At 43.8% G+C, this 109,759-nt stretch overlaps 3 protein-coding genes across 4 annotated transcripts in view; all 3 read right to left on the bottom strand.

Moving 5' to 3' along the window:
- Window positions 1-1,629, bottom strand: part of LOC112266770 (estrogen-related receptor gamma) — a 6,773-nt gene extending 5,144 nt beyond the window's left edge. The window contains exons 1-2 of the mRNA XM_024444552.2: window positions 1,389-1,629; window positions 578-999 (exon numbers count right to left, since the gene is read on the bottom strand). Of these exons, the coding sequence (XP_024300320.1) occupies window positions 578-999; window positions 1,389-1,447 (481 nt within the window). The 5' untranslated portion in view covers window positions 1,448-1,629. The remainder of the gene's footprint in view (window positions 1-577; window positions 1,000-1,388) is intronic.
- An 8,563-nt stretch (window positions 1,630-10,192) lies between these two features.
- LOC112266769 (latent-transforming growth factor beta-binding protein 4) lies at window positions 10,193-59,698 on the bottom strand. 2 transcript variants are annotated; one of them, XM_024444550.2, is made up of 36 exons: window positions 58,945-59,698; window positions 47,003-47,239; window positions 40,317-40,606; window positions 39,789-39,891; window positions 37,624-37,686; window positions 35,515-35,637; window positions 33,702-33,878; window positions 31,620-31,985; window positions 25,008-25,124; window positions 23,703-23,831; window positions 23,264-23,389; window positions 22,880-23,005; window positions 22,583-22,702; window positions 22,296-22,415; window positions 22,014-22,133; window positions 21,777-21,896; window positions 21,379-21,618; window positions 21,180-21,299; window positions 20,916-21,035; window positions 20,700-20,819; window positions 20,484-20,603; window positions 19,090-19,215; window positions 18,836-18,961; window positions 18,390-18,518; window positions 18,099-18,224; window positions 17,384-17,509; window positions 17,020-17,163; window positions 16,435-16,686; window positions 15,954-16,022; window positions 15,480-15,608; window positions 15,191-15,337; window positions 14,783-14,935; window positions 14,304-14,592; window positions 13,930-14,204; window positions 13,597-13,746; window positions 10,193-11,674 (listed from the first exon to the last, which is right to left on the bottom strand). In XM_024444550.2, the coding sequence occupies exons 1-36, from the start codon at window positions 59,228-59,230 to the stop codon at window positions 11,541-11,543; spliced, it is 5,718 nt and encodes a 1,905-aa protein (XP_024300318.1). In that variant the 5' UTR covers window positions 59,231-59,698; the 3' UTR covers window positions 10,193-11,540. The 2 variants fall into 2 exon arrangements, with proteins under 2 accessions (XP_024300318.1, XP_024300319.1); XM_024444551.2 differs by lacking the exon at window positions 35,515-35,637.
- Window positions 59,699-60,542: 844 nt separating this feature from the next.
- LOC112267360 (hepatitis A virus cellular receptor 1-like) lies at window positions 60,543-80,525 on the bottom strand. Its single transcript, XM_042296652.1, has 5 exons — window positions 80,494-80,525; window positions 78,704-78,774; window positions 74,885-75,398; window positions 63,508-63,722; window positions 60,543-60,577 (listed from the first exon to the last, which is right to left on the bottom strand). The coding sequence occupies exons 1-5, from the start codon at window positions 80,523-80,525 to the stop codon at window positions 60,543-60,545; spliced, it is 867 nt and encodes a 288-aa protein (XP_042152586.1).
- Between the last annotated feature and the right edge of the window lie 29,234 nt (window positions 80,526-109,759).

Below are 109,759 nucleotides of genomic sequence, written 5' to 3'. Positions count from 1 at the left end.
AAATCAAAACGAACGACTATACAAAATCAATTTTTCACATTTAGAAACAAGGCAACAATAAACATATCGTTGTCGCCCCCCTTAAATTAACTACTAGGCCATAGCTCTCGCGGCCAATCCGTGTAACATCGTAAATGCCGGATCTCTATGGCAAGACGCATCAAAATCGGCCCAGTGCTGTTTGAGATAGCAGATTGGCCTATCGCGTGTAACGAACGTACGAACGGACCGAGATAGATCCACAGTCCCCTCCCCGATTTCATTTTGGGGGACAATAAAGCATTTCTGGGGCCATCAACCAATATGAAGCACATTGAGTCTTCACACGAAAATCAATCCCATAGCTGAGTCTGCGGCTGACAGAACTATTGGAAATCTGTGTATGCCGCAATCAACCTAATTTGCGCTTCCCCCTCTAATAGATTATTGATTATGTTATTAATTAAGATCTAGCCCAGAACTTCGCCTTGTCCTAAAAGTATCACACGTGCACGCTCGCACACAGTGCACGCAACACACACTGCTTGATTTGATGTTCTATCAGGTTTTTGCAGAAACCTAAACACTTTTTGTTTACCTTGGATTGTCCTCTTGAAGAAGGCCTTGCATGCCTCACACGACGCTACTCCGTAGTGATATCCCGATGCAAAGTCGCCACACACTAGGCACAGCCTTTTAGGTCCAGAGCCCAGCGACGATAAGTAGTCACATTTGAGGATGGAGTCAACGTGCGAGGAGAGCGCCAAACTGCGATCCGAGCAAAACTGAGATGCGCTGCTAGAGTCCGGTGCTGCGCTGACACCGCTGCCGCTGCTGCTTGAACTCGGGGATTCCGGGTCCAGCGAGTGACCCGGTGAGAATAAATTGTATCCACTGCTGTCCGAGCTGGGACTGAATGCTGTGGTTCTGTCCAGGGCGAAGGTAGGGCTGGGGGGGTCCGTCTTGATACATGTATCATCTAGTAAAGGAGCGTCGTCGGTGTTTGAGGAGTCCAACAGGCTGATGGCACAATTGAAATGATCATGACAACAATATAGTGCCACTGAAATAATGCCCTATTATTTATAGAACTGCTACGATAACAGTGTGGCATGCAGACCACAATATTGTCTGCCTGTTAGGTGGACCACCTCAAGGACCAACAACTCTATTCATGTTCCCTATGGAGGACACCAAATTTTGCATTTATTCTGCAGACAATTAATAATAACTTTTTTCCTTATATCATGCTTAAATTTAAAATAAACACACATCAACAGCACATAATTGGTGGCAATCAGATTAACGACCAATAAAATGTATCTATGATCACATTCAATTGTTCATTACTTTCATACCAAATATGAATGTAAAAAAAAATGACAAAAAAAAATCTCAGTAATTCTTACTGGTTGTGCTGGCTGTGGAAGTGGACGTTTTCACTCAGGCAAAAATCCTTTAGATCCATATCCAGGAAGAAAATCTCAAGGAGATGAAATGAGAACTATAGTTGTCAATGCAGTAGTAGTATTCTAGTATTCTGGTTTGGGAGCTAAAGGCAGAGAAATAGTGACAGAGCGAGGACACTGAGACAAGGGCCACAGTTATAGTTGCAGGTTTATTTAGCTGAAGACTTGTGTCATTGCAAAGGGGCGGGGCCTGGAGGACAATTCCTGACAAGCACTAAACGTTTGTTGATGGTTTCATTCTATTCTCACTTCCATTGTGTTGAGCATACAACATACATATGTACATATTTACATACTACACACAAGGAAACATGTATACATGATACACGAGTCAAAGTATGAATAAGATTTGTTAAAGAGGATTTTCACTGGTACCTCTTATTGACAAAGTGTTATCAAAGTGAGGTGAAAACCTGAAACGTTTATTGCTTATGATGGAACACCATGCGCTATGTCCGTCATTAAATGCATTTTGCTATTCTTGTTTTCCAGACTCCGCCCTCCCTCACCTCTGTAATTGTTGGACCAGGATTTCCCTCTTCTACCGTTTGGTGTAAACAGAGAAAGCATGCAGAACAGACTCACGGACACGGCATCCTCCAGGTATTCGTTGTTCCTCATAACAATGTCTCACTTTTAAAAGCTATAAATTGCATATTGGTGAGAGTACTATTCCAGTTCCTGAACCAAAATGCATCACTATTACTGAAGCATTTGAATGAATGCTTGTGCAGTCTCGCATAGGCCTTTCTCTTTGAAGTGTGTTTTCATGGTTACTCTTGGAAAGTCAGGTAAGGTGAGCTTGAGAGAAAGTGAGAGGCAGGTGGGGGGGAATTAGAACAGGCCGGAAAACCAAGGGATAGAATTAGACTAGAGAAAGGGAGGGGAGGGAGGTAGTGGAAAGAGAGAGGGGACTTTAACTTGGAACTGGTCAGTAGGTCAGGTACATGTGTACAGAACAGGGCTTACATCTGGTGAAAGGGCAGGCGGTGATGAGGTAGGAGGGTTAGGGTGTCTGGAGGGTGAGGATTATGAGCCATCCGATGCCAGTGCGTTGGCAGGCTTGCTAAGGCAGCACTTTTGGACAACCCTGATGTGTGAAAGCCCTGTGAGGAGCGAGAACATCCAAATCCAGCCATCAGACACCTTAGCCAAGTTTATACCTGGTGCTAACATGGGTCCTTTGTCCTGATCTTGTCTGCATTCTGATTGTGCGCACATTTCCAGAAATGTGTCTCCACACACGGTATTCAAATGTGTCGGTTATCCATCTACTGTGTTTGCATTGTGACCACATTTCCTGGTCCCTTCTTTTATGCAAATGATTTCACAGCTATTCTTTCAAAATAATATGTATTTATTTTTTGTAAGACACATTGATATAATCATTCACTGGTGCCACATGTGAATGATTTTAGAGGGCGGAATGATGACGATTTAAATGGTTTCTCTGTCCAGATCTGTCTACACGTGTAAGATATCCACACACAAAGCGTGTCTGACTACCTCCGGAGGAGGGCAGGATGATCTGATCACAATCTTTTGATGTCTACACCTGTCCAAAAATATCGGCACAATCAGAATGCGGACAAGATCAGGACAAAAGTCGGAAGTTAGAATCAGGTATAAACGCTGTTCTAGATACCTGCTTCACTTGAGTTACTGGTATTAGCTGGATCCCAATAAGTTTCAAAATAGATTATCCAACAAAAATGAATCAATCCATTTGGCATATTATACAGTGCAATTGGAAAGTATTCCAACCCCTTGACTTTTTCCAGATTTTGTTATGTTACAGCCTTGTTCTAAAATGGATTAAATAGTTTTTCCCCCTCATCAACCTACACACAATACCACATAATGACAAAGCAAAAAAACGTTTTTAGAAATTTTTGCAAATGTATTAAAAATGAAAACAGAAATATCACATTTACATAAGTATTCAGACACTTTACTCAGTACTTTGTTGAAGCACCTTTGGCAGCAATTATAGCCTAGAGTCTTCTTGGGTATAACGCTACAAGTTTGGCACACCTGTATTTGGGAAGTTTCTCCCATTCTTTTTTGCAGATCCTCTCAAGCTCTGTCAGGTTGGATGGGGAGCGTCGCTGCACAGCTATTTTCAGGGTTCAGCTCTGGCTGGGCCACTCAATGGCATTCAGAGACTTGACCCCATGCCACTTGGCTGTGTGCTTAGAATCGTTGTCCTGTTGGAAGGTGAAACCTTCAAAGCTCTGGAGAAGGATTTCATCAAGGATCTCTCTGTACTTTGCTCCGTTCATCTTTCCCTCGATCCTGACTAGTCTCCCAGTACCTGACGCTGAAAAACGTCCCCAAAGCATGATGCTGGCACTACCATGCTTCACCGTAGGGATGGTGCCAGGTTTCCTCCAGATGTGACGTTTGGCATTCAGGCCAAAGAGTTCAATCTTGGTTTCATCAGACCAGAGAATCTTGTTTCTCATGGTCTGAGAGTCCTTTAGGTGCCTTTTAGCAAACTCCAAGTAAGCTGTCAAATCAAATCAAATCCAATTTTATTTGTCACATACACATGGTTAGCAGATGTTAATGCGAGTGTAGCGAAATGCTTGTGCTTCTAGTTCTGACAATGCAGTAATAACCAACAAGTAATCTAACTAACAATTCCAAAACTACTGTCTTATACACAGTGTAAGGGGATAAAGAATATGTACATAAGGATATATGAATGAGTGATGGTACAGAGGAGCATAGGCAAGATACAGTAGATGGTATCGAGTACAGTATATACATATGAGATGAGTATGTAAACAAAGTGGCATAGTTAAAGTGGCTAGTGATACATGTATTACATAAGGATGCAGTCGATGATATAGAGTACAGTATATACTACGTATGCATATGAGATGAATAATGTAGGGTAAGTAACATTATATAAGGTAGCATTGTTTAAAGTGGCTAGTGATATATTTACATTTCCCATCAATTCCCATTATTAAAGTGGCTGGAGTTGAGTCAGTGTCAGTGTGTTGGCAGCAGCCACTCAATGTTAGTGGTGGCTGTTTAACAGTCTGATGGCCTTGAGATAGAAGCTGTTTTTCTGTCTCTCGGTCCCAGCTTTGATGCACCTGTACTGACCTCGCCTTCTGGATGATAGCGGGGTGAACAAGGCAGTGGCTCGGGTGGTTGATGTCCTTGATGATCTTTATGGCCTTCCTGTAACATCGGGTGGTGTAGGTGTCCTGGAGGGCAGGTAGTTTGCCCCCGGTGATGCGTTGTGCAGACCTCACTACCCTCTGGAGAGCCTTACGGTTGTGGGCGGAGCAGTTGCCATACCAGGCGGTGATACAGCCCGCCAGGATGCTCTCGATTGTACATCTGTAGAAGTTTGTGAGTGCTTTTGGTGACAAGCCGAATTTCTTCAGCCTCCTGAGGTTGAAGAGGCGCTGCTGCGCCTTCTTCACGATGCTGTGTGTGTGAGTGGACCAATTCAGTTTGTCTGTGATGTGTATGCCGAGGAACTTAAAACTTGCTACCCTCCCCACTACTGTTCCATCGATGTTGATAGGGGGGTGTTCCCTCTGCTGTTTCCTGAAGTCCACAATCATCTCCTTAGTTTTGTTGACGTTGAGTGTGAGGTTATTTTCCTGACACCACACTCCGAGGGCCCTCACCTCCTCCCTGTAGGCCGTCTCGTCGTTGTTGGTAATCAAGCCTACCACTGTTGTGTCGTCCGCAAACTTGATGATTGAGTTGGAGGCGTGCGTGGCCACGCAGTCGTGGGTGAACAGGGAGTACAGGAGAGGGCTCAGAACGCACCCTTGTGGGGCCCCAGTGTTGAGGATCAGCGGGGTGGAGATGTTGTTGCCTACCCTCACCACCTGTCATGTGCATTTGACTGAGGAGTGGCTTCTGTCTGGCTACTCGACCATAAAGGCCTGATTGGTGGAGTGCTGCAGAGATGGTTGTCCTTCTGGAAGGTTCTCCCATCTCCACAGAGGAACTCTGGAGCTCTTTCAGAGTGACCATCAACTTCTTGGTCACCTCCCTGACCAAGGCCCTTCTCCCCCGATTGCTCAGTTTGGCCAGGCGGCCAGCTCTAGGAAGAGTCTTGGTGGTTCCAAACTTCTTCCATTTAAGAATGATGGAGGTCACTGTGTTCTTGGGGACATTTAATGCTGCAGAATTATTATGGTACCCTTCCCCTGATCTATGCCTAGACACAATCCTGTCTCGGCGCTCTACTGACAATTCCTTTGACCTCATGGCTTGTTTTTTTTTCTCTGAACTGCACTGTCAACTGTGGGACCTTAAATAGACAGGTGTGTGTGCCTTAGCAAATCATGTCCAATCAATTGAATTTACCACAGATGGACTCCAATCAAGTTGTCAAGGATGATCAATGGACACAGGATGCACCTGAACTCAATGTCGAGTCTCATAGCAAAGGGCATTTCTGTTTTTTATTTTTAATACATTTACAAAAATGTCTAAAAACCTGTTTACACTTTGTCATTATGGGGTATTGTGTGTAGATTGAGGAGGAAAAGATTTTGTTGAATTAATTTGAGAATAACAAAATGTAGAAAAGGTCAAGGGGTCTGAATACTTTCCCGAATGCTTTGTATAACCAATACATTACGATTCCTTTTTTTCCCCTCTAAATTGTGGATATTCCAAACAAATATGATTTTGGCTAGTTCCCTGATACATTTCCACATGGTATTCCACCATATGAAAATGATTTGGGATGAAAGGTTCCCACAGTGGACCCCTGATGCCTCTTCTCTATTCTCACATTCCCTGCCCTTGTCATCCCCCAGCTGTGAAATGTATTACAGCGCAGCAGCACACTGACCCGGTTCCGACCCGGGTAGGCACCCAGTACAGGGAGATAGGATTACTGTCTAGTCTGACACTACCTGACACTTCTCATTCCTCCTCAGCCCTAATCCAACAACGGCTACATCAGCAAGATATCCCCCCCCACACACACACACTCTCAACGCACACACACACTCACACAGACACTCACACACGCACAGAGAGAGAGAGCCTCAGTTGACCTTGTTAACACAACCAGCACCATCAGGGCTAATGGGTGTAATCAAGTGATTCTATAGCTCCCTGGGTGTGTACTGAGGCGCGGGTCAGCCTGGGTGCAGTTTTCATGCTCTGTTACAGTGCAGGTCAATGGTACAGACAGGACTGAACTCTCTCCCTCTCTGTGATGGAGACAGTGGAGCAGGAGCCTACTATTAGCCCATCTTGTCCCTTGTCCTGCTCCCATATCATTACATTGTAACAGGCTGAAAGTCCACTTACAAAACCATAATAATACTAATGCCTGTTTTTAAGGTACTCTTACTGCTTGAATGATCATTTAATAAAGGCTCCATAGTCACGACATGATTTAAGGCTGAGTGATATACACTGAGTATACAAAACATTAAGAACACATGCTCTTTCCATGACAGACTGAACAGGTGAATCCAGTTGAAAGCCATGATCCCTTATTGATGTCTCTTGTTAAATCCACTTCAAATCAGTGTAGATGAAGGGGAGGAGACAGGCTAAATAATGACTTTTAAGCCTTGAGACAATTGAGACTTGGATTGTGTATGCGTGTCATTTAGAGGGTGAATGGGCAAAGCAAAAAATGCCGGTTTGTGTCAAGAACTGCAGCACTGTTGGGTTTTCCCATGTGTGTCAAGAATGGTCCACCTCCCAAAGGACATCCAGCCGACTTGACACAACTGTGGGCATTGGAATCAACATGGGCCAGCATCCCTGTGGAACGCTTTCGACACCTTGTAGAGTCCATGCCCCAACGAATTGAGGCTGAATTGGGGGTGCGGCTCAATATTAGGAAGGTGCTCCTAATGTTTAGTATAATGTAATTGTAGACCCACTCGAGTGGGATATATTTGTAATAAACAAAGGATAAACAAAGGAACAGCAAGTGTAGTTGTTACTGGTTATTGGTGAACACAGTAATAATGAGGCATTACAATTACTCCGAAGCTGCCACTTATCGTATTTGCCAGCAAGTGGTAAGTGTTAACACCGGTTTTCCAGTCATTTGGCCCAGATTCAGGATAGTTCATGAGGAGAGAAAACAGAGAGTGTACAGTCCAACAGAAAAAGAGGATATTTGGCTAGCCCTTGTAATCCGCAAGAGATAATTAAAAATGAAGTGAACCTCTTTAATCAGCTTTGTAGTGTGTGGTGGAGAAGGATTGGCCTATAAAAGAGATTAGACATGGGATCCTTATAAACACTCCTGGGAATTAGGGTTAGAGTAGCAGGTAAATGGATTAGAGGCCTGGCCACATAGAGCATGTGTGAGAGAGGTGGAAACTGCTGTTATGACAGTGTAAGATAAGGACAGTGATGATTCTAATCAAAATTTGCCTGGCTACCCACACTCCTTTCTCCAGCCAAACGCTACACCACGCCCACAGACGTTAGTTTCTTCTCCGCAATGAGTCTGGTTCTGAATACCTCTGCAACCCTTCACCGAATGCAACCACATCCTGGGCCGTCTGATTGGTCCAGAAACCAATAGGTTGAGGCAAAGCTAGAACACACATGGGTAATGTAGTGGTTTGGAAATTCGTAATTGGCTTTGATATGCTGATTGGTTAGAGATGATCCAATCGCTGATGACTTTGTTTCGTACAACGCCCCTTGTGCCCCTCGTCAACACGAAGTATGTAGCGAACGATAGTGCAGCGGAAGAATTTAGTTTGAGCCATCAGGCTAAATCAAAATACTGTGTAATACCTACACCACTGGTTTACTCCTAATGTATACTGAACTAGCTTCCAATATGTTACTACTTTATAACAACAACCTTGCAGGCCCAGACGGCATCCCCAGCCGCGCCCTCAGAGCATGCGCAGACCAGCTGGCTGGTGTGTTTACGGACATATTCAATCAATCCTTATCCCAGTCTGCTGTTCCCACATGCTTCAAGAGGGCCACCATTGTCCCTGTTCCCAAGAAAGCTAAGGCAACTGAGCTAAATGACTACCGCCCCGTAGCACTCACTTCCGTCATCATGAAGTGCTTTGATAGACTAGTCAAGGACCATATCACCTCCACCCTACCTGACACCCTAGACCCACTCCAATTTGCTTACCGCCCAAATAGGTCCACAGACGATGCAATCTCAACCACACTGCACACTGCCCTAACACATCTGGACAAGAGGAATACCAATGTGAGAATGCTGTTCATCGATTACAGCTCAGCTTTTAACACCATAGTACCCTCCAAACTCGTCATTAAGCTCGAGACCCTGGGTCTCGACCCCGCCCTGTGCAACTGGGTACTGTACTTCCTGACGTGCCGCCCCCAGGTGGTGAGGGTACGTAACAACATCTCCACCCCGCTGATCCTCAAATCTGGGGCCCCACAAGGGTGCGTTCTGAGCCCTCTCCTGTACTCCCTGTTCACCCACGACTGCGTGACCATGCACGCCTCCAACTCAATCATCAAGTTTGCGGACGACACTACAGTGGTAGGCTTGATTACCAATAATGACGAGACGGCCTACAGGGAGGAGGTGAGGGCCCTCGGAGTGTGGTGTCAGGAAAATAACCTCACACTCAACGTCAACAAAACAAAGGAGATGATTGTGGACTTCAGAAAACAGCAGAGGGAGCACCCCCCTATCCACATCGATGGGACAATAGTGGAGAGGGTAATACGTTTTAAGTTCCTCTGCGTACACATCACGGACCAACTGAATTGGTCCACCCACACAGACAGCGTCGTGAAGAAGGCGCAGCAGCGCCTCTTCAACCTCAGGAGGCTGAAGAAATTCGGCTTGTCACCAAAAGCACTCACAAACTTCTACAGATGCACAATCGAGAGCATCCTGTCGGGCTGTATCACCGCCTGGTACGGCAACTGCTCCGCCCACAACCGTAAGGCTCTCCAGAGGGTAGTGAGGTCTGCACAACGCATCACCGGGGGCAAACTACCTGCCCTCCAGGACACCTACACCACCCGATGTCACAGGAAGGCCATAAAGATCATCAAGGACAACAACCACCCGAGCCACTGCCTGTTCACCCCGCTATCATCCAGAAGGCGAGGTCAGTACAGGTGCATTAAAGCAGGGACCGAGAGACTGAAAAACAGCTTCTATCTCAAGGCCATCAGACTGTTAAACAGCCACCACTAACATTGAGTGGCTGCTGCCAACACACTGACTCAACTCCAGCCACTTTAATAATGGGAATTGATGGAAATTGATGTAAAATATATCACTAGCCAGTTTAAACAATGCTACTTAATATAATGTTTACATACCCTACATTACTCATCTCTATATGTATATACTGTACTCTATATCATCTACTGCATCTTTATGTAATACATGTATCACTAGCCACTTTAAACTATGCCACTTTTGTTTACATACCCTACATTACTCATCTCATATGTATATACTGTACTCGATACCATCTACTGCATCTTGCCTATTCCGTTCTGTACCATCCGTCATTCATATATCTTTATGTACATATTCTTTATCCCTTTACACTTGTGTGTATAAGGTAGTAGTTTTGGAATTGTTAGGTTAGATTACTCGCTGGTTATTACTGCATTGTCGGAACTAGAAGCACAAGCATTTCGCTACACTCGCATTAACATCTGCTAACCATGTGTATGTGACAAATAAATTTGATTTGATTTGAAAAGTGTATACGATAAATGTGATTCGGTAACAAAGAATGAGATCCAAAAGTCACTTGAAATGGAAAGTGTGCAAATATATTTTCAAATAGTTTTCATAGCAATAAAGTTTTTTTTTTTTTTTAAATCACTGACAAAACAGTTAACCAGAAACAAATACAAAAAATTACAACAAAAAAATATTGTTTATAAAAAGTACACATCGGCTATGTCGTCCACAAATACAGTGCATAGTGTTATACATCTTTAGGTGCTGGAAGGAGGAAATGTTTTCGGGTTTGTTTCAGCTTGTAAACGACACCAGGAAGGAACATTTACAGAAATGGTTCTACTCACTGAAACAGATATCATTTGGTAAAAAAAGAAGAAGTTATTTCTCAATTGTAAATATATACATGGTATGTTATCACTATTTGTTTATTGATCACACAAACATTTCAAATTGTGAATACAAAGTCAACTATCTTATATCAGCTTTAAGGTACATTCGATTCTCGTGTAAAAAAAAAAAAAAAAAAAAAAAAAGTCTAAAGAAATAAATGTACAAACATGTCAGTGACGTGTAGCTTCCTCTTCCGCATATACACTTCTATAAAATAATACAAGTTATTATTACACAAAGAGTAATTTCACTTTGAACAGCATAAATTAATACAAGAAGCAATCAGAAACATCAGTGGGGTTGTAAAATCAACAAATGGAGAGAATACAAGTCACTGACATTTTAGAGGAATACAAATTTGGTTCAGCGATGTCATGATGTTGCTGTGTTTTTTTGTACAGTCCAGCTGAAGAGAGCGTTCGTTACCAAAACATCCACAGACAGAGATTCTGACTTAGACAAAGGCTCTGCTCGTCTGTGGCAGTAGCGTGTCATCTTTGCCTTGGAGACTACACTGTCCCCAATGGTTCCCGTCTGCCTCAGGTCTGGGCACAGAACACGGTGTGTTGATCATGATTGAGCTCAAAGTGAGCAATCTCAATAGGCCGGATACTACCTTTAAATACGTGTTCGTATCGTTAGGATTCTGGACAATGTACATTAACCTCTTTTTCACCACTATGCATTTCAACATAAAAGGAAAGGATGGCTAAAGGACATACTTATTTACCTGCTTTAAAATAGCTGTCTCAAGTGTGTGTGTGTGTAGTTGAGCTTATGTGTATGAGTTGTATGAGTTATGTGTATGAGTTGTGTGTGCTGTATAAGACTCAAACTGTATTAATATCAGAGTTCTATGGACTCAAATCTCTCTCAGACACGATGTCAGTAAGTTGACGTTTCCTTCAGAGAACAACCCTCTCAGCTTTTTTGGACAGGTATTTTAGTGAGCCCCTGACACTTCCCCAGTAGCAGATAGGACTGTTGAGTGGGGGAAGACAATGTTCAAAGTAGTAGCTGTGTTATGCTGCCACACAGTGGTTGGGCCGGCGGGACATGACGTAGCCCCGGTGACACACACAGCGATAGGAGCCGTCTGTGTTGATGCATCGGCCGCTCGCACATACGCTGTCAGGATCCTCACATTCATTGATGTCTGGGCATAGAAGCAGAACAAGGAAACAAGTGAAAACACAATACATGTGAATCAGTGAACGTCCAAATGTATATACAGTACCAGTCAAAAGTTTGGACACACCTACTCATTCAAGGGCTTTTCTTTATTTTTGTACTATTTTCTACATTAAAGAATAATAGTGAAGACAGTAAAACTATAAAATGACACGTGGAATCATGTAGTAACCAAACAAGTGTTAAAACAAATCAAAGTATATTTTATATTTGAGATTCTTCAAAGTAGCCACCCTTTGCCTTGATGACAGCATTGTACACTCTTGGCATTCTCTCAACCAGTTTCATGAGGAATGTTTTTCCAACAGTCTTGGAGTTCCCACATATGCTGAGCAATTGTTGGCTGCTTTTTCTTCACTCTGCTGTCCAACATCCCATACCATCTCAATTGGGTTGAGGTCAGGTGATTGTGGAAGCCAGGTCATCTGATGCAGCACTCCATCACTCTCTTTGGTCAAATAGCCCTTACACAGCCTGGAGGTGTGTTTTGGGTCATTGTCCTGTTGAAAAACAAATGATTCTCCCACTAAGTGTAAGCCAGATGGGATGGCATAACGCTGCAGAATGCTGTGGTAGCCAATCTGGTTAAGTGTACCTTGAATTCTAAATAAATCACAGGCAGTGTCACCAGCAAAGCACCCCCACACCATCACAACACCTTCTCCATGTTTCATGGTGGGAACCACACATGCAGAGATCATCTGTTCACCTACTCTGCATCTCACCAGGACACAGCTGTTGGAACTAAAAATCTCAAATTTGGACTCATCAGACCAAAGGACAGATTTCCACCGGTCTAATATCCATTGCTCGTGTTTCTTGGCCCAAGCAAGTCCCTTCTTATTATTGGTGTTCTTTAGTAGTGGTTTCTATGTAGCAATTCAACCATGTAGGCCTGATTCACACAGTCTCCTCTGAACAGTTGATGTTGAGACGTGTCTGTTACTTGAACTCTGTCAAGCATTTAATAGGGCTGCAATCTGAGGTGCAGTTAACTCTAATGAACTTATCCTCTGCAGCAGAGGTAACTCTGGGTCTTCCTTTCCTGTGGCGGTCCTCATGAGAGCCAGTTTCATCATAGCTCTTGATGGTATTTGAGATAGAACTTGAAGAAACTTTCAAAGTTATTGACATTTTCCGGATTGACTGACCTTCATGTCTTAAAGTAATGAGGGACTGTCGTTTCTCTTTGCTTATTTGCACTGTTCTTGCCATAATATCGACTTGGTATTTTACCAAATAGGGTTATGTTCTGTATACCAACCAGTGTCACAACACAACTGATTGGCTCAAATGCATTAAGGAAAGAAATCCCACAAATGAACTTTTAACAAGGCATACCTGTTAATTGAAATGCATTCCAGGTGACTACCTCATGAAGCTGGTTGAGAGAATTCCAAGAGTGTGCAAGCTGTCATCAAGGCAAAGGGTGGCTTTGTTGAAGAATCTCAAATATAAAATACATTTTGATTTGTTTTAACTCTTTTTTTGGTTACTACATACTACAGTTATGTCATAGTTTTGATGTCTTCACTATTATTCTACAATGTAGAAAATAGTAAAAAATAAAGAAAAATCCTTGAATGAGTAGGTGTGTCCAAACTTTTGACTGGTACTGTATGTTCCGGTAGATGTGTAAATCGGTAAATCTATACATTTCCCTGGAAGTTTCTAGATTCTCCATTGAACTGGTAAATCTACAGATTTTACTGTAACATAATGTCAATCTGAGAATAAGAGAATGGCTCTTGCTATGTGATGCATACAGTATGTAGATTGAAAGGCATAAGGTTTGAAGGACAAGTGAAAGGCAGGGAGTTTTGCATATAGACAACTGCGATTAGTTGAAGGGTTTGTCTTGTGGATTGTGTGAGGAGGGATACCTACCTATGCAGGCCATGGAGGTCATGTCCAGCTCGTATCCCTCGTAGCAGTCACACGTGTATCCCTCCGCCACACGGATACACCTGCCGTTCTCACAACCGTGCAGTATCCCACAGTCCTCTGTGCTCAGGCCTGCATACGGCTCATATTGTCCTGGAGCGGGGAGAGGAGGAGATGGTCAGAAGTAAGAACAGATAGCTAACACACATTTTTTTCACAGGGCCAAGGCTAAGTTTACATCTTTAAAAAAAGTGAAATATTTTGAGTAATGCAGCAGCATTGACAAAATGACATTAATGCAGTAAATGCAGTAATGCACAGAAAGAGAGGGCGTACTCTCATAGACTCTCCTTGGGCCTCCGCCTGGCCCCCGTCTGTCAGGGAAAGGGGGTCCCACACGCCAGGGTTCTGGCCCCTCCTCCTCCTCCTCCTCACTGTAGGGGTCACTGTCCGGGAGGGGGGCCAGACTCAGAGGGAGGCCCTCGGGGATGGGGAGAGGGGGCCGCGCCCCAAAGGAGAGCTCAGAACGAGGGTCTGGGAGGGTGCGGAAGGGAGGTCTCGGAGGAGCGTCAGGCGGGCCGTAGTCGTCCTCGTCATAGTACCGCTCAGGACTGGGAGGGAGAAATCCAACATGTTTGTCGAGAACATATGTTGTGTCTTGTGATGATGTATGTGAATGAGTGAGTGTGGTGAATAGGGCAGTGTGTTACATGTATCCTGAGGGCTGTCTGTATGGGCTCTCTGGGACCCTGAAGGTGCTGGGTGTTCTGCCTCTGAAGCCAGACCTGCTGCCCCCTGGTGGTGTGTAGTCGTCATAGTCAGGCCGGGGGTACTCAGGCCTGCGGGGGATGGGGTCTGGGAAGGAGTCCGGTCCATAGGGCACGCGATACCCCCCTCCTCCTCCTCTACCTGGCCCTGGGTCCGGACCGTAGCGGTCAGGGAAGGGGGGAGGAAACTCTGGGGGCCTCAGGAAGATGTTACACCGAGCCTCATAGTCCTCTGACAGAGAGAGAGAAGGAAAAGAGGCGTAGACCAAAAATGACACCATAAACACAACTCTTCCACAACAGAGCTACATTTTGCTTGTATCTCGGGACAGAATGCTAACACAGCGGAATGTTCAATGCAAATACTCATCCACAATCAGCGTGGCCGTAGTAGCTTATCAGTGTGGTCAGTCTAGTAGTACCTGAGTCTCTGGCAGGACACAGAGCACACTGCAGTCCCCAGCCCTCTCCATACAGACAGCAGCACTCAGTGAAGGTGACCTGTCCGCCCAGCAGGGGGCTCTGACACACCAGGTCTGGTGTGACATACTGCCAGCAGAAGGACAGCTTCTCATCTGGAGACAGGAGGGAGAGGACAGGAATGAGGAGGGGAAGGGTGAGATGGAAAGAGAGGCAAAGAAAGATGGAGAAAGGGAGGTGGGAAAAAATGAGGGAAAGATAGATGGGGAAAGCAGGAGCGAGAGATAGATTGAAAACAGACGGTGAGAGAGAGAGCTCACAGTTTGAGCTAATAAGTTTAAAAAATGAGTAGTGAGGACTCATAAGGTGAGTTATTGGGCACTCCCGTCTCCCAGCGTGTGTAGTCTTACCCACGGCGAGGCCAGTGGAATTGACACAGCTGCGCTGAGTGTCGTCCAACACAAGAGGAGGCACGCAGGTACAGAAGTGTGAGCCTAATGTGTTGACGCAGATTCCCCCTGGACAGCTGTCCTCCCCTGCCTCACACTCATCAACATCTACCAGGAGAGGACAGAGACAGAGAGAGACAGAGATGAGATTTTAGGAACCTACCCATTATATACATCCATCTAATTCAACCGCAATTATGAAGACTGGGTCAAAACAGCCCAATATCACTGATAAAGATTTGCCACTAACCGATGCACTCCAGAAACACGTTGTCATAGTAGTAGCCACTGGTGCAGTAGCAGGAGTAGCCAGGGATGTTGTTGACACATACGCCGCTCTTACACACCTCAGGGTGGAACAGTTTACACTCATCCACATCTGTGAGAGCAGATGAAGGCCTGGATTACAGGTACAGTACAGTATAAGCAATAAGCATGACTACAAATCATGTGGGTCAAAAAAAGGTCAAATAGGGGTGCTTATATTTGTCCTGTTTCACACATGTACAAGTGTGAAATCAAAATGTGTTGTTTTTTTTGCCCTCGAAGAGAGGGGTCACAGCCAGGGGTCAGCCACTATCGACAGCAACCCTGGAACAATTAGGGTTAAGTGCTTTGCTCATTTAGTCAGCTCAGGGATTTGAACTAGCAACTATTCAGGTTACTGGCCCATCGCTCTAACCGCTAGGCTACCTGCTGTGTGTGTATGAGAAACAGCTGTTACCTTTGTAGCTAAACGCTCCTGGCCCAGTCACATATCCTCGTCCGCTGGGGCACAACGCCTGGTGCTCGGCTGAACAGAAACCACAGGAAACAAAACGAGATATCAGAGAGGAACACTTCACGACATCAGGGATAACTTTTTCTGAGTGGGTTGATAGGTGGAGCTGACTCCAGGAGTCTACCATAGACATACATACTCCCTTTAGTCATACACGTATATATAGCCCATGGAGACCACAGGAGGCTGCTGACGGGAGAACAGCTCATTATAATGGCCGAAACAGAGCAAATGGAATGGCATCCAACACATGGGAACCAATGAGATTGACGTATTTGATACCATTCCACCGACTCCGCTCCAGCCATTACCACAAGCCCATTCTCCCCTTTTCGGTGCCACCAACCTCCTGTGCTAGATACATACTCAATATAGTCATACCATAGACATACTCCTCACATCAGTGCTGATCACTGGTCCCTACCTGTGCCTAGCTGAGGACAGGGGTCGAACTGGCAGCCCATTCCCCAGCCCTGGCCCACGGTGCAGCAGCACTCCTGCTGGGTGGTGTTGCGGGCCAGGACGCTGCACGAGCTCTGCTCCTCGGTGTTGTAGTAACACTCCCTCAACTCGCCAGCCCGGGCAGGGGGCAGCTGGGACGCATCGGGCCGACGCTGGGGACCGAGGCCGGTGGTGGAGGAAGACGAGGAGGAGCCGCCAGAGAACACTGGAAGACCTGTGAGAAACGTGGACGTGACATCTGTGGGTTGAGGTGTGTGTGGTTATGGCAGCGCTGCTGACCACCAGGACAACATAGTGTTCCCTGATGAACAGCAGGGGGCAGCAACACCAAGCTGTTGGAATGGGCACCTGTTGAAGAGGTCTCACCAAACTCACCATGCACAAACTGGTGTCAAATGCCATTAAAACGGTGTAGGAATGAACATTTGAAGCAGGGAAAGTGTTATTCCCATCAGGGAATAGAAATTTTGTTTTTTTCGTACGGGGAAAAACAAGCTTATCTAGATAATCCTCGAAAAGCACAATAGTGTTGGACAGTGTACAGTACCTGGTCGGGGCGTGCTGAGGCACTGTCCTGAGCGCGTATCAAACTCTTCCCCCTCTCCTGGACACTCACACATGAAGGAGCCATCCACATTCTCACAACGCGCCGCACCACACACGCCCTGCATCGTCTCACACTCGTTTTCATCTAGAGACAGAGAGATAGATAGAGAAATAGAGCGATAGAGAGAGAAAGAGAGAGGGAGAAAGAGGGAGAAAGAGAGTGAGCGCGAGAGAGAAAGAAAGAGAAATATGGGGCGAAAAGGTATAACCATGTCGGCTAAATCAAGCAAAGACAAATGACAGGACAGCAGAAGGGTAGCGTTTGTACACTTATCAGAGACTCGTGCATCTGTGTTGAGACGTACCCACACATCCCTTCCCATCGCTGGTGGCTGTGTAGCCCTGGTCACACATGCACTGGTATGTTCCAATTAGGTTCTGGCAGAACGCATGCTCCCCGCATACGGTCTCATTGGCACACTCGTTGATATCTGTGAGCGAGAAGAAGAAACAGAAGTGGAAAGAGAGATGACCTCACTCCTAAATGAATCTGAAGTATGGTCTCAAGTATGGTCACTATCATCATTATATTTAGATGGATAAACTTGATTCAATTAATGAAAGGTATAAATCAACAGTCAGTGAAGACAACACAGTGAGATATATCCCTAGCTCTTTTTCCTCCATGTCTGTGTGTGTCTGCGTGTTACAGACGCATATCTTGGCAAGGAAAGGCGAATGGCATTCTTGTGACTGAGCATCTGCGAGGTGAAAGCCTCCAACCTGACACATCAATCAAACACAGCTGCCATGACGACCAAACCCTTACGCCCCGCCCTCAGCCTGGATCCCACATCTGTGTCCAATCTGCCAAACATTCCTACATAAACTATCATGGCTAAACTGTATGACAGTAAAGTGAGAATGGCATTCAATCTCTATTGTAGCATAGAATCAGATCATTGTAAAATAAATCAAGTGGATTAATAAATACGAGAATAATAAAAAGTCGATTCTTATGTGTGAACTAGATTTAGTAAAGGATGAAGTCGATGAGTTTGATGAAGAGATGGAACTGACCGACACACTCTCCGGTGCGGGTGACCCGGTAGCCCGGCTCACAGGAGGTGATACAGCGGTAGGAGCCAATGGTGTTCTCACAGCGCTGTGTCCGACACACTGCTCCCTCTGAGCACTCATCTACATCTGGGAGAGAGAGAGCGGGGATTACACACACACACACACACACAAAAACTTCAGCATCCCCACAGCTCAGTCTCGAAAGCTGTGCGTATTACATAAAAGGGACACAAGGTTTCAATGGTCTGTCTACGGTGGATGATGAACAAAGTAGTTGAGGTGTTGAGTTACCCAGACAGGCTGTCTTCTCTGGGTTGGTGGTGAATCCCACTTGGCACTGGCACTGGTAGGAGCCCTCTGTGTTGACACAGCGCCCATCCTGGCACACCCCCGGGCCTGACCTGGCACACTCATCCACATCTGGGCACGCAATGACAACACGCCATTACATCACCACAGACAACCCCGCTGTGCCTACCGCCAAGCAAAGCAATCTCCCTGTGTGAGTGGCTATGAGTAATATAATCGGTGTAAAGTAGCCTATAAGGGATTATTTGTATAAGGGATTAGAGTTGTCCAAGTTAACGGGCTGTGCAGTTTAAACTGCAGAGTAAACAGCAAATATATGTAATGAGTAGAGACTTCTCCATTCTGCAGGTTTAAGAGTAGCCTACAGAAAGGCCAGTGGGACTTGGGTGTGTGTATGAGGTGTGTGTGTGATGGTCGTGAGGCCTCACCTAGGCAGGAGCTCCCATCGCTGCTGGTGGTGTAACCCTGGGAACACACACAGCGGTAGGAGCCCTCTGTGTTCACACACTCTCCCCTGGGGAAGCAGTACTCCCCCTCTAGACACTCGTTGACGTCTGTGAAAAGACACGACGACCACGTTAGAATATGACACAAAAGAACAACATGCATATACACGTCATCAAAAGAAATCACCAACATTGTGGCATTCATCACCATCAGTAGCACCATCATCGATACTGACCTCGACATTGGCGTCCAAGGCCAGTGGTTCTGTAGCCTGGTTGACAGTCACAGCGATAGGAGCCGTCCGTGTTCACACACAGCCTCGCTGCACCACAGGTGTCAGGGCTCTGGCATTCATCCACATCTGAGGAAGGGAGAGGGGAATGCTCATGGGTACTGCAGGTGGGTCGCACACACACACACACACACACACACACACACACACACACACACACACACCCACACACACACACACACACACACACACACACCCCCTCTGCTTCATGTATAGGGTCTTTCTGTTCCCCCTAAAATAGGTTAAACAGCTTCCAAGTGTTTCTCTTAAATCAACACAGCACAAATGGGTTCAGTCCCTCGTGGATATAACGTTTTGACAGTGAAACCACTCCAACGAGACAACCACCCATTCCCAAGTGTTACATCCATTTCCAAAGTGTCTCTGATTTACAAGCTATCCCCTTTGAAGTCTAAACATCTGTTGCAAACTCTGTTGGTTCACATCAGCACCAGTCTAACAGCCAGACATCCGTTGAGTACCTCGGAGTGAATACCTCGTTGAATACCTCGGAGTGATTTTCATGTGCTCTGGATATCACAGCATGGGTAAAGTGCTGACTGTGAAGGAAACGGTACATTCATATGAATTGTTTATGTGGTCTCTTGTTTTTTTGAGGTAGAGGCAATGCACCCAGGTGGGATGGTGCACAGTGTCCTTTAATAATGACACTCGGGCTGATTATTTGTGTGCCCCACGGAAAATAAACTGCTTGGTAGTGAGTAAGAGAAGTAACAGAAGCCAGAAAAGGTGAAGTGAGGAGAGCAGAGGAGAGGAATGCAGAGAAGAGCGCTGACTGCAGTATGGAACTGGGTCTAGAGGGCCACCCCCTTTGCTCACTCATCGCCTACTGTAAGATGATGAAAATCGGCCCGGTCACACTGCTCAGTGCAGTTTATATAAACAGTGTTGGAACAGCTTGATTCTTCAGCAAACTTTAGTATGGTGACGGTCTTAGTCAAGCTGCCTCACCAATAACACCAACGGTGTTAGCGATGTGATTGTCTGATTCCATAAAGCCGTATGAACGGAACACAATCTCAAGTGGAAGGCGTATGAAAAAGAGTTTGGTGCTCATTTCGGTCTCGTGTCACATTCCGCAACATTGACACAATTCAACTCTTTAAAAATGTGTTTCCTCATTAGGCAGAAATGTGCAGTTGTTCATAAATCCCCCTCCTCTCCTTGGCCGTAAAAGAGCCATGGCATTCCTTCCCAGAAACAAACGTGGCAGGCAAGTGTGAGAGCCATAAAACACCTTGGGAAAACATGTCGACTACATGGACAGAATGCCTTGAATTGACTTGATATACTGCCTAATAGACAGCTAGTCTTACCTGCGCATAACCCATCTTGCATTCTGTGGCCAGCTTTGCAGGCGATACACTTGTAGGAGCCTTCAGAATTCACACACCGTTGCCCGGGACACTGTGAGGAGTCTGCACATTCATCAACGTCTAAAATGAAGCAAGTGGAGGTTACACATCAAACAGTGATATGGACCTTCAACCATCATGTAAAGACATGCAAATGTCAGACACACGCAGCCTCACCAATACAGACGCTGCCCTGCAGTTTGAACCCGGTGCGGCAAACGCACCGGTAGCTACCGAGAGTGTTTTCACAGAGGCCGTTGGCACATAGGTTGGAGGTCTGCCGACACTCATCAATATCTGTGTGAAAGTAACAATATCAGTATTGATACAATTATCAATATGGAATACAAATGTGTATGTGTGTGTGTGTGTGTGGTTGAGAAGGTTGTTCACCTGTACACTGTCCATTTCCAGCCACAAAGCCTGGGCTACAGGCCACACATATGAAGGAGCCCTCAGAGTTGATACACTCCTGACCAGGACACTGTAGAGCGTTCTCACATTCATTGACATCTGGAGAAGCCAACAGAGGTTATACTTTACAATCCCATAATAAAGTTGACAGAATAAAGACCATTTCTGGTAGTATTTTACTCTATTCTGTGCTAAAGAAAGTCATACATTTGACCGCCCTTTATCGGCTGAAGTAAGTCTTACCTGTGCAGGTGTTGCCCTGTAGCCTGAAGCCAGATCGGCACGCACACTTGTAGCTTCCAGCCGTGTTCTCACAACGACCGTTAGCACAGCGAGTGGGGCTGTGGAGGCACTCGTCAACATCTGCAAAGAAAAGAAGGAGAAGAACTGTCCGCAATCGCTCCAATGTGCTGTTGTCGATGAAGACCATGTTGTGTCCTACCTGTGCAGCGTCTGTCGATCAGCCCAAAGCCTGGCTTGCAGGACACACACTTGTATGAGCCCTGGGAGTTGACACACTCCTGGCCAGGGCACTGGGACGGGTCTGCACATTCATCCGCGTCTGTACAGGTATCACCGTGTAGTCTGTAGCCAGTGAGACACGCACAGCTGTAGCTACCCTGGGTGTTCTCGCAGTGACCGTTGTTGCATGGGCCGGGGGATTGACGACACTCATCTATATCTGTAGGAATGGAGAGGAGATACAAGAGATTGCTGAAAGGTAGATGCCAATTTGAAATACACTATAAATGTATGTATCAATGGACGGATGGATGGATTTAAAAAAAATCACAGACACACGGGTATACCTCAGAACACACAGACACAATGTCATTTTACCTGAGCATTGTCCATTGATCATGCTGAAGCCTGGCTTGCAAGACACACAGTTGTAAGAACCCTGAGAGTTGACACAGGCCTGACCAGGACACCTCAAAGGGTCCTCACACTCATCCACATCTGAAATAGAGCCAGAACATGAATAGTCCGGCAGAATTTGTTTTCCATAGATTGAAAGTTCCTTTCGCTGACAGGCTCAAAAGAGGGAATGTAGGTAAATACAGTCATCGCTCGTACCTGTGCAGGCCTTGCCTTGTAGTTTGTATCCCGTATGGCAAACACACCTGTAGCTCCCGGGAGTGTTCTCACAACGACCATTGGTGCAAAGGCTGGGGGTCTGACGACACTCGTCAACATCTACAACAGGGGGGCGACACAGACCGTTTAGAGGCCTCTATCAAACAGCCTGTAGAGAATTCGACTTCAACTCCCTATAACATTGGTCATTACCTCAACATTTACAGAAGAAAGGTTATTATTTGGTTTTGTGTACAACTGCTTCCGGACAAGGAGTGTTACCTCGGCATTGTTCGTTGAGCAGCCCAAACCCTGGTGGGCAAGACACACACTTGTATGATCCTGGAGAGTTGACACAGGCCTGACCAGGACACTTCAAGGGGTCCTCACACTCATCCACATCTGGGGAAAGGGAGAATGATAGACTGGAAGTTTAATATGTCCGACTGACCAATAGTATTATTTCACAAACATCACACAATCTTTGGTGAGTGAAGACAGCAATATATACAGTACAGTCGCTTCGGTAGTGAAACAATGTTGACTAGACGCAGAGATAGCTTCCTTACCTTTACACGTGTTGCCCTCTAGCTTGTACCCAGTGCGGCAGACACACTTGAAGCTACCAGGGCTATTCTCACAGCGGCCGTTGTTACAGGGGTTCGGAACCTGACGACACTCGTCAATATCTGTGCCACAAAGACTCGACAGTTAACAGTGATCTAGTTTCTTCTAGAATGATCACAAGGACTTCTGCACAGCTATCATAATCGACATAACGTTCCTTAAAACAATCACAATCATGTCAATAGTACTTGTTGACTGCTGCTGTTGGAATACTACGTTGAGTACGCGTCCCCTCTTACCTTGACACTGCGTCTGTTGGAAGTTGGCTCTGAAGCCAGCAGGACACACACATCTGTAGCGGCCTGGTGTATTCTCACACTCCCCAACAGAACAGGGACTGGGAGCCTGGATGCACTCATTGACATCTAGAGATACAGAAGAGAGAAAAAGAACAACGTGAGAAATTCTCAAAGAACAGTGACCAGAGTACCAGACACCATTTCCTAATCCTTGACTTCCAAGTAGAACACAGAGCATTCCAGGGGGACGCCAGAAGGTCTCTCTCTATACCCAAAGAGACAGAGTAGCTGTTGTCTGAATAAATGTCCAGAGCACAGCTGTTGTGGCTAGCGACTGTATGTGTGTGTGTGTGAGTGGTGTGTACAGTGGGGGGAGGGCTGTACCTATACAGCTGGTGCCCCGGGGTCCCGGCTGGTATCCAGAGGGGCAGCTGCACCTGTAGCCCCCTTCTGTGTTCTGGCAGCGGCCGCTGCTGCAGGGCGGGGGAGACGCCCTGCACTCGTCTATGTCTGAAAGGAAAGGGGGGATGTGTGGGGTTAAAGAGGTCAAGAGGAGCCTGACCAAGCCTACAGTAATCAAGCTGCCTCTCAGGGGATGGGATTGTAGTGAGATGCTTGCGTCACCTAACCAGTCTGAAACTGACTCATTCATAAAGACTATCACATGTTCAACGACCGCACACTATAAATACAGCTGAGGGCCAGTATAGCATCAGGAACAGCCAATATTGGGCTGTGTATGTGTATGTGTGTGTGTTTGATGCCTCCTAATAGTAGTTAAGTAGTTTAACTAGCAACAGTGCCCTAACAAAACAACATTCACCTTGACAATGAGTCTGCTGAGCGTTGTGTTGGTATCCCTCGTTACAGATGCAGGTATGTCTCCCTCCGGGCTGGTCCACACAGCGGCCCTGTCCACACACCTGGGGCATGGTCTCACACACACCCCGCACTGGACGCCCAAACAGATGGCCATAGACGCACGTACACGCGCATGCACGTACACGTGGACAGATATGCACATTTAGTTAGCTTGTCTGTCACCGTTTCAAAAAACGATTCCAAAGTGTGATCTTAGTTGTCATGTCATCCATATCAGCCGTCTGAGTAGGTGAGAGGGGATAACAATGGTGTGAGGAGGATCTGATCTCTTTTCTTTCTTCTAAGTGTGCAGCTAGCATTTTTCTCAGGGACCATTATGAGGATTTATAGTCTCAGAACTCACTTATTATGAGGCAGGTTCAAGGCTGTGGGCATAATAGTGTTCAATTCTAGGTTACAGCACAAACCTGACACCTCCCTCACGAGCTAAAAGTTAGCAGCTCTTTGACGGCCCCGCCTTGAGATTCAAACCTGACAACGTGATAAACGAACAGTCCAGTGGTGAACAGTTGGCTCACATTAGGCAAAGTTTTGCGGCACAAACAGAGCATTGTACCCATCTGGTTACTGCTTATATCTTGAGCCAGATCTCCTGGCTCGGGATATGTGAGGGTACTCCCTCTTTGAATCTCTCTTTCTATTGCAAAGAAGTGCATTAAAGAATGTAAAACGCCTTTTATTGACTGAGGCTTTGAAGTTGAGGTGTGTGTGTGTTCGTGTGTGTGTGTATGAGGGATAGGGTTGACTAAGTACTCTAGTGGAGACAGAAAAGGCCAGAGCCAGAAACACATCTGATGTCTAGTTAAATACAGGTTAAATAAAACATGTATTTGAAGGTGGATAAAACCGGCAGTAAAAATCGACACCACCAGAGCATTCAACCACCTACCCGGGATTCTTAAGCACTCATTATGGTCCATTTGAAATGTGAACTCATACGTTCAAGTGGTGTCACATCAAATGAGAGCAGAACAGACACAGGAAGACCAGTTGTCATACTTCAATGGAGAACTATGAACTTTTTCTCACTTCACAATACAGACTCCAAACTATACGCTTCTTTGTTCTTGAGTCAGGTGTGGAGTACAATAGTTTATAGGAAATGTTCTAATAGCAAATGACATGGAGTTGGCAGTGTGAGAAGCCAGAAAGTTGAACCAGCGTTTATCAGAATGTGACCTAATCTTGGAGCCATTACTGTATCAAGATTAAAAACTTTGTGGCTGTGGTATATGGTTTACGGTACCTGGCCTGGGGATGGGTGGGCGGGGCGTGACCGGAGATGGGAGGGGCTGTGCGGGTCTCACTGGAGATATTGGCCGTTGGTCAACTGGAGGCCGTTTGGTCTGAGTGGGGGTTCGAGCTGGAGAAACCAAAACAGGACATAAACATTTACTGAGAATGTCTAGATACATTAGAGCTTTCACTTGTTGAGAAGAGGCAGCTTGATGTGAATTGTCTTTCTTACAGCCTTCTGGACACAAACATCAAAATACTAAACATTGCAATTCTGTCTCAATAGTTGGATGTTGCTATGTGGAAATGACTGGTTTGATTCCAAAACATGATAAGTGCACATTTTTCACATTTGCATATTTTTTTTGTGTATGAATTATGGCTGTTTTCATACTTTTAAAACATTTACTTTAGATGTGCTTTAGAATGTGTTTTTGTTGTTGTTGCAAAACGCAATATCCGTATTGTTTCATACCAAAACGCGCTATATCCAGAGCCATGTGTTTAGAGAGTTGGGACATTGATATTTCTGCAGTATGACACATTTACATTTCACTACAACATTCTAGCAGCCATGTTAGCTCCGGTTAACATTAGGCTACATTTGGAATATTTAAAAAATGTATATGTAACTGAATGAATAGAATTAGAACAATATTCAAAATTCAAAAAGTTGGTCCAACTCTTTAAATATATTGATCTGGTTATATCCACTGTACAGATGGCTGAAACAATCCATATGCTTTTTTTTGCCACTGGTGCAAAAAGTGAGTCATTTGCATGATATTTGTCTGCTTAGTCGTAAGTTAGGTTTCTCTAAATATTTTTCCAACACCTAGGAATGTAATCAGAACCTTATCTTATCCATTTAGGCTAACCCCTGGCTTAGTCAGCTAGATGCGGTGATAGACAGCTGTCAGTCAGCTGTTCGCGCACTGGGTAGTTGCTACCGAGCGTTACGCTAGCGTTGAGCTCTTGATTGTCATTGACCTTTTGATTATGGATCCCTGCGACAGTTTGTAGCCTGTTATATCTGTTCCCGTTGGCTGAAAGAGGAACTTTTTAAACAAGCTCATGAAAAGGAGAGAGCCAAACAGCGTGCCGTGTCACCCCGACAACAACAATCAACCCATCCTTGCAAATTAATTGCGACAGACTTTCAATGTCCTTATTATTCCTTAAATCCTTCCCTGACGTTTACATAATCAAACGCATAACGCTTGCCTAGATTTATCCTAATGAATGATTTTTTTTTTTTTTAAACTCCAATAAAATTGTTACAAAAGATGCTTAAATGTCCAAAAAGAAAACACACTGCATACACTACAGTACACTGTTCACCCTCTGGATACAATACATTGGCTATATGATATTTGCACAATTTAGTTGAAACAAACAGATGATTTTAATATGTATTTATTTATGTATCTATACTTAATTACATGTAATTAAAACCCAATCGGGAAACTTTTTTTATTGGAGTTCTGTTTGGGGCAGATATATAGCGTTTTGCCACAAAACATGATTATTTGTCTCTCTAAAAGAAAATGACCTTGCAACACATTTCAAACAGAATCATGTCTTTTCACTAACCCATGTCATGGTAAGATCATAGATCTCTTTCATAAGACTAGGGTTGTGGCGGTCATGAAATCTTGTCAGCCGGTTATTGTCAAGCAAATAACTTCCCTTCTCACGGTAATTGACTGTTAAAAAACTTCTCAGGGCTGCAATCCCGTTAACGGGATCGATATGACAACAGCCAGTGAAAGTGCAGGGCGCCAAATTCAAAACAACAGAAATCTCATAATTAAAATTCCTCAAATATACATGTATCTTATACCGTTTTAAAGGCAATCTTGTTGTTATTCTCACCACAGTGTCCGATTTCAAATAGGCTTTACAGCGACAGCACCACAAACGATTATGTTAGGTCACCATCAACTCACAGAAAAACACAGCCATTTTTCCAACCAAAGAGAGGAGTCACAAAAAGCACAAATAGAGATAAAATTAATCACTAACCTTTGATGATCTTCATCAGATGACACTCATAGGACTTCATGTTACACAATACATGTATGTTTTGTTTGATAAAGTTCATATTTATATTTAAAAAACCTCAGTATACATTGGTGATTTACATTCACTAGTTCCAAAAACATACGGTCATTTTGCAGAGAGCCACATCATTTTACAGAAATACATGAAATATAGATATACCTCTGCTTAATGCAACCGCTGTGTCAGGTTTCAAAAAAACTTTACAGAAAAAGCAAACCATGCAATACTCTGAGAACGGCGCTAAGGACATTTTTTTTTTTATCCGCCATGTTGGAGTCAACAGAAATCAGAAATAACATTATAAATATTCCCTTACCTTTGACGATCTTCATCAGAATGCACTCCCAGGAAACTCAGTTCCACATTAAATGTTTGATTTAGTTTGATAATGTCCAATTAGCTACTTTTGTAAGGGCGTTTAGTACACAAATCCAAACGCTCGTACAGGTCCAGCCGAACGTCAGACGAAAACTTAAAAAGGTTATAATACAGGTCTTAGAAACATTTCAAACTAAGTATAAAATAAATATTTAGGATGTTGTTATCATAAATCTTCAATAACGTTCCAATTCCATTGTCTGTAGAAAAGCCATGGAACGCAGGTCGCTATCATGTGAAATGAGCGTGACCAGGACCTGGCTCTCTGCCAGACCACTGACTCAAAGAGCTCCCATCTGAACCCACATCACAGTAGAATCCTCATTCAAGTTTCTAAAGACAGTTGACATCTAGTGGAAGCCTTAGGAAGTGCAACATAACCAATATCCCACTGTGTATTGAAAAGGGGCTGGGTTGAAAATCAACCAACCTCAGATTTCCCACTTCCTGTTTGGATTTCTTCTCAGGTTTTTGCCTGCCATATGAGTTCTGTTATACTCACAGACATCATTCAAACAGTTTTAGAAACGTCAGAGTGTTTTCTATCCAATACTAATAATACTATGCATATATTAGCAACTGGGACTGAGGAGCAGGCCGTTTACTCTGGGCACCTTTCATCCAAGCTACTCAATACTGCCCCTGCAGCCATAAGAAGTTAATTAACATAAACACATTTAGCATCTCCTGGCTTCCACACAAGCCACTGATGCAGACCTTTGGAACATCTACATTTGAAAAAGTCTAATAAATCAATTTAATATAGCTTACTCTATCACAATAACTCCATGATTTATTTTAGACAGGTCTAAAGACACATGATATGAAGAAAATGTAGTATATTTCAGAAGAACAGAATAGAATACTCTGAGTTGTCCTTATGTTAGGCCCTGATCGGCTACACTAGCTAATTTAGCAGACAAGATTTGCTTAGAATTCCGTGGCAATATTTTCTATTATTTTATAGTATGAAGAATACAATTGAACATACAGTTTACATACACTTAGGTTGGAGTCATTAAAACTCGTTTTTCAACCACTCCACAAATTTCTTGTTAACAAACTATAGTTTTGGCAAGTCGGTTAGGACATCTACTTTGTGCATGTCACAAGTAAATTTTCCAGCAATAGTTTACAGACAGATTATTTTACTTATAATTCACTGTATCACAATTCCAGTGGGACAGAAGTTTACATACACTAAGTTAACTGTGCCTATAAACAGCTTGGAAAATTCCAGAAAATGATGTCATGGCTTTAGAAGCTTCTGATAGGCTAATTGACATAATTTGAATCATTGGAGGTGTACCTGTGGATGTATTTCAAGGCCTACCTTCAAACTCAGGGCCTCTTTGCTTGACATCATGGAAAAATCAAAAGAAATCAAGTCTGGTTCATCTTTGGGAGCAATTTCCAAACGCCTGAAGGTACCACGTTCATCTGTACAAACAATAATACGCAAGTATAAACACCATGGGACCACGCAGCCGTCATACCGCTTAGGAAGGAGACGCGTTCTGTCTCCTAGAGATGAACGTACTTTGGTGCAAAAAGTGCAAATATATCCCAGAACAACAGCAAAGGACCCTGTGAAGATGCTGGAGGAAACAGGTACTAAAGGATCTATATCAACAGTAAAACGAGTCCTATATAGACATAACCTGAAAGGCCACTCAGCAAGGAAGAAGCCACTGCTCCAAAACTGCCATAAAAAAGCCAGACTACGGTTTACAACTGCACATGGGGACAAAGATCATACTTTTTGGAGAAATGTTCCCTGGTCTGATGAAACAAAAATAGAACTGTTTGCCATAATGACCATCGTTATGTTTGGAGGAAAAAGGAGGATGGTTGCAAGCCGAAGAATACCATCCCAAACGTGAAGCACGGGGGTGTCAGCATCATGTTGTGGGGGTGCTTTGCTGCAGGAGGGACTGGTGCACTTCACAAAATAGATGGCATCATGAGGAAAGAAAATTATGTGGATATATTGAAGCAACATCAGTCAGGAAGACATCAGAATGACTTAATGACAACAAAGTCAAGGTATTGGAGTGGCCATCACAAAGCCCTGACCTCAATCCTATAGAAAAGTTGTGGGCAGAACTGAAAAAGTGTGTGTACAAACCTGACTCCGTCACACCAGTTCTGTCAAGAGGAATGGGCCAAAATTCACCAACTTATTGTGGGAAGCTTGTGGAAGGCTACCCAAAACGTTTGACCCAAGTTATACAATTTAAAGGCAATTCTACCGAATACTAATTGAATGTATGTAAACTTAGGACCCACTGGGAATGTGATGAAAGAAATAAAATCTGAAATAAATAATTCTCTCTACTATTATTCTGACATTGCATATTCTTAAAATAAAGTGATCATCCTAACTGACCCAAGACAGGGAATTTTTACTTGGATTAAATGTCAGGAATTGTGAAAAACTGAGTTTAAATCTATTTGGCTAAGATGTATGTAAACTTCCTAATTCAACTGTAGCTGAATAAAATAGAAAGGATGTTTTCTCCAAACACTGTTCTGTGTTGAGTGGCTAACAAAGAAACAGGTACACCTACAGTATATACTTAATAAAGAGTTATTTATGCAAATTTAGTTGTGATACAACCGTAGGCTATATGTTTTGATTTTTAATACATTCTATGGCTGGATGATGCAAATAATGTTGATTTTTTTTTAAGTCACATGAAAGGCATGAGCTCTGCTTTGTTTCTTGCACAGGCTGCACACACTACATCAGTCTCTCATTCACAATTTGACAAGCACTTGATAATGCCTCGTCTTTACCGGCGGCATCCCCCTAGGGTGGCCGTAATGCACCCTAAAAACTCCATGCCTTTTGCAGCCAGTGGCCATTTTGCCCTTGGGCTCAATGTAATAATTATAATTCCTTTCTCCTGGCTGCGTGTTTTTCCGAAGCACCTCTCACTCACATGGTTCTCTCAGATATCTCAATTCTTATTAGCCAATGCCAGTCATGTGATCGGGTTCTTCTCACAGGCATCGTTCACAGCTCCGAACTAGGCTACAGGTGAAGAGAGACACATCAGGGACGCAACTGCGCACGTCCTTCTTATCAAATTCAGAGTCACATATTGAAGAACTGTCCACATTTACTTTGTCAGCCAAGAAGATGAGCAGGCCTAACGAACAGCAAAAGCACTAGCCTATGTCAATCCACTATTCCCCATAATAAAAAAGTTGATCTATTTTATTGGTCAACTTGTCCTTCTGTGCGAGAAATAAATATTCCAAACATAGTCTGGGGCAGTTGTGGGATGCGATAGATTCCCAAATTAATACAACAACTCGCATGAAAAAACATTTTAAAAGCAATGAGGCTGACGCATCAGATCAGAACGTTGAGCTTAAAATGTTGATAAGAAATTATTCTATTTCTTTACATTATAAGCGCAGAAATGCACACACGACAGTAGGCTATAAGCTCCAATGTTCCAAAATGCAATCAATTCGCGGGGGGAAAACACCATTCTCAAAAGTGACCGCAAATGCATGTAACGCTTTATTATAAAAGTGCATTTTTATGGTGAAAATTATCTTCCCCAAACTTGAAACTCACAAGCCGCCTATGTATGCCAGCTAGGCTCTACACCGGTTGTAAAGCGGATTAATGTGCTTCATTTTAAGAAGTTATTTGTTCACTTTAGTTGCAATACAAACATTATAAAAACATATAAGCCTGTGGGCTAGGCTACATGAGGTGTATGACCACGATTTGGCATGCAACTTTTCTTGCCTTAAGCTGTATATCATTTACAAGTGATAATATATCACAATATACAGTATATATCCCTTATCATTCAAGTGATAGGCTAATATTGTCACCCATCAGACTATTCTTGATTTAATCTTGTCTTTACATATACTAAATAATAGATGTGTGAATTTATTTTTGATTTTAAATGGACCATTATCATGCACCTGTCTCGGAAAAGGGGAAGGGGGAATTTGACTGAGGTCATGACTCGTGACTGCCGGTGTGGCGGTACTACGGTCACCATAACATAAGATGTTTTTTTTTTAAATTCATGTCAATTTTCAAACAGTTCTGAAAATGGTTATATCACGTTTTGGAATTAAACTCTTCATTGTACGGTGAGGAATCTCCTTAAGGTTGGTTATTCCTTATGAGTTATTATCTACTCACCTGTCACCACCCGGGTGGGTCCTGCTGTAACAGAGATGGCTGGGATTTGTGGTCTGCCCTGGGGGGACAGGGAGCCTCCACTCGATGGCTGCTGGGGCCTGGTCTGAGGTATGAGAGCTCTACCATCTGGCTGTTGGGGTCTAGTTTGGGGAGTGAAAAAGCCTGAGCTTGAAGGTTGTTGGTGACTAGTTTGGGGAGTCTGTGCACCACTACTGGCTGGTTGTTGTGGCCTGGTCTGTGGGGTGCTCTGGGATATGACAGGGGGACCTCCAGTCCCGTGCTGCTCCACCACCCTCTGGTTGAACTTGATGGCAGAGGCAGAGTAGTGGTAGCCAGGCCCTGCTGGGCAGATCTCCTTGAAAGCAACTGTCAGGAGCAAACAGAGAACGCCACAAGCAGGATTCAATTGGTTAGTGTGTTTCATACCTATATACAGTGCATTCGGAAAGTATTCAGACCCATTGACTTTTTCCACATTTTGTTACATTACAGCGTTATTGTAAAATGTATTAAATCATTTTTTCCACTTATAAATCTACACACGACAATGCAGGAGTGACTTCGGGAGAAGTGTCTGAATGTCCTTGAGTGGCCAAGCCAGAGCTCGGACTTGAACCCACTCGAACATCTCTGGAGAGACGTGAAAATAGCTGTGCAGTAATGCTCCCCATCCAACCTGACAGAGCTTGAGAGGATCTGCAGAGAAGAATGGGAGAAGATCCCCAAATACAGGTGTGCCAAGCTTGTAGTGTCATACCCAAGAAGACTAGAGGCTGTAATCACTGCCAAAGGTCCTTCAACAAAGTACTGAGTAAAGGGTCTGAATACATATATACATGTGATAAAAAACTGTTTTTGCTTTGTCATTATACCCTTCTGGAAGGTTCTCACATCTCCTCCACAGAGGAACTCTGGAGCTCTATCAGAATGACCATCGGGTTCTTGGTCACCTCCCTGACCAAGGCCCTTCTCCCGCGATTGCTCAGTTTGGGTGAGAGGCCAGCTCTAGGAAGAGTCTTGTTGGTTCCAAACTTATTCCATTTGGAGGCCACTGAGTTCTTGGGTACCTTCAATGCTGCAGACATTTTTTGGTACCCTTCCCCAGAGCTGCGCCTAGAAACAATCCTGTCTCAGGGCTCTACAGACAATTCCTTCAACCTCATGGCTTGGTTTTTTGCTCTGACATGCATTGTCAACTGTGGGACCTTATAGAGACAGGTGTGTGCCTTTCCAAATCATGTCCAATCAATTGAATTAACCCCAGGTGGACTTCAATCAAGTTGTAGAAACAGCTCAAGAATGATCAATGGAAACAGGATACACCTGATCTCAATTTTGAGTCTCATAGAAAAGGGTCTGAATACATCCTTGTGACATGGAGCTGTGCATTATCATGCTGAAACATGAGGTGATGGTGGCAGATGATGGCACGACAATGGGCATCAGGATCTCATCACGGTATCTCTGTGTATTCAAATTGCCATCGATAAAATGAAATTGTGTTCCTTGTCCGTAGCTTATGCCTAACCATACCTCCACTGCCACCATGGGGCACTCTGTTCACAAACTTGACATAAGCAAACCGCTTGCCCACACAACGCCATACACGTGGTCTGCGGTTGTGAGGCCGGTTGAACGTACTGTCAAATTCTCTACAATGACATTGGAGGCGGCTTATGGTAGAGAAATTAACATTAAATTCTCTGTCAACAGCTCTGGTGCACATTCCTACAGTCAGCATGCCAGTTGCCCCCAGCACAAGGTGTAATGAACATGCTATTTAATAAGCTTCTTGATATGCAACACCTGTCAGGTAGATGGATTATCTTGGTAAAGGAGAAATGCTCACTAACAGGGATTTAAATTAATTTGAAAGAAATAAGCTGTTTGTGAATATGGAAATGTTCTGGGATCTTTTATTTCACCTCATGAAACCAACACTTTACATGTTGTGTTTCTATTTTTGTTCAGTGTACATACTGTGACTTAGGCAGATGTTAACACTGGGCACTAGCTGCATTATGATTATCCAATGCCGGACCAGTATGATGTGGAGGTTTGAATCAGAATAGGGATGCTCACCTGACCCAAAGTAGGGACACCTCTCACAGTTCTTGCCCCAGGCCTTGCCCACGCGGCTGCAGCAGCAGATCTGCTTGGTGATGTTCCTGAGGATGGGCACGGAGCAGCTACCACGGCCAGAGCCAGAGTTTAGGATACGATAGCACTGGCCTTTATCCTCCGAGATCACCTTACGGGCTGCAAGAGGAAGACAGGGTGAGGACATGCCAATGGGAGAATGGTGGAGAGAAGATAGTGGTATTATAGCCATACTGAAACAGCTTCATGCCCCAAAAGGCCTCAAGCAAAAGAAGACACCAAACCCAACATGCAGGCCCAACCACATGCTGATTGTTGATTCACACATTATCTTGAATTATAATGCTGGTGTACTCTTCGTCTTTGCTTTTTGTGTCACAATTTGTGTCACTTCTGGTTGGCATTCTGTTGCTTTAGTCGGGTTAAGAAACAGAAATATTCAACTGAAGACAGACAATGAGTTGCAGAAGTACCACACGTCAGAAAAAACAAGAAACGACAGAATTTATCGCTGTTAAACCCTCGCTTCAGAGAGCAAGAAAACAGAAAAGCTGAAAGCATTCCCATGAGCTTTTTGGCAACACATTATTTAAAGATGACCGCTCAGAGTCAACGATGCACAAAACAAACAGCTTCCAACAGTTAGAGCCAAGAGCTGGGGCGGACTGGATAGAGAGGGTGGCCCCAGACAAGCAGATGCAAACTGCGTCAGATCCAAAGGCAACACACAGGCCAACCAGCATTTCAGAAGCCCTGACCATCGTAAAATGCCGGTTAGAATAAGCAGGCCGAGTGTCACAGAACTTCAGGCGCTGTAATGTCATGTTTATGATGTGCGTATAGATGTGTAATGTATGTTTTATGTATGATATAATACAGCACAGTTAATGTAAAGTACTACTGAATAATGTTCAATCTAAAAGTGTGTGAAAGTTGAACTCATTTTTGGGATCAGCATGAGTAAAGATAATGGACATTTTTATTACATGAGGTAGTTTACCTGTCCTACACAGTGTTTCCCCAGCCGTCGCTGCTAAACTGTTGCCGCCACTCCAAAAGATAGAAAACATTTTTTTGGTAGGTAAAACGTTTTCAGTGTAAAATGACGAAAACCTGATATAAAGTATGAAGAAAAGATAATGGAGAACTAAGAATCACCAAAATAAAAACTAGACATTTAGAGAGAATCAAAAAATAAATACAAATATAATGATTGATTTAGCTTTTTGCATCCCATTGATTTTGTTCTAATGTTTGAGTCACTCAGATAGCATAATAACACAACATAAGCCATGACAAAATGTGTAGAATTGCAGGAAACTAGCTTTAAAATGGCAATTTATTCTCTCAGCCTCATGACAAAATATGTAGAATTGCAAGAAACTAGCTTTAAAACTGTAAATAAAAAAAAATCACAAATGGCAAAATATGTAGAATTACAGGAAATTACCTGTAAAACAAAATGTTTGGGGTCGGTTTGCGCCATTGGCCATTGGCCATGCCCCCCACCCCCCACCTTTGCCACCGCTGCTGGAAGTAAAATCCTTGGGGAAACACTGCTACAGTATGTTGGCTAATATCCAACACATCCTAAACACATTCAATTTTCCTCTATCTCTTTACTCAACATGTTTTTGTATGGGAGGTTGTGTGTAATGTTTTGTACAGTTCAGCTCCATAGCACCTCGGCCATGCGTTATTCCTGCTCATTCCAGACACCGCGGCATAGCAGCTCTAAATAGCAGCTCTATTCTCTTCCTTTTCCTTTGAGCAGGGTGCCCTGTAGGCTACTTACAGATACAGATCCCGTGAGAGGCGTCCAGTATGTATCCTTGCCTGCAGACACAACTGTAGCTCCCCCGAGTGTTCACACAGTTGCCGTTCTCACAGAAGCCTGGCTGCAAACACTCATTAACATCTAGGAAGGGAAACACTACGGTCACATCCCTATTCCCTAACCCCATCCACCCATAGGATCCACAGACAGGAAACAGTCATGAACCCTCTTCCTGAAGGCCGGGGAGATAATAGGGCTCCCCACTGATATACTGTACTTGCAGGGGGAGACCCTGGTCACAGAGGACATTAATATTCTGAGGATATTAATAGTGACTGACTTGAAACCCAATGAGGATTGTTAGACATGACAAACATTTGTGCTCAGAGTTAATTCTATGTGAAACAAATACATTTTTATAAACTGTAGTTTTAGCTGAGACCTTGGACAAACTGGCCCCAACCTGAACTCATAATCTTGGAAACACTCAACTAAAAAGTCTGGCGACATCCAACGTGAGTGTAAACGAAAACCATAACATAAACATATCAGTGTTTATCCAACCCCGTCCTCATCAATATCGTAGCAGCTTACGACACGAGATGTACTGTAACTCTCAGGGAGTTAGGGAGATGGAGTGAGTGATGCAACAGGGCCTGGTGTAGTCATTACTTCTCACACTATCTGGCTCTTCCTGGAGAAATGGTTATAGCAGTCAGGTTATACAACCAACTGGCCTCGCATACGCTGCATCTGTTGGGTTGTAGGAGTGAACTGAACTCATCACCAATTCACTGTAGACCTTCTTGCTACAAAATAGACATTTAAAGGCAGCGTTGCAAATATGGTTTGTATCATCATCTGTCAGAACCTAATCCATTCGAGTTACTATGTTAAATCGTTCTATATAGATGCAGGAGTGAAAAAGTTTCTCCTGACAAATAACAGTAATACATATATCCATTGAGGCATGTTAGTGAGGTGAATACAGTATGCTCCTTTAAGTTTGTGAATTTAACTTACAGATCAATGTAGTTTTTTTTCTCTTCCCATTTATATCTGCTGCTAACTAATGTGCATGTACAATATAATACCAGGAGCCTCAATGCTATTCTGAAGAATCGCAGGTGATGTTTTTGCAATATGTAATTTATCAACTAAAACTACATGCATATCATCATACGGATGAGTGGCATGGTGTCACTGTGGCCTGCCTTTGGGTATGTGTCCCTCTCAGATCAATAGCAGATGAGCGCAACCACATTGGTATGTCCCCATCTGAGCGCTATATCCCATGTGTTTGAACGAGCCTGAGTGACTCATAACTAGCATGATAGCATTTGCATGTTGCCATCAGCGGAGACTTGTGCTCTGTTTTCTCCGTTCCCTCTCGTATCTTATTAGGCTCTACAGAGACAGATGAAGCAGCCATTCCAATAGTGGCAGATAATCAAGGCATGGCTCATGGTTTCAGAGCTTATCACCTCAGACTCTTCAGCGTTCGGCAGTAGATCTCTGGGCCAAGTGACAAGACTGGGTTGAATGACGAGCTGCTTCAAAGAGCTTTTCTGTGTGTGTGGTTGAGCTGAGCCTATATGGAATACAGTGTGACAAGCTAAGGAGACAGCTGCTGACTCGATGAAGTGATATCACACATTGTTACACTCAAAACATCAAATGAAAATGAGAGAGGTCATATTATGAAGATAGACCATTGCAATGCTTCTCTTTTCCACCCCTGTTTCACCTGGTATTTGTTTAAAAATAAATACTGTCAAATATAACTTCATAACATTTCAACACACATCTCTTCCTGTTAGTTCTCCTGTTCCAAAAGAACCTAAAAGGGTTCTTTGGCTGTCCCCACATGAAAACCCTTTGAAGAACCCTTTTTGGTTCGAGGTATAGCCTTTTTGTTTCCAGGTAGAACCCTTTTGAGTTCCATTTAGAACCCTTTCCACAGAGGGTTCTACATGGAACCCAAAAGAGTTCCACCTGGAACCAAAAAGGTATGGGGACAGTAGAAGAACCCTTTTGGAACCCTTATATCTAAGATTGTAGAAGACCACCATCATTCTACAGTAAGTGGTATAGTCAGGTGTACTCAGAGGGACTGATGGTACTCACCAACACACTGGGTGCCGTTGATCCTCTCAAATCCAGCCGGACAGCTCCCATCGACTCCATTTCCTCAAAAGGCAATTCACATAATGATGTTTAAATAGCAATACTCGGGAGACCCTGTGTGAGCCCTAATGCTGTAAAGGGAAAGGGGATACCTAGTCATGTAGTGCCAATAGCTGTGTCTACAGTAAAACCAGAGTGATGGCTCAAAATTCACCGGGTCAATCTTTTCTAGACTGTCTTTCTCCTGCAGAGCCTGGATGAGATTTCAGATACTTTTAGTGGTCAATCTGTGTGTACTGTACAGTCCCTGATCCCACCATGGAAGACTAGCAGCATGTAGCACCAGAGAGAGAGAGCCAAGCGTACAGGAGCCATGGGATACATCGGAACGCTCTGGGTCAACTAAATGAAGCAAAGCAAATAACGTTGTTTTTTTTACCATACGAGCATGATGACTCACCGTCAGTCTAGAGTGGAAAACACACTCTCATCTAACATCGGCTATCAACCCTATCTCCAGCGAGCTAGCTAGCTATGTTACTCCCAATTGTTTTCTGGACTGTTGGCAGCCTAAATCACACAATATTGGTCACCTGTCTGCTAACAATCTCCCTCCCAGCTGTCTCTCCTCTCACATCAAACAAAGCTCTATTTGGAGGACTTTTGCAGTCTTGGGAGACAAGTGGGAAGTTGTGAAGTAACTTGAGGTTGCAGAGTAAAGATTCAAAGGACATTCCTCAAAGGAAATGGAAAGGAGAAAGTACTTAGTGTTTCAAACGACTCTGTGATCCCAGGCCAGAGTTTTGGACAAGGCCTCTATTGTTTGGTATTAACCATTTATTTATGGTAATGTTTGGAGAATTGTTTGCAAGGAGGGAGAAATTGCAATTGAGGAGGTTTCATTCGTGGTCTAAATCAAAATGATGAAAACCATGCATATCTTCCAGGTTGTCGAACAGAAAGAAAAACAGCCTTGTTTGGTGATTTACTTCCATGTGTTTGTATTTATCAATGACCCTACAGAGCAGGCGACATAATGTTCTGTATTTCTTACGGGCTCTGGCTAAGCGTGGAGTCAATCTGTTACATAATATGTCCATTACTGATAACAGCAATAATAATGCGGACTAGTATGAATTCCCTGTTAGTTAAAAGGAACAGATACAAACAAGACCATGTTGATTTCTAGGCATTGCTATCTAAAACAAGTCATTTTATTTTACCGGCATGGCTGAGGAGAGTTACCTAAAACATTCTCAGGACTGTCTGGATTCCTGTTAAAATGAATAGTGGTGATGAAAGAAGTTGAAAACAGAACATTAGCTCACTACTTTTTGACATGATGTTGATATGGTCTAGGAGGCGAGAGGGCAAAGCCAACTTAATGACAAATATGGCCAACAGAAAAGTACATTCCATTCAGGTTAGTCAGGTCTGGAGTAAAACATGTCAACAACTTTATGTACTGTTTATAACTAGTTAATCATTTGACACTGTAATAGATACGTTCTTATTTAATCTCAAACAACAGAGCAAGGCCATCTGGTTTAAGGTTTCTAAAAGGAATTCCACTCCAATCTGAAGCACTCCGGCCTTTCGAAAAACCATAGTCAATGTCAATAAGGTAGTGAAGAGGAGATTAACAAGAACAAGCTGGTAGGCTAGCCACCATACTGTAGCATGGGACATACCGTTTAAAAACATGTATTTAAGTGTCACACAATAATACAAAAAAATGTATTGTGGACCGCTCAAATTGAGTTTTGAGACACTAAAAACAATCATATTCAAACATGGCATAGCATCTACAATACATGACTTAATCTACACAGGTACATATAAACAAAAAACAAAGTCAATATGATCATAGTGTACAACAAGTGTTACTTTTTGTTGATTGTTGCACCTGGGATCAGCAGTGACCTCCCCATTTGTTTCTGGTGTATATTGATTGGTTTTGAGATGAGAGGAGGGGTAGGTACACAAAGGGGACAGAAGGTGGGGGGATAAAAAGGATGAAACCATTTTGTGATTGAAAGACTGAAAGGAGAAAACCAGTGTACTTGCCTAGTTAAATAAAGGTTCAATTAAAAAACCTTTCAAAAAAAGACGGACAAAAGGCTTCACTTTAAAGGAGAACTGGGACAGGGCACACTGTATTTTACCTGTGTTAGGAGGACATAGGACACACTCGTTGATGCCCCAGGCCAGGCCAATCCCTCGGCAGCAGGTGTCCTGACTCCTGAGTCCTGGGAGAGGTGAGCTGCACTGGGGGGTATAGGAGAAGGAAGAGCATTGGATTTAAACTGGCACAACCACAATGAGAGATGCCACCTATTTCTATTGGCTTGCTTAAGACTTAGCTACATCATTTAATGCATATTACATATATACAGGTAACTGCCAAAATAAAGGAAACACCAACATAAAGTGTCTTACTAGGGTGTTGGGCCACCACGAGGCACCAGACCAGCTTCAATGCACCTTCTAGCCATGGTAGCCAAAATAATGGGCAACTGGGCCTGCTCAGCATTTTTATACATGACCTTAAGTATGATGGGATGTTAATTCCACACCTGTGTGGAAGCACCTGCTTCCAATATACTTTGTATCCCTCATTTACTCAAGTGTTTCATTTATTTTGGCAGTTATCTGTAGGAATCAATAGTACAAGTAATTTTGAGAAGTCTCACCTGGCCGTTGCGGACCTCCCTGAAGCAGTACTTGAATCCGGAGGATTCTGTGTAGGTGGAGTCACCGTGGAAGGTCTGGGCCTGCACTCTGGGTTTGGGTGGTGGGGCTTCGGCCCGCTCCCCTGGCAGAACACTGGTCCTGGCCCCCGAGAGGCCTGCTGACCAGGTGACCGTCTCCGACTGCTCCCTAACTGTGCCTGGCCCATACCCCACCTTCAGCACCTGGTGGATCTTCACGCTGGCCTCTGGGGGGTGCTGCACCCGCACCTTGACCATGGATGAGCCAGACGCTGGGGGGAGGGTGAGACAGGAATGGGGTTTAGGTGTTAGCTAGTGGGGGTTAGCATTAGTAAACACTGCTGACTCCATACAGTCTCTGCACAGAGCCTGACCCTGCCCTGACCCGTTGTGCCTCCAGGGGTCAGAGGTCATCCAATGAAGGACCTCTCACTTGAACTCTGTCCTGGTGGTTCACATTTACCAACAGCTGAATGGTTGACTTTACATTTTTGTGCTGACGGCTAACTAAGGAAGTGGATATGAATGGGAGCTGCCATGTATGTGAGGTGCCTTTGGTGTGTGATACAAAGTCTGATGTGGTTTCAATTCAAAGTTACATTTTGAATGGCGGTCTTTAGTCATTCCATTTGTTAGGAAGCGAGTGTGAAACCCTGTTACTATTGCAGATCTTAAGAATCAAAGGAGGGTGTGTGTGGGGTATCCACCCCCCTGTATGTCTTTTATTGAGTGGTTGTTCTCCTAAAACATGCTATTACTGTGAGTCATGATGGCAGCCTCTCATCGTTTAAAGACTGGAGTGGAAACGTTGGCACAACGTTTCCCCCACGGTGAAGCCACTACACTGCCAAGAGGCCCAGACTGAGCGGAAGGCCAGAGCCTGACTCATATCTCAACCTTTTCTTGGGCTTTATTTACAGACTAAAAAGGCAAGGAGATAATCAGTTAATTCTGGGTGACTGAGTGTCCCAGATCTGTTTGTACCAAAGGAACAGTTGTGCACAGTTTGTTCTAGGTTGAAAAAATGAAAAGGCAAAAAATAAGGCTAAAATCAAGACCAAAATCAAGACCCAGGACCTTGGACTCTTCACCTCCTAGATATCCGTAAATATCAGACCCATAGGACCTGGTTTACTATTCCGGGCTTTACGCAACTGTTTACACGAGGGCCCTGGAGATATGCAGCCAACATAATGTTTCATTTACAAATGCAGTTTGGATTGTGTTTTTCATTTGCCCCAAAACAATGAGAGTGCAAATGGGTCTTTTGTTCTATGATCGTACTATGGATTTTACAAGGCTGACTTGCTGAACTCCACAACACGGCTGCATCAATTATAAAAAGCGGAGACAATGGAACCATATCAGAGACAGTGTTTTGGAACCAAACATGTCTCTGGTGTTCGCTCTCTGTGGTTAACAAGCAATCCCACTGTCTCACCCCTGCAGGATTTCCCATAACTGTTCATAGACTAACTCAGAGATCATTTGGAATTTACTCACTGATGGTCTACACCCCACTTGAGTTGTGACAAGATGTTTTTAATTGCCAATTCACTATTTCACACTGTCTGGCCGTGACATACAGCCCAGTATTGCAGTATTAGCCGACCTCGTCCTCACAGCTTGTTCTGACAGCATAACAGAGGTGTCCTTTGTTTTGCACGCTAAAAAATAAAGGAGACCTCACAAGGTACACGCATGAAAAGTTTGCCTTTTAGTCAACAAGAAGATGAAAACAGAGCAGGCATCAGCCCTCCTAAATGCACTCCCCCTCAAGCGAAGAGAGGAAACGTTCACCACAGGCTGAATAGCCCTTAGGGGTGGTCCAATTGATGGTTGTCAAACTGCGGTTGTGATGCTAAATTGCATCACAAGTTGCCAAGGAAATAGAGTGTAAGAGTCCTGGCTGCGCTAGAAAAAATATCAGTGTATCAAACTTGCCATTAGAAAGAGGTACAGTATGTTGCTGATACAAGTGGATTTGTGAGATGTGCATGGACAACGATGTTTTATGATAAACACTACAGAATAGAGCCCCACAGTGGAGGTGTTGTAAGACCCATAAAACCTAGCGGTCAAACAGGGAAGAGGTTCCAATCGTTTTTCCACCATTCATTTTTCCCATATGGAATTTTAGAAACATAAGGGCTGTGTTTTGCGTAGGCTTACCCTGGCGTGACATTTTGATAACTGCATAAATCTCCCTCAGACAAGGTGAATTTTATCAATATATTCATCTCTATTTACTCTCAGATTCACCCCCCTCCAGGTGTCGCCCATCTTCCCCATTATCCCCTGTGTATTTATACCTGTGTTCTCTGTTTGTCTGTTGCCATTTCATTTTGTTCATCAAACCTACCAGCGGTTTTCCCCTTGCTCCTGTCTTGTCTATAGTCTATAGGTTTTCTAGTTTTCCCGGTTTTGACCTTTCTGCCTGCCCTGACCATGAGCCCGTCTGCCGCGCTGTACCTTTGCCCCACTACTCTGGATTACCGACCTCTGCCTGACCGGACCCTGAGCCTGCCTGCCGTCCTGTGCCTTCGCCTGCCTGTGTTCGATGTAATAAACCTTTACTTCGATACTGTCTGCACCTGGGTCTTACCTTCAAACATGATAGTACGAACTGGCCATGACTGTCCCAGCAGACTCGGAACTGCTTCACAATGCCATCGCCTCCCAAGGAGCCACCATTGCTAGGCATGAGGAGTTGCTTTGTGGCCTTGTGGAAGGGGTCCAGACCTTGGCCGAACACCATGACCAAGCGTTGAAATCATTGCTGGGGCAATTCCGCGGGCTGTCGTTGGTAATCTCACAGCTCCTCAGTAGCCCAACTGTCAGCGGCGCCGCCCCACCTCGCTTACCTCCCCTGGAACGCTTCGATGGAGAGCCGGGCACCTGTCGGACGTTCCTCGCTCAGTGTGCACTCATCATCGAGCTTCAGCGCTCCTCCTTCCCCTCGGACCACCCTAAGATAGCGAACCTCATTGCGCTGATGTTCGGGAGGGCTCTTGCCTGGGCTACGGCAGTATGGGAACAACATGCCCAACTGTCGATGCCCCACTGTCCGGGAGAGAGGCTGCCCGGAAGCTACTCCAGGTTCGGCAGGAATTCTGAGGTGTTGCAGATTATGCGGTGGATTTACGCACGTTGGCAGCGGAAAGTGCCTGGAACACGGAAGCGCTGTTCGTCATGTTTCTGCACAGAGTATTGGAGGAATTGAAGGATGAGCTTGAAGCCTGGGACCTACAGACAGATTGCGATTCCCTCATCGCCTTGACCATCAGGATTGATGGGCGACTACGGGAATGAAGTAGGGAGAGGAGATTCGATTGCACTCGCCCGTCCAAGGATTCCACCTCGCCTACGAGGCATCTCGGAAGTCCCCAACGACCCCGTTGCCAAGAGAACCCGAGGCTACCCAAGTTCCCCCAAGAGTCGCCAAAGACTGCCGATCCACCTTTCCCGAGCGTCTGCAACAAGGCAGAGCTGGGTTCTCTCCAGCTGAACAGCTATACAGGCTCAAAACCAAGAGTTTCCTGTATTGCGGTCGTGGTCATTTTGTGTCCACCTGTCCACTAAAACCAGGCTCACCGGCAGGAGCGAGTACTCTGTTGGGACATATGGGGAACTTTTCTTCTTCCCTTATTCGCCCCTTTTCATGCCATTTTGCTGTGGGGGAACCAGTCGAGATCGCTCCGGGTCCCCATCGACTCTGGGGCCGATGAGAGCTTTTTGGACTCTACCCTGGCTTCCAAGCTGGGCATCCCCACTCAGCCCCTCTCCATTCCCATGGACGTTAGAGCACTGGACAGGCGGTCTATAGGCCGGGTCACCCACAACACCCCTCCCATCAACCTACTTGCGGCAGGGAACCACAGTGAGGCTATCCAGTTCCTGCTTATTAAGTCTCCTCAGATTCCCGTGGTATTGGGATTCTCCTGGCTCCAGAGACACAATCCCCTCATTAACTGGTCTACTGGTGCCATCATGGGCTGGAGCCCGTTCTGCCACGCCCATTGCCTGAAGTTAGCACAACAAGCACAACAAGGATTCTTCCTGAGGGCTCGGGAAGTCGCTACGGACCTCTCCGCCATTCCCGCGGAGTATCAGGACACCTCCGGGAGGTGTTCAACAAGGTCCGGGCCACTTCGCTTCCGCCGTACCGACCGTATGACTGCGGGATTGACCTTCAACCTAGCGTGACTCTGCCCCGGGGACGACTGTACTCTCTGTTGGGACCAGAGACCAAGGCGATGGAAACCTACATTGGGGACTCCCTAGCTGTAGGATTCATCCGACCTTCTTCTTCTCCTGCCGGAACAGGGTTCTTCTTTGTGGAGAAGGATAAGACCCTGTGTCCATGCATTGACTACCGGGGTCTCAAAGACATAACGGGGAAGAACCGCTACCCCTCATCTCCTCGGCATTCGAGCCGCTCCAGGGGGCCACCGTGTTTTGCAAGCTGGATCTACGTAATGCCTACCACCTGGTGCGGATACGGGAAGGGGACAAGTGGAAGACCGCCTTCAACATGGCCAGCGGTAATGCCATTTGGCCTTACCAAAGCCCTGCTGTGTTCTGATCTGTTTCACCTGTCTTTGTGATTGTCTCCACCCCCCTCCAGGTGTCACCCGTCTTCCCCATTATCCCCTGTATATTTATACCTGTGTTCTCTGTTTATCTGTTGCCAGTTCGTTTTGTTCATTTCGTTTTGTTTGCCCCACTACTCTGGATTACCGACCTCTGCCTGCCCTGACCCTGTCTGCCCGACCTGTAACTTTTCCCCACTACCCTGGAGTACCGACCTCTGCCTGACCTGAGCCTGCCTGCTGTCCTGTACCTTTGCCTGCCCGTGTTCGATTTAATAAACTTTTGTTACTTCGACACTGTCTGCACCTGGGTCTTACCTTCAAACCTGATCCTCTAGCTGACAGGTATTGTGTCAATTTAAAACTTGCACAAGACAGTACACAGAATTCTCAATTTAAAGAAATGTTGCCAATTTATTCATTACTAAATGTAGCTAGCATTAGATAGTTTATGCAGAGATTCTTACCTTTGCCTCGATTCGGCAGTCTCGTCCATATAATCACGGCATTTGTAGTTCTTTATGATAGTCACATTAGCAGCTAATTAGCATTTCATTTTTGGGGAATAGATACAGGCGAATATATTGATAAAAGTCACCTTGTCCTAGAGAGATTTACACTGTTATCAAAACGTCACGCCAGGGTAAGCATACACGAAACAGAGCCCTTATTTTAAGTGTTTCTAAAATCACCTATGGGAAAAATGAATGGTGGGAAAATGATTGGAACCATTTCCTTGTTAGACCACTAGGCTTTATGGGTATTATGACTCATACTGTGGTACTCTATTGGCAGGCCAGATAAGTCTAAGACCCTTCTATCAATGTAGGCCTCCTCAGTGAGGTTGCGTAAGCCCTCAGAGCTCTACTCCCAAACACTCTCCTAGCCCTGGAACAGAGCGTGGACTTTTGGAAGCAGCTCGTCAACATAATTGACCCCAACATTTCTTTTGTTAGTATGAGTTCAGCACATTGTTTAGATTTCACTGTCATTAACTTTTGGTTGTGTTCCCCCCCGGAGCGAACACAGGCCACACTGATGTCGTTGGGCTTTATAGAGCATGGACAAATACACATGAGCTCAGGGTTGCATTCTTATGATAACATCTTTAAAAGCAGCAGAAGATTACCAACCACATTGTATCCTAAAACAAGTGTAATCTAACTGCAGTGTAACTGTTAAAGCTTCAGATTTCACCAACTGCGTAGTTAGTAGTGATAGGCGAATATGATGACGTGCATTTTCCAGGGCCTCAATACCACCATGCAGGGAAACGTCAGTGTTTGTCTTTTCTTCATGTTGTACAAATATACTTCACCATCTGAGAGTGTATGTCAACTGATAAAATTTGGTCAGAAACATCTGGCTGTCATAACATCCAAAATTCACATATGTGAGAGTATTCGTAAGTAGCCGAATCGGAGTGTTCTCAATATGCATTGTAATGATGTTAAAACAATGGGAAATGAGTGATTGTGAATGTCTCAGAGACCTAGAGGAATTTCTGTCCGTGTTTCAAGGCTTATTACCTATTGGCACTGAGCGGTAGAATTTAAGTGTTGGGTCCTGGCCAAGGGAAAACAGTCATGTATAACTGTCATCTTTAGCTCAGCACACACGGTGCCGTTTGAAAGGAATTCATCTACAGGAAAGACATGTGTAACTGTGTGACGTGTGAACCTTAGTTGACCATTTTTGCACATTCATAGCCAAACCACAGATAACTAATGTCAGACGAAAGCATAATTTTGTAATGTATTATTAGGCCATTAATGATGGTTAATTTGAAAATGTGAAAAAAATGCTGTTAGCTATGATTGTCAAATGTATTTTATCAACATGTCAGAATCACACCTCAATTTGCAGAGAATTAGCTGTTGTTGTGCTCATTCAAGAGCTCTTCCTTCTTCTATTTGATATGAATCCCAGTCTTACTGTCAAGGAGAGGATCCTTCACTAGAGACTCTGCTTTAAAGATTTGTGTCTAATGTATTAATTTAAGAGCAACTTGTGTTTCATTCATCACCATTCAGATCCCACCGCTGCCACAAATGAGGCCGGCCTTGTCACACTTACCACCGCTGGGCTGACTGTGGCTCTGCTGCTGGCTCTGCAGGGGGAGAATGTATTCCGACTGGGTCAGCAGCTGCTGACTGGCCAGCACTGAGGGGATGCGCGGAGGCTTCTCAATGTCATTGGTGGAGGGCGTGGCCACGGGGATGTGGCAGAACTTGCCGGTGAAGGTTGGCGGGCAGAGGCAGCGATCCTTCTGGATGCAGACCCCTCCGTTTTGACACAACATGGGGCACAGGACTAGAGGAGAAACAGAGGAGGGAGGGAGGGAGACAAACAGAATGGCTCTGTTAATAACTGTGACCAGATTGAGGGAGAAACACGGAGTCCAAGACATCAACAACTGAAATAGAACTCTGGAGCTTAGAGAAACTATAACCCTCTCGTTTTATGTCCTGTAGTGATTTCTATGGTTCAGTTACCATTAGGGCCAAGAGTTCCTCCCTGTTGTGGTTCAAATGTAACAACACAAACTCACGATTCAGATACAATCCGACTACAAAACCAAGGGCAGAGTCAAACAATTTTACGCCTACCTAGCCAACCAAGACAACAAGGTAAAAGCTCCAACACATGTCCTTGTGACAGGGATAATTGATAGACCGTTTGGGCACACTGTAAACAATGCCATTCAAAACAACACTGATTTGTTACAGAGCACACAAATACAATCTTTACACTGTGTCCCCCTTTTTTTTACCACAATGAATGGAAAACAAGCAGCACTCTGACGAAAACCATGCCTCTGCTTATTGTGCCCACCAGCACATGCTTTCCATATCACATGGCTGTGTTGTATTAATGCTCATAATAATAATAACTTTGGAAAGCTTGCACATGCCCAAGTTCATGGAAATTACTCTACAACAGCTAGGCAGAGAGAGAGAGAGAGAGAGAGAGAGAGAGAGAGAGAGAGAGAGAGAAAAATATATATATATGGATGTACTGATGGTTCTGCTTGTGTGACTTTCTATCCATATTTTAATTAGGTAGAATATAAACTTGCTCTCTCTTAAACACTCTTTGCGTTTGTGTTCTGTGGTAATTTTACCACTCAAATTATCCTGCAATCAAGAAAGAGGGTTCAGCTGAACCTGTTTCCTCTCATCAGAGTGGTTTGGAGAGGATACTGTAAAACATAACTATTGGACTGTACGAGGTCCCGACAGTCACACTGATTATAGGCATTCACCTTTCCCTGAGCCTTCCCGGAACTTGCAAAGACGACGGCAGCTGAAGGCTGTCCAAAGTACACACTGATCCATCATTTTTAGTGTTCTTCCTTTCCCTAGGGGGGCACAGAATTGATTTTCCGTCTGAATACAAAGTCCTCTGGGCTCCAGTGAGCGTGTCAGTGTCGGGGTAACTACCGTACAGGTCTCTGTTCTCAGTTTCTGGCATGCTCTTGCCCATTGTTCCAGAGGCCATGGTGAGGAACAGGAAAAATGTTGGTGGTTTTGTCAGGAAAAAGCCTTTTACAAGAGGAATTTACAGTACAGTGGCTGAGGGGTTCTCTAGGTTCCTATCGCAGAGAACCTGTGTCCGGCCCCTGGGGCTAGAGCAGCAGCGTTCCGCTGTGTGGAGTAGGTTTCCGGTGGAGAAATCATGTGTGGAACATATGCAGTGTATCAGTGTGTGTATTCCCCGCAGTGGTGTAGCCGTGGTGATGAGGTCATGTACAGTGTGCAAACTGAGAAGGTGACCTAATTGTTTGCTCCGAGTCGGACGTGTTTGTCCCTCCAGATGCAACGGATCCATCCACACGAGTTAGGTAGAGAGAGAGAGAGAATTAGGTAGAGAGAGAGAGAGAGAGAGAGAGAGAGGGAGAGAGAAAGGAAAAGACTTAAAGAGAGGGAAACAGACAAAAGGAAAGACAGACAGAGAGAGGGACAGAATGGGAAAAGAGAGAGGCAGAGAGAGTGAGAGAAAGTATTGAGAGAAAGTAATTTGGCTGCTCTTTCAATCACTCTATACATGAGTCTGAACCTACCATCCCAGAAGTTGTTTGTGCTGATTCATGTAGACCAGCTCTGGTCCAACCCATCGGTTTATGGGACCAATCAGAACGGTTTGAATGTGTTCGCATTCGAGAAGTCGTCGGGGAGGAAGCAAACCAGATTCATCGTGGAGAAGAAACGTTAGTGGGCGTGGCGTTTGGCCCGAGCAATGTGGATGGGTAGCCAGGCAAGGGTGCAGGTGCCTCCCATGAAAAACAGTGATGTCAGCTGAGCTGTTGAGAGGCAGTGAGCAGCTGCCCAGTTCTCCTCAGGCCCTCCATGAGACACACAACGTTAGCCCTCTCTTCTCAGAGAAGTTTCCCATGTCTTTCACTGCACTCATATCCATGTAATGGAGTACATCTCTCAGGCCAGTATGGAACAACAGGTCATCACACCATGTAGTTTTGATTTTCACCAGAAGCTGTTTTATTGGTGTTTAGAGGCACAATACCTGTCTAAATGATGGAGGGACACCAGTGGAATCCCATGACATCACTTCCTGTGTCCCCTGGCTTTGCAGCTAGTTCTGAGAGGATTTCACTCAAAAGGGTGGTTTAAAAATGGGTGTCATCACTCAAACATTCTGGGCATGTGTGTGTGTATGTACTTCAAGGTTGACAGCATTAGCCCTCCCTGGAAATAATCAAAAAGTGTGTGTGTGTGTGTACAGGGAAATGTTTTGAGGCAAATCAAAGACACATGCCATTTGGGCTCCCTCTTTGCATGCAGGAGAAGGAAGGTTCAGCTGGCCATAGTTTCCACAGCTTGCACAGCTTAACCCATGATGTCCTCATGCACCCCCTGCCTTTAGCAAGACAACCTTTAGCAAGACAACCCTGAATACTCCTCAATATGGGTGAGAAGGATATTAATAAAGCAGAAAGCTGAAGAGTAATTATCAGGTGAATACAGAATTAATACCAGCAATGCAACTTGATTCAAACAAACCAGCTGGCATTTGGAATCAAATTAAATCAAAGCTGATTTATCATATGCACAGGATACAACATAGTGCACACGGAATAATGAAATGCTTACTTGCAAATAGACTCACTGTAGTGCTTCATCTAGTTTGCCTCAGTGCAGCTAGTGTAACTGGTGTGAAATGGCTAGCTAGTTAGCGGGGTGTGCGCTAATAGCGTTTCAATCGGTTTCGTCACTCTGAGACCTTGAAGTAGTTGTTCCCCTTGCTCTGCAACGGCCGCGGCTTTTGTGGAGCGATAGGTAACGATGGTTCGAGGGTGTTGATGTGTGCAGAGGGTCCATGGTGTGAAATGGCTAGCTAGTTAGCGTGGTGCGCGCTAATAATGTTTCAATCGGTGAAGTCACTCGCTCTGAGACCTTGAAATAGCTGTTGTGGAGCGATGGGTAATGATGCTTCGTAGAAGGCAGTTGTTGATGTGTGCAGAGGGTCCCTGGTTTGAGACCAGGTAGGGGCGAGGAGAGAGGCGAAAGTAACACTGTTACACTAGCAATTAGCATGAGATCATGTGGTTCAACTGCAACAATAAAACGAATCATAATGGCAGTTATCCAAACCATTCCAGATCAACTTTGCCATAGCACCTCGCTTTGAATAGTTGGAAATTTAGGTCACTCTTTGAACGGTCAAATATGCACTGAGATATTTACAGAGATATTTTGGGCTCTGTTGACCACATCTGCCTGACAGACATTTTTCACAAGTCCATGCTAGAGAGCATCGACTGGGTCGTAGAAAATAGGACCAGAGAGTGACACTACAGTGTATTCGGAAAGTATTCAGACCCCTTGACTTTTCCAACATTTCGTTACATTACAGCCTTATTGTAAAATTGATTCAATTACTTTTTTCCCCATCATCAATTTACACACAATAATGACAAAGCAAAAACAGTTTTTTTAGAAGAACAAAAATACCTTATTTACATAAGTATTCAGACCCTTTGCTATGAGTCGCGAAATTTAGCTCAGGTGCCTAATTTTTCCATTGATCTTTCTTGAGATGTTTCTACAACTTGATTGGAGTCCACCTGTGGTAAATTCAATTGATTGGACATGATTTGGAAAGGGACACACCTGTCTATATAAGATCCCACAGTTCACAGTGCATGTCAGAGTAAAAACCAAGCCATGAGGTCGAAGGAATTGTCTGTAGAGCGCCGAGACAGCATTAGCCCCAGATCTGGCGAAGGGTACCAAAAAATTGAAGCATTGACGGTCCCCAAGAACACAGTGGCCTCCATCATTCTTAAATGGAAGAAGTTTGGAACCACTAAGACTCTTCCTAGAGCTGGCCGCCCAGCCAAACTGAGCAATCGGGGGAGAAGGGCCTTGGTCAGGGAGGTGACCAAAAACCTGATGATCACTCTGAAAGAGCTCCAGAGTTCCTCTGTGGAGATGGGAGAACCTTCCAGAAGAACAACCATCTCTGTAGCACTCCACCAAGCAGGAGAGATCCTTGATGAAAACCTGCTCAAGAGCGCTCAGGACCTCAGACTGGGGCGAAGGTTCACTTTCGAACAGGACAACACCCCTGAGTACACAGCCAAGACAACACAGGAGTGGCATCGGGACAAGTCTCTGAATGTCCTTCAGTGGCCCAGACAGAGCCCAGACTTGAACCCGATCAAACATATCTGGAGAGACCTGAAAATAGCTGAACTGCAACGCTCCCCATCCAACACGACAGAGCTTGAGAGGATCTGCAGAGAAGAATGGAGAAACTCCCCAAATACAGGTGTGCCAAGCTTGTAGCGTCATACCCAAGAAGACTCAAGGCTGTAATCGCTGCCAAAGGTGCTTCAACAAAGTACTGAGTAAAGGGTCTGAATACTTATGTAAATGTGATGTTTCAGTTGGTTTCTTTTTATAAATGTGCAAACATAAAAAACGTTTTTTTGCTTTGACATTATGGGGTATTGTGTGTAGATTGATGAGGTAAAAAAACGATTTAATCCATTTTAGAATAAGTCTGTAAGGTAACAAAATGTGGAAAAAGGCAAGGGGTCTGAATACCTTCCGAATGCACTGTGTACTGTAAGTATGGCAAGACAAAACAAGTACAGTATATTTTACACTAGTACACAGTTGAGCACTGTGTAGTGTCTAATGTGACATGATTGGTGCAAGGGGATAATGAGCCATTGTTAATGGTCTGTCTGTTTCATGCTACCCCACCGGACATGTGACTGGCCAGTAACATGGTCTGTGTGCATTTGGGGGGGGAGGGCTTGTTTGTGCATAAGTCTGACTTCGAGCTGACATCATCTGAATAACCTGGTCTGGGAACAAGCCTATAAACCAGATGTATGCTAAGAGGACGAAAGGGGAGGGGACTTTCCCCGAGCCTGTTTATACAAGGTACTGTATGGGGCATTACTCAGGTCATAGGAAAACAAACAACTTGCTTGGTAGATTGTTAAAGCTTACCAAGTCTGGGTTATTATGAATTAATGAAATGTTCAAAGTTGACTGTAGATATAGGCCTACATTGAGAAACAATACTACAGTACACACTAGAGGTCAACCGATTATGATTTTTCAAAGCCGATACCGATTATTGGAGGACCCAAAAAGCCGATACCGATTAATCGGCCAATTATTTTTAGCAGTGTATTTGTAATAATGACAATTACAACAATACTGAATGAACACTTATTTTAACTTAATATAATACATCAATAAAATCAATTTAGCCTCAAGTAAATAATGAAACATGTTCAATTTGGTTTAAATAATGCAAAAACAAAGTGTTGGAGAAGAAAGTAAAAGTGCAATATGTGCTATGTAAGAAAGCTAACGTTTCAGTTCCTTGCTCAGAACATGAGAACATATGAAAGCTGGTGGTTCCTTTTAACATGAGTCTTCAATATTCCCAGGTAAGAAGTTTTAGGTTGTAGTTATTATAGAAATTATAGGACTATTTCCCTCTATACCATTTGTATTTCATTAACCTTTGACTATTGTTCTTATAGGCACTTTAGTATTGCCAGTGTAACAGTATAGCTTCCGTCCCTCTCCTCGCTCCACCCTGAGCTCGAACCAGCAACACAACGACAACAGCCACCCTCGAAGCAGCGTTACCCATGCAGAGCAAGGGGAACAACTACTAGAAGGCTCAGAGCGAGTGACGTTTGAAACTCTATTAGCGCGCGCTAACAAGCTAGCTATTTCACTTCGGTTACACCAGCCTCATCTCGGGAGTTGATAGGCTTGAAGTCATAAACAGCGCAATGCTTGACGCACAACGAAGAGCTGCTGGCAAAATGCACGAAAGTGCTGTTTGAATGAATGTTTATGCGCCTGCTTCTGCCTACCACCGCTCAGTCAGATACTTAGATACTTGTATGCTTGTATGCTCAGTCAGATTATATGCAACGCAAGACACACTAGATAATATCTAGTAATATCATCAACCGTGTGTAGTTAACTAGTGATTATGATTGATTGTTTTTTATAAGATAAGTTTAATGCTAGCTAGCAACTTACCTTGGCATACTGCATTCGCGTAACAGGCAGGCTCCTCGTGGAGTGCAATGAGACTAGTTAACTGTAAGGCTGCAAGATTGGAGCCCCCGAGCTGACAAGGTGAAAATCTGTCCTTCTGCCCCTGAACGAGGCAGTTAACCCACCGTTCCTAGGCCGATTCCGATTAATCGGTCGACCTCTAATACACACGACTCCCAACAACATCATTAAGTTTGCAGACGACACAACGGTGGTAGGCCTGACTGATCACCAACGATGATGAGACAGCCTGTAGGGAGGAGGTCAAGGGCCTGGCAGGATGGTGCTAGGACAACAACCTCTCCCTCAACATCAGCAAGATAAGGGAGTTTATCGTGGACTACAGCAAATGGGTGGGGGGGACTGAACGCGCCCCCAGTCACATCGACACAGCTGTAGTAGAGCAGGTCGAGAGCTTCAAGTTCACGAAGGACCTATCATGACCCAAACACAACAACACAGCTCTGAAGAGGGCACGACAATGTCTCTTCCCCTATAGGATGACGAAAAGGTTTGGCATCTGATAGAAGAATTGGTATGTTTAAGATAATGACTAAAGTATTCCACCCTGAAACTGTATAACTGTGGGAAATGTGTTAGAATCATAAGAATATAATCTGATGATGTGTGTAGCTTGGTTAGAATTATAACTAGGGCAATGTATTATTTTGTAGCTATGCAAGCAGGGAGCAACTGTGAGACGAGATAACTATGTATGGGGGTAGTGGGATAAATACTGCCTGTCTAAGCAGGGAGTAGCCTATGATGAGAAATTGTGTGTGTGTATGTGTATAAAAAGACTGGCTCTGCATTTGAGGGGCAGAGCGCTCTCTGAATAAAGTGTTGATCTATTGCAGACTGGTACTTTGTCTAATTCTTCATTAACCAGAGCCTTACAACCTCTGAGAATTGGTCAAAGCTATAAAATAGTTCAGTTAGAACATTGGGATAAAACTTCTCGTGACAGCATTGGCCCTCAGATCCTCAAAAAGAACTACAGCGGCACCATTGAGAGCATCTTGACTGGCTGCATCACCGCTTGGTATGGCAACTGCTCGGCATCTGACCGCAAGGCGCTACAGAGGGTAGTGTGTAGTACATCACCGGGGCCAAACTCCCTGCCACCCAGGACCTCTATACCAGGTGGTGTCAGAGGAAGGACCTAGAAATTGGCAACGCCTCCAGCCAAACAAGTCATAGACTGTTCTCTCTGCTACCGCATGGCAAGCGGTACCGGCACACCAAGTCTGGGACCAAAACACTCCTGAACAGTTTCTACCCCCAAGCCATAAGACTGCTGAACAGTTAATCAAATGCCTACCAGGACTATTTACGTTAGCTAGGTTTCCATCCAATTGGCGACAGATTTTAATGCTAATATTCTCAAATCTGCATATGCACATATTCCCAGCAGAGATGTTTCCATCAAATGTACTTTTTGCAGATCAAAGGCTGTACGTGATGACGTAGTGCACATACAAATCCATTTTGCGGTTAAATTCCCATGTGCCGAATGTAAATACAAGTTAAATGGGTTTCCATCGCATTTTCAAATCCACTGATGGTTCTCTCACAAACAATGTTGAGTTATATAGCGAGTGTACCCACTCTGGAATTGGCACGTGTGCTCGAGAGTATATCCTACATGTTGAAATTACTACGAACAAAAGAGCGAGATCATTTTTATTTGTCAAACGGCAGCCAAGCATTATTATCATGTCACCAGAATAAGACCCTTGATATTTATTGGAAAGGATCACCACCTTGCACTTTCACCACACTGTGAAGTTAATAATAAATTGATTTAATCTGTAGCCTAATAAACTGCATGCTTTCCCGACATAGTGGGAGGACCACACAATATGTCATCGTGTGACTCCCGAGTTTACTTCGAAATGATGGTTATTATATCAGTATATGCACATAAAAGCATTTCCACAAGCATTTCTCGCATAACACATTTTGCCTACACAAAAAGATCCCATCTAGCGTATTTTGTTTTGTCGATATTTTAAAAGTCTACCGAAAAAATGATGTTTCCATCAGGCCTGTCATGACATTATTTATCGAACATGGACTTTATTCGCATAAAAAGGTTGGAGGTTAACCTGGTTACCGACCAGCTTTATTATTTATTGTATTTTGTGCACGCTCACTAGATTCTACCCACATCCTACATACGCTCACACACATGCATATTGACGGTACACACACACGCACGGACACACACACACACACACACACACACACACACACACACACACACACACATGCATATTGACGGTACACACACACACACACAAACAAAACATACACACACACACACATGCATATTGATGATACACACACACACGCACTTTTTAACAGTTTATTAGGCCACAGATTAAATAAATCATTATTAACTTCACAGGGTGGGGAAAGTGCAAGGTGATGATCCTTTCCAATAAATATCAAGTAAGCATTTCACAGTAAAGTCTACATCAATACAATTTGATTTGTTACCCAATTAAACAGATGGCTCTTAGTGGCAATAATTAGGGTGCAGCATTTTATCGCATTATGTAATCTAGGTAATTCAAGAGCCATCTTCAAGGCAGTCGTCTTAAAAATTGCAACACATCTTGTGCATTCGATTACCACCCCCTATAAACCAGAGAGTTTGTTATGGAGCCTGGATATAAATGATGTGATGATGGTAACAAGCCAGCGCTGATGGACATGATGGTAGCAGAGGAAACACGTGGCTGTGATTAGCTTCATATGCAACGGCCCTAGTCGCGTCCGTCCATCATTTCCAAACATTATGCAACTAACTCCTCTCATCTCAACTCTCAAACATCTAAAAAGCACCCCGTCTAGGGTCAAGGCACTCTGGCTCAGAACATAAAACTAAGGCTTGTTCAGAAACTATGAGGAAGTACAATCACTCTGGCCCAGTGTATCAAAACACAGACAAAAACACACAATCTCTCTGATTAGCCAGACACGAGGCAGCCGTGGTCTGGTCACTGAAGTTTAGTTTTATTACTGAACAAATGCAGCTAATCTCCACTTAATCCCTGGACGGATTTGGAGTCTTGTGTCGGTCTGCCTTAATGTCTCAGTCTAGGAGGCAGCGAGTGTGTAAAGAAGTCGCACTCCGAATGAATGCATTATAGAAACGAGTACAACAAGCTGGGCAACAAGATCAAGAGGAAGGGTGAAGAAATAAAAGGCGTAAGGGAGAGAGAGATGGTGAGAGAGAGAGAGACAGAGAGAGAGAGAGAGAGACAGAGAGAGAGAGATGGTGAGAAACAGAGAGAGAGACAGAGAGAGAGACAGAGAGAGAGAGAGAGAGAGAGTAATTAAGAGAGAGAGAAATTAAGAGAGAGATGGTGAGAGAGAGACAGAGAGAGAGAGAGAAATGAAGGGTGAGAGAGAGACAGAGAGAGAGAGAGACAGAGAGAGAGAGAGATGGTGAGAGAGAGAGAAAGAGAGAGATAAATTAAGAGAGAGAGAAATGGATAAGGAAAGATGGAGAGAGAGCGAGAGAGAAAGACAGCGAGAGAGAAATGAAGAGAGAGATGGATAAAGAAAGATGGAGAGAGAGAGCGAGAGAGAGAGACAAAGAGAGAGAGAGAGAGCGAGAGAGAGAGAAAAGGGGGAGAGTGGTAAAAATATAACTTTATTTACTACCCTGTACTGAATATAACCCTGCATGTGGTTTAAGACATCATGATATATCTCCTCTGTGCACCTGCATGTTGAGACCAGTGATATACTGTAGGAGACCTGGCTTGTGCATCTTCTTGACACTCAGGAATAACAAACAGAGAATCAGCTGAATCCAGCTGGTCTACATTTCAAACTTTTCTCCTCATGTCTTCTCTGGAAGCCTAGAGTCTCAATGTGGGTCGCTAGAGCCACACTTGAATAACCTCCGTAAAAATGACTTGAAGGGAAAGTCAGACATGGTATTAACTAAAATATAAACACAACATGTAAATTGTTGGTCCCATGTATCATGAGCTGAAATAAGATCTAATAATTTTTCCATACACAAAAAATGCTAATTTCTCTCAAATTCAGTGCACAAATTAGTTTACATCCCTGTTAGTGATCATTTCTTCTGCCAAGATAATCCATCCACCTGACAGGTGTGGCATATCAAGAAGCTGATTAAACAGCATGATCATTACACGGGTGCACCTTGTGCTGGGGACAATAAAAGGCCACTCTAGCTCAGGACCTCCACATCCAGCTTCTTCACCTGCGGGATCGTCTGAGACGAGCCACCCGGACAGCTATGGGCAGGCATAAGCTACGGACAACGAACACAACTGCATTTTACTGATGGAAATTTGAATGCACAGAGATACCGTGACCAGATCCTGAGGCCCATTGTCGTGCCATTCATCATGACAATGCACGGCCCCATGTCACAATGATCTGTACACAATTTCTGGAAGCTGAAAATGTCCCAGTTCTTCTATGGCCTGCATACTCACCAGACATGTCAACATTGAGCATTTTTGGGATGCTCTGGATCAACATGTATGACAGCGTGTTCCAGTTCCCGCCAATATCCATCAACTTCGCACAGCCATTGAAGAGGAGTGGGACAGTATTCCACAGGCCACAATCAACAGCCTGATCAACTCTATGCAATTGAGATGTGTCGCGCGGCATGAGGCAAATGGTGGTCACACTAGATAATGACTGGTTTTCTGATCCAAGCCCCTACTTTTCTTTTAAGGTATCTATGACCAACAGATGCATAGCTGTATTCCCAGTCATGTGAAAACTATCAATATGGCAACAGACAGAAAGAACATCCAAAGAACAAATGATTCACTGTCATAAGATCACACATTACACACACAGTCTGAGAGGAGATAGAGATTCCCTGGCATATAGAATGGATCCATCAAAGAGTACATTAACCTTGATGTTTGGTCATACATTCCTCAAGGTGCTGGAAGGGAGACAATCTTTCTGTTTTTGTCTATCCCTCTCTCTCTCACACACAGACATGCACACACATACACTATTTGAAGTGGATCTCATGTAAGCATGGTCCCAACGCAGTTGCTCTGAACCTGGGTAAATATGTGCACGTCTGAATGGTCGCCTCTCAAGACGGTGTGAATACCTGTAAAGGAGGCCAGCAGAGCCAAGGGGCTACTCTCTCATCCCTCCAACCTGTCCACATTTAAGGTCTAGCCCTTACCATTCTCCCAAACCTGTCTCCACCACTGACCTAAAATCACAGTGATGCTACAACCACACCTCCAGCTCATCATTCCCAGTGGCTTTACCCATAATGTCACTCTGTCTGGACCCCAGAGTGGGAGGTCTCAGTGGGGCAAATGAAGCCTGAGTTGAGTCCTCTGGCTACTTATGGCTAGGAGAGAATACAGTATACTACATGCTTACAGAGAGAGATGGTAAACAGAGATAACAAGTGAGATAACTTACAGACTCTGAAGCCCGGTCCCAGCGCAGCCCGGCCCCCCTGTTCACTGTTGTAGAGGGTGGTCACATTGCCCTGCTCGCAGAAGTTGGTGCAGCGTCCCTGGGTGCAGCGCACCTTGCAGATGGTCGGGGTGAAGAGCACCTTGATGCGCTCAGCTCCTCTCCTTCCTGCCCCTGCTGCCGTTCCTCCTCGGTGGCCGGCAGTCTGGTTGCTGGCTGGAAGGGGGAAGAAGACGAAGCAGAGGTAGAGCAGCGGTAGGAGCCTGAGTCTGGGTCTGAGCTGGAGCATGGTGCCGTCCGTTTACTGACGATGCATCCCACGGAGAAGAGACACCACAGAGATCCACGAGAAGAGCTGCCGTGCACGGCAGGAAGAGATGTGAGGGGAAGACCAGGGAATTCCACGCTTACTCTTACGCTTCTTTCAATCACACACTCTCTCTCTCTCTCTCTCTCTCTCTCTCTCACTCTCTCGCAACTAGCGCAGGACGAGGAGGGGAAGGAAGAGAGGAGAAAAAAAGAAAAGAAAAACAGACCCAACGCTTCCCTTCTTTTTTCCCTAAACACACCAACCAAAGAAATTATGAACTTTGAGGAGGGAAGCACCCGTGTGTGTGAGTGCTACATTAAAAAAAAATCTTAAGAGAGAGTGCCTGTCCACTTAATTGGAAGCAGTATAGCGAGAATGCTCTGGGCGAGCCTCCAAACACAATGTTTATAAGGGATCCAATCCATCCCCCTGTACTGGGAACTCTTCACTGCGGCCCCTGACCCTCTCTCTGTACCCTGCCGTTATGCTGTAACTGTAATCTGTTTTGTCCCCCCTTTTCCTTGTACTCCCCCTCCCCCTCTAGTTTCATAACATGGACCATTTTGTCATCTGAGGAAGAGACCACAAGGAGGGAGTTGGGTGGGTGATGCAAGGTTTGAGTTTCAGGTCCTCGCTGGCGTTGTAAACTGTGGTGGTGAAGTCATCTTTCTCTCTCTCGTTCTGCTCATAAGGGAGCGGGAAAGGGGTGGGTTATTTTCCTTTCACTACGCATTTTTAGAGATGTCATTTCACAAGCCCCACAGGCTCTTCCGTGACATACACAATGTGCATTAAACCTGTTGCCTTACCGAGCCAGCTCATTCCTGAGCAACAGGGGAAAGAAACGAGCTGCATCCACGTTGCACTGGCTCACATCAGTCTTACTTGGACCTGTAGGCCCACTAGGGTGAAATCACATCACTTTCACTAAACTGAAACATCACATGAGAAAACTATAGGAGTCAAATCTTTAAAAAAAATCCTTTTATGGTCATTCATGGATATAAACCCCCAGAAACATCCCAACCCGGTTCGGAAAAAAGGAGGTTGATGGAAACACCTCAATTATTTTGCTCGGAAAGGAATGGAAAATATAGAAAAACAATTTACAAAGAGATTTATTGTAATGCTAAAGTTATGAGCTAAAACTGTATGGTCGTTAGCTTTACAAACATGACTTGTTCTTTATATTCACTAATCATGAATCCCTAAGCAAAGCTGAGCAGAAATGCCTTGTCCAGTTTGGAAGACAAACAGCTGCGTTGGACTGGGCTCAAACACAGGTGCCCCATTACAGCGACATCTCCAGTTTCACCAGTATAAAACCTGGAAGACAGGAATGGGAGGACAGCGAAGCGAGGCACACGCTAGACAACTTCTCCAAGGCCCTAGACCACATCAAAGGCTAGGTGAGGTTAAGTGCTGAGAGAATGATGTTTTACTTGAAGCTTATGGGTCATCAACAAATTAGGGAGAATGACCTAATACAGGTCATGGGAACGGACCAAGCTAGGACTTAGAGAGAGCTAGGTTCTGTAACAGCTCCTCCTGGGTTCTGAAAGGAACTACAGGTACACTGGTACTTTGCTCAGTGGTCATCCCTTATATGGAGTGTCTGAACCACCTGAGGAGGCAGTCTCACTGCCCCCTCTGTTTGTGTAACAGCCCTTTGGCACTGCACCGCTCGTCTGACCCGCACCTGTAGCTCAACCTGGCCTGGCCCAGAGAAGTGAGTCATTATGGGCCAGGACTGGGAGGCTGGGAGTTGGGATACACTGCCAGAAAGAGAGAGAGAGGGGAGGGCCTTGGCGTAGGCTAGGACACACAGTAAATGACCATGCTACCGCTGGGACGAGCTGTCTGGGTCTGGACTGTGGGTTCCTGTCTTGCTGGGGGAGGAGGAGGTATTTGTGTCTGCTCAGGACAGGTGTTGTTCACAATGTTTTCTTGTATGGGTCAAAGAGGTCACAGTTCAGGTTATTTTGTCTCCTTTTTAAGTGTTTTATGAGGGATATTAGTCAATGTAAAAACTGTAGTCCAATTAGCATTCACTTATAACCTTTCAAATACTGCCATAAAAATGCTCAAAGGTTGGGAATTATTAGCTATGGTAAATTGCTGTTAGTTAGCCAGTAAATCATATGAATCCGAACGTGAAGTTTCACCTTGGAGGAAGCAAGTCCTTTATGTTTAGGTCCTGCAGGTGCAGGACATTTAGTACAGCCTGGGTCTCTGTCTCAGTGCACTCAATCCCTCTGCCAGTTGTCCAGACCAGTCCTCCTCACACACACAACCACATGTTCCCCAGATAGGAGTATTATTCCAATTACAAACAGGAAGCTCTGCTCCATGTACAACAGATTGCCCCTTCACACATGGAAGCAACAGCTACCAAAATACTATCAATCAGTCTAGTGGCTCTGTAAAGGACCAAGAATGGAACTGTGTGTGTGTGTTGTTTATCTTCATGGAGGATGAGTGTGTATATGTCTGCATGATGGCCTTTATGTTCACAGGGGTTTTCTCCAGCCTTGTCCAAGGCAAATCAGCAGATCAACATTATGAAGAGATTGAACGATTGGAAATAACTCCCCGCATTACATAGCAGACTTTGGTTTATGACCCTTAAACGGGGTGTGCTAACTCTTTGTTGGTTTTAAAATTACATTTCTTGAGTGAGGTTACCAAGTGTGATTGACAGGTGTGAAAACGGAAATGACAGTATAATGATCACTTCAGTGGTCAATGGCCCTGTCAAATCTTAGCCCATAGGGGATTGCAAAGGGAGGGAAAATGAAGTATTTATCTTGTGTTAACAAAGACTTTATTCATACACAGCAACTGTTCATCTACAATGCTCCTGCTTGCCACTCAAAAGAGGAGAAGCCCTCTCTGACTCCCGGGACGATTAAACCGATGGAGGAATTTAGAGAAGGACCTCTTACACAAACATTTGCAGGAAGAAAAAAACATCCAAGCACTTGCGTAGGCCAGGGGACACTTAAAGAGGCCAGGGGACACAAAAAACTAGGACCATCAGCCCTTGTGGAATGTTGACAGATTGCCTTGAAAATGTTGAGCACTTTCTCACTTCTAGGAAAAAAATCTGAAAAAATAAAAAACCTGACCCTTACCTCTCTGATTTGGAAACTTGGATTAAAGCTTTATAGCAGATATTTAAATTGGGTTTTGAGGGGAAAATCAAGCATTATAGAGTCATACTCTCTCTCCATGCGAGACAACATGCTCTGTTCGAGTGACTTTCACCATTTGGATTTAAAAGAGAGTAGAGCACAGCAGTGGTATGTAGATACAGCTGTACAATACTTAGAATGGCCAAACCAGGTTGCTGAGAGAAATATAGTGCTCTTGCTTGTGGTGTTGGGTAAGTGCAACTAATGTGCTATTTTGCTATGAGATCATGTCTTGAATAGCGCTGAGTGATAGGCCTAACCATTACACTACCCTACAGGGTCAGTAGTGTAAAGTTGTCAGAGCTATGTGTCGCAGCTAAAAATGAATACCACACCAGAGAACTTGCAATACATACAGTACATAAACTAAAATATGGTTTGCCATATTATGGCAGGCCAACTAATGCCAGTTGCAAACAGGTCATTTACTCCTATTAGATTCTGCTACTATGGAGTTAAAATCTGAGCTAAAGGGACTGGAATCTCATTGTGGGAGATTATGTCCACCCTCGTAAAAAATATGCCAGTTTAACCCTTTCGATTAGATTGGTTTCCACATGCCATGAGGTCATTTTGGCAGGAGATTTGGGGGTTCCCATTAGTTAAACATTGTCCATCATCTGGGCCATTACTGTACCTATGCCAGTTGGCCAAGAAAAACAATGTCAGGAATTGGTCACAATGGGTTTTGAGGGTACGTACCGGTCTGACCGATAACCTTATCTTATTCCTAAAGTGTAAACATGGGTTAAATCATTCAAATAAAGTCAGGGTGTTTTATTTTTGATGTGGAAAGTTTTCGTGGCAAATTCCATGCTATGTTCATGGATGTACCCACACGATATCCATTCTAAACACAATACTTTGTCACCACCAGTCCATTGGGAGCAAGGCATTCAACATCAACACCCTGTTAATCACAACAAGCAAGAACCTAACACAATATGATAGTATAATAAGTAAGTATAATATTACTCATCACAACAACCTATGCTTTCAGCACATAGTGTAGTCAAAGTAAGAGAGGCTGGGTGTCTAAGTGAAGGGCCTGTCTGTACTCACCTGCAGGTGGGCTTGCGTGGACAGTGTACTGGCCCTTCTGGGTGTGGAAGCTCTTGACACTTGTGGTCTGGGTGTCCTGTAGGTCTGACTGTGAGGCTGATTGGAGCTTCTTCCTCTCTGTCTCGATGTGTTTCATCAGGATGGTGGTCATCTTGTCGCCTCGACCGCCACGGGCCAATGCCTTCTTTAGTAGCAGTAACTGGGCCTCCTGCAGACTGAACGGAGACACAACACACAGTCAACAGACACTCAACAGACCGGGCCTCCTTCAGTTTGGACAGGGGCGACTACAGACAGTCAACAGACTGGGCCTCCTTCAGACTGGGCAGGAGAGACAACAGACAGCATGTCAACAAGTACGGTAACTAAGAGTGTGTATAGTATAACTCATTGCCGTGCGTCTGTTACTACTGACAGCAATTTAGAACACTAGATTGGCAGCTAGATAAACTCCCTGGCCTAAAGATTTACTCACTGTATTGTTTACATGGGGGTACATATACACTATTGTAGTGTATTATGCAAGCAACTACAGCTAGTTAATTCAATTAGAGACGTATTTGATCAGCACCAACTCTCCTACAGCATCTGCCAAGAAATGAAAGAAAACCCATGACATGTTCATCCATGTTTTTTTTATACACAGTTATCAGTTTATCAGCTTGTTGGGGCAGACACACTGACTAGGCCGGGGACTTATCGGCCAGACTCCATGTCTTTCTCAAGCCCTAAGGTCTTCTTGGCCCAGGGTTGTTTGGCAATTCACGGTTTCCATGGCAAATGGATAAAACATGTAAAAAAAGGGGCAGGAGCTTAGCCAATGTTGTAAGCAGGGTCTGGATTACTTGTTTGATATTGCCCAAGTAAACCTTCTTGCATGTATTTACAGTGCATTCGAGTGTACCTGCGGCACTCTCAATAGAGTACACACACCCACCTTATTTCCACTCAATCATACAGTAATACCATTTTAGTACGCCTTGTAAGCCAGCAACCTAGATGTTTTTATTTGTATTTCTCTGCAGTTGTTTTTCTAACACACCCCAAAAGTCTGCTCAGACTTCATATTTTTCACACTGGATGAGTGGGCCTCAAGTGAGCCATGAGAGCAATGTGTCTGACGTACTGTAGACTATAACACAAACATAAAAACATTCACCTTAAACATTCACCTTAAATAGTGTTTTACTGCACTAAAGCAGGAGATGGATGTTTGAAAGATAGTTTTACGTAATGGAAAGCCTGTGTAAAAGAAGAGCAATCATGGGCGGTTGTTATTTGAGAGAGGCACTATATCAAATTAGTCATTATTAAAAATGATATATTTGGCTCACTCTCTACTAGTGTTGGGCTGTATCTAGATGTTTACATCGTCATACCGTCCTTCTCACATCCCGGGATTTACGGTATTTGCGGTTTAGTACACAAGGGGGCACTAAAAGCACAAAATGTGTCTTTACCAGAATGCTAACAAAATTAGCACAAGTAATAGCGAATTTCCATAGAGGCTGCTAGCTAAATATGCTAACGAGCGCATACGAAAATAAACGAATTGCAAAGACAGGAATTCCAGCTCATAAAGTTATACATACATAGGTAGTAGCTACCAAATGTCATGTTTTGTTGAGTTTGGACATTTTGAAGCAAATGTGAAAGAGAGACATTGTGCAAATGAACAAAGTTTTGACGCATGCTTGTTTGAAGGAACAACACTTGCTCTGGAGCAGCATGTGTACAAGCTGTGTCTGTGTGGAGTCTGGAGTCGCTAGGGCAATGATCTACCGGCCTGCTCTGCTCAGAGAATAGGGGGAGGAGCAGACTGAGGGGCCAAGAACGAGAGAAAAAACCCTCAAGGAAATCAATATAGCAGTGGCAGTTATACCGATAACTCCGACAAAGAGCTTTGACTTCTCAAACACGGCAGAAAGCTAACACTATTTCATCCCCTGTCTCCATACTAATTTAGCCACTTACTTAGCTAACTAGCAAGTTAAACCAAATACACAGCTATCTCAACTGATCTGGGGAACTTCACTAAGCCTCAATTGTAAAATAATGTGACAGGTGAAATGAAGAATGCGATCTGCTTCATCTCCTAACATATTGCACAAGTTGACTGCAGGCATTTACTTAAAAAAGTAGCTACAAATATTAAAATGTATTGAAAAACATCTAAGGAATAGTTTACACATACATGTTATTCAACCATGTCATCCAAACTGCACGTGGGTGATTGTAAGATGAACGAGGTCCACACTCCAGGGTGGCGGTAATGCACCTTAAAGTTGGTTACCAAACACCATATCAAATTCACACAAGAAGAATAAATGAGGAAAGATGAATCAAAGAAAACGACCTAAAAACGAACCATGTTTCCCCTTTTATCTGTAGATTAGTTGTCGGAGTTGAGGACACATGATTTTGTGTGACTAAAAATGGGTTCGAATTCTACAAAGGACCATATGCATTTCAGGTAAAATAACAACCCAATGTTAATCTCCCAGGACAAATTAGCTAGCAACAGCAAGCTAGCTAAATGTCCATGAATGTTTCATGTGTGTTTTGACCTGTGCTCAAATTAATATAGTTGGTTCAGAGTTGGTTTTGGTATTTAAAACTGCGTGTCACCACTGTGGAAAACCTCTAGGAATGAGCTTTACATCTAGATAGGATGTGGTTCAATTATGTTGAACGATTTTTTTGTAAAGTCTAATCTCTCAACACATAGATCAACAATGGGGTGGAAAGCATGTTGACATTTAGTGTGTCACTAATCCATGAGGTGGAAGTCAGCCTACTGTGCCGGCTGCAATGTCCTGGCATTTCAATAGTCTATTGTGTGTATGCTGTTTATCTATGCTGTTTATCTAGGATCGACCCTCTTCCTACCCCGGCTGAAGTCAGTGCACTGCAACCAGGTCAACACTGCAAGATGGCACTCCTAGATTACCGCACTGCTTTCACCCATACAGCTCCGTTCTGCCTAGTTGAAAACGCTCCGATGTGTCATAGCCCACTCTGTGTAGGCAGACTTCAGTCCGTGCGATGCCGTTCCCAGATTACAGCACAGTTTTTTTCAGACAGACAGCGGTTCTGCCTCGTTTCAGATGCCTATGTCATTCTGTGGAATTCTGAGTGCACTGTGCCTGCAGACAGAGTGATCTTACAGAGTCTACCTGTGGCCGAGCCACTAGTACAGAACTGCATGGGTGTGTTAGGAGTATTTACCTACATTACATACTACATTTACTTTCTTATGGATACCTGTTGAGTACCATGGATCTAGTGAATCCGTAACCCAAGATATTTACTTAGTTACAGTTTAGCATTAGCATCGTTGAACGCAAAACAATGAGAATAGTTGGAATAGGACCCCTTTTAGCGTGTTCCAAAAAGGTTGCCTAAATCAACTCCGAGTAACTTGAAACCAAGCAAGAGCAACTTGCTACCAAAAGAGGTTTAAAAGCTTTGGACAGGGAATTAGTTTTACCTAAAAACATTATGAAACTATTTGGACACGTCGCTAAAATTCTATCTAATATCCTGATCCCTGGGTGTTGTTGCTGGGCAGAATGATTAAAAGCCAAGAGAATAGAGATAAGGAAAAGTCAAACTATGAAGAGGCACTGGGGTCATACACTAAGAACAAATAGAGCTTATGTCTAACTGTCTCAGAACCAGACTAAACCCAGACGTGTGTGTGTGTGTGTGTGTGTGTGTGTGTGTGTGTGTGTGTGTGTGTGTGTGTGATGACAGGGAGCCGGCCTGGTGGTCTGAGGCATTTCACTTAGACTGGACAGAAAACAGCAGAGATGGATGGTCAGTGGTTGAACCTATTCCATCAATCTGACCTACAGCACCACAGTCTAGCAGATTGCCTGTAATCCTATAGAATGGCCATAGTAATGCATACATACTAGAGGTCGACCGATTAATCGGAATGACTGATTAATTAGGGCCGATTTCATGTTTTCATAACAATCGGAAATCTGTATTTTTGGGAGCCAAATTTGTCGATTTGATTTTTTATACCTTTATTTTACTAGGCAAGTCAGTTAAGAACACATTCTTATTTTCAATGACGGCCTAGGAACGGTGGGTTAACTGCCTTGTTCAGGAGCAGGACGACAGATTTTCACCTTGTCGGCTCGGGGGATCCAATCTTGCAACCTTACAGTTAACTAGTCTCATTGCACTCCACAAGGAGCCTGCCTGTTACGCGAATGCAGTAAGCCAAGGTAAGTTGTTAGCTAGCAATAAACTTATCATATAAAAAACAATCAATCAATCATAATCACTAGTTATAACTACACATGGTTGATGATATTACTAGTTTATCTAGCGTTGCATATAATCGATGCAATGCTGGGGGATGATTTAACAAAAGCGCATTTGCGAAAAAAAGCACAATCGTTGGACGACTGTACCTAACCATAAACACCAATGCCAATAATATCTTAAAATCAATACACAGAAGTATATATTTTTAAACCTGCATATTTAGCTAAAAGAAATCCAGGTTAGCAGGCAATATTAACCAGGTGAAATTGTGTCATTTCTCTTGCGTTCATTGCACGCAGAGTCAGGGTATATGCAACAGTTTGGGCAGCCTGGTTAATTGCGAACTAATTTGCCAGAATTTTACGTAATTATGACATAAGGTTGTGCAATGTAACAAGAATATTTAGACTTAGGGATGCCACCCGTTAGATAAAATACTGAACGGTTACGTATTTCACTGAAATAATAAACGTTTTGTTTTCGAAATTATAGTTTCCGGATTCGACCATATTAATGACCAAAGGCTCATATTTCTGTGTGTTATTATGTTATAATTAAGTCTATGATTTGATAGACCAGTCTGACTGAGCGGTGGTAGGCAGCAGCAGGCTTGTAAGCATTCATTCAAACAGCACTTTCGTGCGTTTTGCCAGCAGCTCTTCGCAAGCACAGTGCTGTTTATGACTTCAAGCCTATCAGCCTAATGGCTGGTGTAACCGATGTGAAATGGCTAGCTAGTTAGCTGGGTGTGCGCTAATAGCGTTTCAAACGTCACTCGCTCTGAGACTTGGAGTAGTTATTCCCCTTGCTGTGCAAGGGTCGCGGCTTTTTAGGAGCATTGGGTAACGCTGCTTCGAGTGTGGCTGTTGTTCCTGGTTCGAGCCCAGGTAGGAGCGAGGAGAGGGACGGAAGCTATACTGTTACACTGGCAATACTATAGTGCCTATAAGAACATCCAATAGTCAAAGGTATATGAAATACAAATGGTATAGAGAGAAATAGTCCTATAAATACTATATTAACTACAACCTAAAAACCTCTTACCTTGGAAATTTGAAGTCTCATGTTAAAAGGAACCACCAACTTTCATATGTTCTCATGTTCTGAGCAAGGAACTCAAACGTTAGCTTTTTTACATGGCACATATTGCACTTTTACTTTCTTCTCCAACACTTTGTTTTTGCATTATTTAAACCAAATTGAACATGTTTCATTATTTATTTGAGGCTAAATTGATTTTATTGATGTATTATATTAAGTTAAAATAAGTGTTCATTCAGTATTGTTGTAATTGTCATTATAACAAATAAATAAATAAATAAAACGGCCGATTAATCGGTATGAGGGTTTTTTTGGGTCCTCCAATAATCGGTATCGTCGTTGAAAAATCATAATCGGTCGACCTCTATTTATTTATTTTACCTTTATTTTACTAGGCAAGTCAGTTAAGAACAAATTTTTATCGTCGTTGAAAAATCATAATCGGTCGACCTCTATTTATTTATTTTACTAGGCAAGTCAGTTAAGAACAAATTTTTATTTTCAATGACGGCCTAGGAACAGTGGGTTAACTGCCTGTTCCTTGTCAGCTCGGGGATTTGAACTTGCAACCATTTCGGTTACTAGTCCAACGCTCTAACCACTAGTCTACCCTGCCGCCCATGTACATACTGTACATCAGACAGCTTTGGCTTTGGTTTACAGTAAACACAAACATGCTCCCATTCCATGGTTTGACTCAAAGCAGTGGATTAATGCCCCACATAGGTCGTGCCCCAAACGTCACCCTATACCCTATGTAGTGCACTACTGTTTACCAGGGGGCGTCAAAAGTAGTGCACTACATGTGGAATATGGGGCCATTTGGGACACAACCATAGAGGTGTGATTAGTTTAAATCCAACATACTGTGGTGTCGAGGCCTGCAGAGATTAAACTGTTTACATGGATGAGGAAGCTGGGTTAGTGAAATGTGAACTCAGGAATGAGACGAGAAGCAGAGCCAAAGACGAGAGAAGACGCTCCATCCTTTCCAAGATGTTAAATCACTCCTGGGTTTAACTTCTCTACGGTGTGTTTTTTAATCTGAAGAAGACATGATTTCATTGTACACAGACACAAACACAAGGCTCAAATCAAAGAAAGCTCCCTTAAATCCTTTGAAAGATTGCTTTGTTTGTAGTGATGCATGTGACATAGGGTGGTGATGCTCTACCTTTGGCTGCAACAGAAAGTTGGTTTGCCACGACAATACAAGACACGAAATCAAGTAGTAATCAAGAAGACATTTGTTATGTTGTAAATGTCAATAGCCTTGGTATAAAAAAAACAATGTTGAGGTCGCCACTGAAACAATACAATTTCACTACACACATCATCAGAAACGATTATGGTAATTCGGTCCAAATTTCCACATAGTTGGAGGCCTCAGGCCAGTGGATATCTATTTTGCAGACAGTGTTTTTGCTGCTTTTGTGAATGAGTAGCAGTGGATGCTGGGGGTTGTTAAAGGGAAACTCTGTTTTCCTCATTAGTCCTAATTGGAGACATACAGTACCAGTCAAAAGTTTGGACACACCTACTCATTCAGGTGATTTAGTTTATTTTTACTATTTTCTACATTGTATAATGATAGGGAATACATTAAAACTATGAAATAACATATGGAAACATTTAGTAAGCAAAAAAGTGTGAAACAAATCAAAATGTTTTTTATATTTGAGATTCTTCAAAGTAGCCACCCTTTGACTTGATGCCAACTTTCGCACGCTCTTGGCATTCTCTCAACCAGCTTCATGAGGTAGTCACCTGGAATGCATTTCAATTAACAGGTGTGCCTTGTTAAAAGTTAATTTGTGGAATTTCTTTCCTTCTTAATGCATTTGAGGCAATCAGTGTTGTGTTGTGATAAGGTAGGGGTGGTAAAAGATCAAGTCCATATTAGGGCAAGAACAACTCAAATAAGCAAAGAGAAACGACAGTCCATCATTGCTTTAAGACATGAAGGTCGGTCAATGCGGGAACATTTCAAGAACTTTGAAAGTTTCTTCAAGTGCAGTCGCAAAAGCCTTCAAGCGCTATGATGAAACTGGCTTTCATGAGGGCCACCACAGGAAAGGAAGACCCAGAGTTACCTCTGCTGCAGAGGATAAGTTCAATTAGAGTTAACTGCACCTCAGACCGCAGCCCAAATAAATGCTTCAGAGTTCAAGTAACAGACACATCTCAACATCAACTGTTCAGAGGAGGTTGTGTGAATCAGGCCTTCATGGTTGAATTTCTGCAAAGAAACCATTAGTAAATGACACTAATAATAAGAGAAGACTTGCTTGGGCCAAGACACACGATCAATGGACATTAGACTGGTGGAAATCTGTGTCCAAATTTGAGATTTTTGGTTCCAATCGCAGTGTCTTTGTGAGATGCAGAGTAGGTGAACGGATGATCTCCGCATGTGTGGTTCCCAACGTGAAGCATGGAGGAGGTGGTATGATGGTGCTTTTCTGGTGACACTGTCAGTGATTTATTTAGAATTCAAGGCACACTAAACCAGCATGGCTACCACAGAATTCTGCAGCGATACGCCACACAGACAGAAGCGATCTGGTTTGCGCTTAGTGGGACAATCAATTATTTTCAACAGGACAATGACCCAAAACACACCTCCAGGTTGTGTTATGGCTATTTGACCAAGGAGAGTGATGGAGTGCTGCATCAGATGACCTGGCCTCCACAATTCCCTGACCTCAACCAAATTGAGATGGTTTGGGATGAGTTGGACCGCAGAGTGAAGGAAAAGCAGCCAACAAATGCTCTGCATTTGTGGGAACTCCTTCAAGACTGTTGGAAAACAGCTGGTTGAGAGAATGCCAAGCGTGTGCAAAGTGTTATTTTATAGTTTTGATGTCTTCACTATTATTCTACAATGTAGAAAATAGTAAAAATAAAGAAAAAACCCTGGAATGAGTAGGTGTGTCCAAACGTTTGACTGGTACTGGAGCCTGTACACAGCTAGACAATGCTCCTCAAATATATAAAAACCTGACTTCAAGTGACTGGCCTCAGGGCAGTAATTGAATCACTACACAAGGCAATATCGTGTACACGTGAAATATCTAAAATTGCAGTATTGTATACATTAAATAACATGGGAATTGATGTCTTTTTAACCAACTTCAACAATGCTACAAGAGGACTCTGACGAGGCACATAAACCCAAAGTGGGTCGTGACACATCAGTGTAAATTACTTTTGAGAGTTAGAATATTAGAATACACAAGGTGTAATTTCGGACATTTGGTTGTGCCAGTCACAGACAGTCACTCCAATTAGCGTTGTAAGCTAACAATGTTTATTTAGAATGTTAAGTTAGTCTAGCCATAGATTTTGTTAGTCACTTTCACTCATATCATATTAACATGGCATAAATGTGTACAATTTGAATTGCAGGAAATTAGCATTAAATATGCAAAGATTTCTTTCTGCCCCATGGAAAAATCTGTAGAATTTCATGGAACTTGCTTTAAAACTGCAATATTGTCTCTACTTCCCATCGCAAAATGCTGGCAAGAGGGGCCACAAAAAAAAAGGTGGCATGTTTTCATGAGCATGGGTCCCAGGAAAACACAGATTTTTTTCATTTGGGTCCCAGGCTGAAAAAGTTGAAGAACCCCTGAACTATTATATGAATGACGAACATTAAAGTTTCCAACAGCAGTCATCCACCAATGACTTTCTAATTTTGGCAAAAGACTTATGGAGACTAAAAGCTTAATTTTTCATTTCAGAGCATAAAGATGTATTTCTTTCACAGGCAATCCTACTGCATGCCTTCAAGGGCTGTTTGGTGTCTTTCCATCACTCGTTTTGAACTTTGTCTGCATAATTAACGGTTTTGAAAATAAAATACTAGGACCAGTTGTAGAAACCAAATCTCTTTACTATGAACAAGAACACACACACGCACACAACACACGCACACGCACACACACACACACACACACACACACACACACACACACACACACACACACACACACACACACACACACACACACACACACACACACACACACACACACACACACACAGCTGCTCCATTTGCAGTACAGTTTTAGTTCCACTATGATTTACAGTAAATTTTATTTGGAGAACAGTTCCACCTGCTGACTATCATGGGTAACTACACCTGTTAATTGTAATGGAAGGCTGCTTTCCCATTCCGCAAACTTAAGGGTTACCTTTCTATCAGTTGAGGCTACAAAATATTGTCACCACTGGATTAAGTGTGGGCTTTTTATTTGTTAACTAAAGTTTCAATTTGCTGCCAAAATAAATATTTATGATGAATAAAATGTGATCTGGTCGACAGCACAAAACGATAAGTCTTCATATTTTTCTCAACTTATATTTCATATTATAAACTGGGTGGTTCCAGCCCTGAATGCTGATTGGCAGACAGCCGTGGTATATGAGACCGTATACAATGGCTATGACATTTATTTTTACTGCTCTAATTACTTTAGTAACCAGTTTATAATAGCAATAAGGCACCTCAGGGGTTTGTGGTATATGGCCAATATACCACAGCTTAGGCTGTATCCGGGCACTCTGATGTGTCGAGAGTAAGAACAGCCCTTATCCGTGGTATATTGGCCATATACCACACCCCCTCGTGCCTTATTGCTTAACTGTACTGTATATAAACTCCTGGGCTGGCACTGAGCCAACCCTCTCAATCATTTGGAAAGGTGCCACTCTTCAACCGATCGCTGCGTGCACCTGCCCACCCGTCCAGCGTCACTACTCTGGACGGTTCTGTGAATACGTGGACAACTACAAATACATAGGTGTCTGGTTAGACTGTAAACTCTCCTTCCAGACTCACATCAAACATCTCCAATCCAAAGTTAAATCTAGAATTGGCTTTCTATTTCGCAACAAAGCATCCTTCACTCATGCTGCCAAACATACCCTCGTAAAACTGACCATCCTACCGATCCTCGACTTCGGCGATGTCATTTACAAAATAGCCTCCAAAATACCCTACTCAATAAATTGGATGCAGTCTATCACAGTGCCATCCGTTTTGTCACCAAAGCCCCATATACTACCCACCACTGCGACCTGTACGCTCTCGTTGGCTGGCCCTCGCTTCATACTCGTCGCCAAACCCACTGGCTCCATGTCATCTACAAGACCCTGCTAGGTAAAGTCCCCCCTTATCTCAGCTCGCTGGTCACCATAGCAGCACCCACCTGTAGCATGCGCCACAGCAGGTATACAATATCTCTCTGGTCACCCCCAAAACCAATTCTTCCTTTGGCCGCCTCTCCTTCCAGTTCTCTGCTGCCAATGACTGGAACGAACTACAAAAATCTCTGAAACTGGAAACACTTATCTCCCTCACTAGCTTTAAGCACCAGCTGTCAGAGCAGCTTACGGATTACTGCACCTGGACATAGCCCATCTATAATTCTGCCCAAACAACTACCTCTCCCCCTACTGTATTTATTTTGCTCCTTTGCACCCCATTATTTCTATCTCTACCTTGCACATTCTTCCACTGCAAATCTACCATTCCAGTGTTTACTTGCTATATTGTATTTACTTCGCCACCTTGGCCTTTTTTTTGCCTTTACCTCCTTTATCTCACCTCATTTGCTCACATTGTATATAGACTTATTTTTCTACTGTATTATTGACTGTATGTTTGTTTTACTCCGAGTGTAACTCTGTGTCGTTGTATCTGTCGAACTGCTTTGCTTTATCTTGGCCAGGTCACAATTGTAAATGAGAACATGTTCTCAACTTGCCTACCTGGTTAAATAAAGTTTTAAAAATTAGTTTTTTTTAAATTGGAAAGGTGCCCTGATTCTAACACCTGCGCTGCATCAGGTGGACCACACTAAGCGCCACAGACACACTGCACCTGTGGCCCACATGCTTAACCCAGGCCTTTGACTGGAGACTGGCACTTCAAAGCCAGCAATCTGAGAGGAGGAGGAAATGGAGGAGTAGAGAAGGGACTAAATGGCACAAGCTGGTGATGCAGTAAATCAAGGTAGTGCACAGTAAAGAGAAGTCAGAAACTCACGTAAGAGGTTGCCAGCGCACAGCGTAATATTTCTTGGTCTCTGGGTTGGTGGTGCTGGCTGGTGTCCCCGCTGTCCTCCATGCAGCTGTGGTCTCTGCGGAAACTGGGGTGGTGGTGGTGGGGATGACGGTGGTTGGTGGGAGGGTGATGGTTGGTGAGAGGCTAGTGGTAGGTGGGAGGGTGATGGTTGGTGAGAGGCTAGTGGTAGGTGGGAGGGTGATGGTTGGTGAGAGGCTAGTGGTAGGTGGGAGGGTGATGGTTGGTGAGAGGCTCGTGGTAGGTGGGAGGGTGATGGTTGGTGAGAGGCTAGTGGTAGGTGGGAGGGTGATGGTTGGTCCTGAGGTGGTGGTGCTGACCATGGGGCTGGTGGGGCGCAGTAAGGCCCAGGGAAGGCCTACGAGGCCATAGGTCACGCTTGCAAACTCACAGCGGGCCCCGTAGAAGCCCGTTCTGCATTCACAGATGTTGGGCTGCCTGCACACGGCTCCGTTGTGGCAGCGTGGAAGGCACCTTGCTTCAAGTGAGGGGAGAGAGAGGAGGAGAATGTTCATTAAACCAGAATAGTGGACTGTGATTGAGATAGCAGAAACTCAAGCGTAAGAGGATAACTGGTTTGACCAGCACAACCTCAGCACAATCTCAATAAAAAACTCAGTAGGACCAACAGCTTAATGTGCATTGTAACTTAACAAGGAAAACAGCCAATGGTGAATGTCAAGATTTCACTCCCCTGAAATAAACTAAGAAATGAAAAGGGGAGAGGAGGGAGAGAGCCATGGTCCTGGAAACAGGGAGGGGGCATTCATGCATACACGATGCAACGTTTATGGGCTCTGTGCTCCTCCAGGCCCCCAACCCTGGCCCCTAGTTCTTGATTTCTCCCATCATCCCTGGCTGGGCGTCATTGTGCCAGGGCTGAACCCCCTGGAGGGCTCCAGTAATGGCCCATTGGCCACAGACAACAACAGCGTATCCCAAACCCAGCAGCTTACCACAAATCTCCTGGCCGCCTCCATGAATAGCGATGGGCACCGCTTACTGACATTGTTTCGGGAGTTGTGCACGGAAACACTTTTTCTCCATGGATTTTTTCACATGAAGGCGAGCACAATGTGCTCAAACAGAAGTGAGACTCAAAGTGCACAGTGGACTGAATCTAATGAAGGGCTCTATTCAAATCAGACCGGCTTTAGCCGACATCCGCATAGCGGTGGTTTTGACGGTGGAACTGCGTAAGGGCTGTCAAATGCACAAGCGGCTGCTGGTGTTATACCTAATGTCGACATTGCTATTGGCTGCACTGAGTCGCATTAAAAGAAATCCCATGAAGTCTTGTTTACAAGATGGAACACTGGAATGTGAGATGTATCTACACCTCCATTAGGATGATAGAAACCCTAATTATTTAGTTTCATGATTTTCAATTTGAGACTCATATTTCTATATAGACTAGGCCTACACTTTCTCGTTCTGAACTTGTAATGCTAGTGAGACAGGTGTTGTTTCAGAACAATGATCAGAAGAGCAGCTGCTCACCGATTTGACAGCTCCAACGCAGTTCCACCTCCGACAGTGACAAAACATCAGCTATGTGGGTGTCGGCTATCGCCGGTGAACGCTTGATCTGATTGAAGTGGAAGCAGATTTAGGCCTAGATTCAGAGTTTCCTTCTCAGTGTGGCTATTATCTTGCATCACTAAACCTCAGAGGAGGAAAGGAAGTATGGGTGTTTATTTTTGTGTGTGCTTGCGCCTGTGTGTGTGCGTGCATGAATGAACGTGTGTGACTGTGTGAGATCCACAGTGAGTCTGGGCTTCCTGACAGAGTGCAGAGCTGTGCTTTGCAGAAATGCTGAGCCAGGTTGTTTTGACATGACACTGGCCCTTTAAATCCTCTGGGTCAAGTGGTTGGATCAAGTAAAGGTGTTCAAATCCCTGTAAACAAGGCTTATGGAGGTGTAAATTATAATGATAACACCACAGAGATGTTGGAGACGGACATGAATAGGAGCTCTTCCTTTCTTCAAAGGTCCTGACCTCTTCTCAGTGTACAGCATGGTGTGTAGACAAAGCAGGGCCTGTATTCATAAACCGTCTCAGAGTTACATTGCTGATCTAGAATCAGTTCTGCCTTTTAGATCCTGATTATATGGACAGGGGGGTATCTACATCATAGATCAGCACTCTTACTCTGAGACACTTTAAGAATATTGCACCAGGCCTGTCAGGGGTTTAGCTAAAGGCTTGCTGGTCCAGGGTCAAATCCAGGTTTGGCCACCATCACAGACCACTATGGCTGTGTTTACACAGGCAGCCCAATTCTGTTTGTTTTTCTCCCACTAATTGGTCTTTTGACCAATCACATCTTTTTCAGAGCTGATGTGATTGGTCAAAAGAAAATTAGTGAAAAGAAATATCAGAATTGGTCTGCCTGTTTCGATGCAGCCTAAGACAGGCTCTCTAAGACCAGAGGTGCTCAACACACATGACATATTCACTTTTATAACCTATCGAAACACATCGATACCGGACACTTTTTGCTACACCCTGTAAGCCTACAGGTGTCCTATTTTACATTTCATCAATCTGTTGTTGCAGAGAATTTTCCAGTGGGAAATTTAAATTGTAGTGTATTTGAGGTTTAAAAAGGTCAAATGTAAGATATTATATCTGTAAACTGTGTAGGTCTTGACCGGCATTCATATTTGCCATCCACACCTCCACCATAATCAGAAAATGATGATACAAAGACATCTGGAGCGTGTATGATTTCAGACTGAGAGAAATGGGAGAAAACACAGATTGGACTGGGTACTGCTGATGTTGGATGTGACATTACAACTTCCAGCTGGGTGGAGAGAACATTCCATTGTCCTATAGAGCCTGATGGATGGTCTCTCGCTCCTTATTAAACCAACTATTAACAGCTTGCCGTCTATATACAGTACTGGGAATAGACCATTCACAAGTACCATGATAGGGACTGTCATCATGGGCGCCATAAAGCCCAAATATCTGAGGGGGCACAAAGTAAATGAGGGTGGCTGGGGGGTGGTATGGAGGGGGGCTAGGCCTGAAATGTCTTTTTCTTTTTTTTAAAGAATCCCAAAAATATGCTTCTCTTCATCTCTGATAAAATCTGGATAAAATAATGAATGGTAGTCAGTATATTTAGTTATTGCTTGCGTTTCTAAAGTCTACCAACCTTGCCAGCAAGCATGCAAGCTAAGATGGTGATAGACAAGCTAGCTACTCGAACTTGATTGACAGCCTGGTACACAGCTGCCTGATTGACAGCTTGGTAGCTAGTTATGAGGTTGGGAGATATGCTCCAAATCTTGGCTAGCTAAAGCCAACTTCATAAACTTGCTAGATGGCTAGTAGTATTATACAGGGACACATGCCCCCGTGCCCCCTATGGGCACGACACCTCTGGCTGTCATGGTGGTATAAGGACAGCCATCCCTATAGTATAAGTATAGTATATAGCTTCTTGCAAGAAAAAAATCTGAATCACGCGGCAAATGTTATTTGTCACATGCGCCGAATACACCAGGCGCAGACCTTACTGTGAAATGCTTACTTAGAAGCCTTTAACCAACAATGCAGTTGAAGGAATAGAGTTTAGAAAATATTTACTAAATAAACTAAAGTTAAAAAAAATACAAAATAAAACAGACTTGGCTATTCATGATATTCCATGATATGGTGTGACAAGATCTTTATATCATATTTTCACAACAATGTGGAACAACATTACATAAATGGAAGGGCTGACTGTCCTGCTATGGAGAAAGGTCAGTAAAGATGAAAAACTTACGTTTGGTGCATTTCTGAGTCTTGGGTGAAACGGTCCATCCGTGGCAGCACCTGTTTCCACATACATTAGGCCTGCAGAGAGCATGGGAGACAGACAGCATGTTAAAGATAGCTGAGTCTACAGGAATCTGAGCAGGATGAGATCATTGCAGCAGTCAGGGGTGGACTGGGACCAAAAATTGCCTCTGGCATTTCTAACACTGGACCATTTTTCCCTTGAGGCCCCCACACAGGCTCTTTTTTCCCTTCAAGGGCACTACAACAGCCCATGTTGTTCCTTGAGGCTACCATTATTAGCCAGATAACAATAGTTTTGCACAGAAAATCCAAGTTAGACAGGCCTACTAGGCTAAAAATGGACCAGCCCATCTGGCATTTGCCGAAATGCCAATGGCTAGTCCGCCCTTGGCAAAAGTTATCACAGTACATAGTTTAGGCTGTCATAAATTAAGATTATGCTTAAAGACAGGAACCCCACATACTCAAAAATCACAGACAGTACTGCTTTATAACAGTTCAAGGTCATGAATACAAAATAAATCACTTAATTTGATCACAAAAGGATCTAAACACAGTCCTATTTTCACAACTCCCTGGATATTCATAAAAAACTACCTGGGCCCCCAGAAATGTACTATTGCTTCAGTGTGAAACAATGAATACCTCCTTGTCTTTACACTTGCCTTTGGACGTAATAGATTCAGGGTGTTTAAAACAGGAGCTATGAATATGAATGAGGGGCCATGGTGTGGTTGCCCTGGGTGAGAAGGGTATCTGTCCGTCCCGTGCACAATGGATGACAGATATTGTGTTCCCACACTGGTCTGGCCATATGTCTGTCTCTGGACCAGCCGCTTGGCCACTCTCTTTCACAGATTGGGTAAACAAAACGGGATTAAGGGTCCTCCACAGCGTCTCACAGCGTTTCTGGGGCACCCGCCTGTTTATCCAGGGGGCTTCTGGGAGAAGAGGCAATTAGCACGCCAACACAAGCAAGGGTGACGACTCCCACTTCAAAGTGACAGCTCAGCGCGACCCACGCCACCGAGCTCCCCTTATACCGCCTTTGTGGGATTTGCTAATTAGTTACAGTTTCCTGGCTTTATTGTGTGTTTGCAAATAGTGGGCCAGGAGCCTCTTCCAACAGGGACTGACTGGGGGTCTGCAAAGGAGCAGAGGTAGGGCCCCTATTCAAACCCAGCAGTGAACTGACCCAGAGGAAGGTGAGCCTGTCTGGGAGACTGGGAATAACCTTTAACCCCAGGCCAAGTTGGAGGCTAATTCAGCAGATGTCACTGCCAAAACAGACTTTACCACACCATTGTTGCGCCGGAATTACTCAAACATCACCGCTAAATTGCTGATCTTTCAGTTTGGACATCATGAAGGATTTTTTAATTGATCAGCAACATCCGATCTCAACAAAATATTTGCAAACTTCCTAACCAAACCCAAACACCTAAACAGGACTGTGGTAGGCATAGCATCTCTGACTGACAGTACCCTTCAGTGCAGGTGTTGAACTGAACACCACCCGGGTTCTTCCAACTATGAAGACGGGTGTTAGTCAGAAACCACTGAGACGAGGGGGGAGGGGGGGGAGGTGCTTTCATTCCAAATAGGGAGTTGTCAGCGGTGGTGACTGCCTGTTTTGTCTCTTGTCGGGTCTTAATGCAGTGCTGACACTGCTCTAATAAAGTAGAAGAATCCCCAGGCCCTGTGCTTACAGAACTAAGTGGGACCTGTCGTCTGGGTGGAGGAGCCACCCCCATTAAGAGCCTGCATACTCACACTCCTCCCATCCACTGCCACAGGCCATCCATCTTTCGATCTTGACCGTTTTCGTCTGGTGACTGAGCACTGATTCTGAAGTGCCTGACTCTTAGACTTGGGCTTTCTATCCTCTCATCTTCGAGGAGTTATTCTAAAAGGCTCAGACTGAATGATGACTCCTTAGTTCTAGTGTCTCTCTGCTCTGGAGTGGGACTAATGTTGTCGAACACGAGAGAGTCCGAGAGCTTCTGTATTGCGGCATGTGTTGCGTTAGGGCCTATAGCCTGCCGTACAGTACGAGCACCTCATAACACTGCAATGTTTCAGAGGAGCTCTGTGGCTGTGAATAAAAAAGACTCACACAAAGAGAGCCTTAGTTACAGTCACACACTATGGCCTCACTGCAGCTCCGCCAAGTCAATCCATGCTCTTGTTCTAGCAGAGTTCAGGAATTTCTTCCCACATCCCTCCACTTCACCCCCTTAGAGCAGATCAATAATATATGTGACCCTCTTTTAAATGACGTGGGCTGCTAAAGATCCTCATCAAAGAGGCTTTGAAGTGATGCCAGTTTCTGGGGAGGGTCTGTCGCTCTGTTCAATCCCCTAAGCCTGGGTTGAACTGCTGAACCGCCACTCTGTGGCTGGCTAGCGTGACTAACCTGAACGCAAACTCCCCTCGTCCACCCTCCAGTGACTGTGAAAGTTCTCCCTTTTACCCAATCGGGCCCAGCCTGCACCCTCACCCCAGAGCGGAACAACGACAGTGTTTATTTTGGACATTCATTCAGGCTCCTTCTGTGCATTGGGGCTAAATAGAGCAGAGTGGGACTGTCGTGGCCCACAAAGAGAAATGGCCTGTTGGTGATACTAGTACACACAACTCATTTACCTCAATTAGTGAAATGTTTTTTCACTACATGAAAACATGAGTTGAGGCATTCAAATCATCCAAATTAGGCGGTCTGGAAAAAGGGAAGTAATGATTCATCCTATTCATTGCTTAGAGAGCTTGTACACGGTTCTACGCTCATGACCAGAGGTACTGTAATGTGCCAATGCAATGGGATAATCAAAATTCCTCCCCTAGCTTTAATGATCAACATTTCCTCTGCAGGTCAGGAGAATACTAAACCGGATGATAAATGTGTTGAGTCTCTAATCTGGCCAAAGTTCAGAAAGTGGCAAACTCCATGAAATGTTTGTTGTGCATGAAGTGCCATTTCCCAGCCCGGTGTGATTTGACTTTGGGTCCATTTATCACTTGTTGTCATGCACTTGAAACAAATGTGCAGTTAGGTCACCGTATACATTGATAACTCTTGCATCAAATAGAAGAATTTCACACATTCCAAGAGGGACTATGCAAGCATACACGCCTGTGTACATTTTTGGGATGTAACAACATTCACATTGGATTGTGGTCTACCACTTTGATGGATCATTTAAACAGATAGCTTTAAATAGGCTACCGATCTGGAAGAAAAAAAATGTACTTCAACGCATTCTGTTCTGTAGTATGATTTTCCATAGGACAATAATTGACAAGCTATTAGACAATATAATAAACCCCCAAATGTTTACTGTCTTAATCAAAATGTTCATGAAGCTATCAAATGACAAAGGACACGGAAACATGGACTGATTATGTATACTATAGGCTACATTATGTCCGGAGTTGAAGGCTGTATTAACATTTTTAAATCACACATTTATCACAAGGCTACTCACCCGTTTAACTGTAGTGTCACATTAGTTGTGTATTTCCAGTGTTTCTTTCCATTAAAATGGAACTGTTTCTGTTTTAATGTGGGTTTTGAAGTCGTTGGCATCCTCCGCTGAGTGTGATAAACTTGATAATTAACGGTCGTATGGTGGTACCTGCTCGCAGTTTTCCGCTGCGTCTCGTGCAATCTTTTATGGGTTGAACGCCTCACTAGTGTCCCATATAATTTCGAAAATGTAAGAAATAAAATAAATGCCACCCCAAGAACGAATAAGTTAGCATATCTCCTGCTTGACATCTTTAGAGGTCTCTTCTGCGTAACACATCGACCCTATAATAAAATCCAAGAGCAACGAAATTTCCAGGAAATTTTTAAAACATAAATAAAATGTTGATACTAAAGAATCTAACACACTTCATGCAATGAGTGAGCCAAAACAAAATCATATAAAATTAGAGCACATATGTCTTAACTGTGCCTGTTTTTGCAAATGCAATTAATAGGCTAGATGCTCTCCTTCTCAAATAGAAAATAAACTGGTTTAAAGTTCGGTTTAAAAACTTTGAGCCAATTGGATAGGAGTTCTAAGATATAAGAACAGCACAGCCAATCAGATATGTGTCGGACCCGTGCATAGAAATGGAAATAGAGGGGTGACCACTTTAGCCTACAGAAGAGTCTGCCTGTATCTAGGCTACCAGCATCCTCGAGGCAGGACGTTTGACAATAATACAATTTGCAACAGCACACTCAGCACACTCCGATAATTCCGATAAGATTCAATAAGCAATTGATTTATTCATTTTAGTCATTTAGCAGACTCTCTTACCCAGAGCGATTTACAGGAGCAATTACGATTAAATTAAATAAAATGTAATTGGTCACATACACATATTTTGCAAATGTTATCGCAGGTGCAGCGAAATGCTCGTGTTTCTACCTCCAAGTGCAGCAATACCTAACAATACACACAAATCCCCCCCCCCCAAAAAAATGAAAGAAAGGAATTAAAAAATATCAGGACAAGCAATGTCAGAGTCCAGGAATATAAATAAATATGTATATGATGGCGTGTATAGACATTATGGACAGTATATTAATAGAAAATGTGTGTACATCAGTAGTTAGGCATGCATAGGATGAGCCTTGACTAGAATACAGTATATGCATGTAAAGTGGGTAAAACAGTAAGTAGTCATTAAGTGCTTTGCTCAAGGGCACATCAACAGATTTTTCACCTAGTCAGGTAAGGGATTCAAACCTGCAACCATTTGGTTTCTGACCCAATGCTCTTAACCCCTATGCTACCTGCCACCCCATCATATGTTTTCTTTCTCAGTGGACCTTTATGATTTGCGACACGTATGCTATCATGCCCTGCAGTGATCACAAATATTATATTGCTTAACCCCTGCTTAATATATGGGGTGATACGTGTCGGTGATAAGCCATTGAAGCGAGCTATCCGCTACTTGTGCGTGTACTTTGCGTGTGGATAAGTAACCAATCTATGCAATTAAGTGCAGCAGTTCTTCCTGCCATGATGCTTGGTACACGGGAGTGGAAACATACACAAACACCACCACCAAAAGGTGGAGCATTGTCCCAATGATTCCAAGGTTGCCTCCATGTCCCTCCTGGACTCAACACCTGTGCAGCTGGGGAGGGCTATAGGCAGTACTGCATATGTCACTGGCTCTGTTACCTGAAAGAAATAAGGACTGGAAAAGGAAGTGTTAATGAGAAGATAAGGATTTTTTTTTTTTTTTCAGACCAAATGTTGTTTTTAGGTAAACAATGAAAGTTCATAATTATAACAGTTCACGTTTTGCTCAGACTGAGACAGACAGGCTATAACCAAAATGTAATCAAAACTCTGAAGCTGTAGCATATACACCATTGATTTGGTGCTAAGGAATTTGAAATAGGAGAACAATTTGAAAATGTGAGGAGGTGAAGGATATTCAAAAAGCCACTAGATGGCAGCAATGGTTTAGATAAACAAACTAATTGAGGCAAAGGACAAGTTTCTGATTGTATTCTTTCTAATTGTTCATGCTTGATAAAGAAGCTGTTTCACCAGTAGTGACAAGTGAGACAGTAATCTGAAATACTGTAATTGTTTTAGCCTATTGTATGTTTTTGGCAGAGTCGATATATTGCATTTTGCACAATGAAGCAAAATATATCATATAACGCAAACTGTATCACTATCGTGATGATGATGTGGCAAGTGACACTTTGCTTCTTGAAAATCCTATATCTTGAAGACTTGACTTCTGACATGCAAAACATTTTGTGACTGTATCAACAGTTGCCTAATTAAATAAAAATATCAAGACTTTTTGAGTGGATTTTTCCGTTAATGTGAAACTAGGCTGTTGAATGCCTAGGCTTCAGAGAAATTATAAATACATATTGCAGGGAGACAATTTAATATAAGATAAATACTCATGAAACAAAAACAGCATGTGAAAATCTGTGTTGGGGAGTGGGTAGATACCGTCTCAACCCAGCCCACAATCACATGGCCTCTCATAGTTTCCCTCTAGGACTTGTTCAGATGCTTAGACACTAAGTGTGTCCAAATACACTGAGTGTACAAGACATCAGGAACTCTTTCCATGACAGACTGACCAGGTGAATCCAGGTGACAACTACGATCCCTTATTGATGTTACATGTTAAATCCACTTCAATCAGTGTAGATGAATGTTAAAGATGGATTTTTAAGCCTTGAGACAATTGAGACATGGATTGTGTGTGTGTCATTCAGAGGTTGAACGTGCAAGACAAAATATTTAAGTGCCATTGAACGGGGTATGGTAGTAGGTGCCAGGCGCACTGGTTTCAGAGTGTCAAGAACTGCAACGCTGCTGGGTTTTTCAAGCTCAACAGCTTCCCATGTGTACTAAGAATGGTCGAACACCCAAAGGACATCCAGCCAACTTGACACAACTGTGGGAAGCATTGGAGTCAACATGGGCCAGCATCCCTGTGGAACGCTTTTGACACCTTGTAGTGCACGCCCCAAAAATTGAGACTGTTCTGAGGGCAAAAAGGGTGTCAATATTAGGAAGGTGTTCCTAATGTTTTGTACACTCAGTGTAGATAGGGAGGGCCTCAGCCTGGCACACTATGGTTATCAAGTTTTTGCAGCTTTAAAAAACCTAAGAGCCAAACCTAAGTATAAGCCTTAGAGACATCCCAGTTCCCCTTTGATGTGACATGTGACTGACATTGGACTAAATTTGGAAATTAGAGAGGAAGAACCTCTAATCTCATGGTTGCCACAATCCCATGCATGGTGTGAATAGCCCCCCTGGGGGTTGATGAGGGTTAGCTAGGGGAACTGGAGAGCTGTAACCACTGGCCAGGGAAATGAGAGAGATGTTATTATCAAACCTCTAACGTAACTCTGATTAGCTTAGACTCCAACTATAATCATAATCACCCAAACACCCTCCACCCCCCATCTCTCGATATTAACCTGAGCAATCAAAATTAGCTTGGTTATCTTAGTCACTGGCTGTTTCACGCCTGGGAGCTTCCCCGGCCTGCCCAGTACTCTGCCTGTAAGACGCCACATTCCCTGGGGCCGTGGAAATGTGCTAATGAAGACGGTGGTGGAATAGTGAATTACCCTGTGATATCCTACTGTATATAGCTTATATCGCTGCAGGCTCCATCATTAAATGGCTAACAATCAGTGGAGCAAAGCAGGCCTTTGATCTGATTGATAGGATGGAGGCCAATGGGCCATATGATAGGATAGGCATCAGTACTAGCATTGCAGTAGCACGTTGACATTTCTTTGTGTAATGATACCATTAAGTCAATTATATTCACATTACCTTTCACTTCTACCGTGACTAAAAAAAGGCCCCTGCAACAACGGTAACTTTTATTGGCCGTCTTGGACCTATGCGATCTCCATGACTCCAGATCCAGCTAGCTGTATGAACTATGGTGAAGATGAAGTGAGTTGAACTGTGAGCAAATGCACGTAGCATGGAGTTCCATGAGTCTCTATGGTGTACCCACACCCACTCCACTATTGGTATGCACAGACTGCTTCATTCTTTATTCCCCCGGTCTCGGTCTTCTGTTCCACGTGAGCGCTTTAATTAGTTTAGCATATCTCTCCTTCCTCGTCCTGTTGAAAGAGGGATTTTTATTGTCGCAAACTGGGAGAACTGAGCAGCATATTGCTCGAGGAGATTTTCAATGGGCAACGGGCTTGATAGGGCTAATGATGCAGATGGTAATTGTGCATGAGTGAGTTTGAGATTGTGCATGCGGCGTGCATTTGTGTGGGTCTGTTTGCATACAGCACATGGTTTGTGTACAGGTCACGGTGTGTGTTGGGATGTGGGTGGTAGCCTCGAGCTACACAAACCCCAGGAAGTTTTTTTTCTCTACTCTATGGCTTTTCATAAATATTAGTATATTGATTTAATTTATGCTGGAACTTGATCTACGTGCACAGCTTAGCTTAGAATAGAAGTGGTCAAAAATGGAACAAAATTGCCTCTTGGGAATTTGCACTTCTCTACTGTGGAATTATGTGGAAAGTGTGCTACTTTGAGGTCTTGTTACCTCTAACATTCATATGACACATCGGTCGTTCCACAGAATAGAGTACATTTTTGCCGCCCTTAGATATTTTCGACTCTGTCAATCACCACATCCTCATCGGCAGACTCGACAGCCTTGGTTTCTCAAATGATTGCCTTGCCTGGTTCACCAACTACTTCTCTGATAGAGTTCAGTGTGTCAAATCGGAGGGTCTGCTGTCCGGACCTCTGGCAGTCTCTATGGGGGTGCCACAGGGTTCAATTCTTGGACCGACTCTCTTCTCTGTATACATCAATGAGGTCGCTCTTGCTGCTGGTGAGTCTCTGATCCACCTCTACGCAGACGACACCATTCTGTATACTTCCGGCCCTTCTTTGGACACTGTGTTAACAACCCTCCAGGCAAGCTTGAATGCCATACAACTCTCCTTCCATGGCCTCCAATTGCTCTTAAATACAAGTAAAACTAAATGCATGCTCTTCAACCGATCGCTACCTGCACCTACTGCAGCTACCTGTCCAACATCACTACTCTGGACGGCTCTGACTTAGAATACGTGGACAACTACAAATACTTAGGTGTCTGGTTAGACTGTAAACTCTCCTTCCAGACCCATATCAAACATCTCCAATCCAAAGTTAAATCTAGAATTGGCTTCCTATTTCGCAACAAAGCATCCTTCACTCATGCTGCCAAACATACCCTTGTAAAACTGACCATCCTACCAATCCTCGACTTTGGCGATGTCATTTACAAAATAGCCTCCAATACCCTACTCAACAAATTGGATGCAGTCTATCACAGTGCAATCCGTTTTGTCACCAAAGCCCCATATACTACCCACCATTGCGACCTGTACGCTCTCGTTGGCTGGCCCTCGCTTCATACTCGTCGCCAAACCCACTGGCTCCATGTCATCTACAAGACCCTGCTAGGTAAAGTCCCCCTTATCTCAGCTCGCTGGTCACAATAGCATCTCCCACCTGTAGCACACGCTCCAGCAGGTATATCTCTCTAGTCACCCCCAAAACCAATTCTTTCTTTGGCCGCCTCTCCTTCCAGTTCTCTGCTGCCAATGACTGGAACGAACTACAAAAATCTCTGAAACTGGAAACACTTATCTCCCTCACTAGCTTTAAGCACCAACTGTCAGAGCAGCTCACAGATTACTGCACCTGTACATAGCCCACCTATAATTTAGCCCAAACAACTACCTCTTTCCCAACTGTATTTAATTTTTATTTATTTATTTATTTTGCTCCTTTGCACCCCATTATTTTTATTTCTACTTTGCACATTCTTCCATTGCAAAACTACCATTCCAGTGTTTTACTTGCTATATTGTATTTACTTTGCCACCATGGCTTTTTTTGCCTTTACCTCCCTTCTCACCTCATTTGCTCACATTGTATATATACTTGTTTATACTGTGTTATTGACTGTATGTTTGTTTTACTCCATGTGTAACTCTGTGTCGTTGTATCTGTCGAACTGCTTTGCTTTATCTTGGCCAGGTCGCAATTGTAAATGAGAACTTGTTCTCAACTTGCCTACCTGGTTAAATACAGGTAAAATAAAAATAAAATAAAAAATAAAGTAGAAATTCAATGTCAGATGTTTTATATGAATAAAGAATTGTTAAAGTGCCAAAAAGCAGCATTTTTACATATTCCTCGTCAACACCAAGGAAGATTCTAACCCACTTAACGCCAACGTTTCTTCAAGTTTTCACCATCATTGTAAAACCTTTACCCATTGGGCACAGCCATCAATTCAACGTCTATTTCACGTTGGTTCAATATCATTTCATTGAAATGACAAGGAAACAACGTTTATTCAACAAAGTGTGTGCACAGTGGGTTGTCATGTTTTTGCTTTGACAAAGTCATTTCTGAAGATGATTATTTATTTCATGGGATTAGTGATTCATTCACTGTCCCTCATTTTAAGGTCAACCCTGTTATGTGAACTGAACTCTTATTTTAATACGTTGAAACTATTCCTTTTTCAAAAGGAACATTAAACCTGTAACAGTCAAACTATAGCGTAAAAGCAGATGAGCTGGACTTACTCTTTTTGTCCATTTTCTGGTGTCTTGTGGTTGAATACAGAGCGTGTCGGGAATAACATGTCAACAATTATTTATAGTTTTTTACAATCATTTTTCCAACGTTTGTTTTGGTGAAGCTTACACTCAATTGCCCCTCCCTGTTGCACACAATGAGCTTCCATTCCCCCTGTCACAAGGAATTATGGCAGATTTTTGGCTCAAACGCATTAAGAAGGAAAGAAATTCCACAAATTAACTTTTAAGAAGGCACCCCTGTTAATTGAAATGCATTTCAGGTGACTACCTCATGAAGCTGGTTGAGAGAATGCCAAGAGTGTGCAAAGCTGTCATCAAGGCAAAGGGTGGCTATTTGAAGTAATACATTATGATTGAACACTTTTCGGGTTACTACACGATTCCATGTGTCATTTCATAGTTTTCATGTCTTCACCATTATTCTACAATGTAGAAAATAGTAAAAAAATAAAGAAAAACCCTTGAATGAGTACCAAGTCACACTACCAAAAATGTACTCTATTCGTGGAATGACCTGATATACTGTAGCTCCCTAATGTTGTTTGGGGTATTTGTCTCCTGATTTCCACCCTCTGCAGGTTCTCTAAGCCTCCTGTAGAATGCTTGTAAAGAGAGGTCCCTACAGCGTGAACATTTTATTAGCTGTATTTCCTCTTCCATCACATCCCCACAGAGTCACTCATGAAGAGGGGTGCTGCTGCCTGTCTCTCTACCTTCAGAGGCGCCAGAGTGCATGACTCAGGCCGTGTTGCTTTAGGAGAATTATTATTTTTGTCAAGTTGTTTTCTGAGGGATATGCGAACGAGAGTATACCTGGGACAGCACAACATTTGAATGCTCCATCATAATAGCCTACTATCCGTAGGGTGCGCGTCAATATGACATTCCTTGACCTTACAGCCATGACAGCCTGCATATATTATGTAACGTCTCCGGAGTCCGTTCCTAAACAACTACAGTATAACACGCGGAATGTTTTAAAACAAGCCCATCCCTCACCAGTCATCCCTCACCAGTCATCCCTCACCAGTCATCCCTCACCAGTCATCCCTCACCAGTCATCCCTCACCAGTCATCCCTCACCAGTCATCCCTCACCAGTCATCCCTCACCAGTCATCCCTCACCAGTCATCCCTCACCAGTCATCCCTCACCAGTCATCCCTCACCAGTCATCCCTCACCAGTCATCCCTTTACTCATCTGAATTGTCTTCAGCAGGTTGGCTGTGATGCAGCAGGGGTCAGATGCTTAGCAACCACCTGCTGCTTGATTATTTAATTTTACCTTTATTTAACCAGGCAAGTCAGTTAAGAACAAATTCTTATTTTCAATGATGGCCTAGGAACAGTGGGTTAACTGCCTGTTCAGGGGCAGAACGACAGATTTGTACCTTGTCAGCTCGGGGGTTTGAACTTGCAACCTTCAGGTTACTAGTCCAACACTCTAACCACTAGGCCAGTAGCCTAGTGGTTAGAGGATATCCGGCAATGGGAGAAAGAGGTGAGTAGAGTGTGTGCGCACATCTGTCACATCTGTGTGTGTTCTTATCAGTATTTTCTCGAGGTAAAAAAAAAAGATGGAGGAGTTTCCCCTAAATAAAGGAGGAAATAATTATATAAGAACTGACTGCCTCCCTTCTGACTGCCCCCCTCCCCAACCACCTCCCACTGCCTTAGTATCTTTCCAGTGCCAACACACTTTCCAATTACACTAGCCCTTCTATGTCACAGTGAGTGTCGTCTATCCCCTGTGTTCTGCTAATAGAAAGATAATGTGCCCATTCAGCCCACAGGAAGGGTTATTCTCCTACTCGCCATCACCATGGTTCCAGTTAATTATTTGGTGGCTTTGCTCCAGTTGGCGGAGAACATTTAAAAAATAAAATAAATGAAGTTTCACCACCTACGGTGTTGATTGAAACGTTTTTTGGCAATAAAGCTTAAGCTACAGGAAATGCTTTTCATTCGTCACACCTTGCAACAAAGCCAACATTCATGTCATTTAAATCTCTGATAATGCGATAATGTATGTTAATGTATGTACTTTTCTGTGTGTGTGTGTGTGTGTGTGTACTTGCTGTACCTATAAGGAACATGTAGCAAAGAACGTGAGGTAACGTTGCAGTATAAGTTCTGTTCCGTTCATTGTATTTCAACAACCTAAATGGCACCAACTTCACAAATCCTCCCAAACATAAACAGAGACCAGCAGAACTGTAAATGCCTCCTCCCTGGTTCCAGCAAGCATGTTTCCCCATCTGTCAGCCTGTGTGCTGGCTGTCAGTGCCGGTGCCCAGATGGTGGCGTTGGATAGTGGGTATGGAGCTGGAGGCCAGTGGGCCACAGTCCCAGGCACATTGGCACCGGTGTTACTGGACGACTGTAGAGAATACAGCAGCTCATACTGGTGCTATACCAGAAATGGGACCTGTTAGTAAGGCAGCACTGATTCTGCTGCTTGAGCCTGAGACTAGTTCTGTGGTAACGGCCTTGTGAGTAGTGCTCAAATTGTTGTTTTGAGTCAGATATGTCGTGTCATTTGTTGTATTTTATATATAACCACACTATATACTACTGTAACCTAACACTCCATCATGTATGTCTCCCCAGAGTGTGTGCTGGTATATTTTTGTGCATTGGTGTGTGCATAACAAGGAACACGGGTCATTTATAAAGCAGGATTATGAATGGATTTTTGGATGCTGCCAGTCAGTAGCTGTTCTGGGAGCTTCGAAGTGGAGAGAGCGAGAGAGAAGGGGGGGAAGAACTGCTCAGCGATACACAGAGACACACGAGGAGTGAGAGAAACAGAGAGACGGTGGAATTGTGAAAAGGTGCAAACCTGTAAACCTGAAAGTGATGGACAGAAAGATGGTGTGTACTCCTTCAGAGGGTCATGACAGGCAATAAAAAGGGATTCCACTGCAGGTTTAACCACCAGGCTTTAAATCCTCATCCGGCCCTGTGAGAGGAGAAGCAGGGCGTCTGACGGCCAACCAGCTGACACCCAGGGGAAGTCAAGAGAAAGGCCGAAGAAGAGAGTGAGGGTAAGAGAGGGAGAGTGACGGATGGATGAGCACATGGAGTAAGTTTGACAGCCTCAGAGAGAGAGAGTGATATAAGACCTATCCGGGATTCTGTGGCTGTTACTCACAACTTTGTGTCCTCAGAGGAAATCCATGGGTGTGACAGAGGACCAGAGGACAGCGAGACACGCAACCTGACCCACCTGTCCCCCTCCCCTTCATCCCACCCCCACATGTTTTTCTGCAACCTCCTCCCTCCCCCTTCTCCTCCATCTCCTCCTTCACCTGCTCATTCACTATCTCCTCTGCTGTCAGTTCAGCAGCTCCTTCAGGGGTCTCTCTTTTTTGTTTATCTCACAATCCGCCTCTCATCCAGTGCCATTCTCATTGGCCTGATTTGTGTTATGGCTACATTCCCAGCCTTTTTTGTCACTATGGAAAACCCCTCCTACTTGAATACAGCTCCAACCAGCAGCAGATCTTATTTAGAGAAATAGAAAGATTTGAATAATACATCATTTTGGGGTCGGGAAGACTCTCTAAAGGTCCACAACAAGTGCAAAGGATCAGATTATGTTTTGTGAAGACTCTGATGCAGAACTGACACTGAGCAGACCGACCTCTGGGACAGAAGATGGGACTTCGACTATATGAAGAGGAGGGAAAACGTTGTCCACAGTCCCACGACAAAGACAGTGGGAATCAAGCTCTAACAGCAAGAGTTCCTATCAAATATTGATAGCGACAGGCATGTTGGAAAAGCATACTTCAATGTTCCATTACCGACACAGTGGAAAGAGGTTCTTGACACCTGAGGAAAGGCTCAGATCAGTCCAGGTGGGACTCTTCCTTCTGGAGGTTTTGGAGATTGAACTAAAAACAGTCGAACCATATACAAAGCCAAGTTAAGGACTTTATTCTACTTGAGAAGCCAAAGCAATACTTAAAAGCATCAGAGTTTCAGAAGGACTGCTTCAGTGAAACACAGACTAACTGCAAACAAATCTGTGTTGCAGAAGGACATTTTGAACTATTTTCCAACAGCGAGAGACCTGGACCAGGAAGAAAGAAGTGTGCCGGGGGAAAGGGAGGGGGTGGAGAAGGAGCTTTGCAAGAAGGTGGAGACATGGAGAGGGTACTGGAATAACAAAAAAGAAGGGGCATATTGGCTACCCCCCTGGTGCAATGTGTGGTGAGTATGCAAGTCATTAGTTGACATACTGTTCATTACAGCCAGAGATGTGTGAGCATGTGCATGTGTGCGTACATGTGTGCATGCGTGCGTCTGCCTGTCTGTCTGTGCATGACGAGTGGCATTGTGTCGCGCTACTGTATGAGAGGAAAAAGAGAGCAAGATGTTATCCGATGCAACTTCTAAATGTTTATTGAATAGATAAAAAGCCAAACAGAGAAACAGTCGCTGAACATGTGGTTGAAGAGTGCTATGTTGCTCCCATGGGACTCCATTAATGAGACGGTTACTTCCTTTCACCTTCGTTGTGCTATATTTTCCCCACAGGGCTTGTTTAGAAGGTGAGCTGGGTAAGAGGTCAGGTTGATGTTTACTCTAAAGCATGGGTGGGGAACTCCAGTCTTCGGGGGCAGCTGATTTAAACAAATTGTGTTCTAAACTGAAGATCATGATTAGTTAAGGGGGCTGGGGCAAAAGTGTGACATCAGTCAGGCCCCCGAGGACTAGAGTTGCCCATCCCTGCTCTAAAGCAGGGTTTCCCAAACTCGGTCCTGGGGCCATCTGTTGGGGCACGTTTTTTGTTGTTGTTGCCCTAGGACTACACAGCTGGTTCAAATAACCAACTCATTATTAAGCTTTCATTATTTGATTCAGCTGTGTAGTGCTAGGGCAAAAACCAGAATGTCCACTACGTTATTTCCAGCAATAGCGAGCAATAGCGAGTCCTGTCAGTGTTTTCAATAGGGCATATGGTCAGATAGCTTCATGCTGAAAAGCCCTCCGCTTAAGGCAGAGAATGTACTATAGTTTTGGAAGCACGCGTATCCTGTAGGATATTGCTCATATGCTTGCACTTGTGCTGTACCTTCGGACTCCTTTTTGACATGTATATTCGTTTTTTTTGTTAAACCATATCTTTACTTTTGAAACATTTTGAAAAATATCAAATAAAGAATTATGATCGTAATGTGATGTTGCACATTTGTCTGACATATTCATGTACAAAATAGGGGGTCTGTAACTTTCCCACTTTGAATATTCCCATGTAACTGTTTGGTGTCAGTACTGCATTCCCTCATCAATTTGAATGTTTTTGCATGGCTGACAGGTGTGAATTGGCCCCCTGGGTGTATGTCCCCATGTCAGAGAGAAGCATGTCCATCTATCACTATCAACACAGGCTTTCATCCCAGACATGTGTGGCTACACAGGGCATTCCCATGAGTCAGATTCATTCACAGAGAAGCCAGGGGAGGAGGGATTGATCGATCAGAATGTAGCTGGATGTCACAGGGAAGCAGAGTGGTCTCTGGTCTGTTTTCGCCTTCAAGAGCCTATGCATATCCCCCTGCTTTTCACATTGTGTTCCCCAATCTCTCTCTGAAACACCACTCAATTACTAACAATCAACTTGTATTTGATTAGATGAAGTCAGTTAAGCCACCATCTCTCAGTTTTATTGGTTGGAGGAGACACTAGGTTTTTCTAGTAAACGTCAATTTAATTTGCAGAGAAAGAGAGGGAAATGGGAAAGGGCACAATTAACCTGCCACCACTTGAACATCAAGGAGAGATCCCCAAAAGAGGTCACTGGTGAAGCTAATGGGAATGGGAGTGGGAATAACACTGGAAAAATGGGAAGCGAGGAATTGAATCCAGTGTCAGTCCGGATGCTCTGGTCGGAAGGATAGTTAGTCACTAATCCGAGCGGGAAAAAGCGAAAGATGCACGAAAGAATGGGAAGCGATCTGACAGTCATCCGTTGGCCCCGGGCTCCACTCTTCCCTCCCACGCTGCCTGTCCATCGGAGCTTATAACGAGGCCCGTGTATGTCTGGGCATTCATACGGGTCTGGTTCCTCTGCCCATCACTCTCTGTGACTCATCTTGTTGTGTGTATGTGAGTGTGTCTGTGCTGTTTTAGTAAGGGTTCTAATAAAGTGTTAGTTTTGAGGAAAGGTCAACACTATGTCTTTAAGAGGTACATGTACTTTTTTTCACTTGCCTGAGACATCCAGACTCTTCCCACTCTTCCTAGAACAATTACATTATGGCCACATTATCTGTCGTTCCATATGGGGTGGCATAACAGTGTTATCTAAATTGAGAATCAAATACTCTTGCATTCAGTAACGCAATATATTGAATTGCAGCTCTTTCAATTGTATTTGCATTTTATGAATTTGATTTTTGCTTCCTGTTTTCCACCCCCCTGAGCATCAACTGTCCTAACTCATTCCCTGAGCATCAAGTGGAGATATACAGTACATATTGATATGCATTTATTGAAACAATACCTATTCACATTGGCATTCTTCAGTTAAAGTGTCAAAATTGAGTTTCTAAGTTACTGTTTGTTACTGTGTGGTCGGTCAGCATTTCAGGCCAGAAGGATGAGCCCATGATATGTTGTACTTCTGTAAAATATGCATTGTGCAACATGCAAATCTCATGATTACTTTAAGACCAGAGACAATGTGTGACAGACCCATGAAAGATAGAGCGGGGAGAAAATCTGGGGTTGGGCATATCTCTACGGTTTTTATCTCTGTGTTCAAGGCTGTAACCATGCCATTATCATTTATTCGATGCACATACTGTATCGAACTATAACTTTCTTTGACAAAGTTTAGTGTTTCGTCCCACAAGAGAAGCGTTCACAGTCATGGTCAGTTGAATCGAATTTTGGCTACTTTTCTATATTTAGCGATTCATAAACGGACAACTGCTTTTTGAATATTGCAAAAATGTCAGGAGACAACAATATATTGGTGCCAAGTGTCGTCTAAACAACATAGCAACAACAGTGTTGAATACAGAATTAGTCAGGTATCCGGGCTGTAATGGCTGACGTGATGATAAGAGGCGGTTTGGGAGTGTTCATCCATTTCAAGTGAGACTCAGCCTACATAGTTTGCCTGTGAGTGACACACCAATCGAAAGAACAACAGAGAGGCATCTCATTACTCCCGCTGATGCTCACCAACCATACCTCCATGCCGGCAGCATTCCCCTGACAACACAACTCTGATCCAACGTCAGTACGTTGTGCTTCTGGTTTATTTTTGCCCCATTTCTGAAGGACTCGGCTCCACACGAGTTGTGTGTGTGTGTGTGTGTGCATCCCTCTATTGGAGAGAGAGGGAGAGAGCTATTTTAATCCTGTTATGGGGCAGCAAGTTCCAGCATCTATGGACGTCAGAAGGCACAGACCAGGTCAATACAAGACCTAAAAACAGGTCACTCCAGGACAAACACCACAGTTTGAAGATGTCTCCTAAATATACCTCGCTTTTTTTTTTTACACGCTCTATCTTTCATTATTCCTTCATATTTACACCTCTGGGTGGATACTGACTCCTAAATTTATAACGTTGTGGTGCCACTGTTTTTCTAGATCATGTGTGCAGTACCACTTCTCTCCTCCTGTTTGCCAGTAACACTACAATAGTAGTAACAAACTGCGTACGAATGGATCTCTACTCTGCGACAGGGATTAGCATTACTGTTTTAACTGGCAATTAGTGTTGAGTGAGACTGGGAACATTCCGTTATCGACCTCCTCTCTCTCTCTCTCAGCGGCGGTGACCCGGAGTTCTCTCCCTGCCGCGTACGTGCGCGTGCTTGCATGGTTCCCCAAGGTGAACGGTCCGATGTCGCCAACACTTCCTCAACACCTATCTCTAATCTCTCTTTAGTGCTTAAAGTGTTTGGCTGGAAGCCAGCAGCAGTTGTTTATGATCTTAAAGATAGCCAGCTCCCTATCGAGCCCAGTGTACAGAGGGCGATACTGTACAACTCTACCTGCCAGTGTGAAAATGGGGGGGGCAAGGTACTTGGTACTGTAGATGAGTACACGCAATCACATTTGTCTTTATATCTCAAAACCTTTCCCATTACACATGAGATGTAAAGTGCTCAGATGCAGAGTCCATTAGTAGACCGACTTCAGAAAAGCCTAAAGAAATGGAGGAGTCTGAGCTCGGAGATTTCGGAAGGGGGGGGGGGTCGTCTTTAAAGAGGTTTCGGAACTATAAATGATCAAATGGTTTCCATTAGACTCTAGCAGAGAAAGTGTCTGAACTGAGCTGCACACGCTTGATCTCATTTGAACGCTGTTTTAACTGCAGTAGTTTTCTGCTGACTCTAATGAGGACTGCAAATGGAGGTCCATCCAGGCTCCCCCACTGAAGTAGCTCCAGTAGCCTTCTCTCTGTCTCTAACTCCGCTGTACTAGCGCTCTTTAAGGAGCAAATGTACGCGCATTAATCATCGATGGCGTCTCGCTCTGATCCCTTATGATATTAATGTTGCAGGGTGAAGCCTTGTAATCTCAGCGAGCCTATGAGCCATCACTAATACTTGCTTTCTGAACCGGCCTGTGTTGTGTTCAGACTGGCTAAGATTGAGCATTGCTACAGACTTAAAATAAGTGGGTTATACGTGCTCTTTTACTGATGATGATTGTGGATATGCCTCTGGTAGGCTGACTGCCATGTCAATCCCTGTGTCTGTCCTTTGAGCATCAATTTCCTATCATCTACCTCAATGTGGTTGTCATAGAATAGGTTAGGTGTAATCCATATGCTGTGGTGGGTAAATGAAGAACCTGTATATCGGCAACCTGTATGAGGACCAATATACCTAAAGACAGTATTTTTTATACCATCTACACACAATGATTTTCAATACTGGTTGATGCTTGTAGAAGATAATATCTGTTGGGTTGGTAATGCCTTGATTACAGGTAAATGGGCATCACATTGCTATGGGTTTTCTCAGTGACACTAAAGCTGGACATACCGAGACTCATCCCCACCCATCCCATCAGATCCCGCTCCACTGTCAACACCCAGTGACTCACTGTTACACCTGGGGCTTTGGGAGAGGCCCTTTTTTATGGGTATGGATTGAATAACTGAGTCCGTGGGCTACCAGTTGCACGTAAATTGAAATTAGGTTGCGATGAGATCCAATAAAGCTGGAGAAGTCAAAGTGGAGTGCAGATCTGAGAATCAAAATCTGGATGTAGGCAGGAAAAGCATCATTAAATGTTTATGTTCCACTGGAGACCCTTTAAAACCATTGTAGCCTGTTAGTTTCCGTTGCATCATGAGCAAGTGTGGTGTCTATTGAGAACGCTGCTTGAGACCGCCACATCTACTATCTCTTTTCATCATACTCTCTCGTTTTTCATCCCTGTCTTTCTCTCCTTCTCCCCTTTCTCTCCTTCTCTATCCCTCCTCACATTCTCTCTCATTTATTAATTCTCTCTCTCTCTCGTCATTCGGCAGGGAACAGTCTTTTTTCCCTCCCCCTCTGAGAGGCCAGCGCGGAGAGGACTCACCGGGGCCATGTGTGAGTGAGTGACTCCCTGGCTGGGGCCTGGAGCGAGGAGATGCCACATGTATTTCCCCCTAATTGGGTTGGAAATAATTGTGTTTCACCGCTGAATGGCTAAGTCACATCAGAGCAGACATTACTGTCTCCCAGGCCTCACTGGGGCCCCCAATGCTGCTACAACATCTGTTGGCTCCTCTATTGTTTATTCTGTTCGGCCCTGTATTGTGCAGCGAGAAGCCAACAAGTGCAGTACAGGAGAGAGTTAGTTTCTGTTTTGTCACAAACTGACCTGGACTCCCTTCTTGTTTTTAGTTTTTATTATTTAACCTTTATTTAACTAGGCAAGTCAGTTAAGAACAAATTCTTATTTACAATGACGGCCTACCCCAACCCAACCCTAACCAGGATGACTCTGGTACAATTGTGCGCCACCCTATGGGACTCCCAGTCATGGCCGGTTGTGATACAGCCTGGAATCGAACCAGGGTCTGTAGTAACGCCTCTAGCACTGAGATTCAGTGCCTTAGACTGCTGCGCCACTCGGGAGCCCCGCTGCGCCACACGGGAGCCCACATTGTAAGCTGTATCAGTAAGAGCACTCCATAGACACCCACGACAATCTGTCCTCTCTACTTCAGTCCTCTTGAATGGTCTCTCGATGACAAAGTAGCACAGTACTGTCGTCCCATGATGAGGCTGGAATTGGACGATAAAACATTCAGTTTGACATGGGCATCATGTTGAATGAACACATGGGGCTGTTGCATGGAAATGGATAGGAGCAGGGACCCTGGGCTGCCCAGCTCAACCTCTCACTGTTATGCTGGAACCATAGAAAGGGTTACCCAAATATGGGTCATCATAAGAAAAAAGTCATGCTTGATTTTGTTCTTCGTTAACTTTTTCATCCCTCGAGTAATATGAAATGCCAGCTTGTCTAAAGTGAAACGTAGTCAACGACTGTACATGTCTGTGTTTCTGTCTGTCTTTTAACATCAGAATTGGAGACCTCTACATAAGGTACAGCATAAACATGAATTACAACAGGTAAATGGCAGTATCCCACTCATCTCTCTCCTCCCATCTGTAGGCATAGCATCCTGTGGGGGTGGGGCTTACTGATGGTAAACATGGTCCCCCACGGCCGGCATGTCTGCCACGCCCACGCCGAGGACCCTGGGGACGACCGAGAGGAGCGCATCCTGGCCGTGCTCGGGATCATCGGGACCGTGCTCAACCTGCTGGTGGTCATCTTCGTCTACATATACACCACTATCTGACCACTACCACCGCAACGATCCAACCAGTACTGGACCACGGTCCAGGCTGACACATCACCAAGGGAGAGGGGAACGCAGCGCAGCGACAGGGAGAAAATGGAGGTGGACCAAGAAGGAGTAGGACCAAGCCCGTCAAGACCACCAGTGTTATCGAGCTTTGACCCCCAAAAAATCTAAGCCGTGCCTGACCATATCGCCATCCTTTCCATCTTTAGGCCCGGGAGGGTGAGGAAGAGCAGGTTTATTCATGAACATGGCCATTTTGATATCAGAAACATGGGAAACCTCCACCATTTCTTCAATGACAAGGCTATTGTTTTGTACAGACTCTCTCACATGCATTATTTGTAGATGTTTAGATAAATTTGCCCTGTTTGATTATTCATTCGACACATATTTACCTAACTATTCTTTTTTGTTGGCCTTTTTGTTCTGAATTCACACTTTATTGTTCGCTGGTGTTGACATTTGTCAAGAAGCACAAAGACCCTGCCTGTTGAGGAAGTGATGGAGAATTTTATCCTGGTCAAAAAGGCATTGTCACCTGGACCACATTCCAATGCTGAAGGATATGACATTCACCCTCACATAGTGAAAAAGAGAGGCCGTTCACTGAGACCCCAATGTCACTGCACTGTACGAAGAGCAGGCCTCAATATTCATTTCATCCTCAATATAGTCTTTTCTACTAACAAGCTCCAACTTGAGACAATGTGATACCAAGAGAATATCCTTGGAGCTCTTGTTTCATACACCTGTTTGAAAACTCCTGTTTCCACACATTTTATCTTGTGATTTATAAGTGTTAACTACAATAACAAAAGAGACCGATAAGAGTCAAAACTCATTTGTATCATTATTATCAATTGACGATCATTATCTTTCCCCACATTCATGTATGACTTTGTAATTAATTAGGTTTTAATATTGGAATGTAATACACATTCACAGAACCCCCCCCCCCCCTCCCATTCCCGCTGTAGCCAACATGCCATTTTCAACTGAAAAGCTGAATATGGCTTGTCACTGCACTAGTTGAAGCAAAATATTGGGTTTCCATAATAATTGATGTCCGAGTATTTAACCGGTAGGGTGTCAGATGTTTGCTTTGAGATACTGCTGTGATATGTAGCACGTGCATTACCTGTTCACCTCCATGAGTTTCACTCATACACGATTACAGCACGTGTTGTTTTTGCCCCAATTGCCAACCTTGCTGCGAAACCACATCTCAAGTCAATCTCCAGTGCTTCCAGAAGAGTTCATTACTTGAACAAGAACACAGACCCACACTCCTCACCTTGAAAAAACACTTGCCTTACTGATGTCATCGAAGAGACACTAGCTGTAATGGAAATGCTTCCTGATGCTTTTTTATTTTTAACACAATCACTTATATTGGTATAATGACATGGTTCCTGTTCACTATGCCGTCCACAGTGAAGTGAATCGGAGTGAATAGTAATGGGGATAGACAGAAGGGACTCTCTATTTTCAGATATACTTACATAAACCACCCAATACTGTGGTGTGTTTGTGCTGATTGTTGTCTAGACCAGTGTTTCCCAACTCCGGTCGTCGAGTAGGCTACCCCCCCAACGGCACACATTTGTGTTGTAGCCCCAGACATAACGCACGATTCAACTTGCCAGGGCCTTGATTATTTGACAAGTAGAATAAGGTGTACTTCAAAAATATGTACTGTCGGGTGGTACTCAAGGACCGGAGTTGGGAAACACTGGTCTAGGCTGTAGTGCATGGCGATGTATACTAAATGATACAGTACAACACACAGCTGTACTGTGTCCTATATCATAAAGACATTGACTGTAAGCATGCTAAACATTCCCGAAACACTGTTAACACACAGCTAACCATTGAATAACAATGTTTAAACAAACAAGTATATTTTTTATAGTGCAACACACCACTAGAAAAAATATTGGAGTTGACCATCCTTTCTAGTTAGCTGCAGTGCAGGGCTTTGTGCCATTATAGAGCTTTTGCTTTGGACCAGACGAGAAGTGACCAGGGACCAATGGGAGGGAAGAGCCTGGAGCAGACTCAAGACCATCTGCTGTCCCTGTGGACAGTGGCACCTCCTCAACCCAGAACACAGCCAGAGCCAGAATGGCTTCCTTCTCCCTCTCATCACTCCACCACTTAAACTGAACTGACAGGAGGACTTAAATTCAGGGACTTGTGGGTAAAATGTAACCTCAGAATGTGAGTTTTTACAATGTGTCCTCAATGCCCTGTGTGTACTCAGACTTTTTCAGCACCAGTCATTTTACCAGTTTGTGTACAGTATTAGGGTAGAGAAATCACTTAGTTTGTACACTATGAAAATGCATCTTTTTTATTAAAATCCAAATGAGCTTTTCTTTTATTTCACATTGGTGTGATGCAGCACCTGATATTTTTCCACAGGGTATGTTTCATTGAATTAGATATTTCGTCTATACAATGGGTTTTATTTTGTTTCCTAAATTTTAACTATGACCATCCAACTTTAGTCATGATGTATGAGGGACCTGCATTTTGGAACTAAAGGGAATCTTTTGTGGAGGATTCAGATGTGTCTGAAGATGAACATTTTTCACCCCTCTTTTTAATTATTTTCAAGTTATGAAATATTGAAAAACTGAAATATTGTTCATAAATCATGTTAATGTTTAAAAGAGGAGAATGGGGCATTACAGTCCTGCATTTCATCTGGATTTCTATGCAGTTGTCTGACTCTTTATATCAGTGTTTGGAAATGTTTGCAAAATTGTGTTATATTTCATGTATTGTTTATATTATATTGAGTATTCAAATAAAAATGGAAAATGGTACCACTTCGCAAAATGTTATTAAGTCCAAAGCAAAGGCCATGTTTGCAGCATAATCAACAGGACAAGTATACCATACACACAGTGCATTCCGAAAGTATTCTGACCCCTTGCCTTTAATCCTTATGCTAAAATGGATGAAATTGTTTTTTCCCCCTCATCCCCCTCAATCTACACACAATACCCCATAAAGACAAAGCAAAAACAGGTTTTTAGAAATTTTAGAAAATGTAAAATCCCCCCCCAACTATATTTGGGAAGGTTCTCCCATTCTTCTCTGCAGATCCTCTCAAGCTCTGTTAGGTTTGATGTGGAGCTTCGCTGCACAGCTATTTTCAGGTCTCTAGAGATGTTCAATCGGGTTCAAGTCCGGCTCTGGCTGGGCCACTCAAGGACATTCAGAGACTTGTCCTGAAGCCACTCCTGCATTATCTTGGCTGGATGCTTAGGGTCGTTGTCCTGTTGGAAGGTGAACCTTCGCCCAAGTCTGAGGCCCTGAACACTGTAACATGTTTTAATCAAGAATCACTCAGTACATTGCTCTGTACATCTTATCCTCAATCCTGACTAGTCTCCCAGCCCCTGCCGCTGAAAAACATCCTCACAGCAGGATGCTGCCACAACCATGCTTCACCGTAGGGATGGTGCAATGTTTCCTCCAGAAACATCTCCACAGAGGAACTCTGGAGCTCTGTCAGAGTGACCATAGGGTCCTTGGTCACCTCCCTGACCAAAGCCCTTCTCCCCCGATTGCTAAGTGTGGCTGGGCGGCCAGGTATTAGTGGTTTAACTAGGCAAGTCAGTTAAGAACAAATGCTTATTTTATTTTATTTTTTACCCCTTTTTCGTGGTATCCAATAGCTACTAGTAGCTACTATCTTGTCTCATCGCTACAATGAAGGTTGAAAGTCATGCGTCCTCCAATACACAACCCAACCAAGCAGCACTGCTTCTTAACACAGCGAGCATCCAACCCAGAAGCCAGCCCGCACCAATGTGTTGAAGGAAACACAGTGCACCTGGCAACCTTGGTTAGCGTGCACTGCGCCCGGCCCGCCACAGGAGTCGCTGGTGCGCGATGAGACAAGGATATCCCTACTGGCCAAACCCTCCCTAACCCGGACGACGCTAGGCCAATTGTGCGTCGCCCCACGGACCTACCGGTCGCAGCCAGTTAGGACAGAGCCTGGGCGCGGACCCAGAGTCTCTGGTGGCACAGCTGGCGCTGCAGTACAGCGCCCTTAACCACTGCACCACCCGGGAGGCCGCGCAAATGCTTATTTTCAATGACAGCCTACCCTGGCCAAACCCTCCACTGTTTTTGGTTTGTCATTATGGGGTATTGTGTGTAGATTGATGAAGCAAAAAACAACAAAATAATCAATTTTAGAATAAGGCTGTAACGTAACAAAATGTGGAAAAAGTCAAGGGACCTGAATACTTTCCGAATGCACTGCACCTTGTTACGACTTTTACTTCCTCTAGATAGTCAAGTTTGATCATCTTCTCGGCATTGTATACCACTGTATGCCAGTGCATTTGTAACAACCTTACCATTACAAAACTTCTATTCGATCAAATAATGCTCAGGTGGAAAATTGGCAATTCTATTTTTTGTTGACCAAATTCAACACTCAATTGATCCCCCATTTAAAAATTCCTCACTTTGTGGACTTATTTTTGTGAACTGACTTTGAGCGGAGTAAACTCTCTCACTTCACCTCTGTCTTCCTCTCCTCTCTGCTGCATGTCAGACATGTTTGGTAACTAGGAAACTGTTTATAGTTTTTAAAGCTTAGTTCTCACTCCATTCAAGTGAGAACTTTCTCAAAAAAGTTGTATTGCTTCTCAGAAGTTTCCTTTTTTGAGTTCCAATAACCTTACCAAAGTGTGGATGGCTTTTCTAATGCCTACTTGTTTTTTTTTTGTCCTAATGCTAGGTAGCTAAAGCAGCCCATTTAAAGTGGGGTCTGAACTTCCTGATTTGGCCTCGTTTTCTTTTGCTTGCTTATTCAGAAATGCTAGCGGCCATGACTGAAGCCAAACGACAGTTCTCTTGGGGGTGTGGTTTGATGTGGGTGTGTCTTGGGTGTGTCTTTTCCAATCAATCACAACAAACAAGGGCAGTCGTGAGTACAGCGGGGTAAGCTAAACTTAGCTGGATTCCACCCCCCTCCTGACTGACTCGCCATCTCAAGATGCTCAGCTAATCCAGTTGTGTAGAACTTTCTAAACGTTGACAAAAAAAATCACTGGACAAGTTAATGGAAACATAGCTAGTGACATGCACAACTCTCTGGGTGAGGTTATGTCTTCAAGTCTCTAGTGTATTACAAGTTATGGACAGGTGCAGAAGGGGTGGAGAGCATTACACTCCATCCTGAGATGCAGGAGGATGGCACTCTTCTCGTGCCACTCTGTAGGCCACTGACCAATTCAAAGCTTCCTCCAGGATGTCAGTAGCCTACAGAGTAATGTGAGAAGAGTGCAATTGCTGAACTTACTGTATGTAGATATTCGGATGTAGATATTGGATGTAGATATTTGTTTTGATAAGTTCTACGTGTAACAGTTCTACGTGCCACAGTTCCATGTCAAATAAACCATCATTATACTGTAGAAGCAGTGTTCTGCGAATATAAGAATGTGCAAATATTACACGTCGTTCATCTTCGATTGTCATTCACAGCTGATACAGATACTGTCCCCCATCAGCAATTTGTCTGGTGCATGCTGGGGCTACCTTGTCAAACATGTCACTCGTCATTCCTTCCTGTATGGTTTCCCATATAAAACAGGAGTTCCCTGACATGCTTGAAGAATACACAGGGTCCTGCCCCAGATTGATAGTACCATTAGATTTTTTTTTTAAATGAAAGACCTTTAAAGTAATACATGTCTTGTATAATTTCAATGCTGAGCACAATGTCTCTCCCGATTCAGACATCAGTATCAACCTGTCTTTCAGTCAGAGGACTCCATGACCAAAGCCTCACTCCTGTCCTCCATCTGTACAAAAAAAGGAAGTGTTTATGAGTGACACATGTATTGAAAGGGTGGTATTATCTTGTCTGTATTCTATTTGTCAATCTTTACATTGTTTTATTGTGGCAGCACAATTTCAGAGTCAAATTCCTGTACGTGCAAATGTATTTGGCGAATAAATGGGATTCTGATATTACTAAACACTTGTGATGTGTTGTCTTATTACTAATCACCTTTAGTCCTTTCTGAGGTATTTACCAGCGCCTGGTGGGCATGGCAGCGTAGATCAGCTCCAGGCCCCTCTCATCACAGGTATTGGTCATGATTTTTAGTTTAATTAGGATTCTCATTAGCTAAAGCAGCACACAAAGCAAAATACATAACATTAATTGACAAGCACAGCACAAGGCCAGAACTACACATTTTAAAATAAGAAGACAGACTTTCATACATCCATGCCTTAGAGTTCCATGCATCATGTACTCATTTTAAAGGCAATACTGCAGCCATTAATCTTCCCGTATATTGCATTCTTTGCTGTACTGTTACAATGGCTTTGTCTAAGCAAGTCCTGGTATCCTAATCTCATTGCAACCTTGAATCCTGATATCCTAATCTCACAGCACCAGTTCTGTAAACACCAGAGAGAATCTCACACCATCAGGAACCATCCGTGTCCTTGATTCTTCCGTTTGACGCAAGTACTATGCATAATTATGTGATTCATAGACTCCACTAAATGCATGGGCAACACATGAAATCATGTGGAGTTTCACCGAAGTTATTAACTCCTGCTCAGTTCCCCTGGCATGAACAGAGCCACATATCATGTCATATCATATCATATACAGTGCCTTGCAAAAGTATTCGTCCCCCTTGAACTTTGCAACCTTTTGCCACATTTCAGGCTTGAAACATAAAGATATAAAACTGTATTTTTTTGTGAAGAATCAACAACAAGTGGGACACAATCATGAAGTGGAACGACATTTATTGGATATTTCAAACTTTTTTAACAAATCAAAAACTGAAAAATTGGGCGTGCAAAATTATTCAGCCCCTTTACTTTCAGTGCAGCAAACTCTCTCCAGAAGTTCAGTGAGGATCTCTGAATGATCCAATGTTGACCTAAATGACTAATGATGATAAATACAATCCACCTGTGTGTAATCAAGTCTCCGTATAAATGCACCTGCACTGTGATTCTCAGAGGTCCGTTAAAAGCGCACATCATGAAGAACAAGGAACACACCAGGCAGGTCCGAGATACTGTTGTGAAGAAGTTTAAAGCCGGATTTGGATACAAAAAGATTTCCCAAGCTTTAAACATCCCAAGGAGCACTGTGCAAGCGATAATATTGAAATGGAAGGAGTATCAGACCACTGCAAATCTACCAAGACCTGGCCGTCCCTCTAAACTTTCAGCTCATACAAGGAGAAGACTGATCAGAGATGCAGCCAAGAGGCCCATGATCACTCTGGATGAACTGCAGAGATCTACAGCTGAGGTGGGAGACTCTGTCCATAGGACAACAATCAGTCGTATATTGCACAAATCTTTTATGGAAGAGTGGCAAGAAGAAAGACATTTCTTAAAGATATCCATAAAAAGTGTCGTTTAAAGTTTGCCACAGGCCACCTGGGAGACACACCAAACATGTGGAAGAAGGTGCTCTGGTCCCAGAATTGAACTGCAAAACTGTCAAACTCATGTTTGGCGGGACAGGGAAGATAAAAGTTCACCCTACCCATCCCCACTGCAAACATGGTGGTTCATGGTTTGGGCCTGCTTTTCTTCAGCATGGTTAAAATTGATGGGAAGATGGATGGAGCCAAATGGACCATTCTGGAAGAAAACCTGATGGAGTCTGCACCTGAGACTGGGATGGAGATTTGTCTTCCAACAAGACAATGATCCAAAACATAAAGCAAAATCTATGGAATGTAAAAATAAACATATCCATGCCAAGTCAAAGTAGACCTGAATCAGTGCTGTGAAAAAGTATTGCCTCTTCCAAAACTGATTTCTTATTTTTTAACTTAAGCTGAATAATTTTGCATTTGTCACACTTAAATGTTTCAGATCTTTATGTCAAACAAATTTCAACATTACACAAAGATAACTAAAGTAAATTTTTTTGCCATTTGTCAAAAATGCAGTTTTTACACAAAGATAACTAAAGTAAACCATAAATGCAGTTTTTATGTGTTCTTTTTATTTATTAAGGGAAAAAAGCTATCTGAACCTTTATGGCCCTATATGACTAAGTAATTCCCCCCCCCTCCTTGTTACATCATGAATTTCCTGTGGTTAATCACATTTTTTGGAAATATGAGTTCAATTTCACTAGCCACACCCAGGCCTGATTACTGCCAGACCTGTTGAATCAAGAAATCACTTAAATAGAACCTGTCTGACAAAGTGAAGTAGGCCAAAAGATCTCAAAAAGCAAGACATCATGCCGCGAACCAAAGAAATTCAGGAACAGATGAGAAACAAAGTAATTGACATCTATTAGTCTGGAAAGGGTTACAAAGAAAGGTTTCCGAAAGCTTTGTGGCTCCAGCAAACCATGTGAGAGCCATTATCCACAAATGGAGAAAATTGGAACAGTGGTGAACCTTCCCAGGAGTGGCCGGCCTACCAAAATTACCCCAAGAGTGCAGCGACGACTCATCCAAGAGGTCACAAAAGAACCCACAACAACATCTAAAGAACTGCGGGCCTTAGTTAAGGTCAGTATTCATGACTCAACCATAAGAGACTGGGCAAAAATGGCATCCATGGCAGAGATACATGGCGAAAACCACTGCTGACCAAAAAGAACATAAAGGCTCGTCTCACTTTTGGCAAAAACATCTTGATGATCCCCAAGACTTTTGGGAAAATATTCTGTGGACCTGACGAGACAAAAGTAGAACTTTTTGGAAGGTGTGCGTCCCGTTACATCTGGTGTAAAAGTAACACAGCAGTTCGGAAAAGAACATCATACCAACAGTCAAATGTGGTGGTGGTATTGTGATGGTCTGGGGCTGCTTTGCTGCTTCAGGACCTGGATGACTTGCTGTGATTGATGGAACCATGAATTCTGCTCTCTACCAAAAAATCCTGAAGGAGAATGTCCGGCCATCAGTTCGTGACCTCAAGCTGAAGCGCACTTGGGTTCTGCAGCAGGACAATGATCCAAAACACACCAGCAAGTCCACCTCTGGATGACTTAAAAAAAACAAAATGAAGGTTCTGGAGTGGCTTAGTCAAAGTCCGGACTTGAATCCGATTGAGATGCTGTGGCGTGACCTTAAAAAGGCGGTTCATGCTTGAAAACCCTCCAATGTGGCTGAATTAAAACAATTCTGCAAAGAAGAGTGGGCCAAAATTCCTCCACGGCGATGTGAAAGACTCATTGTCAGTTATCGCAAACGCTTGATTGCAGTTGTTGCTGCTGAGGGTGGAACAACCAGTTATTAGGTTTAGGGGGCAATTACTTTTTCACATAGGGCGGATAGCCAGAATTTCCCTTAATAAATAAAATCATTTCTTAAAAGCTGTATTTTGCGTTTACTTGGGTTATCTTTGTGTCATATTAAAATAAATTTGATGATCTGAAACATTTACGTGTGACAAATGTGCCAAAAAATAAGAAATCAGGAAGAGGCAAATACTTTTTCACAGCACTGTATGTACACATATATCATATCATATACATGATACGTATGCTTGTGTATTGCATGTGTAACTCTGTGTTGTTGTTTGTGTCACACTGCTTTGCTTCATCTTGGCCAGGTTGCAGTTGTAAATGAGAACTTGTTCTCGACTAGCTTACCTGGTTAAATAAAGGTGAAATAAAAAATAAATACAAAATATGGAGTTAAACCTAAGTTTAACCCCTGCTAAGTTCCCCTGATTTGAATGCAGCAATCTTGTTCGTTAAACACCCCTGACGTAAATAAAGCTACATTGTCATCTACAGTTACCGCCCACAATGGGTTTCCTGGGGTGAAATATAGACTTTATTACAGTTACCACCCGCAATGGGTTTCCTGGGGTAACATGTAATCTCTGGAACTTCTAGGCATTTTTGTTACATTAACACCCGCTATGGGTTTCCTTAGGTAAGATGCAACATTCATGCCTTGAATCGTGTGGAGTTTCCTCCTGCTACAGTTTCAACTGAATGGTTTCCCTCGTCAGCAACTTGTCTTACATATCCATTTCCCTACATCACATTCTCACCCA

Source organism: Oncorhynchus tshawytscha, linkage group LG14, assembly GCF_018296145.1.
Source record: "Oncorhynchus tshawytscha isolate Ot180627B linkage group LG14, Otsh_v2.0, whole genome shotgun sequence".
In the NCBI taxonomy this organism is placed as follows: Eukaryota; Metazoa; Chordata; class Actinopteri; order Salmoniformes; family Salmonidae; genus Oncorhynchus; species Oncorhynchus tshawytscha.
This window is presented reverse-complemented; position numbering and strand designations above follow the sequence as displayed.

Bases quoted from the DNA above. Each gene is read 5' to 3' on its own strand.
- LOC112267360 (XM_042296652.1), bottom strand. From the start codon at position 80,525: ATGGATGGCCTGTGGCAGTGGATGGGAGGAGT. The intron at 63,723-74,884 runs GTGAGTTTCTGA...GTCTCCGTTCAG, and splicing joins GTGCGCTGGCAACCTCTTAC to TCTGCAGGAGGCCCAGTTAC. The intron at 60,578-63,507 runs GTGAGTACAGAC...CCTGTCTTCCAG, and splicing joins CCACGCAAGCCCACCTGCAG to GTTTTATACTGGTGAAACTG.
- LOC112266769 (XM_024444550.2), bottom strand. From the start codon at position 59,230: ATGCTCCAGCTCAGACCCAGACTCAGGCTCCTACCGCTGCTCTACCTC. The intron at 22,703-22,879 runs GTAAGAGGGGAC...TTTGTGGCACAG, and splicing joins CCAACAGACGCAGTGTCAAG to ATATTGACGAGTGTCGTCAG. The intron at 11,675-13,596 runs GTAGGTATCCCT...TTCTATGCCCAG, and splicing joins GACCTCCATGGCCTGCATAG to ACATCAATGAATGTGAGGAT.